This window comes from Micrasema longulum, unplaced genomic scaffold (genome assembly GCF_059751315.1).
Source record: "Micrasema longulum isolate JH-2025_06_02 unplaced genomic scaffold, ASM5975131v1 h1tg001042l, whole genome shotgun sequence".
NCBI lineage: Eukaryota > Metazoa > Arthropoda > Insecta > Trichoptera > Brachycentridae > Micrasema > Micrasema longulum.
Window position 1 is genome coordinate 496,246 of NW_028278230.1, and position 130,563 is coordinate 626,808.

A 130,563-nucleotide genomic window follows, 5' to 3' on the forward strand; every position below is an offset into this window, starting at 1 on the left:
GGACAACACGATTAATAATTCTATATATAAATCTATGTAATGTCTCGCAGCAGTCTCCTGCAATGATCTCTTCCCTTGGACAAAATCCAGACTTGTACACTCTTTCTGAAAATAGCTTTCGTTTTGAAGAACTTAATATGTTCATCTAGGACATTGAACACTTTCGGGGCCACAAAAGAGAAATTCCTCTGAGCAAACGTCGTACGTGTTTTTGGAATTGAATAATTCAAATCACAAGAAAACCTCGTACGAGCATTTTGCTGGGATCTACTCTTGTAGCCGCATGACCAGAAATGTGTCTGTATATGACTCTTTTTAAAGAAATGTATAGAGTTGATATAGAGTCAATGCTAAATATTTTTAGTCTACAAAAACGTAGAATTAATATTGACTCTATATATTTATATAATCGCTTTAATTATTAGATACGCTTTAACCTCACGGGCTTTTTTCAGTAATACAAACCTCGTTCAGAACTTACAAAATTCAATGATCAAACTATTAATTTAAAAAATATTGTATTGCAATATCCTTATTGTATAAATGTATAAATATTTTATCCGTTAGAGCTTTATTATGGTCCAAGCTGGTTTTTAAGCATGCATCTCTGTCTGAATATAGAAATAAATTGGAGCATGTATATAATACTCAGTTCACTAGTGTAGATGGACTAGCTCTCCCTAAATTCAACAATAAATACGGGAAAAGAACACTAGAGTACAATATACCAAAAATGTATAATATGCTCGCATTAAATATAAAAATAAAAAAAAACTTATCTGGCTCAAAAGAAAGACGTCTGCTGAGAATCTGGCTTTTAAACCGTGGTTTTTTATATTAAGGTTTTTTGTGTTTTTTTTTTATATTTGGACAATTTTTTATTTTCGATGCACATATTTTAATTTTTTTCCATAGCAATAAGAGTTTTTATATGTTTATAGAATTTAAGAGATAAGATTATGTATATATTTTAGAACTTAACTATATGCACCTGCTGACGAACTGCATTTTATGCAGTTCAGTAGGAATTAATAATTTATATGTTAATTTTTGTATGCTTTTGATAAATAAATAGTTCTATTTTTTCCAACATACAATTTTTAACGAAATCGAGTTACGTGTACAGAGTTTTGAAAAAAGCTTTATTTATAAAATTCAAATGAAGAAAATACATTTTTTAAATTCTTTACGGGGTTTTTTAAACGATTTTTTTCTCACGTTGTGGTCATTTTTTATTCCTATTTCGTAAAAAAAAACTTAAAAGCTCATCTCCGCAGTTTTGGGTTTTGGTCTGTTGGATAAAAACGAACTGAAGCGACGATGTGTTCGGCACACTAAATGGTATAATCGATGTGTCATCATTACTGAGAGAAGTCAAATTCTATATTCCGACTGATAAGTTCAGAAACAATGACATACTGTTCATCGATCAGCATAGAACAAACTATGGCCTTAACACTCCAACGACCCGTCTTTGTCGTATTGTTAACTCGAGACAAGATCAGGGTCCCGATTACAATGGGAAGTTAACATTAATCTTCAATTTTATCTACAAAGTAAAATTAAGTTTTCTCTATGAAAAGCAGAATATGCATACATTTTTTTCTTCTTAACATGTTCAATTTTAGGTAACCGGCGAAGATATTTTAAATGTTCATGCAAATATACTTGTTTTTGCACAGAAATGTCGGTTTTTCTTTATAGACAGTCAAAGCAACTTTGTATAAATTCATAATTTTATGTATTCATAAATGAAATGATATTCTTTCTGGCTGCGATACGATCCCACTTGCTATTTAATGATGCTCACACTTACACACACCTAAACACTTACTCCCACACAAACACACCTCTACACTTACTCTCATACAAATTCACATAAACACACCCTTTTGCTGTACCACAATTTAATATGTATGATTTTTATTTAGAAACTTCGCTGGTCCGTCTTTAAACCGTACCTTTTTTTATGTTATTATATCATTGTCGACTGTTTGTTTCTGGAAAATAAATGAATAATAAATAGAAAATACATAAATTTGAGTACAGTTGACGCTAAACACTTTTCTGAAAACAACATGTTTGGAAACTTACTTTAAATACAGTGCGCATATGTATAAATAACGTTGATCGCGTTATTTTTATAATTTATAGACATGATTCATTGACGCTTTTATATATTACGTATAGTTTTTAAACAAAGAAACCCTGAAATAAAATTACATTACGTCAGGCTTGGAACGTTGGCGCTTGTTAGCCTAAATTCTCATAATTTCCACTAGAGTCGCCACTCTACGGCCCTCCTTTGTCTATGCTTCTATTTCTGAATCTGTTATTTTTTATCTGTCAACTCTTGCCGCCAATTATTTTCAAGATGGCCGACCCATTACTTGTCAATAGTGTCGCCGGGCATTGAAGGATGACGCCAGAGCATAAAATATCAAAATATAGCTGGAAATAATGAGAATTTCTGTGTCAAAATGCCACGCGTCCCCTCACGAATGTCGAACTTGATGGAAAGCGTAATTTGTTTAGATATTTTAATGAACCGGTTCAAGATATTTGTGAGTCTCTGATAGAGTTATTTAGACTATTAGTAAATTATTTAAATTGGAAGATCTGTGACGCGATTCCGAAAGTATAACATGGAACGTTAACTTTAATCTACGCCGATAACTCAAGCTTTTCATCCTTGAGGCTAACGTCATCGATATATCACATCTACGCCAAGTCAAACATGTTTTTTAGAATATTTATTTTTATCCAATGACAAATAGTTTAATAGACATGTCCATCTTCATCATTCCATGTCCGCTCCCTAGTTGGAGCATATGGTGTCCACAAAGGTCCTCCATGCATCTCTATCGGCTGCCAGCTCGGGCGCGTCCTCCCAAGTCAAGTTCGCATCTCGTAGTTCTGACATAAACTGATGACAGTCAGCAGAGAACATGTCACAATCTGTGGCTGATTACCTTCCATGCGTTTGATGTCCGAGAACTTTCATCGCGATCAAACTCTAGGCAGAAATATGTCGAGGTGTTTGATAAAAAAATGCTTTAATGATAAAGTTCAGTGCTACGGGACTTTTTTTCGTACCACAACGGGCTAGGAGGCGTAATTACTGAGATGAATTACAGCACGGAACACCCAGGCCTGAGAAAAATCACCGGTAATCGAACCCAAAACCTTCCGTGCAGGAGTCATGCGTCTTGACCACTACGCCACGGAGGCCGCAATATTAAATACAAAAATTATTCTTGAACGCGGTAAAATTAGATTATCTAATTTTACAGCGAAGTTTCTCGAAAATGTGTGAAAATTTTTTCAAAATGGTTTCAATAAAAGTAAACTACTTCGAAACGTCAACCATTCAGGTGAACAATAACCAATCAATTATATCGTTAAACATATTTATTGCAACAGAGATGAAGAACACTGTAGAGAAGCGAATTTGAAAGTCTAGGCATCTACAGGGATTATGACCTGTCATTGGCTGGTTTTTGAAAATACCTGTTTTTTTAAAGTAGTGTAATATTAATATTTCAACTTGGTGGTCATTTTTAACGAGTTGTAAATGACTCACTATTATAAAATGGAAATCATGTTCCAGTTGCAGTAGAATGGGGTTCGAACCTCGAATTTCTGATCCGTGAGTCCGCAACACTAGTTGGTTCGAATCCCACTATACCCCAACTTGATTCCCATTTTCTAATAGTGAGTTAATTACAACTCGTTGAAAATGGCCCTCAAAATTAAATATTTGGATAAATTATTAGAACGCAAATATTTCTTTTATATAAAAGAATAAAAAATTAACAAAATTCATTGAAAACCCCTTAAACAATTTTTTTTTTTTTTTTTCATTTGAATTTTAATCATATTTAAAAAAAAGCTTTTTCAGAACTCCTTTACACTTAATTTAATTTCTTTAAAAATGGTTTGTTGGACAAAAACTAACTAAAGCGATGATATGTTAATATTAATAGACTCTCAGGGGGTTGAATCCAATCGTTTTCAGCAAAAAAATAAACAAGCAAAAAGTGGCTACTTAAACCAGCTAATGACAAACCATAAGCCCTGTAAATGCCTAGACTTCCCTTCTCAAAAATGTTTGCCCTCTCTGTTGCAACAAATTTAGATAATTTATTATTTATATCTTCCATGTTGATGCGACACGCTCAAAGAAGCGTAAGGCTCGAATTAATAATTCATAAATACATCGCGATCTGACTCATCTTGAAACGGTCGGCCGTCTTTTTGTGTGTGGCAACACGTCAAATTACCTGTCAATGTTGACAGATTGGCGGTAATAAGCGTGCAGTACCTACCCGTGAAATACACTCCCCTCGCTTGTATAGGGGTCGTTAGTGTCGCCATTTCGCGCGGTAATTATGTTCTAAATTCGAACTTTATTGTTGTTCTTCGCGCCGAAAGAAAAGTGTCAGAATTTTGATGACCAAGAACGGGGGAGATCTTCCCATACCTGGAAAAAACAAAAATAGTTTATTTATTTATTATGTTTACGGCCTAAGTCAATTTAAACAGTTATTTATTTATTATCATTATATTACATACACAAAATTATAATTTATACAAAGTTGCTTTGACTGCCTAACTAGGGTTATTTACCCCGTTCTAAGACAGTCAAAAAATATAAAAAACAGTAATTAATATATAGAAATAGTTATAAAGATAGAGGACAGAGTGAAAAACAAAGTAAAAAATGTTGTAAAAACATGGTTAAAAACGTGGTAAAAAATGTAGTTAAAACATAGTTAAAATGTAGTTTAGAAAACGAAGCAAAAACATAATAAAACCCCTAGACTATGTTTTCACTACATTTATTACTTATAATAAATGTAGTGAAAACAAAGAAACCATTAAAAATATATAAATATTTATATTAAAATATTTTAAAACTCAGTAAAATGCGAAATAAAAACAGAATACATAGTAAGAAACATTCAAAGTCATAGTAAAAAAATGAATGTATGTGTATAGCGAAAAGCGTATTTAAAAAAAAAATAACATGGCAAAATACCGAGTAGAAAGAGAAAAAAAAACATTTAAAAAAAAGTGAAAGATGTAAAAAAAAATACGTAGTTAAAACAAATTAAAAAGTTGTGAAGATCTTAAAAAATTTAATCAGTAAAAAACTAAACGTTACATGAAGAAATATAGATACAAGAAACTGATCTTATCTTCAGATTCAAACTATCGTACATTCACGCAGACCGGAGACCGCCGTGCACGTGCAAACCACGAGCCCACTGCGTGATATCTGGTGCAGGGTTCTCGCTTCGACGGTCTCGCCAATCTCAGGTGACATGCGAACGAGGAAAAAGACACACAGTTCCTTCAAAATATTATTTATTTTCTAAATTCCGCAATGTCACATAAATTACATTAGAAAACAGTCTGAAAAAGTTGAGCGGGCACATAGTCATTAAATACACAATCCAGCTCAAATAAAACCACAGGGCAATCACACCCTCACACTCGTAAATCGTAACACTCGAGGATGCGTACAAGCCTCGCCTGTCACTTAGGACCTTCCGTCATCGTCTCTAGAGGCTCACTATTGAATGTCACAGAAATAACAATTATTGCAACTGTTCTCAAAGAAAACCGCAGTTTCTTTAAATTATTACGTAGGTAAGCACATTTACCTAATACACGCAACACTTGAGGATGCGTACACTCCTCGCCTGCTACGGTCTGGCTTTCCGTCAGCAATTCTACAAGCGCACTTGCAGATCTCAATATGAAGACTAAAGCTTGTTCCTCTCTCACAAGCTTTCCAAAACCTATTTAGATTACATTTTACAAAAAATACTGATATTTAAGTGCCAAACAAAATATATCTAAGACCTTTTCAAACAATTGCAAGATTTCTCTTCCTCAATAAATTAAATTATATGTAACATCCTAGGACAAAAAACAATAAACTTAACTAGGATCTTAACACTTAAGTATAGGACAAATGCCCGGTTCTTTGAAATATTATATTAAAAAAATACAAGGGTACAAAGTATACACAGTAAAATAAATATCTCAACTTCGGTAGACAACATTTAAAAGGGCATAAAACGATATACGACACTAAAAGAAAAAAACATCTTGCAAAGCAGAACAATAACATCCAAAATTGCTAGTCGGTATACAAAATTAACCAATAAAGCGTTCTTTGTGAAGTATTATTTTAACCCACCAAATCTTCGCTACGAAGTTGTTAATGATTTAAATACGTTTTTTTTACAAAATGTATTATTTAATAAACGAAAATTTGCTCAATTTAGTTTTGGCCCCAACATCGCATGATTGGCCAATTTCACACCACGCCAAAAATCTACACAGCATGATCAAATACAATACTGCGGATCGATATTTATTGTTTGACAATAATTTGTTTATTTAATGCCTGGAAAACGCAATAACCAGTACACCATGAGACCGACTAATCTCCAAGAGATTTTCTTTTGCAGGATTTTTACCTGGGAGTACTCACTAAATTTTAATAATGATTTCGATAAAATTATCATTAAAATTTCTTTTGTTGAGTTTACTACAGTATTTGAAATTAATTGTGGTCCCGTGGCTAGTGTTGCGGACTCCCGGATCAAAGGTCTGAGGTTCGAACCCCACTCTACCACAACTTGATTTCCATTTTTTGTTTACTAATAGTGAGTTACTTACAACTCGTTGAAAATGGTCACCGAAATTTAAATATTTGGATAAATTATAAGAACATTGATATTTTTCTCTTTTTTTAATTTAATATACTAACCGAGGCGTTTTTATTGATATTTTTATTAAAATCATTGACTATGGTGTTTTAAAAAAAAAAAAAACATAAATATTATCAAAGGGTACAAACGAATCTAATAAATGTCAGTCCACTATAATTCTACCGTGCCGTTTATAATGATTTGTGTGAAATAGGCTATTCTCCGTCGGATATCACGCAGCTGGTTTGTTTATTTGGAAACTCTTGTAATAATGAACAGACTTTAGCTTACTTCACCCGCAAATTGTAGTCGGCATTACTTTTAAAAGACTGTGGTATATAATTCCTTTGTACGCGGTGATGAAACATTGTGTTACCACAAGCTCATCACGGAATATTCTAAAATTCATACATTTGAAAAAAAAACATGGAGGCACAGTAGTTTAATATTTTTTTTCTTTCATTTATAAAAAAACATATATTTGTCCCTTTTACAGCAAAAAAAAAAATATATAAATACTCCGCTCATCTTACATGCGTGCTTCCCCCATCACTGTCAATAACCGACTGAATCTCTGACACAAATACCGGCCACAGAACAGCGTCTCTGCCTTTCTTGTTACGAGTTCTATATTCGTGCTCTCTTATATTTATTGCTGTATTGGCGTCACATTCATTCTTTGCGTAGCAAGGATAAATATATTGGCATTAAATCCAGCGTATTTATATAAATTTCACTTTCCAAATCTGGTGTGAAAATGTCCATTTGAAGATTAAAAAAAATACTGCTTTATCTTGTATCGTATGTAGCCTAGTGTGACATCACAGCCACATGAGAGTCAAACAATTTACTGGTCTTGAAGATGCTTAATTGGTTGGTCTTATGTAAAACTTCAACAATGTTTTGAGTATGTCCAAATGTTTGCAGACTGGCTGGATTTCCTCTCTAGGAAGTGATTTAGATCTAAATTTGTTGCAACATAGGGAGAGATTTTTCGAGAAGAGAGTATGGAAGTTTAGATATTTACAGGGCTCATAACTCGTGGCCACTTTACACACTGTGTAACATTCACCATTCTGCCCATCTTCAAAGATCCACACCTCAGCTCTTCCATCTGTTGACTTTTGTGAAGTAAACATTTCATGTATACCCACGAACAGGCCACGCCTTTGTGGGATGTTTTTGTTTACTATTTTTACTATTAATATGTATTTCATTGCTTTGTAATTATCTTTTATTTTTTTAATACTCTGTTTTACCTCTTATGTATATTGTAAAAAAAAACAAAAGATTACAATAAAAAAAATAAAAAAAGAGCTGAAACCTTTATCATGTGGGTGAGATTCATCCGGCTGAACCAATTCACCTACCAGGCCACGCCTGAAAACTATTTTCCAATTAACATATTACGACAGAGATGAAAAACATTTAAGAGACGGTAATATAGAAGTCTAGGCATCTAGGGCTTATGACCTATCAACGGCTGGTTTGAGTGGCCACTTTACACACTGTGTAACATTCACCATTCTGCCCATATTTGAACATCCATATTCCTTCAATTCTTTCATCTGTTGATGTTTGTGAAGTTAAAAAGCTGAGAACTTTATTTTTGCGGGTGAGATTCATCTAATTGAATTATTTTACCTACATACTAGGCAACGCCTGAAAAAGTTATTTTTCAATTTCTATACTTCATGGACCAGGTGGATTTATCAATTTTTTTTTGAGTTTGTCCAAATTTTTGTAGACATGGATTGGATTCAACTCCCTGGGGAGCTGTTTATATTAACAATAACCAACCAATTTTAATATAAAGAGCTCCCCAGGGAGTTGCATCCAGTCCTTGTCTATAAAAATTTGTACAAACTCTAAATATTGTTGAAAATTTTCCAATTTTTAAACTTTTTCTTTTATCGGTTAGTTAATTCAACAATGTTCCAAGTATGTACAAATGTTTGCAGGTTTAAACATGGGCAGAATGGTGAATTTTACACAGTGTGTAAAGTGCCCACTTCAGCCAGCCATGTAAATGCCTAGACTTCCATATCCCTTCATTTAAATGTTTTCCCTCTCTGTTGCGACAAATTTAAATGTATTATTTAACCAAGGAATTTTTGGAATATTTTCACTAAAATCATTAACTTTTTTTTATACACACTGTCATCTTTAATTATTTGATTGTGTCTACGGTAACAAAGGTCTTATGGCTGTGTGCATTTACATCCCCGACCCTTAGCAAACACACCCCTACCCGTCCCGGTAATAAACTGATCTAATTGAATGGACTGTCTGACGCCATATAGAGACAAATAGACAGGGTTGACAATTTTCATTATGATTAATGGGGTAGAAAAATAAAGGCTTCAGTGCTGAGTTTCGCTAAGGAAAACCCCTGAATACTCACTAATATATATAAAAAAAGGATACACCGTTTTTTTTTACAATAAACGGTGGATTTGTGAAAACATAGTAATAAAAATATGCACAGAAAATGTGTATTTTCTAAAATCGGTTAATAAGTTTAAAAAAATATGTAATCTCAAATTATTATTGCGTTTTCTTAAAAATGTACATGATGAGTTTTATAAAAAGGATACAAATTAACAATTAATATAAGTAGTAATCTTGTATTAGTAAAATTATGTGTCCGGGCGGATAAATAATACAATTCTGGGTGTGAAAAAGAACCAGAACCCTTTTTGACTCCATGGCTAGTCTGAGGTAAAAATCCTGGTAAAGGAAATCGAGTGGAGATAAGCCCAGATAAGTTTATCGTAGGAGGCTATACTATCTGTTCACAACGGAGTTCTAGTGCCAACTCTAATGTATGGGAGTGAAGTATGGAATTGGAAAAATAATTATGTAATTAGGTTAAATGCTGCCGAGATGCGATCCCTTAGGCGAATGTGTGGTAAAAAAAAAATGTGGTGCACAAATGTCAAGATCCGTGAGCTGTGTAAGGCTGAGACATTATCATTATCGACAGAATCAAGAAAGGGGTGCTGCGTTGGTTTGGACATGTAGAGCGAATGGACAGAGAAAAAAACGGCTAAAAGGATCTACGATGCGAATGTTGATGGATGCAGAAAACGAGGAAGACCGAGAAAGACATGGCACGATCAAGTTCATCAAATAGTTGAAGATTGACATGTCGAGAGTAGGTATAATCGGCGTGTGTGCATGAGAAAAATTATGAATGTAGAGGAAGCGAGGTATGTATGCAAAGACAGGGTGATATGGCATTCTATCCTCTCTGCCTAAACGGCGTGATGGTTTGTTGTTGTTGTTGTTGAGTGGAGATAAGCCCGCGTCGTAGTGTAGTGGTTGGCGCATTCGCCCACCATACTTGAGGTCCCGGATTTGATTCCTGTGGTTTCACACTGCAATATTTCATTGTTTCTAGACTGACGCCTGAAGCGTAAGACTGATCACTTGATCTTCCATGTAACAAAAACTATTTAGATACACTGCAATTAGAGTGTCAGTACAGTGCCCTATACACCACTATATGCATATAGGTCAATTATGATATTCAGCAAATGACTCGATGTTTCAATGCATTTTAAGACTTTGTCATTTAACGTTATGATTTTTTGATATTACGATTTACGGGAATAAATTAAAAATTTTAAAGTTGTTATTTGTTAATATTAACGGCTCCCCAAGAAGTTGAATCCAGTCCTTGTCTTCAAAAATTTGGACAAACTCAAAATATTGTTGATAAACTCATTTGGTCCATGAAGTATAGAAATTGACATTTTTTCAGGCGTTGCCTAGTATGTAGGTGAAATAATTTAATTATTTGAATCTCGACCGCATAAATAAAGGTTCCAGGTTTTCACCTTACAAACATCAACAGATGAAAGAATTGAAGGAATATAGATGTTCAAATAGGGGCAGAATGGTGGATGTTACACAGTGTGTCACAGCCACTTAAACCAGCCAATGACAGGTCATAAGGTCTGCAGATGCCTAGACTTCTATATTACCTTCTCTTAAATGTTCTTCATCTCTGTTGTACAATTTAAATTTTACAGCTCCCTGGCGAGTTGAATCAAGTCCTTTTTTGGAAAAATTTGAACAAACTCAAAATATTGTTGATTAATGATCACTGTTAAACTTTATAAAGTTTTCATTTTCCTTTCGTATTTGGCACACCCCTATCTGTGTTTGTATTGTAAACATATACACAAATATGATGCATACATTGTGCGTATTTTTCCGCTTATTTGAGTGTTTGGGTCCATTGACGTTTATTGATTATTACTTTGGAAACTGAAGAAGGCACAGAATCGAATCAAGGGTGTAAAAAACTCCTCTTTAAACAAATTGTAACTCCTCTTTAAATGAGGTAATTTCTTTAAGAAATTTCGAACCATTTGATAAAGCAAAAAGCAGTAAAAAAAAAGGGTTTTTAAACAATAGCACAGTATCAAGAGATTCATAAGCAAAAAAATAGTGTAGGTCGACACATACAGGTTTTTATGCTTAAACACAAATTGATAAATGGACAACTGTATGAAAGAGATAGAATGTTGTATTGGAGCAAAAATGGATAACTTTTCAGTAAGCTGCTTGTTGTATGCTGATCATGCAGTTCTGTTAGCAAGCAGCAAGGATGATTTGCAGCAAATAGTCTCTAGAATATATAATGTATGCCTGGAGAGCGAAATGGCGATGAACGAAAGTAAGTCAAAAGTGGTGGTATTTGAAAGGGATAGTGAGGTTACTGACTGCAAAATAAATGTAAACAACGAATGTCTCGAGCAAGTAGAAGAATTCGTGTATCTAGGAAGCATGTTTTTAAGAGATGGAAGAGTAGAAAAAGATATTGAAAGAAGAGTGAATGCGGGCAACAAAATGAACGGAGCACTAAGCACAGTAATTTCTAATAAAAATATGTCAATCGAAGCTAAACTGGCAGTGCACAGCGGAGTTTTAGTCTCAACACTTATGTCATGGAACTGGCAGAGGAAGGATGAAAGCCGAGTGAACGCGGTTGAAATGCGATCTCTTAAACGAATGTGTGGGAAATCAATGTATGACAGGGTTACGAATGATGAAATCAGGCGAGAGTGTAAATCTGAGTCAAATATAATTGATAAGATTAAGAAAGGGTATCTGAGATGGTTTGGTCACGTAAAACGAATGCACGACGAAAGAATGGTAAAACAAGTATATATGGCAAAAAACGAGGACAATTAAGGAAGACGCGGCATGATCAGATAAACCAAAATCTTAAGTCTGGTCATGTCAAAAGCAGACATAACCGAAGGGCATGTATGACAAGATGTATGAATGTGGAAGAAGCCAGGAATGTATGCCAGGATAGACGTGTGTGGCGGTCCATTCTCCCTGCCTACCCCTACGGTGAAATGGCGTGATTGTAGTTGTAGTAGTAGTAGATAAACTGTGATATTACATATAATTATTTCCAGTTTTTTTAAGTTTCATAAATTGTCATATCTCAAAATATGACCTTTCCAAAGAGCTGCCGTTTTGCTTATGAGGGTAGAATACTCTGATTGGTTTACTTTTTGCAATTTAACCTCCTGTACTCGACATTTGGAAAAAAAAGACACAACTTTTGTTAACACCCATACTTAAGGTAAAAGTCGCTTGAATCGTTGGAAATAAAATATTAAAATTAGACACGTTAGAAATCGTAGAAATTAAAAAAAATATTCATAATAATTAAAAAAAATAACCACAATAACAATCCTTTCTTTAGTCCACTCCTGTCTTTTTTTGAGCGTATCCATCTTAAATTGGATGCCCAATTTTAAAAAATGCCTAAGTCTATTTTTGTAGACCTGAGGTATTTAATGTTTAAGTGTTTATTTTATTCGTGAAACGTTAAATGACGAAATTTCGGAAAATTGATTTTACGTATTGTAATTTTTTTTTCTTTTTTATTTTAAGATAAAAAATACGAAATTCTTTCATATTTAGTTACAAAATTATTGGTTGTAAAAAAGTGGACATAAGCCTAAGGTCTGGACTTAGGGATTTTTAAAAAGTATTTAAAGGACTAAGGGATTTTTTCTCAGGGAAAAAACTCTTGGACTAAGATATTTTTAAGACTTAGGGATTTTTCGAAATTGAAATAATCATTTTTAAATCATTTTTCAAGTACGAAATTCAAAATTTTTTATTCTTTAATGAAAAATTAATTAGGTTAATGTATATTTCACAAAATGCTCTACACGGCAGTGCTGCCAATTTAAATCCGATAAAATTGGACTTAGGCATTTTTTTGTTGGTCATCCAATTACGCTTCCCATCCTTACAAGACAAAGAAAATTGATTTATTATTTCCATACGAAGCATATTATTGATAGAAAAAATAAGATCGAATCCATTAGTTTACCTTGATTAAGAAGCTTGTATAGCTTCGAAACAGATCGGTAGAAAAAATAAAAAAATGGTGGTTTACAATATGGTCATATCTTGCAAAGGCCGTCCATATAATTTGCCAAGCTCACAGTGAAAGGGGTAGTGAAAGTAGTTGCGTTAAATTCAATTAAAATCGCGACATACGAAATTGAAAATTTAAAAAAAGTAACTTGTTTATCGACATGAAACTTTGCTTTTTGTATGCGTGAAACCAATAGAAAGACCTGCAGCCAATGTAATTTTACTTATCCAGAGTCATTTTGTGTACCAGGCAATGCCCTATGCACTACTGTATGCGGATGGCTGTGACGATGATAATGATAAGGAATAAATTAGACATTAAAACCTCTCTGCTGATATTTAATAGTATTATCGTTCCCCACATTGATTATTGCTCCAGTATTTTATATTTAAGTAATGAAGGAGATCTAAAAAGACTCCAAATAATACAAAACAAAGCGATGAGGATAATATTAAGATGTGGGAGACGAACAAATGTTAAGAAAATGATTCAACTTCTAGATATCATGACAATTGATCAAAGAATCAAATTCAATGTTGCCAATGAAATAAACAAAATTATTAAAGGAATAGTTCCGAGATATTTTCAAAATAAACTAAAAAATAATGAGTTCTTTCATAGAAACTATGCAACAAGAGGATCTAAAAATATAAGACTGGAAAAGAAATCAAAAGCAATGTCCAAGAACTGCCTTATGTACAAGGGAATAAAACTATTTGAAGAAATGCCAGAAAGCATAAAAAATGAAATTAATGTAAATATATTTAAAATTAAATGTAAAAAGTATATATGTGAAAAATATTAGGTAGTAAATAGTGTAAATAGTGAATATAATTAATGAAAATGTACATATGAAACAGTTAATATTATAAATTAGGATACTAAGTGTATAATAGTGATAAATAATGTTAGAATAAGTATAGATGTAAATATTGTGTTGTAAATATATATTAGACTATGTAATACATAGAACTAAATAAATAAATAATTTTAAAAAAAATGATAATGATGCTCTAATGTGGAACTTCAGCCCTACGAGGAATCGGATACAGAAAATATTTTCTTACGCGCGGTAAAAATTAGAGCATTACTTTATGCAGCAATGTTTTTTTAAAATGTAAGAAAAAAATTAAAAACATATTTTAATAAAAACGAACTACTTTGAACGACGTCACTAGTTCGTATGAATCAACCGATGATTAGAAAGTAGTAAAAGATTTCCAGTTTAGTCAAGTCAAGTCAATGGACTAATCAGCAGAACTGACCGAGAAGAAGCGTAAGGGAACTTGAAATGTCCCACGCGGACTAATTTCAGAAATTGATTTATATATATCCCCAATGGGGATTAAAAAGGACATGTTTATACATAGAAAGTTATTATAAAGGAAAGTAGAAAGACACTATGGTATATAGTAGACTCGGTGGGAGTGGAAGTGGGAGAGAGGTGTTTATAGTTGAATTTGATTCAGTGATCGTTTGAAAGAAGACAACTTGTTATCAAAGAAATCAAGACTGGTATGTTTGTTGGTAGACCTGAGAATTCTGGGCATAGGGGAATGAACACCATAGTTAGTTCTATGGTTGTCGGTATGAAAAAGTAAGTTTTGTCTGAGGTTTCTAGTTGGGATATTTAATTTTACTGAGCTCAGTAGTTCAGGCGCATCAAAGAGTGTGTTGAGAATTTTAAAAAGGACTATAAAGTCGTATTTATTTTGATGGTGTTGAAGAGAAGATATATTTTAGGTAATTTCTAACTCATTATACGTATATTGGTCTCTGGATAAGCCCAACCTCCAGCCTATCTTTCTTAAAAATCTATGTTGAACTGATTCAATATTTTTGACGTGAACATCATAATATGGAGACCAGATACCAGAGGAATACTCTAGGTGCGGGCGAACTAGGGAACAGAAGAGAGCTTTAAGGGTATTGGTATTTTTGAACTCAGTAGTGCCTATGTTAATAAATCCAAGGAGTTTTAAGGATTTATTGATAATATGTTCAATATGAATTGTAAAAGAAAGTTTAGTGTCAAGTATAATTATACTAGACACAGATGATAATATTTCATTGTTCAGTGAGAAGTCGTATATGATTGAATTAATTAAGTAATAAATAATTTGTCAAATTACAGTGAATACTAACTTGAATATACAAAAATACATAAGAAAATGAAGTTTTAGTCCCAACACTTATGTATGGAAATGGAACATGGAACTGGCAGAGGAAAGATGAAATGCGATCTCCTAGACAAATTTGTGGGAAACCAATGTATGACAGGGTTACGAATGATGAAATCAGGCGAGAGTGTAAATCTGTGTCAGGTATAACTATAAGATTAAGAAAGGGTCTCTGAGATGGTTTGGTCATGTAGAACGAATGGACGGCGGAATAATGGTAAAACAGGTTTACACAGTTTTTCAAGGCCAGACCAAGAAATTTTAGAGGAACATTTCTCATGAAAAGCTCCTTAAAAAAATCCTAATAAATTTGTTTGTTGTTGAATGTTGTTTCGATGTTGAACTGATTCAATATTCTTGATGTGAACATCATAATATGGAGACCTAGAAATACAAAACTTTGAAAAATCATAGCAATGATAATACGGTACATAAAAATTTTAAACATTTTTTTTTACTTTGGTTAATAGTATTTTAATTTATAAAAAAACACTTAACTTTCTGATAGGTAAAATATTCGAAAAAATGCATTATTAGAGCGGATATTAAGGGGGTAGACAAATATATAGCAATAATGTATCTTACTATTTTGTCTCTGGACGTGCGGTTTGACTAATTCGCCAAATATTAGTTTAGTGGGTGCGCTGGTCCGGGTGAAGTGGCGGGGGAAGGGTTTCCCCCTCCCCCGGCCCTGGAGGGAGCGAGGGTAGACGAGGGAGGGGGTAGGAAATAAGGCGCGCTAATGGATGGTAAATAGAACTATAGACGCCGCAACGCCACAGGCTGGGTGCAGTTCAGACTCGGCGGTATTTTTATTAAAACTTCTGTTATTTCAATGGAGACGAAGGAAGTAATTTCAATAGATAGCATTGAATTAAGGTAATTTAAATACAAATATAGTTATTTCTGTTTTTGTATATCTTGAGCTTTTTTCTTTTTAAATATGTCTTTTAACTTGAATTATTTAAATGAAACTTTTGAGATAGAACAATGGGGAGTGTGGTACCAAAACTGTACAATTTAATACCAGCTGAAAACCGTGATGAAAAAAACATAAATTCATTTTTTAAAAATAGTCAAAAAATTATTAAAAACAGCAAGTGAAACTTAAGTGTGCATATAAATATATTTTATTCTTAAATTATTATTAAACTATGTACTCACTTATAATTTATTTTTTTAATGTAAATGTTTAAAAATTTCAGGAATACAAAACTTTAAAAAATCATAGCGCTGATGATACTATATTTTTTTTTTATTATTTTTATTTTGGCTTAGTAAATAGTATATTAACAAATAAAAAAAGATACTGAACTTCCTCATTACAATAAAGAACATATGTTTTAATCTATTTTCAGCCTATCGCACCCCTAAAGTGTGTATTTTTACTTACCGGGGGATGTTTGGATTATCAGTACAGATCTAGCCAAAGTTCTAAAACACAACTATTATGTAATTTCTCCGTAGTAGTACCCAGAGAGGGAATGCCACACGCGTTTATCTTGACATACATTCCTAGCTTGCTCCACATTCATATTTTATTTTATTTATTTGACATTTTATATGCATATACAATATTACATATAAGGGCGGGCATATTGCCTTAAGCAATTTCTTCCTACCTACCCAAACCGTTCAGTTTGAGAAAATTACAAATACATGGACATATTGAATCTTACAATTTTATACAAAAATTAAAAACAAAGATTGACAAAATAAAAATATATTTTAAAAAAACACTATACTATGAAGAGAGGAGAGGGGATGGGAAGGAAAGAAGAAGGATAAAGGAACAATTTAAATATTTAAATAAATTCATACGCCTTGCCATATGTGTCCTTCGATGGCGTCTGCTTTTGACATGACCACATTTGAGATTTTAATTTATCTGATAATTTATTATTAATTTACAAATTGTTGAACACACACTCTCATTTTTTTGTAAACAAAAATATTTTCAAATTTATTGCAACAGAGAGGGAAAACATTATTGAGAAAGGAATATGGAAGTCTAGGCATTTACAGGGCTTATGACCTGTCATTGGCTGGTTGAAGTGGCCACTTTACACACTTTGTAACATTCACCATTCTGCCCATGTTTAAAACATCCACATTTCCTCAACTCTTCCATCAGTTGACTTTTGTGAAGTAAAGGAGCTGAAACCTTTATTATGCGGGTGAGATTCATCCGGCTGAACCAAATCACCTACTAGGCAACGCCTGAAAACAATTTTCCAATTTTTATACATTTTTTTTTACCAGGTAGTTAATTCAACAATGTTTAAGTATGTCCAAATGCTTGTAGACTGGCTGTATTTCCTCCCTAGGGAGTTATTCTATTTAAATCTATTGCAACGGAGAGGGAAAACATTATTGAGTAGGGAATATGGAAGTCTAGGTATTTTACAGGGCTTATGACCTGTCACTGGCCGGTTTAAGTGGTTTAAACATGGGCAGAATGATGAATGTTACGCAGTGTGTAAAGTGGGTAAAATGTGTTTTTTTTATGGAATGAAGAAATATTTGCGTTCTTGAGATGTACCCAAATATTCAATTTTGAGGGCCATTTTCAACGAGTTGTAAATAACTCACTATTAGGAAATGGGAATCAAGTTAGGTTAGAGAGGGATTCTAACCACAGATCTTTAAGCCGTGCGTCCGAGACACTAGCCACGGGACCACAACCCGATTCAATTTCAGACTTCATTGTCAAATTAAAACATGTTGTAAATGGGGGCTAGAATTCATACCGTCCATGCGCTCGGTAGCTGCAAGACGTGCTGTAATCTAGCTTCTATCTGTTATAATTGAAATATATCATAATTGGAAACGAGGAACTAGACGTGCTGGGATATTTATTTATTGTACAGAGCCCTTAAAGAGATTTTCACAAATATTGCGCTATATAATTTATTTTTTTTGCTTCACGACAGGCCTTGAGGCCCAATTACTGTGGCGAATTACATCACTGTACTCGTAGGCTTGAGAAAATCACATTTAATTTTTGTGTTCTCACCGAGAATCGAACCCAGAACCTTCCGTGTGTGAGTCAAGTGTCGTAACCACTACACCACAGATGCCACCAATTTATCCAACTATAATGCAGTGCCCTATGCACCAATAGATGTAGATATGAGATGATGGTGATATAGAGTATTATGCTTTTATATTTATGTCAAAATTAGCTCTATTCAAAGTCCAATGGTGTCACGTGGCCTGTAATTTTGATTCGGATATTTTTTACTAAACCCGAATACAAAAATTATTTCTGAAAATGTTTTTTTTTAAAGAAACTGTTCTCTGTAATCTTTTATGAGGAAAATTGGATAGGTGATTACATTAATTTTTCTTTGATGTTGCAAAACACAATTTCTCCGAAATTGTATATGTAGGTCCATGGACGTATTATTTTTTTTTATTTTTTTTAATTGTAAACAAAGGTTAAAAATATAAATTATGTAACCTCACCCAGTCACTCGTACCGGGACGCTTAAAAATATACTTTTAAAAAGAGAAAATTAACAAAATGTTCAGACAGTTTTAAACACTACGTATTTATGTTTATATTTGTGACAATCCATTTTACTTCACCCAGCTCCACTATCCGTTTTTTTATAGCCTTTTTGAAGATTTTATCATTTCCAATTGTTTTAATAGACATTGGAAGCAGGTATAGATTTTAATTGCATAAAACTCGAAATCTCTTTGTCCAAAAGTGGTATTATTTTGTATTTGTTTAAGTTGTCTTTGTGTTGGGGATCTAGTGATTATATTGTATTGTTGGGGTTATGTCTTTTATTTGAGTAAGAATAGTTTTTGAATCTGTAAGCGAGTATTGTTTTAGCGTACGTAGCTTTGGTGTCATAAGTTGTGATTTGTGGAATATTTCTTCAGTAGATTAATAAATAGACATGCCCTGAGCCCTCAAAAATTATGACACTCAATTCATGCCTAAACGCTCAGTCATGCCGAACGATTGATCCATCTAAACATACCTCACATGACGGTATCACATTATTTCTGAAGACAAAATATCAATAATATTAATATTACTAGAATAAAATAAAATTTTACTACTCAAATGCCATTTATATAAAGTTTACCAAAATGAAAAAATATATACAACCCTCATCGTACATCGTCCTCGAGTCTCTAGATAGTAAAGTCTTCATGAACAAATAATAACAAAAATTTACAAGAGATAATGTTTTTTGAAAACAAATTGTTCGTTTAGGTTTATTTTTTGTTTTCTAATATTTGAAAAAAACTTCAAGGACAAGCTAATGGTAAATATGTCATAATCTAGGGAGAAAATACGGAAATACGTTTGTATGAAGAAAAGTCAGATCGCGTTTCCTACAGAGAAAGTTATGTCTTAGAACAGAACTCTTTACAAGAAATTAAACAAAATACATTTTTATAAATATGGTCCTTCGAGCCGGATCAAATGTTCCGGTTTTTGTGCACTGTAATAATAAAGATAAACCAAATAAACAAAGCATCACGCCGTTTCCTCGGGGAGGTAGGCAGAAAGGTTTTCGTACATTTATTTTTGTTCAAGCGCGCCGACTATTAGGATTTTCGACAAGTCCATCTTCAAGTATTTTTTGGATTTGGTTATGCCATGTCTTTCTTGTTTTTTACACCCGTCAACATTCGCACCGTAGATTCTTTAAGCCGTTTTTTCGCTATCCATTCGCTTTACATCTGTATATAAACCAACTTAGCACTTCGTTCTTAATTTTGTCGATAACGGTTGACTCAGCCTTACATAATGCACGTCGGCATTTCTGCACCTGTCATAATTTTACCGCACATTTACCTGAGAGATCGCATTCCGACAGCATTAAGCGTTTGTAAAGTGGTCACTTCAACCAGCTTATGACAGATCGCAAGCCCGGTAAATGCCTCGACTTCCATAGTTCCTTTGCTAAAAAGTTCACCATCTAAACATGTTAAAATGCTTAAATATTCATTGAATTATGAATGTAACACTGTGTATAAAGTGATCACTAAAACATAGCATGACCTCCATATTAAGCATTACTTTCATAACCACAAAAGTCACAAAACCCTTTATTGGCCGAATGGTAAAGTCAGCTGATGACAAATCATAAGCTCTGTAAATATCTAGACTTCCATTCTCTCAACATCTCTTTTAAAATATCTTATAAAATTAACTTTTTGTTTTGATTCAAAACGCAAATTGTCTTGAATTAAGATATTTCATGTTTTCTATCTTTAAAAATTCTTCGTTTATGAGAAACGACAATATACAGATTTTGATAAAATTACAAAAATAATGTTGAATTCATTACTTAAAACGTCTTTTGCATGCTTTGGAATATCTTTCTTATGTCTAAATACACATTCCTAGGCATCCCCCTTATTTTTCAACCCCATTTATCTGATTACTCCCCCGCGATAGTTCTGCCTTCACCTGTTATGCTTGGACTGACAGCAGGAAATGGCCGGGAACAGTTTGATTGCTGCGTCAAGGTGTTATCCAAACAACAGGACCGCACCTAGCCGCGGGGTTCGCAAAGGAAGCGATTTGGGGCCCCTGTCAGACGTGTCTGTGACTGTGAAAGAGGCCATTAGCTCCATTGTTGGCACTAAATTAGCTAGCCAATACGACAATGGTAGAAATACAGGCAAAGTCAAGCGTTTGGATGAAATATATATTTTTTTAAATAGGCTTGAAATTTCGTAATGATGTTTTTAACTTTTAGCGTATTGCAGATATAAAACAAACAGTTACATACGAAATTATTTTTATCATCGAATGCAATGACATATAATAAATAGACGCGTTATTCCTTTACTAGCTACATCTAAAATAGAGCAAATATTGCGATGCCCTCAACAATTTGAAAATATATATATATAGTAAATCCTGATACACATGAATTCATTAATGTAAGAACAAGATAGACGTTTTTCCTTAGCTCATATTTATTTCGGTGTAACCCGTTACCATAGAAACGAAACTAGCTGGCAACTGTCGAAAATTTGATAACTGTGCCTAAAAATATAACACATTATTTTCTATGGTACAGTGTAATTTAAGCATTTTTTCGTCACACACAAAGGCATGTTTCTGCGTAGCGTCACATCTGATCATGGTAAAGTCTGTCAGAGAATGGAGGCATGGAAGGCAATTACCCAGGAATTGTAGTACTATTTTTTTGCGTTAGTGTCCACACATTATCAGTTAGTGTATAGGAACTAACACAAATTATTTAAAGTTGCGAGCGGCGCGAGGCGGCCGGCTCTATTCATTCAGGTTTTCCCCTTCTAGTCACTCACACGTCTTTGTTATTATAATTGCTATACGAAATATGAGAGTTTTCGTTATTAATCTAATAAGTATTTATCGAACCTGCGCCGTGCGCCTGGAGTATTTAACAATCCAGGCCAAAGATTTCACACTTAGTATTGTGGCTATATAATAATACGACATTGATCGTATCCCGTAATTTACTTCATAGGTACAAAAACGGCATTTTGATTATTTGTTACATGATGGTAAGGTAATCAGTTTTACGCCTAGAGACACTGGAAAATAACAACGAAAACATTCCCCCACATACCCAAAATCCGTTATAAACGAGTTACCATTTAAAAATTACAATTTCAATAACCGTGATTTTATTTGAATTCAACTCTACATATTTGATTACTTTCTTAAATTACAAAATCTATTTCCTAAAGGAAATCGATAAGTCGTATTTTAAATCAATTCAATTACATCAATTTAGATGCAGGTGGGTAATAAAGGTTTAAAAAATGAAACAGTTATTTTAAAACGAAAATGAAACAGAAAACAAAAAAGCAGTCAGCATATGTAAAAGTGTTTCGTTTCTAAAATAACACTTGTTTAGAGCAGTGTAGGCAATATTCGTCATTTATTATTAAACTATACTTACCTACTTTTAATAAAATTTTAAAAAATAAAAATGTAATGTAACCCGCAGACAAGCTTCGGTTTTGTGGGAGAAAAATACAGTAATGTATGCTACTTATTTGTTAAAATAAATGAAACTTTAATAAGAACATAATTTATTAAAAAAAAAAATTACATTATGAATTTAAGTTGTTTCTATTCACTCATATCAAACACACGATCACCCTGTCCATAAACCTACCCTCACACCCATATACAATCACACACATATTCAAATACCTACCAAAACCACACTCCACTTTTTTTACACATGCATCCTCACACAAAAAAAAACTCGCACACATGCACTTCTATGAATTAATATCTAACTGAACTGGATTTTTATAATTGTAATTCTGTGGAAAACTGATTTGGCTTTATTTTATGTTTTTTTAATAATATTGTGTATATTTTTTTGTATTGCTGTTGCTTTTCTGAATAAACAAAAATAAAGAAAAAATTAAAAAAAGCAGTGGCTACACCCCTCTCCCCTCCAGTTTTATTTATTTTTGTGAAACTGTTTCAGCGGTTGCTTGTATCAGATTTTTCGTCCACGCTTTTTTAAACTGTTAATTAGAAACAGTTTAATTTGTGGAACGGTAACTGTTACTGCTTCTCAATTTAAATAACCAAAACGCACTTCATTCAACTTGACTTATTTATTAAAGGTTTTTTTGCTGAGACTGCCCAATGATCCAAAAATACTCTTCTAGGATTCTGGTTAAATTTCACAACCAGAACTGTATTCTTCGACGCGGTACGTAAAGTTTACTGTCTTTTTGACGGTTTGTGTGATAAACTGAACTGCAGTTCAGAGTTTAAAAAATACTTTAATATGATCGGAAGCAATGATTTCAAAGAGGCAATTTCCTGTCTAAAAAGAATAAAAGTTGCCAGCGGGATGACTTGCATTTTTTATCAAGGAAATGACATTTAAAACGCAAATTTATATAAACTATGAACGAAATGGCGTCACCCGTCATTTCAGATTCGTATTCGACATTTCCGTAGATAAGCGCTTTTGGAAATGAATGTTAGAGAAAAAAGTTCGGATAAAACCAGCAGACAAAATACATCTTTGTCGGCCCCGTGGTCAACGCGTTCACCTACCATGTAAGAGGTCCCGAGTATGATTCCTGGCATGGCTGATTTGAAATGATGTTTTACACTAAAATATTCTAATCCCTGGACTTGTAGCAGGCAGCAGGCGCCACATTCAACAGTATGAAGGCTGTCGGGAGATCGGATATTTACTCAGTGAAAACCAAATGCCGCCTATATAACGCCTGCATAACATCTATTCTCCTCTACGGATGCGAATCGTCGCACCTCACTAGGGCCACAAACAGCAAAATTCTGAGTTTTGATAATAGGTGTCTCAGAAGAATCTTGAGTGTGCGGCGGTTTTCATTTGTGGGGAACGAAGTAATAAGAGAACGGACGCAGAAAACTCCGGTCACAACTGTAATTAAGCGGAGGAGATACGGTTGGCTAGGCCATATACTGCGGATGCCTTTCGAGAGCCTTTACCACGCTTGCCTACTTTACAAGGCATCGGGTTCTCGACGTCCTGGACGTCGACTGCTGAATGTTCGTCGGAAGTTTATTTTAGAACTTCGGGACGAAAACCTGACTCGCGGGACGCAAAAAATTTTCAAGATACGCTGTGATTTGTGTTCTGGCAGTATGCACGATCAGGTGCGGAAAGAGAATGATGATGGACGATTATGTACAAAGCTAGTTTTTTTTCCTTTTTGTTTTATTTTTATATAGGAGTTGCTTATTATATACAAGGCTTATATTAACTGCAAAAGCTATGCTACTTCTAATTACTCTGACTATAGTGTGAGGATCAGGTGGGATAATCGGCTGTGGCCTTGTTAAGGAACATCTCCGCATTTGCTTTAAAACGAGAAAACTACAGAAAACTCATTCAGCAAAAGCCGGACTATTGACAGGCATCAACAGACCTTCCGTTCCACTTTGAGAGCGTTCGGCATTTTGTGTCCTATGTTTATTTAATTCAACAATTCCTTTTACTATTTTTACCATGTATGGTATTACATAATACGATTAGTCTTTATGACTTATAACTATTACGATATCTCCTAGGTCCTCATTCAGACTTCTACATCGCGCCTCTAGTTGCATTTGCTCTAAGCTGAAAATGGAACAATGCATCAACTAATGAGGGACATCTTGGGGCGTCTCGTCATCGCATGGACAGCTATTGATTTCTGAGAGCTTAAAGCGGTGAAGATAGCTCATAACACCTCCGTGGCCTGTAAGGATTTGAGTCAGTTCGTAGCCAACTATTTACGTTTTCCTGAAATCAAAGTCAGAAAAGATTATTGAAAAAACTTTTTAGTTACTTGTCCAGTAGTTTCACTTAAATACCGGTCGTTCCAAAGCTTAAGAGTTCTTTTATTTTCTTTTTGGCAAAACTTAAAGAAAATCTGGCAAAATCAGGAGCTGTTTTCTTAAGAGTAGTTTTTTGAGCATTTTCAGCTGCTTTTTCATTGTCTTGAATTCCGCAGTGGCCTCTTACCCATCCGATATACACATTCTGTGATCTGGATTTTAGTTTTTGTATATCTGTATGAATGTCCATAATAAAGGAGTTGACTAAATTTCGATCAGCTATTGCTTGGACCCCGAATCACCGCAAATGCTGGGTTATGACCATAAGAAATTCAAATATGGTATTAGTATTTGAAAGAAAAATATTAAGAAAGATATTTGGTGCTGTCAACCAAAACGGAGTGTAGAGGAGACGGTTTCATCTTTAATTAGAAGCATTGTATGGCAAACCCAACATTGCACAATTCATAAAAATAAGAAGATTACAGTGGTCGGGCCATGTGCCCAGAATGAATGATAACCGTACCCCAAAAAGGGTTCTTTATACCACTCCGGAAGGCAGACGAAGCAGAGGCAGACCAAAAATAAGATGGCTGGATAATGTGGAAAGTGACATTAGAGCGTTTGGCCTGACGAACTGGAGAAGAGCCGCAGGGTGCAGGAACGAATGGAGACAAATTCTGGAGGAGGCCAGGGCCCACAACGGGCTGTAGCGCCACTGATGATGATGATGATTGCCTGGACCCCTGATTTACAATCTGTCAAAATAATAATTCCTCTCCGTTGCAACAAATGTCTGACTGAAGTCAGTTATTTTTCCAGCAGTTATTAAAAGTAACAAGAGTTATTGGCCCGGCTAGGTGCGGCCTAAGGCATCCCGACTAGCTAACTACCCTAAATATCGATTTCAGAATTGAAAATGGGTGCAGTTCCTCTACCAACTAGCCTACACATGCCAGGTTGGGTGTGGTGCGTCGATAAATTTACCAAGAGAAATGGGGTTTAAAAGGGAGAATTAACCACGTGTCTCGGCAAAGAGAAAGACATTGCTAGAGAGAGAAATATATATAACGGCTTTTTTTTAGTTTGTCCAAATTTTCTTAGACGTGGACTGGATTCGACCCCCTAGAAAGCTGTTAATAGATATGGAGGTTTCAGCTTTTACTTATGTATGGAAGTGAAACGTGGAACTGGCAGAGGAAGGATGAAAGTCGAGTGCACGCGGTCGAAATGATATCTCTTAGACGAGACGAAATTATATCCCCGATAGTACTTTAAGAATAATTTATATGTCACTTTCAGAATCAACTATAAGATACGCTTTAACCTCGTGGGCTTTTTCCAGTAATACACACATAAGCCTCGTTCAGAACTTACAAAATTCAATGATCAAATTAATAATTTTAAAAAAATTGTACTGTCAGTGACACGATATTCCAATATCCTTATTGTATAAATGTATAAATATTTTATTCGATGGAGCTTTATTATGGTCCAAGCTGGTTTCTAAGCATGCATCTCTGTCTGAATATATGTAGAAGTAAATTGGAGCATGTATATAATACTCGGTTCATTAGTGTAGATGGACTAGCTCTCCCTAAATTCAATAATAAATACGAAAAAAGAACACTAGAGTACAATATACCAAAAATGTATAATATGCTCCCATTAAATATAAAAAAAAACAAAAAAACTTATCTGGCACGAGAGAAAGACGTTTGCTGAAAATCTGGCTTTTAGAACGTGCTTTTTTATACTGATTTTTTTATGTTTTTCTTTTTTATTTTGACAAATTTTTATTTTTCTACGTGTAACATATTTTCATACATTTAACGAAAATACATTTTTTCTTTTTTTTCCATAGTAATTAGAGTTTTTATATGTTATAGAATTTAAGAGATAAGATTATGTATATATATTAGAACTTAACTATAAGCACCTGCTGACAGTAGGACTTGATAATTTGTGTATAATTTTTTGTATGTTTTTGATAAATAAAAAATAAAAAAAATGTGTGGGAAATCAATGTATGACAGAATTACGAATGATTAAATAAATAAGGCGAGAGCGCAAATCTGAGCCAGGTATAATTGATAAGATTAAGAAAGTGTCTCTGAGATGATTCGGTCATGGAGAACGAATGGATGACAAAATAATGGTAAAACAAGTATATACATATGGCAAAAATGAACGGTATCATGAGACGAGGACGACTAAGGAAGGCCTGGGCCCCGATTACAATGGGAAGTTAACAGAGTTATCTTCGACTGTCTATAAAGAAAAACCAATATTTTTGTACAAAAATGAGTATATTTGCATAAACATTTACAGCATCTTTGTTGATAAAATATAATTAAACATGTTTAGAAGAAAAAAATATATGCATTTTTTGCTTTTCATACAGAAAACTTAATTTTACTTTGTAGATAAAATTAAAGATAAATGTTGACTTCATGGGAAGTGTAAGTAAAATTGAAGATAAATGTTGACTTCATGGGAAGTGTAAGTAAAATTGAAGATAAATGTTGACTTCATGGGAAGTGTAAGTAAAATTTAAGATAAATGTTGACTTCATGGGAAGTGTAAGTAAAATTGAAGATAAATGTTGATTTCATGGAAAGTGTAAGTAAAATTGAAGATAAATGTTGACAGTGGTGTAATCGGGGCCGTGGGATAATTAGAAAAACCAAAATCTTATGTCTGGTCATGTTTGGTCATGTCTGGTCATGTCTGGTCATGTCTGGCCATGTCAAAAGCGGGCAGAACTGAATGGCATGTATGACAAGATGTATGAATGTGGAAAAAGATAGAAATAGGATAGAATATATAGTGTGTGACGGTCCATTCTCTCTGCCTACCCCTACGGGGTATTGGCATGATGATAGTAGTAGTAGTAGTAGCTCTGTAATTTCACAAGCGTCAATAGATGGAGGAACTGAATAGATATACACGTTCAAATATAGGCAGAATGGTGAATGTTACACAGCTGTATTTCTCCTGCAATACAACATCCTGTATTTTAGCAATGAGTGTCAAATACAATTACTATTAAAGGATTGATTGAATTATAAAAGTTATCTGGTAAAACCGTCGATATACGAGTATTTCTTCTGTCACTTCCCATACTTGCTTTCGATTGGTCCAAACATGACAGCGTCTGGACCAATAACGCGATACGATTTACGTCATAGATCTAAAAATATCGAGGAAGACACTATTTAAAGAAGAAATTTATTTTTAATTAATTTTATTGTTTTATGACCATATAACTTTTTGGATTAATAGTATGTTGCCTTTTTTTCATACTTTGAGTTTACATAAATCATTATAGAGAATGATCAAGAGATTTTATCAAAACTCACTGGTATTTGCAAAAATATTAAAAATCCCTTTTATAAGGGAATATATTAGATATTAGATATAAGGCATTTAAGTTTGTAAGTAAAAATTCTTGATGGAAGTTCATTGTAATTTAGTATATAAATAAAAGACGAGTGATACTTTAATTCGCAAATTTGGAATATCCAGTGACCGGTTTGATCATTCAAATAAAATAAAATACTTAAACTCATTAAAAAAACATTATATCAACTCATTAGTTAACCCGAAGAAAAAAAATTGATAAAGATCCTTAAGATAAACAGATACACGAGGGTAAAGTCGATGGTAAATGAAATGAAATTATTAACATATAAACAAAGAATATTTTACAATACAATGATATTTGTCCATAAAATTATAAACTCTAATAAACTCTAATAAAAAAACAGTATTTTGGAAAAAAATTGATCGGAACCAGCATGAACACGATCACAATACTAGAGAAAAGAACAAAATTAGACTTCCATTTAGGAAAAAGGCAAAGTCACAAAATTCAATTTTATTTAAAGCAATTAAAAAGTATTACAAAATGGAAGAAAATATTTATGAAGAAAAAAACATATCAAAATTTAAAATAATGGTCAAGACATATGTGATAAACAATTTATAAATTAAATATATTTGCAATGTTATTATTAGAACACACATAACAATATGTATGATATGTGTGCCCTACTTTAAGATTTAAATAAATAAATAAAAATAACTTTATAAAATTAAAATTTACTTTCATATAATTTTGAATAATCTATCCTTACCTCTGTTTTGTATAAATACACTGAACTAACTAATAAAGATACCAGTCTCGAAGATGTCGCGAAAGCGATGAAACCGGTCACTGCATATTCCAAATTTGTAGGTTAAAGTCTCACTCGTCTTTTATTTATATAATAAATTACATATAAGGAATAATGTTTTTTTTAATGTATTTATTTTTAAAAATCTTGACAAAATAAGTATGAAATTAAAAAATGTTTGGTACATACATAATTAATAATAACGTTTCTACCTCTCTAACAGAGTAAAAACTCTGGTTTAGAGAGGGAGATTGTTGTACGTGTATTTTTATACATATTTATGCATTTTGTTTTACATTTTTTTACACCATAATAGGCCAGGGCCGCGATTATATAATGGAAAGGCTTACGTCCTTAGACGTCATACCTACACAATGATGGTATAGTTAAAAATAAACGATACTAGCGACCCCCCCCCCCCCCCTTCAAGTTTTGGGAAGGTACATCGATATGTAACAAGGGAATCGCACGTCACGTAAACCTGTAACCCTGTCATACATTGATTTCTCACACATTCGTTAAAGAGATCGCATTTCAACCACATTCACTCGGCTTTCATCCTTCCTCTGCCAGTTCCATGTTTCACTTCCATACATAAGTGCTGGGACTAAAACTCCGTTGTGAACTGCCAGATTAGCTTCGATTGACATTTTTTTATTAGCAATTACTGTGCTTAGTACGCCGTTTATTTTGTTGCCCGCATTCACTCTCCTTTCAACATCTTTTTCTACTCTTCCATCTCTTGAAAACAGTTACGTCCTTTTCACAAAATGGTGTACAAAACAAAACTTATCTTATTTTTAAGGATCTAAATTATATTTTTATGGTATTTGTTACAATCAATATGGTGTAAAGTTTTCGCAAACCAAGTTTTGTAAAATTTCCATGAAAAATTAACGTAAAAAAAACGCTTAAAAAATATATATAAAAGCGCCATCTGTAAATTATTAGTTTCATATTTTTGTTTACCTTAAATATCTCAATTATGTTTTTGTTTAATTTTTTAATGATTTCATTGATTCAATTATTTCTACATTTCGTTATGTTAATAACAAAATTTTCGCAATTTGTATTTTATTATTTTTATGCTATTTTTTCTGATTGGCATTCTTTATTGTTTTATTCGAAATCTTCATTATTAATATTTTATTTTTCTGGACTTTAATTCTATTATATCAAATGTTATTGTAATTTAATTTATTTTATTATGTATATTTTTTCTTGTTAATTAATATGCCTTAACCCGTGTTAAGCTGAAAAGCTCATGAATATAATTTTAAATATATTTCTGAAATTCTTAGTTTTTTTACATCTAAGTTGTAATATGTTAATCTAAACAACTCCCTAGGAAGTCCAGTCAGCGTCTAGAAACATGTCGGCAAACTAAAAATACTGTTTTTAGAAACAAGGATTCAGGATGTTAAAATAGTATTTATTTTATTTTATTAGGTAATTCAACAAAGATACATACTAGAAAACATACAATTTAAAGCATTCGTCGAAATAATTTAACATGCATATATATCTTCAATTATAGAATTACACAAAATAGATTTATACGTTAAGTTGTAATACATATTTTTAAATATTTTTGTTTATACAGGATACAATGCAATAAAAAATAAGTTGTACGTGTGTACTTATTGAATAAGATTTATTCCTAAGAGATTATTCGCAAAAGCTGAGAGAGTATCATGAAAAATGTCAATTTTATTGTTTCGGCAGTATATATTATATTCCCGACACATGCGGGCCATAGGTGTGTGGTATGTAGCATTATTTGAAAACAAAGGCAGTTTAAATATTTCCCGATGTCTGAGTGTTCTCAATCCTGCATTTATTTGTATTTTATTTAGAAGGTTAGTATCTACTTTGTAGTTTAATATTTCATACAGAAATTTTATATCGAAAACAACGCGGCGTTTTATCAGAGAATTAAAATGAAAAAGAGTTAGATTTTGCTCGTAATTTGAATTTGAAAGTGGGTTAGAAATTCGGAGTTTATCCAAAAGGTACTTTAAGAACTTTTTTTGAACAGATTCTATTGAATTTATATGGTTTTGATATTGCGGACTCCATACGCATGATGCATACTCAAGATTACTGCGAATCAAACTCATATATAGACATATGACAGTTTCCGGTTTTTTAAAGGGTTTGGTTACTCTCTTTAGGAACCCCAGTAGCTTAAGTGACTTACGAGTTATGTAATCTATATGATGTTTAAAATTTAATTTTGTGTCAAAATAAACCCCGAGATCCTTAATAATGTTAACTCTACTTAATATTTTATCACCAAGAGAGTAGTCAAAAAATATTGGGTTCATTTTACGAGAAAAAAAAGTATGTTATAAAGGCTAAATTTTCAATGCTATACAGCGTGATGACTGATCGCGTAAACCAGCCTATGTAAATGCATGGACCTCCGTATCTCCTACTAAAAAAAATCTGCTTCTCTTGAGATTAAAAAAATAAAACAAAAATAAATATATGAATATAGGAAACAAAAGATTAGAAATTACACCATCGATTGTAATAGAAAATGAAAAACTTAATGAAGTCACTGAAATTAAATATTTAGGTGTAATGTTGGATTCAAAACTTACATTTCACCAAAACGCTAAGATGGTAATAAATAAGATTGCAAAAAAATATCAATTTTGGGAAGGATCAGAAGATTTATTGATAAGGACTCCTGCAAAACTATTTACAAAGCAATTATTGAACCACACGTTAACTACTGTAGTAGCATTTTATTTTTATCAAACAAAGAAAACATAGATAAACTAACTGTATTACAAAATAAAGCCTTTAGAATCATTTTGAAAAAAAACAGATATACGAGGGTAAAGTCGATGGTAAATGAAATGAAATTATTAACATATAAACAAAGAATATTTTACAATACAATGATATTTGTTCATAAAATTATAAACTCTAATAAAAAAACAGAATTTTGGAAAAAAATTGATCGGAACCAGCATGAACACAATCACAATACTAGAGAAAAGAACAAAATTAGACTTCCATTTAGGAAAAAGGCAAAGTCACAAAATTTTATTTTATTCAAAGCAATTAAAAAGTATTACGAAATGGAAAAAAAATATTTATGAAGAAAAAAACATATCAAAATTTAAAATAATGGTCAAGACATATGTGATAAACAATTTATAAATTAAATATATTTGCAATGTTATTATTAGAACACACATAACAATATGTACGATATGTGTGCCCTATTTTAAGATTTAAATAAAATAAATAAATAAAAAATAAATAAACAACAACACATTTTCATCAAGTATTTATTTTTACGCAATTTATTCTAAGATTTGAATCGATTTCAAATTATGTTAAATGGGAGTGCCTCGTGTATTTAAATTGGATTCATTCTATTCTAGAATACTTTTAAACAAAGAAATTGGATATGTATAAGTTTGGTAGGCTGTTTTTAAAAACAGATTACTCAATATTGAAAAACCATTTGTTTTTCTTATTCTGACACTAGTATTTTTCAATTCTTTCTTTCTTTAACATACTCGCATTTGCAACATAAACACTGCATTTAAAATGAGGTTGACGCAATATTTATTTCATTCACCTCGTGGTCTAAAGGTAGTGCATATTTTTTATTTATACATATTTCTTCTCTTACAAACCATAAATAAAAGTAAAAATAATGTGACCTCACTGGGGTTACCCGTGCCGAGGACACTTAACAATGTTTTTTAAATATTTTTACATTTGAGAATAAACAAAGAAGACTAACTTAACAAACAAAGATAATTAACAAAATGTTCAGACACTTTAAAACACTACGTATTTATGTTCCTAATTAATTTATGTACATCTATATTATTTATATTACAAAACGCACACTGAAAAAACAAAAACCTAACATAAGCTATACACTTGTGGAGCAGTTAATTAAATATTGGTTTGGGCGAATGAGACAATCTATTTTATTTTTACCTAGGTCCACTATCTATTTTTTATAGCCTTTTTGAACATTTTCTCGTTACTAGTTGTTTTAATAGATAACTAGCAAAACGCCTTAAAAGTTGGATTTTTTTATTAAATACCCTTAAAATAGTGTTTAATTGTTTGGCAAATTAGTTCACCAACCATAATTGCCTGTTTGAATAATTTCCAAAACGAACAATAAAGAACTTCAGCCCTACAAGAAATTGGATACAAAAATGTTTTGTGAAAATTAGAGCATCAAATTGTAAGGCAAAGCTTCTTGAAAATGTACGAAAAAAATAATAAACAAAATTTTAATTAACGTGCACTATTTTGATCGACGTCACTGGTTCATATGAACCAACCAATGATATAAGAGCTGTGAAGGAGTATCACTCCCAGACTATCACTCCCTCTCACTTCTGTTCAATGTACTTCATAGTTCTAACGCTCCTATATACCCGTGTGAAAAATTTCAACGCTTATCAGTTCATGGTTTACCTCTTCGTTCTAATTCTCGAGGCACTCTCTTAATACCCATCCACAATTCCTCTTTCTCCTCTAACTCATATAGTGTCCATGCGGCTCGACTGTGGAATCATCTCCGATGGGAGATGGATGCACCATCAAAGATGTTACTACATTATCTCTGTTTAAATCGCGTCTGAAGAAATATCTCCTTTCTCTTCCTTAATCTCTCCTCCTTTCCTCTTTCCTCTTTTTCCCCTTTCCCATTGAGTAATAATTTTTATTTAAGGTAAGTTATAAACAAATACGTTTATTTCTATTTTTATATATATCTTTAGCTTTGTAACCTTTTTCTTCTATTGAATATGTTCTGTAACTTGAATTATAAAAATAAAACTTTTATTTTATTGGTTGGTTGGAAGAAATTGCCATTTGGCAATAAGCCCGTTAATGTACAAAAAGTTAAATAATAATAAAAAAATTAACAAATGGAAGAATTGAAGAAATATGGATGTTCAAACATATGCAAAATGGTGAATGTTACAGTGTGTAAAGTGGCCACTTAAACCAGCCAATGACAGGTCATAAGCCCTGTTAATGCCTAGACTTCCATATTCCTTTATTTAATCCCTGTTGTAATTTGTAAAACTTCTCCTTTAAGATTAGTTTAGTCGCCTTCTGTTTGATGCGCGTATGCCGTTTCTGGACTATTTTTAATTCTATGACTGACTCTTATTTTTCAGAATAAGAACATATTTTATACAACATTAAATTTTCAATTATTTTGTTCACAACTTGATGTTTTTAACGATATATATATTACATAGTTTGACTTACCAATATTAACGTGAAATCAGCAGAGAACGCGTTTTTTGACAGCTAGAACCATTGACGTCACCGACCTGAAAAGAAAGGAAAAATTATATTATTTACAAAACTGTCGCGTGATGTTATACTGAACAGACTGTTTTCTGGCGTTTGATCTCCTATTAATAGTCGGTTTACCGGCTCGTTAATACCGGGAGGGTGCCATCAATACTACGTTCAATAAATTAGTGTAAATTATCGGAATTTAAATTTTAAAGACAACTTATGAAACAAACGAAAATTAAGTTTATATATACACATATTTGACATAATCATTATCATAATTACCCCATTCGTGTCCATCAGTGTATAGGGGATCGCATTAATAATCAATCGTAGCGTTTAATAGAACCCAGTATTACTATCGATGTGCTTAAAAATATGCTAAGCATTTGAGCGATCACAATAAACAATTATGAGCTTCCTTCTTCATATTTATTTATTTCATTATATTATACATTTGTCAGAAGCCATTTGGAATACGCCTCTCAGATATGGAATCCCCAGTATGTCATATATATAGGTAGAATATAAAATATTCAAAACAAATTTATAAAGTACCTTAAATACAAAACCGGTATTTCTTATGTATCTACTCTCACTGCCTCCACCTTCCATGGAATCATTTCTCTACAATACCGCAGAGTGTGTGCGGACCTACTACTGCTTTACAAAATTATGACAGGAATGGTTGACTGTACAGAGCTGCTTGGTTTAATAACAATACATGTGCCAGCCAGGATTTGTAGACGGTACCACCTGTTTCATGTACCAATAAGTAAAACATCGTACATATGTTAAAAATACTTTTTTTCGTAGGACTTTTTCAATGTACAATACAAAATTTAAAAATATAGATTACACAAACATCACTCTGTCAGATTTAAAATTTACACTAAAAATGTATTATGCAACTTAGTAGACATTATAATAATAAATATGTACATCTCCCCTCCCCTCCCTATCCTCTCTTCAAGCATTCTTGTCCTTATCCCGCCCAATTTACAGTAACTTAATGTCCTTAAAATAAATATTAAAAAATCTTTGATTATTGAGTACATGAAAATAACATTTTTATATGTATAAATTGTATGTATTTATTTGATATGTAATATATTTTCTTTACTAACTTTGTATACTATGTGGAAATCTGTTATTAATTCTGAGTTTTTACACTATATCTGTTTGTTTACTAAAAATATGTATGTAGAACTGTTGATTTCCCAAATAAAATAAAATATTATTTAAATATAATAGTGATAAATAATGTAAGAATAAGTATATGTATGTAAACTTTATATTTATTTTACTTTTTATTTATTTATTTACACCTTTTATCAAAAATACAATTTTACGTTCACTTTGCCCAACTAACAAGGGTACATACCCCGTCCCAAGCTAGGCAATTACATTCCAATATATGATAAAATTAATGGAGAGCACAGACTAATACAATATAAACTTACTCGTGTACACATTTTGATACATATACATACACACATACACATATATATACATGTATATAGAAACATACACACATATATACATATGTACATGCAGACACACGTAAATACACCCATGCGCATACACATACATACATACATTCCTAAAACATAGACAATTTATTCATAATGCGAAACTTCATGGTTACCATCTGTAAATACATATTTTTTAATTATTCTTTATTTTCAAATTTTATTTTCGACATCCAGTAAGAATCTCAAATACATGGCATGCATCAATTTTTCTGACTCCCTACGACCAATGTCATGAGTGAGCGAGGTCAACACCTTCCGCAACTTGACAACACTCCCGTCTTTCCACGATTCTGGCAAAAGGTTATGGATCTTTTTGCCTACGTAACAGTGTTGTCTCGATGCCAGAACAGTGTTGACCCCTTCACTTAGTATCAGATCCCTATTAGAGTATCTCGTATTATGGTTGTGGTTGACGCTTGGGTAAATGTCATATGTTTCTTCATATAATTGTTGTACGTTTAGGCCGTTTATATACAACAAACCAAGTAAGGGTAGGCAGAGAGAACAGAACGCTACATCACTCTATCTTTCACACATTTCTTATCATGCACGTGCGCCGATTATTCCGACTTTTGACATGTCCATCTTCGAGTATTTGTTGGATTTGGTCATGCCATGTATTTCTCGGTCTTCCTCAATTTCTGCATCCATCAACATTCGCATTGTAAACATTTAAAGTCGTTCTTTCGCTGTCCATTCGCTCTACATAATCAAATAGCTACTTAATCGCATCGCCTCGGATGTCGACATATTTCACGACAGTGGGCCTTCCCTTAGGAAAGCACTTTTTAAATTAAAATTTTTATTTTTACATTTTGTTATATTATTTTAATAACATAACTATCTACTGTAATTTGTGATCTATTATTGTATTTAGAATGAGTTGGGTCTTTTTTCTGTAATGTTCTAAATATCTGAATAAATAAATGAAATGAAATACATGTACAAACCAGTAGCTCAATCACAAATTACTATCGACGTGCTTAAAAACATGCTTAGCATTCGAGCGATCACAATGAAAAATAATGAATATGCTTAAGTTATCGCAGTCATAAGTCAACGCGTGTGTAATCTCTAAGTCAACGCTCATGTCAATTTTTTTCATTTGTTGAGGTTGAGGAAAAGGAACCAAACTCAAACCACTCAAACAATCCAACGACAGGTCATAAACATATCGTAGACGCCTAGACTTCTATAATACCTCCTTTAAAATGTTCTTCATCTGTGTTGTAATGTCTTAATATTAACAGCTCACCAGGGAGTTGAATTCAGGACGTCTACGAAAATTTGGACAAACTCAAAATATTGTCTATTGAATATGTTTTGTAACTTGAATAATATAAATTTAAAAAAAATAAAAAATGTTGGTTGGTTGGAAGAAATCGCCATTGGGCAATAAGCCCCCCAATGTACAAAAAGTTTAAATAAATAAATAAAAATAAAATATAAAGTTTATATTTGAAGCACCAACTTTGTGGTTATTCATTATAATAAAATAAATAAAACAACTTTGTTTTTAACCACTAATTTTTATTTTTCACCGACCGGTTTCAAACCAAACAACCTTCTTTGTCAAGGTTTACGTAACTAATGAATTGATTCCTTTATATTTTATTTCTATCATGTTCACTAAATATTACACGTGGACCCAATAAATCAAGTGGTTTTTTCTTACACGGGTGGTAATTTGATATCATTATTTTCGAAGTAAGCCAGGAGAGGACTAAAAGAAATATTGTTTATTTGGTTATTAATTTTTGTTTTCTTATTATGAATCGCTTTAAATCGCGTTAAAAACAAAGTTGTTTTATTTATTTTATTAAAATATTTTTTATTCAGGGAGAAAATACTGGAATAAGTTTGGATAAAAAAAAGTCAGACCGCGTTTCCGTTTGAGCAAAAATAGAATGGCAAATATTAGTGTTTAACATATACACCTAAAAATAAAAATTGTAGAAAAATTCCGTGTTGTTCCAATTTTCGTTTGGTTCAACGACGCGAGCGGCCAATACGTGAATAAGCCATTCCAAACTTCCAATCAGATCAATTCTCGAATTTGAGTTACGAACGAGTGTTCCAAAGCTATTTTCAAACGTGACTCACCCATGGCGCACGCTTTTACACGGCGGAGGGCGGTGGGCGGGTTTTATCAATCAACGTTTTAAAAATGGGTTGAATCCCGGCATAGGTACTCCAGATTTATGGAATATTTTTGATTAATTAATGCCGCGATAGTTCTTTTAATTAAATTCGCGGGGGGCTCTAGGGGCTTAAATGAAGAATGATTATTGTTCTATTTTGTAATTTCACCTAATGGCCGAATTAAGGTGAAGCGAGGGGTAACCAAAATAGACAAATCACAAGTCAGTCACGAAAGATCGGATGATTGAAATAAATCTTCGGAATGATAGATTCAAAAGAATTTCTTATACAAATCGGGGCTAAAAGACACCCAGGGTCCGTATTTGATCCGTATCTGACTTTCTCTAACACCTCTATTATCTGAGAGAGCTCATCCAACCTCTTTCACAACACGGACTATCTCTTCGTTCTAGTAACGAGAGAACACTTTTAATACCCTGTCATCGCTCTAATTTTCTTGCCTCCTCTTTCACAGTAGTAGCCGCTCGATTGTGGAATAATCTACCCACTAATGTTAGAGACGCTTCTTTATTTACATTTAAGTCAAGATTGAAATGTCACAATCTAAATATTTAAATTGTTCCTTTATCCTTCTTCTTTCCTTCCCATCCCCTTTCCTCTCTTCATAGTTTGTGTTATTTTTTTAATATATATATATATTTTTTTTTTAATCTTTGCTTTTAATTTTTGTATAAAATTGTAAGATTCAATATGTCCACGTATTTATAATTTTCTCAAACTGAACGGTTTGGGTAGGTAGGAAGAAATCGCCTTAAGGCAATATGCCCGCCCTTATATGTATATTTATTGTATATGTATATAAAGTGTCAAACAAATAAATATGTCTTTTTTAGTTTATAAACATACTTTAGTTTCTTTCACATTATTTGAGACATAAGTCCCAACTCCGTGGGACTAAAAGTTCTGTATTGAGATAGGACTTGCTATTAGTTGACACAGACACATGAGTATATCACCACAAATATAGGAACAGAAACACAAAAAATAATATTAAAAAAACATGTATATGGTAAGCAGTAAACTCAAACATTCGGAAAATCATCCGAGGAGTTTCCCACTAAAATCCCTCCCACTAAGGAAAATCCAGTATTTATGTTTTCTGTCCTTTGTTGTTTGATCTTCTTATCTCCAAAATATGTTAAGAAAAGTATAAAAGCTGTAAACGTTGTAAACAATTCACCAGTCTTGAAGATGACTTACGCGAAAGCGCTCGTTGGTCAAAATAATGAAAAAGTCAAACCAAATCAAGAAGTTCCATTGATAATTTTATTTATAATTTTATCAAAATCATCTTTAACTCCTCTCTTGTAAATAGTTTTTGTCCTCGAGAGCTTTATACAATCTTCCAAAATATTAGTTTATACCGTCTCAGTATGTACCGATGAAGAAAGCCGTTCATAATCGCGGCCCTGGGCAGATATGTTGTCCTAATGAAGAGGCTTAAATATTTTATTAATCTATAATGATATTCATGTCAAATAAATTAAACTTATAATATTAGAAATCAAACACTGATTTGAGTCTTCTGAACACTTATTTTCATTTTTACAAATATAAAAATATAAAAAAGTTGAACAATTGGAAATTAATAAATATCTAAATAATCCTAATTTTAAAATAATAAATGAACAAACGAAGCTAATATCTTCACCACTATTAAAAATATTTAAATAGACTGTTATTCTTCACTTTGTTCCTTTTTGTACTCGCTTATATGACGCGTAGTTAATAGATGAATCATGTTACAATTGCATTTATATATTTTGGTAAGAAAATCTTAAAAATAGAAATATTGTATAATAATACATTTATGTTTATATAAATTTCCTCATAATGTTTCAATCGTGTTTTAAAATTAAAATGAACAGCAACCTATTATAATATTATTGACAATTTTTTGACAGCAATTATCTAAAGTTACAAAACTATAAAGCTTCATTAATTATCTCACAATACATACTTGAATTATAATTCAATTATATATAATTCAAATATAAATACCTAAATTCCCCATTACCTATTAAACACTTAGCCTTGCCCTTAACCATTGGTTTTTCCCTCAATTATGATTAATGTACATGCTATAGTTCATAAGATTATTTTTATTTCCTACTTAAGTACCTTGAATTATAACTATATAAGGACATTAAATCCACTTAAGCTTCACATTCGTTTGAAAATGCCCTAACGAGGCGAAACAATTGTCACGAAATTTTTGTTTTTATATTTTTTATATTTGTAAAAATAAAATAAAGTGTTCAGTAGACTCAAATCAGTGTTTGATTTCTAATATTATAAGTTTAAATATGGAGTTCTACAAAATAAACACCAAATCAATCAATAAAATAAATTAATTTGAATTCGTTGTAATTATAATAACCAAAAAGTTATCGCTTCAACTGAAACATTTATATTTATTATTGTTTAGTAATGTATATACTCGTATATGAATGACGACCATTAGGTAAAATAATTATCATTATTTTTCAGGCTAAATCAGGTAGGGTGTATTCCCCTTAAGAGAGCCTATAATGAAAATTAATACATCTATCAAAGTTGAATTATTTTTTAGCACGCAACTGTTTTTGTAAACAGAAAGATAGATGATAGACTTACTACATACACACATTAGGTCGTAGACAAAATACCGATACAAACGTATTTTATTTTTTTAATTTATATTTTTATTCTTATAATAGTACGCGCAGAAACATATTATTATGTATATTTTAACAATGCATTTATTATAAATATATCATTCATAAATTATTGAAACATGTATTTATTTATTTATTATATAAAGAGGAACTGCAACTCTTGGTAACAAAAGTCTACGATTTGCTGATGAATGTGATGGTTTTTGAAAGAGATGAAAGAATGACTAAATATGAAATCACTGTGTATGGGGTTACACTAAAACAGGTAGAGGAATTTGTGTATCTGGGAAGTTCGTTTACTAGGGATGGAATGGCTGAGAAAGATATTGAAAGGAGGGTGAGTGCCGGGAACAGAATGAACAGTGCACTGAAATCAACCTTGGCAAATAAATGTTTGTCGCAAGACGCAAAGTTAGCAGTTCACAATGGAGTCCTGGTCCCGACTTTGATGTATAAGAGCGAAGTATGGACTTGGAAAAAAGGTATGAAATTAGGCTGAATGCTGCCGAAATGCGATCTCTCAGGCGAATGTGTAGTAAAACTAGGAACAATAGGTGTACAAAATCCGAACATTATGTAAGGCTGAGATGAGCATTATCGACAAAATCGAGAAAGGAGCTCTGCGTTGGTTTGAACATGTAGAGCGAATGGACAGTGAAAAAACGGATAAAAATATTTAGAATCGAATGTTGATGGATGCAGAAATAGAGGAAGACCGAGAAAGACATGGCATGACCAAATCCAACAAATACTCGAAGATGGACATGTCAAAAGTCGGAACGATCGGCGCGCGTGCATGATAAGAAATGCGTAAAAGATAGAGTAATGTGGCGTTCTGCTCTCTCTGCCTACCCTTACGGGGAAACGGCGTGATGGTTTGTTGTATAAAAACATACAAAATAATTCGGCCCTTTGGGCTCCATGTAATTCTCCTCAGTTTTCTCTTTTCGCATTAGTTGATCAGGACCTAAGGGTCCTGGAAGTATTGTCCCTTTGAACCTCACTTTTTAACGTGATGCGCATGCCTGAGGAGAGCCTAAACCCAAGTTGCCTCTTCTTTAAACCTGCGGGCTCACGCCGTCCTGGAAGGCCGTCATTGACGATCTTTCGATTTTATTCGGCGGAACTAAGGGCCGCTGGACTGACGTGGGAGGAGGCGAGAGTGCTGGCTGACGATAGGGTCTCCTAGAGGCAATTGGTGATGTCCACATGATCCACTTAGAAGAGGATGTGGAAAAGAAGAAGAAGCTCACTTTTTTGTTAATGTTCTGATTAATCTAAATATAATTAAGATAAATCTCTCACCGCTACAAAAATCATACGAAATTTATAGAAATATTTCATATCTACTACGTATTATATTAAAATTTGATTAGTAACCGATAAAAATTTTAAAGAAATTAATATGTAATTTAAAAACATCTTCATTACAGTCACAGATTGTTACATATAACTTTAACAGACGAAAATGACCCTGATTTAGCGTTGATACAAAGACAATAAGACTCAAATTCCTGTGCGCGAGTATAAGGGACAGTAGCAATCAATCAATTCTAGAGTATTCATATTATAGATATATTTCAGATGGAATGGCAATGCGTCTGCTGCATAAACGTTTACATCTACACTCGTCTTTCTTAAATTCATTAATCTGTTGATTTTTGAACGGAATGAAATTAAAATTAATTTTAATTACAGAAGATAATTGGATGCTAAATTTTAAAAAATGCCTAAGTCCAATTTTATCAGTTTTGAGTTGGCAACACTGCTGTGTAGAGCATTTTGTGAACTATACGTTTACCTAATTAATTTTTCAATAAAGAATACCCCTATCGAATTTTGTATTTGAAAAACGATTTAATTTTTTTTATTTCAATTTCTAAAAACCTCTTAGTCCAAGAGTATTTTTCCTTGAGAAAAAATCCCTTAGTCCTTTGAATACTTTTTGAAAAATCCCTAAGTCTTGACCTTAGGCTTCAGTCCACTTTTTTACAAGCAATAATTTTGTAACCAAACATGTAACAATTTTGTATTTTTTTATCTTAAAATAAAGAAGAAGAAAAACTTTACAATACGTATTTTCAATTATCCGAAATTCTGTCATTTAACATTTCAAGAACAAAATAAACACTTAAATTTTAAATATCTCAGAACTAAGAAAATGGACTTTTTGAAATTTGGCATCCAATTAGATTACAACACGTCTTGCAGTTAATTCCCAATATTTGAATACCGAGCCATTAAATTATAAAATATAAAACAGAGATAAATATTTAAAATTCAGTCCACGTAAATTTCAATAACCCGAAGCAAATTCCAATTCAAATATAAATTTAATATCGAACCATAATCCTTTGGAACGGTTTGTTTTTGAATTTAGATCCGGTGGTGTTGCCAGGAGAGTTATTTCCCGCCAACCTTCCGTAGTTCCAATTTTAAACATCTTTATGACGCTAACCAGATGGCCGCTCCTGGTAGGTAGGTACGCCACCATGTACCAAGCTAGAAGGAAGCTAGGTACCTACCCGGCTAGGAACAGGCGTACCTAACTCCCGCGGTGTGGCGTTGCCAACACCAGGTTCCAAAATCAAAATAGGAAGGTGCAACTTCACGTCGGACTTGATATTTATTTATTTCGACGGCTTGCGCCTTTGAAAAAGTTTAAAATAATATTGAAAAATAATTATATTGAAACAAAACACCTGTTTTACAAGTATAGAAAATATACAACAACAAACCATCACGGCGTTTCCCCGTAAAGGTAGGCAGAGAGGATAGAACGCCACAAGACTATATATTTGCATACAGATCTCGCTTCTCCTACATTCATACATATTCTCATGCACGCGCGCCGATTATTCCGACTTTTGACATGTCCATCTTCAAGTCTTTGCTGGATTTGGTCATGCCATGTCTTTCTCGGTCTTCCTCTATTTCTGCATCCATCAAGATTCGCATTGTAAATATTCTTAGCCGTTCTTTCGCTGTCCATTCGTTCTACATGTTCGAACCAGCGCAGAGCTCCTTTCTTGATTTTTTCGATAATGCTTGTCTCAGCTTTACATAATGTACGGATTTTGCCTGAGAGTCAAACACGCCCGTTAGGGTTCTGGTTATATTTCACACACAGAACTGTATTCTTCATTCACCCGGAAACAAACATCTTGATTTCCATTTAAACTGTTTTGAAAAAAATTGGAGAGAAAACAATGTTTAAAAAAAAGTTTAATTAATGGTTTTGAACAACTGTACCGCGGCCTATGTAATAAATATAAAATCGACATTCGCTTATAGCCGATGGCTTAAGAAGCTGGCTTCGGCAGTGTACTGCAAACGTTTAACTTCAAGCTAAAGTCGCCCCTATGCAACGTAATGATTTTTGCTACTGTACACGGTACGCCAGTATTTTAAAGAAAAAGTCATTAATAAATTAATGTTAGTAAATTTTACATTTGAGTAAAATCACTCACCGGCTTTTCTATGGATACTGATTTCGTCAGGACACTAAATACGCTGACATGCAAATCCCACTACACACTTTCACCACATTACGAGTAGTTGAACAAAAATCAAAATTAGACAGCGAAGAGACTATCACTCCCTCTCACTTTTGTTCAATGTACTTTATAATCCTAACGCTCCTATATACCTGCGTGAAAATTTTCAGCTGCTATCAGTTCATGGTTTACCTCTTCGTTTTAATTCTCAAAGCGCTCTCTTAATACCCATCCACAATTTCATCTATTAAGTTTTCGTCAAAATTAGGAATGGAGTTGTGCCTTGGTTTGGGCATGTAGAGCAAATGGACGTCGAAAGAACTGCTAAAAAAATATGTATGTTACAAACGTCGATGCATGCAGGAAACCAGGTAGACTGAGAAAGACATGGCATCACCAAATCTAACAAATACTTTAAGACGGACATGTCAAAAAGAAATCGAGTAGGTTCAGAAGCAGCGATTTTTGCGATACATACGAGTATATCTTAAAGACAATAACAACTATCCATCATTACTTCTAGCAGAGATGCTGGATTACAACACCCTCGAATCTCGTCGCCAAATTTTTCTTGGGAAACATTTCTGTAAACTGATTTCTGGAAGTATATATAATCTAAATATACTGAAAGAGATCATTTTTTATGTTCCCAATAATTATACTTAAGCGAGATCTCATACACTGTTTTACACACCCGAAGCCGTACAAATGCAAGTCAGAATTCACCCATTAATAGGTCAATTCGCTTGTTGAATACGGCTTCTGTGGATAATATGTATCTATTTTTCGGTACATATCGGCAGTTTAGCAACTATCTGCTTTGGATTCATTAACTTCTGACTTATATTTACAGTATGCATTACCTGATGGGTTGAACAGCCCGTAAGTTAATGAAAACTACAAATGTAAAAAAAAAAGTAAAACTAAGAATAATCGGCTTGCGTGCATGGAAAGATGTATTGATAAAGTAATTTATTTTTATGATCTGTTTGCAAAACAGTAAAGAAGGTAAAAAATATAAAAACAAACAAAATTAAAATATAAGCAAACATATGGGATAGTAAATACCTGTTCTGAGGTAGACTCCTTTTTAATTTTTTTTAAATAAAAAAAATACAGCATATTTTTTACTAGAGACGTCTAAAAACAATAAATACAAAATTGAATAATATATATGAATGTAATAAGGTATAATTAATATTTAAAGCATTAACTTTGTGGTCAAACATTTTACTAAATATTATTAAATATTTGTATATAACCACTTACCTACTTTTCTATGTCTACCGGTTTCGAGACGTGCCCATCCCCTCTACTTTTTTCATTTATTTCTCAAACAACAGAATATTTTCATAATTTAATCAGTGCGTGTTTGTCTTCATCAGTGCATGTGCTTATCAAAATGCATGTCGTGTTGGTTTTATATGTTTGTGCTACAACTAAGAGACGGGTACGTCTCGAAACGGGTAGACATAGAAAAGTCGGTACGTGGCTGTATAAAAATTATTAATAACTTATAGTAAAATGTAATAATTATTCAAAAATTATGGAACTAAAAAAATCAAAACTGTCTAAGTATATGAAACTGAAAAAATATATGAAAATGAAAAAAATATGTACAGAAAAAAAAATTACTAAGAAAAAGGTTTGAACTGATAGAAAATAAGAAATTAGTAAATTAAATTTGTGAACTAGCGTTTAAAAATAAAAAAAATACAACACACGAATGAATGTAGATGAAGTGAGGTCTGTATTCAAAGACAGAGTGAATGGCGTTCTGTTCTCGTTGCCTGTCCCCACGCACGGGGGAACGGCTTGTTGTCGCGGAGTTGTGGCTCACCGCGTATCCGCCGGAGCACATTCAGTGCTTAGTGAAGAAATTTTTACGAGTTTTCAGTTTTACACCTTTTCGGAGAACGCGTGAAATATTAAATTTAATTTTCAAAATATGGTTTATGTGTGCGTGGCATCCCAACACGTGTGCCCATTTGTAGGGGCAGAAGCAGTAAGAATCTATTAATACTTTAAAACATTAGTTGTGAACATTTTCAAATTTGAAAACTAACCCCTTTTATCCCCTGTAAAAGAAAATCACATTTTTTTCTCTATTTTGTCTATGTCTGGGCAGATGAAGAATACAGTTGTGTGTAAATAAGAACAGAATCCCGGACGAGTGTTTTTTACTCGATAGATACGGGAAGGTGGTCAGAGATGGCGTAGTTTTAAAATAAACTATTTAAATTTATTGCAACAGAGAGGGAAAACATTGTTGAGAAGGGAATATGGAAGTCTAGGCATTTACAGGGCTTATGACCTGTCATTGGCTGGTTTAAGTGGCCACTTTACACACTGTGTATATTTGTATGTGCCTAGTATGTAGGTGAAATAATTGAATTACACGAATCTCACCGGCATTTGTACCGGCTGTAAACGCTTAGACTTCCATATTCCCTTCTCAACAATGTTTTTCCTCTCTGTTGCAATAAATTTAAATATGAATAATTCCTTAGATCCTTAAATCCAGCCAGTCTGCAAGCATTTGGACATACTCAAACATTGTTAAAACAACTAGTTTGAATATCGTTAACTGTTATATTATAAACAAGAACACAGAAAAATAACTAATTAATTAATTTTATTTTTAACAAAATATTGTCCAAAGTAAACTTCTCTTGAAAAACCATCTCACCCAACCCCCAGGGATGAGATGGCATTTTCATTTTATTTCGAGAAAAAATGCAATTATTAGAAAAACAATATCTCTTATGCGATATTTTTTAAAAAATAAGACGTTTGATACAGCGAAGCATTTATAAAAATGTTCTGTCGTTTCCACAAATGGCAGAGCTGGCAGCTAAGCCACCATTCTTTTGATGTAGAATGACTAAAATACTCTAAGACTCGGAGTCAATCGAAGATAAGAAAGAGGGATTGTGGATGGGTGGGTATTAAGAGAGTGCTTTGAGAATTAGAACGAAGAGGTAAACTATGAATTAATGAGCTTTGAAATTTTCACGGTGGTATGTAAAAGCGTTAGGACTATGAAGTACATTGAACAGAAGTGAGAGGGAGTGATATTCTCTGCGCTGTCTAATTTTGAGCCATTTCAGTTGCCAACGATAATCAGAAAGGTATTCATATTTCCCAAGACCAAAAATAAACCTTATGCATATATTCTGAAGTCGTTTTGAGTTGCTAACGAGTCATGGAAACGTCAGCGTAATCTAGAATGGGTAGTAGAAATGCTTGAACAATTGAGTATTTAGTATTAATGGGTAAGAATTTTAGCAACTTTGCAGTGAGTGCAGACTGAAAAATATTTTGCGGCTTGATTCATAAGTATGAGCTTGCCAGCATAGATGTTTATCCATCAGTACTCCTTGATTTTTCATAGTCTTTCTGCATTGGATTTGGTACCATTGGCATTAAGAGGATTAAGAGAAGATACGTCTAACTTACTTAGCAATCTTTGACCACCCACAAACATAATTTGTGTTTTAAATGGGTTTATAAGTAAACCATACTCTTTTGTCCACGTTGACACGTTATTTAGTGTATTAGGCATCGATTCTATTGCTTTGCCGGTGCTTTCAGGTCTGCAATGAAGATATTAGTTGTAAGTCATCTGCATAGAGATGATGTGAACAATTGAGATATTCTGCTATCGGATTGATAAACGGGGAAAATAGTAATGGTGATGAAACTGCACCTTGAGGTATTCCAACGACAATATCAACCCATTCCGATAGATTATTGTCTGTGTCTTATGCATTATTGTCTAGCTCGTAAATACTATCCAAACCATTTTGAAACCGGTAATGCCAGAGATTTATTGCACTAAAATATGCTGTAAAACTATGAAGTTATTAAATCGTAATAAACAAGACAGAAATGACAAGGATACAAAGACAACAAAATAAAATCATAGAAGTTGAATACATGTTTATCTGTCGGCCTCGTGGTGTAGTGGTCAGCGCGTTTGCCTACCATGCAAGAGGTCTTGGGCTCGATTCCCGACATGGTTGAAATGAAATATTTATTTAAAAGGTGTTTTTACACTAGAATATTTCATAGTCTCTGGACTGGTACCTGAAAGGTAAGACTGCAAATCTTACTTTCGTGCAACAAAATTAAACATGAAGATACGCTGCAATTGGTGTATCAATGCAGTGCCCTATGCATTATTAAGTGCGGAAAGGGAATGATGACGATATACCACTTTCCTTACGACTGAACTGTACAAAAAACACGTTAGGAGTGATTTCCAATCGTCAGACTACACCGGCTTGGAAACGAGTATGGAGAAATTGGGTTTCGTTTTTCATTGTCTGTTTTTAGAGTTCTTATGATTTACCCAATTATTTCATTTTGAGGGCCATTTTCAACGAGTTGTAAATAACTCGCTATTAGAAAATGGGAATCAAGTTGGGGTAGAGTGGGTTATGAACAACGGACCTTTGAGCTGTGAGTCCAAAGCACTAGCCACGGGACCACAACCCGATTCTTTTTCTGTTTTGCTTATTTACCCTTAAATAATACCTATTATATTTTTTCTACCCCTACGACGAAAAAAACGTAAGTTCAAAAATTAGGGCAAAAAAAATTAGGGCATTGAGAAACAGACAAGACAATGATATAACATTATGCAAAAATTCTGATAAACAAAAATACAATATCAAACACCAACAACACTACCACATTTAAAAAGCAAGGACAAATATTTTAATATTAATATATAGTTTTTTTTTTTTTTAAAAAGCGGAGGCCTAATTACAGTGGTGAATTACAGCACAGAACACCCAGGATTAAGAAAAATAACATTTTGAATTTTTGTGTTCTCACCGGGAATCGAACCCGGAACTTTCCGTGCGTGAGTTAAGCGTCTTAACCACTACACCACGGAGGCCGCGATAAAGGCCAGTCAAAAATACTATACGATGGACTAAATACTCCAATGACTTTCATATGAATTCATTCTACTTCAGCACATATTGGTGCATAGGGTACTGCATTGGTTCACCAATCTCAGTGTACCTTGATGATTTTTGTTACATGAAGGTGAGATGATCAGTATTACGCTTCAGGTACCAGTCCAGGGACTATGAAATTTTCTAGTGTAAAAACACCTTTTTGAGTAAATATTTTATTTAACCATGTCGGGAATCGAACCCGAGACCTCTTGTTTGGTAGGCGAACGCGCTGACCACCACACCATGAGGCCGACATAACTTATATAACTACTTGAATAATTATATTGCAAACAAATTTTGAATTAACATTAAAATCACACAATCCTTTCTCTTCCTTAATCTCTCCTCCTTTCCTTTTTCCTCTTTTTTCCTTTTTCCCATTGAGTAATAGTTTTGATTTAAGGTAATTTATAAAGAAATACGTTTATTTCTATTTGTATATATCTTTAGCTTTTTAATCTTTTTTTCTATTGAATATGTTCTGTAACTCGAATTATAAAAAATATATTTTTTATTTTATTGGTTGGTTGGAAGAAATTTCTATTTGGCAATGAGGCCGCCAATGTACAAAAAGTTGAATGAATTCACTTAACCATGATTGACAGACAAAACATAATTAGACCTTTGAATATGTTTACATAATTTAAAATCATTAATAAATTTAAAAATATGTATTTTCAATTAAATTTTAAGACTCACTTGTTATGGAGACAATTTTATTCGTCCGTCACAAACAATAAAACAAACGTATAATTCCGCGAGTTTGACAGCAAACGTCAGATTCGGAACGTTTTTTTCGAATTCAGAACAATTTGAAATCGGAACGCGTCTCTCTGCCGGCGGATACACGGTCTGGCGCATGCGCCGTTTGGTAACACAATGCATAGTTCCGTCCCCCTCTCTCTCGGGTGTAATTCCATTCAATTATTCTCCCCGTCTCTCTCCTCTATTACAATGAGTGGTGCTGTCTCGCTCGCGCGCGTTTTAATGTCAATGGCAGAATGATGTAATGTTTGCTGTCCTTTTCTTGGTGAACGCATATTTTTTGTTTCTGTTACTCTTGTGGATCTGTCATACATTTGTCTCATGTGCTCATGTCTCTTTCGCAGGACGATGCAAAGGCCATAATGCAATATTTTTTTTTCTTTTTTTTTCAGTTAATGACCTTTCAGACATTTATTTATTTCAAATCTTTATTGCAAATTTTCAGAAGCTTCTATAAAATCATTCCGAATATTTAAAACTATTCAGGATCTTGTTAACAACTTTTTAGAATCTTGTTTTAAACTTTTTAGAATCTTGTTTAAATCTATATAGAATATTATTTAGAATCTTGTTTAAATCTATTCAGAATATTATGAACAACTATACATATGTTACAAAATGTATATTTGAAACAATTAATTTGTAATTATTCATTACAATATAATAAATAAATAACCACTTTGTTTTTAACCTACACAAGCTTCTTTATCAAGGTATACCTTAACTAATTAATTGTATTATATTTAAAAACAATATTTTGAGTTTGTCCAAATCAAATAATTGCTAAAGAGCTGAAACCTTTATTTATGCAGGTGAGATTCATCTGATTGAATAGTATCTCAGGTCATAAGCCCTGTAAATGCCAAGACTTATATATTCTCTTCTCTAAAATGTTCTTCATCTCTGTTTCTCAGCTTCCTAGGGAGTTGAATCCAGTCCTTGTCTACGAAAATTTTGACAAATTCAAAATATTGTTGATAAATCCACCTGGTCCATGAAGAAGTATAAAAATTGAAAAATAAAATTTCAGGCGATGCCTAGTATGTAGGTGATACTATTCAATCAGATGAATCTCACCCGCATAAATAAAGGTTTCAGCTCTTTAACTTCACAAACATCAACAGGTGAAAGAATTTAAGGAATATAGATGTTTAAATATAGGGAGAATGGTGAATGTTACACAGTGTGTAAAGTGGCTACTTAAACCAGCCATCGACAGGTCATAAGCCCTGTAGATGCCTAGACTTCTATATTACCTTCTCTTAAATGTTCTTCATCTCTGTTGTAATATGTTAATAATAAATATAAATGTTTCATTTGAAGCGATAACTTTGTGGTTATTATAATTAAAACGAATTCAAATTAATTTATTTTATTGATTGATTTGGTGTTTATTTTGTAGAACTCCATATTTAAACTTATAAGCCATAAGTCATAAGCCCTGTAGATGCCTAGCTTTCTATATTACCTTCTTTGAAATGTACTTCATCTCTGTTGGAATATGTTAAAAACAAAGAAGTTCTATATTTATTATATTGTAATAAATTACCACTAAGTTTGTGGTTCAAATTAAAATTTTATTACATATGTTTAGTGTTACATAATATTCTAAATAGTTTTAAACAAGAATCTAAATAATATTCCATATAGATTTAAACAAGATTTTTTCTAACTTTTCTAAGTAATGGTTAGCATGCATTTATTTTTCCTTTTATATAAATGCCCCTTGGGCATTAATGAACAAAACAAATTGTACATGTCTTATTTATACCAGCTATTTAGAATCTTATTTATAAATATTCGAAATCTCGTTTAAAACTATTTAGAATCTTGTTTTAACTGTACAAAATCTTTTTTTCAAACTTGTAACTATTGAGAATCCTGTTTTTTACTTTTCAAAATGTAGCTACTTCATCACCATCATTTCCCTGACAGGGACAGTGGTGAATAGGGCACTGCATTGGTTCTACAATTACAGCATATTTGGCTCGTTTTCATTTCCTGGAAGATAAAGTGATCAGTCTTACGCTCCAGAAGGCCAGTGCAGGAAGCACATTCCCAAATATCCGACGCCTTATCCGTTCGGGATGATTCAGAATCCACCCAAAGTGGCTTCGCAAATAGCAGATGTGTCGGAAGGAAACACCTGACTCGTTATCCACCCCAGTAATAACCGAACAAACCAAATTCTTTTCTAGGACATTTATGGCATAGCTGAGATACTAATAAAAATGAGAATTAACATATTACAACAGGGATGAATAACATTTTAGAGAAGGTAATATAGAAGTCTAGGCATCTAAGGGGCTTATGACTTGTCATTGGCTGGTTTAAGTGGCCACTTTACACACTGTGTAACATTCACCATTCTGTCCATATTTAAACATCTATATGCCTTCAATTCTTTTATCTGTTGATTTTTGTGAAGTTAGATACCTAGACTTCTAAATTACGTCATCTTAAATATTCTTCATCTCTGTTGTAATATGTTCATATTAACAGCTCCCCAGGGAGTTGAATCTAGTCCTTATCTAAAATTTTGGACAAACTCAAAATATTGTTGAAAATGAGAATGTTTATTTTGAGTGACGTTAGCAGGCGCCACCCAGGGTCGGTTTTGTGGAGCTACAAAATTGAACAGCGATAATTTAAAATGAGCTTTTGAGTGATTCCGAAACATCACGAACGGGAGACGAACTTTATGTCTATATTAACGAATACGCTTCCAGGAACAATTAAATATTGTAGTGTATAACCAGGATTTTTACCTGAGAGTAGTCATTGAGTCTTAAACAATCGCCCAGGGTTCTGGTTCGTTTTCGCACACAGAACTGTATTCTTCATCCGTACGGACAAATAATAGATATGTAGAGAGCTATCGTAGTCAACTGTTGAACCAATCGTTTTAGTAGAGCACGTTGACCTATTTTATTCCGAACAAAGGAACAACAGCAATTTTCAAATTCGAAAATGGATTTCGAACATCCCGCCAATAACAAAAATATTTCTCCATCCTTCTCTAACGAATTTGCGATCTGAATTGTTTTAATGTGTTCTTTCTTGTTTGCCCACAAAATACCCGAGAAAACGCGTTAATGAATATATTGCCGGCCCTTTCGCACTCATTCAAATTAAAACGCCAACTGTACAATGGAAATTTACGTCGGCGTGCTGTCTCCCTCGCACACAGCAACAGATTGCGCGAAAGAAAGAGATGTTAATAACCTACATCTAATGCAATAAAGTACATATTTAAGAGGCACAGAATAAAAATGGATCAAATAATTATTATTTAAAAATAATAAAAAAATAAATGATGCTTAAATTTTTTAATAAAATCCTGGACGAGTGTTTTCCACTAGATAACTACTCTCAAGTGAAAATTTTGCGTAAAAAAAAACAGCTGTTATTTTTAATTAATTATGTTTTTTAATATTTTATTTTAACATACGTATGTATGTATCTTTTAATATACATTTATGGTTTTTTAGAACGAAATTTTGAACAATCTCTTCATTTGACTAGTCTGGTTTTTGTTTGTCTGAAAGATATTGCTATTAGCAATAAGTCCGCCAAAGTACTTATTCTTTTTACGAGAAGTTTTAATAAAATAAAATCTTGAAATCGAGTGGAGAAAAGTAAAGTCCGCCTCGTTGGCGCGTTTGGCTACAATGTTTCCGGTTGAGGTACCGGGTTTGATTCCTTAGTGTCAACATGAAATATTTGTTTTAAAGAAAGTTTTACCCTGCAAGCGCCTGAAGCGTAAGGCTGATTGTTTTACCTGCATGTAACGATATGACTATGATCGTGGTACGCTTAATTTGATACATTAACGCTCTGAAACCTGGATTAAGTCTGGCAGTTTTAAAAATATTAGATAAAAGAGAATTATTTGAAAATAAACTTTAAACGTACATTAGTGTTTAAATGCTGTTTTTTTATTAGTACGAGAAATTAATACAGTTTCTAGTACATACTAAAATCCATCTTATTAAATAACTATAAAAAAAAAACAAATTAAAAATAAAATTACATGAAAAACATAAATAAATTTAAACATATTAGGTCACTGGCCAGTTGGCATTTGACTTTAAAAATGCAATTAATAAGGAATCAGGTGCTCTAACGAGAGTCGAACTGTCAACGTTGAATGTCATTTTAGGCGAGATTACGGATTGCAACCAAGCGAACAAAAAGAGGTGACATAGAAAAGATTCACAGTAATTAAAAAACAAAAATCCAACATTATTATTTGATTTGTTATGGGAATAGTAAAATCGTAAAGTTAGTGTTCGTCTGAATATACATACGGTCTCAACAGGTTAAAATTATGAATAATTTTCATAACGATATTTTTGTAATATAATACACCTCACGGGGAATTGTACCAATGTAATAAAAATCCTTAAAAATAAAGTTTTACACAATATATTAAATGAGCAAGACACTCTACAATTCGCAGTATAGGGGTGCACCACTGTTAATAATTGTCATCATATTTTTTTATTATAAAATCAATAAATATTTTTGCTTACCTTTGATGTTTGAGATTTTATTTCGCCATTACAAATATCTGAAACAATGTAATAGTTTAAATTAAAATAAGAAAAATAAATATTTTTTTTTGCAAAAGCATTGAATTTGTGAATATAGAACGCCATTTTTTAGGACCCCGAAAATTTTCAGGCCCTATAACTTCCTTTCAGTAAAATGTATTTTTACGCAAATTAACAATCAGATCAGGGCAAGTGAGCTATTTTGATTGTGTTTATAAATTAAACGTGGTAATGCAGAAAACAGCCAGCCAAAGTGAAACTGAGATAATGGCACTTTTGTGAAAAGAGTGAATAATCAAATCTACACAACAGTTGGAGTGTTATTTTACTTTGACAAATGACAAATAATCCATGCATTCATTTTTTTAGTACAAACAACAATTAAATTATGAATTTAATTAGTTTTAATACTTTTATATTGAAGTCTGGCTGACTACACAACCAAAGATCTGCATTTTGCAGTAAATTGCCAGTTCTTGTAAAACTCTGATGTATAGTGTGTTACTATATATTTAACATATAATTTTAAACTTATATTAGTGGAAATATCATTTTTATTACATTTTCAAAGTAATAAAGGTCTATGAAATACTGTCCAGTAAAAAAAATATTTTTTTACTAACTATTAGTAGCAAAAAAAATACTTTTATTGTATAATTTTAAATTCCCGCAAAAACGGCCATTCCATTGGCCACGCCCTTATACGTCAAAATTCATGTTTATTTGTTCCTGGCCATCGAAATTTATTCAGAACAATATCACGACTCTTGACGTCACAACAACCAAGGCCAAACACGTAGCATTTTTCTAGCAACGTGTTTTTATTCAATTTCTTTTTTACATTTATGTATGAAAACATTTCTCCGCAATATCCATATTGATTTTGAAAACACATTTCATTATTCTTAATCCATTTAATATATTTTTATCGGTATTCGTAGTATGTGATATTTCCCTATTGTAAAGAATGACTTGATTAATTTGTTATTATAATTTTAAAAAAATAATAATTATGATTTCAGGGGATTTTCGTGATTTCATTCTGTCTGGCTGACCACACTACCTAAAATTCGCACTTTGTAGAAAATATCCAGATCTAATATTGAATGATACCTCATTTAAATTTTGAGTGATAATGTTTTTTTTACTGCAGGTATTTTTAAATCAATTAATTTACTAAATTGAATACTTATATAAACAACATTATTTTGGTACGTGTTACTGGATTTCTCCCAAGGGGGAGTAGGTATATATTTTTATTTATATCCCTACAGAGATGAGGTAGAATTTAGGTGTATGTACAAATACACGTACCAAAATAATGTTGTGTAATAAGATCTGGTCAAATATAAGTAAAAATAAAATTGCAGAGTCATCTGCAGGCGATTACTAGTGCTTAATTTAACTCGGAAGAGTCTTAACTACATAAAATAAAGTAATCTGCTAATTAAAATACTTAACTTCAATATCAATACATAGATGGCGCTCCAACTCGCTTGTGAATGGTTTCTCGTTTAGTAACATATATACAAAAATCAAAAATGTTACCTGTGGATATTCGCTAATAAGCGGAATGGGGAATGTTGTAGTACCTACTTAAAAGTGGCCACTTAACCCAGCCAATGACAGGTCATAAGCCCTGTAAACGCTCAAATATCCATAATCCTGAATTTGAAAAAATTCTACCTCATCTCTTTAGGGATATAAATAAAAACTTATATAAACTTTTGAACGAGATTTCTTGAGGCATTAATCTTCCCATCAGCATCTATATCGTAAGATTTTTCTAGTGCTGTGGGGGTTTTCTGCTAATCGAGAAATGCCATTTTTATGATCTACACTATTTTTAAAAGGTGATTATTATAGTTTTTTGTATGAAAGCGGCCTGGATATTTTTATCAGAACTTATAATTAACATTACTACACCCGATAACCCAATAAAGTTGTGGACTGGCTGCTTTCTGCATAACTGCGTTCAATTATAGTATGTCAATATTTAGATTCGTGGTGTAATGGTCAGCGCGTTTGCCTCATTTATTTTTATATTTACGTGAGTAGATAGAATTTTGCAGTAAGCGGTTTATTGTATCAGATGGTTTGCGAATAATAAGTGGCTAAAAACAAAGCTGATTTATATTTATTTTATTTTAATGCATAACCACAAAGTTAGTGCTTCAAACATAACATTTATTTTATGCATACTTTGTTGTTTGTGATTGCGTCCTTTTTTAATGAATACGGTGAATTGTGCTTCGCCTGACTGCGGAACGGGACAGCAATAAATAAAAACTTGATCCATCTATTTCGATTAGTAATGTTATAAAAATGATTTAAAAAAACAAAAACAAACAAAAAACATCAACACCATTAAGAACGTGTTTCATATGAGTTTAATAGACTTTATTAAGATTTCGAATTTGGTTTAACGTTTTAAATTTCATATTGTTACACATTATGAAGGACAATCTATTATTTTATGCATCCACATACATATGTGTGTGTGTATATTTATTATACACATACGTGTGTGTTTATTTTTTGTCCAATGTATACCGGTGACATTGCACGCTATTTGACATTTGTCATGCTCAGAGTAATACTGGATGAATATTTTTTTTATTATTTCTTCTGATCCGAAATATTAACCGACCCCTTGCATACAATAGTTATAATATGAAACAACGAATTCGATAACTGACAGCTGCATGTTAGGGAGGATCTAACACTTTTCTGGTCTTCAGTAAAAAAACAGAACCAAACAAAATATTAACTTTCCCTTCTTTGTGATGGGTAGCTAGTACACATTGCATCTAATAACTTCAATATCTCCAATAATATAGTAAATTATGGGTTAAGATTTTTGGTGTTCCTCTGTTATACATTAAGAAATTGGTTAAAATATTTTGTTATTAAATCATTAATGCTTATTGAAAATGAGAATTTTATTGAAAATCGGAGATAAATCACCAATACGATAGAAAATTTGCCAATGTGTCGAATGTTGCGGAGTACGTAGTAAAAGAGTAATCCTAATATTTAATTGTTTCACACACTCTTTACGTCTCACTCTCGATAATACAGGTATATTCGGGAGCGAGAGAGGCAATTTTACGCGTCACACGCGCGAACAGCTAAGTTCTAGTATTCCTCCTAGACGCCTACTTCTCCTAGAATTAGATTTAAAATATTATCATTGTTGACTTCAATTATAAATAATTGAATCAATTTAATGTGAATGTTTTATTTTTTCGATTTAAAATCTCTCATTTTGTCCATGTGTAATCATTACACAGCACCGTAGAATGCGTGTCGTGTTGGTTTTATATTATTGTACAACAGCCATAGTGAAGGTGTATAGTGGGTTTTGCATGTTGGCTTAATCAGTGTCCTGACAAAGAGACGAGTACGTCTCGAAACCGGTAAACATAGAAAATTTGGTAAGTGGTTGAATAAAAATATTTGACAACGTTTATTAAAATGTTTAACCACAAAGTTAATGCTTTGAATGTTGATAATAATTATTACTATGACTATACTCTATCCAACCATTTATTTAACTTTTGACAGCTCGATTATGTATCGATTAGGGATGTCCTAATGCGTTACCAAATCGATTTCTCATAAAAATCGACTTTATTTATGAAAAAGTTTTAATCTCAACATTTTGTAGTTTATAAACATACCCAGACGTTTAAAGCAGAGTTTATATTACGAAAGCGCTGTAGTAAAACTTTTTTTTTTTAAAGTCTTCATTCAATAAAAAATATTGCAAAAATACATCATTTCTTTACAAAAGAAGCTTTAAATACAGTCTCGATAAATTCCTTAATTGGAGTTTGTCATTGGGTGCAGGAGCTACAGAAAACCCAAATATGCATAGGACTATTTTATTGTCGTAATGTAAATTGAGAAATTTTGTGTCGCGACACTGTCAGTTTGTCGGCGACAATAATAAATGACAGCGACCACGGCGCCATTAAAATTCAATATATTCTGACGAACTGTCAAATTAGTTTTGGCCATAGACAATCGAAAAGTAGTTTTTAATAAATATTTGATATTTTCACAATATTGAATCAGTTAGACATTTATATTTCATGTTAATTAGTCGTATTCATTATTAAGTGAATAAAAATACTGTGGCTTTCGATAGATTTTTTTATTTTTAATTTCCGGTTTTAATTTAATTCACATTTTACATTTTTTCATGAAAAAAATCAACTTGTATAATCCTCGTTGCATAAGTAGGCTCAATAAACATCGATATCGATAAATATCGGAGCAAAAGAACATGTCGCTTCACTATCGTAATGAAAAAAACATGAAGTATTGCATTTTTCGGTCTATGGTTGCCTGTCAATAATTACGGAACTTTATAGGCGCCCATGTGTCAAAAGTTAAATAAACGCTTGGAAATACTGTAGTAATAATTATTATCAACAACTTAAAACCCACTTGTTCTCTAAATCATTTGAATAAATCCGTAGCACGTGACAACAAAATAAATTATTTTAATTAAATTACAAATTTAAAAGCTTCAATTAAATTAACTTAACAATAGAATCACCATGTAAAGCGCCCTTGAGGTATTTTATTACGAAAATGGCGCTATATAAGTTATCCATAATTAATTAGAAATTGTGTTTTAACAATTTTGACAATCGTATGAAATAGGACTAAGAAAATTAAGAAATGCTTTAAATATTGATAATAATTATTACTAAATTATTGGCTAAAAATTGTGTTATAACAGTTTTGACGATCGTATGAAATGGGCCTAAGAAAATTAGGATATATTTTTGAATACTTGAACCTTTATAATCATGGGACAACATAATACTAGGTGTGTCCCAAGTCCTAATGCTAAGTGATTGGGTCACGTGAACTTTTTGTAAGTAACATTACCTAAGTAACATTTGACCACCCTGTATCTGTTTTGTCAGTACTGTTGTCTTTATTAGATTATAAAGCCTGGTTTAGACAAACTGCATTTCAAGTTTATTAAATTTCAAATAACATTGCCACAGTTAAAAAATAATTATGTAAGAAATTTAACACACGACGCGACGAGTGAATTATATGCAAATAATCAGTTTAATTAGTATCAAATATAAATTGATATATCTGTGTCTTGAATCTGAAAGGGCCAACGTGAGATTTCATTTATTTCTTGCCAACATTTTGTAAAAGGTCAACGTCCATAAAAATACATGTATATTGTATATATTATTATTTTAATACGTATGAGTTAATGTTATTTATTAATATTTGTTTTCAAACATTTATTTACAACATTTACAGTCCAAGTCCATTTACAACAGTTACTGAACAAAAAAAAACTATGCAGCAAAGACTAACAAGGGCAATAAAAAACTGTTTGTTATTACTATAAACATATTTTTTACTATAACCCTAACTATGTTTTTTTCACTTAAACTATGTTATTCATTTTTTTTATTCGTTTTTTACTGTGTTTTTTTTAAATATGTTCTTTACTGTGATTTTTGAAATACGTTTTTACTGTGTTTTTCATATTTTTTTTTAATTTTTAAAAATATGTTCATAACTGTGATTTTTTAATGTTTTTTAGTGTTTTTATCGATTTAAAAAAAAATATATTTTATACTGTTTTTTTAAACACGTTTTTTATTGCGTTTTAAGAAAAATTTATATGTTTTTGACAAAGTAAAAAAAAATTTTTCTTTACTGTGCTTTTATTTTTTTTTTTAAATGTGTTTTTACAAATATCTTTTAATGTGTTTTTACTAATTTTTAAAAATATGTTTTTTTACTACGTTTTTTAAAATATCTTCTACTATGTTTTCCATTATATTTTTAGAATGTTTACTACTAACATATTACAACAGAGATGAAGAACATTTGATAAGAAGGTAATATAGAAGTCTAGGCATCTACAGGGCTTATGACCTGTTAATGGTTGGTTTAAGTGGCCACTTTACACACTGTGTAACATTCACCATTTTGCCCATATTTAAACATCTATATTCCTTCAATTCTTTCATCGGTTGATGTTTGTGAAGTTAAAGAGCTGAAACCTTTATTTATGCGGGTAAGAATCATCTGATTATCACCTACATACTAGGCAACGTATGTAGGTGATAATTAGATGACAACAGATGAAATAATTAAAGGAATATATATGTTCAAATATGGGCAGAATGGTGAATGTTACTCAGTGTGTAAAGTGGCCACTAAAACCATCTATTGGCGGCCTCCGTGGTGTAGTGGTCAAGACGCTTGACTCACGCACGGAAGGCCCCGGGTTCGATTCCCGGTGAGAACACAAAAATTAAAAATGTGATTTTTCTCAAGCCTGGGTGCTCTGTGATGTAATTCACCACTGTAATTAGGCCTCCTGGCCTGTTGTAGTGCAAAAAAAAAAAACTGTTATTTAAAAAAAAAAAAATTATTGATAGGTCTTAAGCCCTAGACTTCTATATTACCATCTCTTAAATGGTCTTCGTCTCTGTTGTAATATGGTAATATAAACAGCCTCCCAGGGATTTGAATTCAGTCATTGTCTACAAAAATTTAGACAAACTCAAAATATTGTTCACATTTTAATGTCTGTGTTCTCACCGGGAGTCGAACCCGGAACCTTTCGTGTGTGAGTCAAGCATCTTGACCACTACACCACGTAGGCTGCAAAGGCATCTTAAGTAAAATGAAGTTTTCTGTATTTAAAGCAGAGTATGCGTAATTTTTTTTTCTTTTAAACTTGCCCAGTTATAATATTGATGTTTTTTTTTATATTTCATGATAAAACTCCATAGTTAATGAATATGATAAAATTATAAATAAACTTATAAATAAAACTTCGTGGTTTGGTTTTACTTTTTATTATTTTAACCAACGAGCGCTTTCGCCTAAGTAATTATTTGATCTTATCTCCAAAATATGTAAAGAATACTATAAAAACTGTAAATGTTGTAAACAATTCACCAGTCTTGAAGATGCCTACTCAGGCGAAAGCGCTCGTTGCTCAAAATAATAAAAAGTGAAACTAAACCAAGAAAATTCATTGATAAGTTTATTTATAATTTTATCATAATCATTGCTCAATTGAACGTAACTATGCAGAAAGCAGCCAGTCCTCAATTTCGGAAAAATGAGATATTGATGTTATCGGGTGCAGTAAGGTCGACTCTATGTTCTGCTAAAATCAGCCAGACCACTTTTATAGAGAAAACTGTATTAATCACCTCCGGAAAAGGTGTTGATCACAAAAACGGTATTTCTCAGAAAAATCTTAAAAATCTTCAAATACACAATAAGATTCTTGTTTGTAATATATAAAAAAAACTAAAGTTATAGTCAAAAGCATTTAAACAATTGTGTAGATTTTATAATTCACTCTTTTCACAAAATGGCTATTATCTCAGTTTCACTTTTCTGTGGCTGGCTGCTTTCTGTATAACTACGTTCATGTGATCATTTCTCCATTAACATTTAAAATAGTTCTTATTTATATTTTAAATAGACTTCTGTGATAAAAAGTGCCCACTTCAAAGCAATTATAAACTCCAATAAATCCCAATTCATGCGAAAATGGTCGCTTGAACATGATTTTTGTATGACTTTTGACAATGAGGAAGTTCAGTGGTTTTTTTCAATTTTTTTATTTGTTAATAGACTGTTAAACTAAGTAAAAAAAATTTTTTTTTAATTTTTACATATCGTATTATCGGTGTTACGATTTTTTAAAGTTTTCTATTTCTGAAATAACTCCGCGTGTGACGTCAGAGGTTCATTTCCGCTTATTCTCATTCAGTTCTTCCCATTGGTCCAGAAGCGACAAGCAGACCGGAAATCTTCCATAGCTCTCAGATCATAGGTTGATTCACATGAACCAGTGACGTCATTTAAAGTAGTGCGTTTTTATCAAAATATTTTTTATTAATTTTTTCTGTACATTTTCAAGAAACTTTGCCGTACAATTTAATGCTCTAATTTTTACCCCGCGTAAGAAAACATTTTTTGTATCCAATTTCCCGTAGGGCTGAAGTTCCTCATTGCTAAGACGGTATCATTTTCGTACACAAATATCGTTTTTGCTTTATAGACAGTCGAAGATAGCTCTGTCAACTTCCTATTATAATCGGGGCCCTGGTTTAAACCCACCTTCAGGGCATCTCTATATACTTCTTACAGGGTGGACATAAACCAGAAGTCCATTTTAATTCCTTAATTCAGACACGCAAACTTGCATGTTTCAATCTAGAATATTCTGTATGGTAAGTTAAAACACTCAATTGTGGATATAACGCACAAGCGACGGCTACCCCCGGAAATATTATCATAACTTATGTAATACAGTATTAAAAAAAATATACATAACAAAAAAAAAGTGAAAAGGGATATAAAAGCAGTCAAGTTAAATTCAATTAAAATCGCGGTTAGTGAAATTTAAATTATCGAGTCTTTTTTTAAAAATCAAAAACTTTGTTCCAAAAACGGAAAAAATTCTAATGTATGAAGCCTATGTAAAAACTAAAGCATGTTATACGCAACTACTATGGGGAGCAGGATATCAAAATGACATAAACAGACTACAAAGACAACAAAATAAAATATTAAAGTTAGTATATGGCGGCCTCCGTGGTGTAGTGGTCAAGACGCTTGACTCACGCACGGAAGGTTCCGGGTTCGATTCCCGGTGAGAACACAAAAATTAAAAGTGTGATTTTTCTCAAGCCTGGGTGCTCTGTGATGTAATTCACCACTGTAATTAGGCCTCCTGGCCTGTTGTGGTGCAAAAAAAAAAAAAATGTTAAATGTTAAATGTTAAATGACCTTGCCTATCTAACTGCAACTAGAGAACTTTTTAACTAACTAAGCAATGAAATATAACTGAACTCTTTCAACTAGAATCATTAAAAGTTATCCATAAATTAGCCACTAATGTAATTGTAGACGAAGAACTAAAACTTGTAAAAAATTGTAGTCAACGTGGACATAATACGAGAATATCAGACAAATACCATATACAACTTTCTAAAACAAGACAAGGACAATCAAGACTAATGAACCAGGGACTGAAATTATACAATAAACTACCAGACAAAACTAAACAAAAGACTTTATTTTGTAAATATTATTTTAAAAAACAGAATATGAATGAAAAATGTTTATATTATTTTTTGTAAAATGAATGTAATAATCCGTAAGGGTTTATTAATAAATTTTCAAATAAAAAAACGTAAAAAATAAATTTACTTAACGTTTAACAAAAAAAAAATATTTTAGTATTGTATGGACGGGTGCGCGAATTCAACTATGCCGTGTTTTGTCCTTTTAAAGTGTAGAAATACCGCGAGGATCTTAAAGAAACAGGATGGCATCACATTTCATGTGTAATTAACAAACGAATGTTTAAGTAGCAAATGAATTACTAAAAAAATGATTTTTTTCCATCTGTCAGATTGTCGAAGAAACAAAATGGAAATTTCGTTAGTGTTGCCAGGGTACAATTTTTTTACCCTACTTTGCTCATTTAATAAAAGAACTAATGAAAATTAGACCTCGAATTAAACAACGCCGTGGAAGACAATTAAACGACACTATCTTGAAAATATCAAATATTATTTAGCATGATATAAAAATATCCGTTTTGTGTCAATAAAAAATTGTTTTATATTTTAAGTTCAAAGTTCATAAATTCAATTACTCTTATTAAATGACCCTTTATTTATCTAATCTGTTGTGTCAATCAATGTTTCCGCGTGCACAATACAATTTTAGAGTAATTAACAGATTGCTTTTTTTTACACCTTGCATTTGTGTTATGATTATTTTTTTCTAATAAGAATTAGTTGCTTAAGTTGCTTAATAAAGCAACATTACCCGGCGACCTAACGTATGCGCGCGGCGAAAGTGTGTCTGGAGTGGGGGAATTATTGGACACAGTCCGATGTATTCAAATATGATATACGCTCCTTCTGGACTATTCTTAATTCTATGGATTTAAGGTTAAATGAGAAAGATGGATTACAAATGAAGATATTTATTGAGTAGATACACACGACTTACATCCAAACAATTTTGTACAGAAGGAATTTACAATAGCGAACGCTGGCGAGAAGCTGGTGGACGGGCGACACGAAATGCTAAGATGAAATGTGCATATTCTTTCGCTGCACGACGTTCAATTACTTGTCCGAGCTGACGTTGCGTCGGGTTACGCGTTGCGGGCCAGAACGGTGTTCGGCCCTGCCAACTTTACGGCTTCCTCCACAGTATAAACGAAATCGATGTAACGACTATCAATTTTATAATGTTTCATCATCATCAATATTACTTTTCCGCACCTAATGGTGCATAGGGCACTGCATTAATACACCAATTGCAGCGTATTTTGATTGTTTTTGTTACATAAAGGTAAGGTCATCAGTCTTACGCTTCAGGTACCAGTCTAGGGACTGTGAAATAATTGTATTTATTTTTATTTATTTGACACTTTATATACATATACAATATATTTACATATAAGGGCGGCATATTGCCTTAAGGCAATTTCTTTCTACTTACCCAAACCGTTCAGTTTGAGAAAATTATAAATACATGGACATATTGAATCTTACAATTTTATACAAAAATTAAAAGCAAAGATTAACAAAAATAAATATATATTTAAAAAAATACACTATACTATGAAGAGAGGAGAGGGGATGGGAAGGAAAGAAGAAGGATAAAGGAACAATTTAAATATTTACATAGTGACATTTTAATTTTGACTTAAATGTAAATAAAGAAGGGGCGGCGTCTCTAACATTAGTGGGTAAATTATTCCACAATCGAGCGGCTACTACTGTGAAAGAGGAGGCAAGAAAATTAGAGCGATGACAATTATCTATTGTAAAAACACCCTTTCAAATATATTTCATATCAAACATGGCGGGAATCGAACCCGAGACCTCTCGCATGGTAGGCAAACGTTGGCAAACAAAACTATGTAAAACATCCAAATACTTATATATAATATTATAGCCATTGCTCAGGGGCTCCTGGGCCGCAATTATATTGGGAAGCTAAGGACGTCATAACTTCACCATGACGGTAAAGTTGAAGATAAACTCTCTCGAGCGATTACGAAGATACACTACAGACCCCCAACTTTCAAGTTTTGGGTAGGTACATAGATATGCCACGAGGGGAAGCATACGTCACGGTATACATATCTACGCACTATAGTGATATAGCTTCATTATGACGTCATAGTTGAAGATAAATTCTTCCAAGCGATTACGAAGATACATAACCGACTACCGATCCCCCCACCATCGACGATGTAAGTACTTCGGTTAGTCTAGTACCCCTCGATAAGCATATCTACGCATTGAAAGTGACAACAACTTTGTTCCACCCAGCAATTTTTCCTTTTATTACGATTTATTTCAACTTTTAATCGTTCTGAGGTTGGCACTTTTTTTCTTAAAAGCCTATTAAAAATATGAGAGAGAAACGAGAACATTTTCAAGTCCAATTGAATTATGACACAACTGTCAATTTTAAAAACGAACGCCTAGATGCCCAGATAATGTGGCTAGATTCTACTCTATTCATATTTAAGAGCATCAAGGCGTAATATGTTGCCGCTATAAAAAAAATATTTAGTTATATTTTTTTCGTGTGTTTCACTATCTTCTGAGTGTACGTATCGAGACGTTAAAGTAGCCGGCTTTGTAATCGCTCGGTAGATAAATACAGACGATCGTTAAGCAAACCGTCTTGGTAATTGTTAAAAAGCATATAAAAATCATGTTCAAGCGAGCATTTTTTGCTTGAATTGCAATTTATTGGAGTTTATAATCGCTTTGAAGTGGGCACTTTTTATCACAGAAGCCTAATTAAAACATAAATGAGAACTGTTTTAAACTTAATTGAAGTAAGGAACGCGGACTGAACTTTTAAGGTCATTCATTGGTCGGATTCGATCATATGACATCGAGATGACAAGTCGGTAGAATATACCGAGTTAGATAAAGATAGTACAGAAGTTAAGTGTACCGTATCGATATGTACAGATGAGAAAAGCGTTTATAATCGAGGCACTGGATTCCGATTACGATTGAATGTTAAAAGATTTATCTTCAATTGTCTGTAAAGTAAAATCAAATTTTCTGTATGAAAATGTGGATAGTTGCATGAAGTATTTTTGTCAGTAAAGTCAACAGATGGAAGTGTTGAGGAAATGAGGATGTTCAAGGGATATAGATGTTCAAATATGGCCAGAAAGGTGAATGTTACACAGTGTGTAAAGTGGCCACTTAAACCAGCTAACGACAGGTCGCAAGCCCTGTAAATGACTAGACTTCTATATTCCCTTCTTAAAAGTTTTTTCTCTTTCTGACGCAGCAAATTAGATCTAGATAATTCCCTAGGGTGGAAATCCAGCCAGCCTGCAAACATTTGGACATACTGAAAACATTGTTGAACGAACTTTTTCATTTCTAAAGTAGGATCAGCCAAGATTCGTTAATTTTTAATTAAATTAATGGCAAAGAAAAAATGTCATTTGACATATTGAGTTTCATCATCATGACAGCATCAAGCATAAACCGCATATTGTTGGCCTTACCACAAACCACTTCACCACAAGATAATTACTCGGCGATAAATGTTAGTTTGCATAATAATGCTGCATTGTTTTTATCAATATTTATTCAAATAATTACATTCATATACCATGTATGTATGTACGTTCTTATTAATTACATTACACGTTTTTATTTAAATTTCACAAAATTTCTGAAATGTCTTGCTGAAATTTTCTGAAATGTCTTGCTTGGAAATTTTTGAAACGTCTTTTTTGGACATTTCCGAAAAGTCTTGCTTTGAAACATCTGAAATGCCTTGTTTGAGTTTTGTTTAATGTCTTGCTTGGAAGTTTCTGAAATAACTAGATTTGAAATTTCTGATGTATATTATTTTATTTGATACATGTCTTGCAAGGAAATATCTAAAACGTCTTGCTTGTAAATTTCTTAAATATCATGCTTGAAAATTTCTGAAAGGTCTTTTTTAGACATCTATGAAAAGTCTTGTTTGAAAATTTCTGAAATGCCAAGCTTGATTTTTTTGTCTTGCCTAAAATGATGAGATTTGAAATTTCTGGCATATATCATTTTATTTTATTATGTCTTGCATGAAAATATCTGAAACGTCATGCTTGTAAATTTCTGAAATTTCATGCTTAAAAATTTCAGAAACGTCTTGCTTGGAAATAAAACGTCTTGCTTGTAAATTTCTGAAACGCCTTGCTTATAAATTTTTGAAACGACTTGATTGGAAATTTCTGAAATGTCTTGCTTGGAATTTTTTGTGGATTTCGCCGAAAGCAGTGCTCGTGTATAAGCCTCACAGTGTGTAGCGAGAAAAGAACGAAAAACAATTTTGATTGCGCTAGAGGGATATGAATATATGAGATACGAATAAACTTACGAAACGAAAGAGTGACATGCTAAGGGCTCTGTAATCTGAACTTACGCTAGTCTTTTATTACGAATTACTTTCATAGCGAACGACTTGGGTGGCGCCCATTCTAATTGCATGCGTCTCAACAAAGACGTCCTCGAGTGCGATGGGAATGGTTTGAATACAAATCTCTTCATTATTTGTTGAGAGGGCATATTTTTGCTAATAAAAATATGAATATAAGATGAAGAATACAGTTCTGTGTGTGGAATAAAACCAGAACCCTGGACGAGTGTTTTCGACTCGATTGCGACTCACGGGTTAAAATCCTGAAAAACAAAATCATGTGGGGATACGTCGGCCTCGTAGTGTAGTAATGCGTGCATTCGTTTACCACGCCTGTAGCTCAATCACAAATAACTATCGACGTGCTTAAAAACATGCTAAGCATTTGAGCGATCACAATGAACATGCTTAAGTTATCGCGGTCATAAGTCAAAGGGTGTGTAATCTCTAAGTCAACGCTCGTGTCGGTATGTAATAAGTTTTCGTCGTAAATAAATACAGTTCACTGGCGAAAAATCGGCGTTTACTATAAAAAAAAAATACAATATATTTCATTTGCAAAATAGTAAGGAGTATCTAATACAAAAAAGTGAAAATTAAATTAAAATTACTATGGCGACGGTTTTTCTTGACATTTGACGCCGCCGCCGGCTGAATGCAATAAATAGCATGATAAAGAATAAATAAATAAATAAATAAAAATAGCAGTTTTGGAATATTTTCCATATTTACATCGGTGAAATTCAAAGATGTGATTGCGCAGCAGGATTATACGTCGCGAAACGTAAATATTTTGACATTAAATATTAGGTGTTCACATATGTTCCATTGTTATCGCGAATACGATAAACAACAATGGAGAGAAATTGGTATCACGTGCTTATTAGCACGTCGATAGTTATTTATGATTAAGCTACTGGGGTGATATTCCAAACACTTTCGCGGTCATAGAAAAAGCTTTTATCTCGCGTACTTTGTATGTAAATACGCCTCATTAAAGTGTTTTCTACGGCCGCGAGAGCGGTTCAGAAAAGCACCGCTAGATTGCTTACCATGCTCCCGGGTTGGATTCCAAATACAGTTTGGTCAATTTAACCTAATTTATTGTTTTGGGTACAGTTTAAGTCCGAAATAATGTTATAAATGAAAATTATCATGGAAGAAAACATCTTTTGTATCCAATTTCCCGTAGGGTTGAAGTTCCTCATTGAAGCGTATGGCCGATAAGTCAAAAATATTATCAGTATAACTCTGGGTTTGGTGAATTACAGCAGTTCCCTATGCACCACCGACCTTATGAAGTAAAAATTCCCTTAACAAAATATGTTTAAAAAATATTTTGAGTTGTCCAAATTTTTGTTGACAAGGGCTGGATTCAACTCCCTGTGGAGCGTTACACGGTGTGTAAAGTGGCCACTTAAACCAGCCAATGACAGGTCATAAGCCCTGTAAATGCCTAGACTTCCATATTCCCTTCTCGAAAGCTTTTTCCCTCTCTGTTGAAATAAATTTAAATATGAACAACTCCCTAGGGAGGAAATCCAGCCAGTCTGCAAGCATTTGGACATAATCAAACATTGTTGAATTACTACCTGGTAAAAGAAGAAGTATAAAAATTGGAAAATTGTTTCCAGTCGTTGCCTAGTAGGTGATTTGGTTCAGCCGGATGAATCTCACCCACGTGATAAAGGTTTCAGCTCTTTCACTTCACAAAAGTCAACAGATGGAAGAGTTGAGGAAATGTGGATGTTCAAACATGGGCAGAATGGTGAATGTTACACAGTGTGTAAAGTGGCCACTTAAACCAGCCAATGACAGGTCATAAGCCCTGTAAATGCTTAGACTTCCATATTCCCTTCTCGAAAGCTTTTTCCCTCTCTGTTGAAATAAATTTAAATATTAAAATATGTTTCAATTAAAACTAAAAAAGAGTATTTTTGGTTTAAATTCGACCATTAATAAAAGAGTGTTATAGCGTTATCCGAATAAATTATCATAAATTTTAGATAAATTTCTGGAAATTTTTCACCCGTAAAAAGAAATATTTTATTTAAGCATTTTTAAGTGCGAAAAAGGACAGAATTCCTTTAAAAGCACCTTCATTCAAGAGCATTGAACATTTTTATATTGGGGGTTTTTCATCCGTTTTTTTCTTAATGAAAATTGAATACAAAATTAAAATGTTTTGAAATTTATCTCAACAGAGAGGGAAAACTAAATTCTGGTTCTGTAATAGCAGCGTATGTTAGTCTTGTTTTTCTTTTCATAGTTATGTCATACTATATTTATGTACTATAAATTATTTAAAAAGGAATGGCCCACGCTTAGACGCTTAAGTCTTTGTGGGCATTTTTTCCAAATTACAGTATAGCTTAATTTTAAGATATAATTTTTAAAGTGTACTTTTGTAATGAAAATTATAAATAAATGAAAAAATAAATTTTTGAGAAGGTACCGTAGGTAACTGAAATGGCTCAAAATTAGTCTGCAGAGAGACTATCACTCCCTCTCACTTCTGTTCAATGTACTTCATAGTCCTAACGCTCCTATATACCTGCGTGAAAAATTTCAACGATTATCAGTTCATGGTTTACCTCTTCGTTCTAATTTTCAAGGCGCTCTCTCAATACCCATCCACAATTCCTCTTTCTTCTCTAACTCATATAGTGTCCATGCGGTTCGACTGTGGAATCATCTCCCATCCACCATCAAAGATGTTACTACATTATCTCTATTTAAATCACGTCCGAAGAAACATCTCCTTTCGCTTCCTTAATCTCTTCTCTTTTCCTCTTTTTTCCATTGAGTAATAGTTTTGATTTAAGGTAATTTATGAAAAAATAAGTTCATTTTTATTTTTGTATATCTTTAGCTTTAATTTTAAAAAAATATTATTTTATTGGTTGGTTGGAAGAAACTGCCATTTGGCAATAAGCCCGCCAATATACAAATAACATTATGTACAAAAAGTTAAATAAATAAATGACAGGCCATAAATGACCCTGTAGATGTCTACACGTTTATATTACCTTCTCTAAAATTTTCTTCATCTCTGTTGTAATGTGTTAATAGATATGAAAGGTAACGTGGCATAGTCAAGAGCCTTGAGACGCACCCGAGTACAGCGGAACATAATCAAGTCACCAATAGTTTCACTGAAGAGAAAGATGTCGAAGAGTCGATGGTGATGTGTGTTATGGGAGTAGATGTAAATGATGATGATTTTGCAATTTGGACTTATTTTTATTCTGCACGACCAGTGTTTATCTCGGGTGACAGCCAACGGCCTCAGCGGGGTGATGCGGGCGAGAGGAAGGCGGAGTAAGACGAGGAGAGGAGGGGGTAGAATAGTTAGATGGGCAGCAACAAGTGCGATTATCGACCCGCTCCGACCTGCGCAGAGCAGGCTCCGACTACAAGACCCCACCGGCTGAGGGTACGGGGAGTTACGTAACCGGAGGGTGCAAGAGTGTGCGGGTCAGGGAAGGCTCGAATTGCAAAAGGTTCGTGGAAACGGTTCCAATCGACAGACGTGTTGAAGGCGCGATGGAAAACTTGGCAGAAATAGGAACTTAAAACATATGTATGCATTGACATATAATACATAGACATGCCCTATAGAGTAAAATATGTTAAAAAGTAGTAACACTAAAACGTACCCATAATTACTAAGTACTGTATATATTTACTAGGGCTCCATTTAACGAGCATGCATATGCTACCAAAAATAAAAGGGTACTCATTTTCCAACAACATTTTGAGTTTTAATAAATTTTTGTAGACAAGGACTGGATTCAACTCCATGGGGAGCTGTTAATATTTACATATTACAACAAAGATGAAGAACATTTCACAAAAGTTTTGTCGATAAATCCACCTGGTCCATGAAGAAGTATAAAAATTTAAAAAATAAAATTTTCAGGCGTTGCCTAGTATGTAGGTGAAATAATTCAATAACACGAATCTCATCGGCATAAATAAAGGTTTCAGCTCTTTAACTTCACAAACATCAACAGGTGAAAGAATTGAAGAAATATAGATGTTCAAATATAGGCAGAATGGTGAATGTTACACAGTGTATAAAGTGACATCTTAAACCAGCCAATTTGCCAAGACAAAGCTGTTTTGACAATGACTTATGTGGAATTTTAATATTATGTTGGTATCTGAGTGACTTATTCATCTAAAACTCTTTTATTTTTTCTTCTTTATAAATTTGTATACTATAATTTATTTTATAAAGAGTGTCTACTGTATGAACCTTAGATATTTATCAACAATATTTTGAGTTTGTCCAAATTTTCGTCGACAAGGACTGGATTGAACTTCCTGGGAAGCTGTTAATATTAAAATAGTATTACACAGTTACACAGGGAATGTCACACAGTGTGTAAAGTGGCCACATAAACCAGCCAACGACGGGTCATAAGCTCTAAAGATGCCTAGACTTCTATATTACCTTCTCTAGAACGTAATATGTCACTACTAATTTAACTCATAGTTCTTTGTACAAAATTGATTATCTTCGCTCTGGTAGTTTCCAAGAGACAAAAAGCCTATTATTTTGAAATTTTATCTACTCTTTTTTTACTCCCGTATATAGTTATGGTGTCGAACGAAGTTTGCCTTCGTTATCTATGATATATTTGAGTTTCCCATAGGCAATTGAGAATTTAATATTGCTATATCGTCTTACAATTCTGTGGCCCTCCCCACAAGTCGATTTGTCATTTTAATTCAATAGATACAAGGTTGTCTCGATTATTTAATACACATTTTATCCAATCTTTTTCGTAATAAAAACAAAACGGCTAAAGATTAGCTAAAGAAAGATATATTCAAAACTCATTTTAAGATTTTACTGCTCTCGTATGAGTTGAATTCGCATTAAATACAATAATCTCGTGCGTACCGGGACGATCGCAGATTTGATTATCATAAAATCATAAAATTCTCGTCAAACTAATATGACCCGTATGTACAATTTCAAACAAATAGTCATCGTTTTTGACTACCATGTAAGAGGTCTTAGTTTTGATTCCCGACGCGGTCGACATGAAATATTTATTAAAATGTGTTCACAGTATGTGAACGGTTACCTTAGGCGTAAGACAAATCAAGAACCTTTATGTAACAAAAAAAATGTTTAAAAAATGTTGACCTACCAATGCAGTGCCCTATTCACCAATGGATGCAGATTTTGGATAATTTTTGACAAACAAGTGTGTCTACGATATTTTTTTTTCTTAAATGGCCCCACGTTGGGCGCCAATTGTAATTTGAAGAAAATGTTTAAAATTATTTGAGTATTAATATTTTTTTAATTATTGATATTTTTAAACGACAATAATGGCGCAAGTCGGTAATTGTCGATCACGAACATATTTTTTAGAAATGTTCCTGTCGTAAGTCTCCATTAGCAATTTTTTTTTTTACTGGACAGTATTTCATAGTCCTTTATTACTTTAAAAATCTTTTTTTTTTAAATATGATATTTCCCTATTGTGACGTATTCAACTTTTAAAGTTAAAAACACATTCCAAATCTAAAATTTTAATAAAAACTACAAGCAGTATATTATAAATCATTTTTTTGGTATTCATAAAATACGACATATTTTTATTTACTGTTTAAATAATAATAATAATGTTTGGATAATTTATAAAGTGCCATTTTTGTGAAAATCACCTCAAGGGCGCTGTACAATAAATAAATATCCCAGCACGTCTTGCAGCTACAGAGCGCATGGATGGTTGGGATTCTAGTTCCTCGTTTCCAATTATGATATATTACGAATATGATATATAGGAGTTAGATAACAGCATGTCTTGCAGCTACAGAGTGCATGGACAGTAAGAAATCTAGCCCCTATATACATTTTTATTTTTAAACATTTTATTTGACAGTGAAGTTTAGAATTTAAGTGATATTTTAAAAAACGAAATAAAAAGCAAATTTATTAATTAAAGTCTTGCAGCTACTGAGCGCATGGACAGTTGAAATTTTAGACCCCATTTACTAAATTACAAAATAATGTTTATATGATGTTATTAAGTTATTAATAAATGTATTTTTTTGTAAATTTGTAGTTATCAACTTGTGCCAGAAGCCCGACGATATTATGCTTTGAAGTTTGAATCCATCTTACGAAATAATAGTGGCGGAATTATTATTATGTCACTGTTTTTTTCTAAAATCATTACTACTTGGTAAAGGAGTGATTTAGCAAATGAAAGTTAGTTTACTAGTAACGGTGATGTGTTTGTAACCGCTCTTCCGTAAAAACGATTTTTTTTTCAGTTGTGCCTCTGTAATTCCCGGAGTACGCAATGTTAATTTAAATTGACGTTGAGGTTACTGGACCACCGTAATTGAGAAAAAACATTAAGAGTTATTAATTATTACACTGTTGATCGCTTTAAAACTCATTTAGCATCCGTACAAAATTGCCTGTTGTAATAATAAAACTCAACATATAGACACAATAAACAGCTGGCTATCGTTTTTCAGAGCAGATAAAACATGCATATAAGTTAATTATTATCGTGTGTTAACATAAGTTGTGTCCATTTTTTCCCTGATTTTAAAGTGAGCACAAAAAAAAGCACGAAAGAAAAATTAAAATTAAAAAAAATGTTTTCCCTCTCTGTTGTTATAGGTTCCGAACTCAGAAGTTATTTGGTATTATGTGAATTATGCACAGTTTCCAACTTAAAAGTAAAATCTAGGTATACCGATTCTTTCGGCGTTCTATTCCCAGTATATCGGATAAGAATTCCGTTTGAAATCAATGTAAAAATATTGTGAGCAAGTTTTGGATTACAGCCAGATTCCAGATTACTCATTGCTTGAGTAATAAATTTACAATGTAAGGATATAATACATTTTGCAATCAATATAGAGTCTGCTTCTCATCATGGACTCCAGATTAGGGACGAGAGTAAAAATACCAAACAAACCATTTCTTCAACCAAACGTTGGCTTTAACCCATTATACAACACATATTTTGTTACAATATTTTAATTTCTCCCAATTTTTGTAGACAAAGGACTGGATTCCACCCCCGCGGGAGTCATTAGGTTTTACAAATTACAACCGGGATGGAGAATACCTCAAAGAAGGGAATATTTGTCTACGAACATTTGGACAAACTCAAATATTGTATAAAGCCAACTGGTCCAAGAAGAAGTTTGAAAATTGTAAAATTGTTTTCAGGCGTTGCCTAGTATGTGAAATAATTTAGTCAGATGAATCTCTTCACAACAATAAAGGTTAAATTTGGTGCAACAAATAGGGAAAACATTTTTGAGAAGGGAATATTATTTTATAATCGGGTTGTGGTGGCTAGTGTCTCGGACTCACAGACCAAAGGTCCGTGGTTTGAATCCCACTCTACCCCAACTTGATTTCCATTTTCTAATAGTGAGTTATTTACAACTCGTTGAAAATGGCCGTCAAAATTAAATATTTGGGTAAATTATAAGAACGCAAATATTTATTTTATAACAAAAAAATAATTAAATATCGTAGTCTAGGCATTCACAAGGGCTTATCTATTTATTTATTAACGGACATTGTCCACGTATACAATTTATAAGGTTTAAATATTACAATAAAAGAATAGTTTAAAACATTTTAAAAAAAGGAAAGAAGCATTGACAAACATAAGGGACATCGAGACAAGATCTGGACTATTTATTTAGTGCTCGTTTAAATCGTTGTAAACTTAAACCAAAAAAATTCCAGATCTTGTCTTGAGTTAACAATACGACAAAGACGGGTCATTGGAGATTTTAGGCCATAGTTTGTTCTATGCTGATCGATGAACAGTACTTCATTGTTTCTCAATCTACGAGTCGGAATATTGGATTTTACTTGTCCCAGTAATGATGGAACATCGATTATACCATTTAGTATGCCGAACATATATATGGAGTCAATATTAGTTTTACGTTTTTGTAGACTAGAAATATTTAACATTGACTCTATTTCAGCATAAGAATAATTATCTCTCTTTAGTCCGAGCATCCACGCTATTTTTCGAAGCAAGCGATGTTGGACTGATTCAATGTGATTTATGCGATTGACATAGAATGGAGACCAGACCACGGAGGCATATTCTAGAAGAGGGCGAACAGTTGAGCAATAAAGAGTTTAGATTGTACGGACATTAGTAAAATCAGAGGATATTCTGTTAATGAAGCCTACGACCTACGGCTTACGACCTGTCATTGGCTGGTTTACGTGGCCACTTAACACACTGTGTAACATTCACCATTCTGCCTACGTTTGAACATCCGCATTTCCTCAACTCTTCCATCTGTTGACTTTCACTTCCTTTCTCTCCCTGGGGAGAAAATCCAGCCAGTCTGCAAGCGTTTGGACATACTCAAAACAAGGTTTCAGCTCTTTAACTCGACTCAAATCAACGAATGGCAGAATTGAAGAAATATGGATGTTCAAAAATAGGCAAAATGGTGAATGTTACACAGTGCGTAAAGTGGCCACTCAAACCAGCCAATGACAGGGCATAAGCCCTGTAAATGCCTGGACTTCCATATTATTAGTAATATGTTGATAATAATGAATATTTGTATTTGATAATATTAATGTGACGCAATAATAAACAGATTACGCGTGTCGCGACGTGATCTACTCGCAAATGAAACAAATACGCTTATCTTATATATTATTACTACTCAATGCACAGTAACATAAAGCCCGCTTTCATTAGAAACGTCCATCAGTACAGTACTCGATCAAAAAATAATATTTATATTGGATCTGTGAAGTCTACGAAGTTTGGTACTGGACCTTTACAATACATGGGTTTCAAGGAATTTAATAAATTGCCACAAAAATTTAAAGTACCAATTTCAAAATATAGAAACAGGACGTGCGAATTGAAGAATTATTTTTTCCAGAAGTACTTTGAATAAATAATGTTAGTTTATCCAGAGAATGCGCATCTGGAACATATAACTTTCAATATTTTACCGTTTTTGCTTGTATATGTAGTTTTTAATACTATTGAAATGTTATTTGTGTTTTTTTATACTTTTTTAGCTTGTATACGTAATTTTAATACGTTTTTGATAAAAAAAATTAACCTGTTTTGGGTGTGCGCATATTTTGTTAATTAAAAGAAAAAATATTTTGTACTAGTTCAGTTTGTATATATACATACTTGTAATTTTTAAACTTTTTTATATTTTTTAAATTTTCTTTCCCAGATTGCATAATGTATACATCATTTTGAATTTATTTCCAAACCTAGTATTATGTTTATTTTGTTATTTTTAAGTATTTTTCATACCCTTTTTAATTTGTAGTATATCATAATTTTAATTTTTCTGCTTTTGTAAATAATATTATAGTTTAAAATATAAAAACGTCTTTAAATAAATTTGTTATCTGTATGTCCCTAAAAAAGTTTTTTTTTTTTAAAACTTCTTGGGAATATTGTATATAATTATGTATATGTTTTCAATTTAATAAAAATAAAAAAATCTAAAAATGACTGATTGCGTCTGTCTTGTACGGGCCCGTTTCACACGTATCGCGCCAATCCACTCGGTCCGGTAAAATTAGGGTGAGTGGACATATATTTATTATTTTCCTTTTTGGTTTTATTTATTTAGTTTCTGCTCGCGGGTGAAAATTTTGCTAAAATAAATCGAGGGGAGATTAGTCGGCCTCATGGCGCACTGTTTCGTGTTTTTACCTGCCTATTGAAAAATGAAATAATTAAAAAAATAATTATGAATGCATCCACCCTATGTTATTTCGTGTTATGTTGTTATTAGATTAAAAATATTATCACTTTTGACATCAACTCTAAATAATTGAATAAATTATCTATGAATATTTCGTTGATTCCAAACTTTTCTTCTTTTAAAAAACACGCAGTATCCTGGATACAAACTAAAGATATGAACTCTTTTTTTCAATGATATATTTTGTTGCCTTTTAAGAAAAATTTTAATGTTTTTTTTTTAAATATTTTTTAATAACTACAAAAAGAAAATACCATATAATCTTTTACAGAATATTTTATTTTCTCTTTCTTATGTTACACAAAAATATTTTAACTGTCTTTTTATTATAGGAGCAAAAATTCATTGACATTTTCTTGTATACCCACGAACAGGATTGCTTGATAAGTTAGAACGATTGCAGAATATTTGTATTCGTTATATCTTTAATCTTCGCAAATTTGACCACATAACCGAGTATCGCACGCAACTACACTGGCTCAGTATCAGGCATAGAAGAAACATTCACATTCTATCACTTCTTCACAATATTTTAAATAATCCCACTTCGCCTGTTTATCTGAGAGAGCTCATCCAACCTCTTTCGCAACACGGATCTCTTCGTTCTAGTAACGAGAGAACCCTTTTAATACCCTGTCATCGCTCTAATTTTCTTGCCTCCAATTTCACAGTAGTAGCCGCTCGATTGTGGAATAATCTATCCACTAATGTTAGAGACGCCCCTTCTTTATTTACATTTAAGTCAAGATTGAAATGTCACTATCTAAATATTTAAATTGTTCCTTTGTTCTTCTTCTTTCCTTCCCATCCCCTCTCCTCTCTTCATAGTATAATGTTAAAAAAAAATTATGTATATTTATTTTTGTTAATCTTTGCTTTTAATTTTTGAATAAAATTGTAAGATTCAATATGTCCATCTATTTGTAATTTTCTCAAACTGAACGGTTTGGGTAGGTAGGAAGAAATTGCCTTAAGGCAATATACCCGCCCTTATATGTATATTTATTGTATATGTTTTTTTAATATTTTTTTAAATTTAAATCTTAAAGTAGGGCACACATATCATACATATTGTTATGTGTGTTCTAATAATAACATTGCAAATATATTTAATTTATAAATTGTTTATCACATATGTTTTGACCATTATTTTAAATTTTGATATGTTTTTTTCTTCATAAATATTTTTTTCCATTTCGTAATACTTTTTAATTGCTTTAAATAAAATTGAATTTTGTGACTTTGCCTTTTTCCTGAATGGAAGTCTAATTTTGTTCCTTTCTCTAGTATTGTGATCGTGTTCATGCTGGTTCCGATCATTTTTTTTCCAAAATTATGTTTTTTTATTAGAGTTTATAATTTTATGAACAAATTTCATTGTATTGTAAAATATTCTTTGTTTATAAAGTGTCAAATAAATAAATAAACAGGCCATGCCTTTGTAGGATTTAAAAAAAAAAAACCATTTATATGTTTTGCATTGCTATGTAATTATCCTTTATTTTTGAATACTCTGTTTTACCTCTTACGTATATTAAAAAAAAAAAAACACAAAAATTAAAATTAAAAATAATGATTTTAAAATGTATGAAATTTTTCCAAAATAAAATCGCTAATTTTTTTCATGTCGAGTTTTTTGCACACCCGCCGTTGTTCTACGATCCCGATTCCAATAAAATAAAATAAAATGACAGTAACAATAAGCTTGCTTATGTATTCATATATTGTCCAAGGTTTAAAATAACTAAATAAATAACTTAATAAATATCTCATCTATGCATTTAAATCTTAAGCCCTGTGCACCAAGGACCTGTTTGAGTCCTAGAATTCAACACGTTGTCAATAAATTTCTCATCTCTGGCGAGAAAGGACTTGAATCAACAATTGGCAGACAATTGTTGCATTTGAAGGAAAACGGAATGAAAAAAATCACAACCCAGGAAAAATCGTGGAGCCGACATAGACAGTGGAAAGCGCTGATGAATTTTAATTGTAACAAAAAAATATTTCAGGGTAATGTACTTTGATATTTTATATCATAACTAGCGGACCCAACAGACGTTGTCCTGCCCTGTGTACGGCTACTTAAACCAGCCAACGACAGGTCATAAGCCCTGTAAACGGCTAGACTTCCATATTCTCTGTTGCAACAAATTTAGATTGAAAATAAGTTAAGTTATATTGTTGCACATTTGTTAATACATCTGGTTGCGAATTATGTGGGTATGTATTCTTAAAATATTGTCACAGTTAAACATCCTTTTTACCCACAACTGTTCACTTCCCACCACCAGTATCCTTTGATCATCCGCCACATTAAGACCTCGTGTCGTACATCGCGCGTTTATTTTGTTGAACGTGTGCCGCATCATAGACTTTGTTTCCACCAATCCTAGTGTTTGAGCCGCTCGCAAGTGACCGTCGGACCCAAGAAATTCCATCAAGAACGAACCAGGTCAGTGGATTTCATTCCTGATTCATTTCATTTGTTGTGGTTGAGACTGATTGACACTGCATACCGCATAGAAGGATATTTATTTATTTATATTAAATTTAAATACAGTCCACTATATCGTAGAAGCCCTAAGGCTTCGCCCCCGCTATTTCTTGCACCGCATCCGCGTGGGAATTCGTTTCCTACCAACATCAACATCGTAACATTTATCAGCGTTGCAAAATTTAAGTTAAAATACAATAAAAAATATTCGTCTCAAACATTCATGGCGAGTGTTTTACACGAAGGAAGTTTGACCGCTGAAGTTATGATGTCGCATTCGATTTTCAATGCCGAGTGCTTTGGGTAACTTGAGATAAAGTCGACTGGTTTTCAATCGACTTCATTCGTATGCGTGGTTCGAAACGCTGTCACTCGTCAAATTACGTAAGTCGCATTCGATTCTAAAGACGAATGAGTCTCATAAGGCCCCTGGATCATTTTTGTTACAATAGACGGCAAGCCGAGATCCAGGTGGGGGTTGCAGGGGGCTCCCGCCTCCTGCAAAAAAATGCGGGAAAAAATTGGGGAAGACCAAAAATATTGCGCTGGCATCTCGACATTGACTGTTTCGCCAAAGAAGTAATCGATCATTTTGCCAGGAAAAGTAGGAAAATAAAATTTGTATTGAGAAGTGGAGAAAAAAAGGCAAATACGTCCAGCATTAGCGTGCTTCTACACCGACGACGATGATGATGCTCCCTTTCTTGAGGTTTTTCTGAATCCAATACTGATGGAAAGTAATGCGGGTTTCACATAATATCTGTTGTGGTATCTAACCTGTTTCTGCGGTTCGACTTTGCTGCAGCATAGTAAGAAAATCCCACTTCGCATAAAAAAGCTGTAGAAAACGGAAGCAAAACAATGACAGTTTGGAGGTGATTGACTCCAAATACAAAGGTTGCGTTTTCAAATCACGTCGGGGTCACCACTTTAGAGATAGGTAGATACAGGTAATTGTAAACACATTGACTGACCGTGACTCCTATCTGACATTAGCAGTTATGCTTGTACATAAATGTACCGAATGGAGCTTCTTGCTACTATCCGTGGCTCTGTTATAGGTCCTGTCAGATATACAGATCTGGTGGCTTCCAAAAAAAATTTCAAGGCTTTTGAAAAGTTTTGTAATAATTTCGGCGAATTGATCATGTCCAATGAATTTAATCCCAGTCAGTGAAGAATTCACTTTCTTTTCTTCTCAATCCAATGAAGTACATATTATGTACTTCTGGATTACTTTCATTCAGCACAAAGATGCTAAGGCTACCAGATTTCAGAGAGCTCCTTCGGGCAGCTTTTCTCGTTTGACAACAAATTTTCAGTGTATGTGGGCACTGCCAAGGAGACGTCCTCAGATGCGGTGTGCGATATGTGGTGGGCAAGCTGTACATAAATGTAGTTATGTAGGGGGTATGGACTGTCTGCAAAACAGCTTGTTTTGCCACATATATATATATAATCACTGTATTTTTGTTTCAAATCAGATTCACTGATTAAATCAGTTGGATTTTCATAATCACTTTGGTATAAGCCTGCTTTATCTGTCACGGAAAATGGTTCCTAAACCAGAAATCGTCCTTACTTGTTTTGAAAAAATGTTCAGGGAGAATTGTTTTCGCCTAGAATTACTCCAATTTAATGCGGAGCAACTATTTAGTCGCCGTGGAACACAGGTGTTCTGCGGAACATAGTTTGGGAGACCCTGCCATAACACATGGTCAAAAAATAACTTCTAAAAAATGTTGAGATCTGAGATTGAGGCGAAATGGTGAAAATTATGCTAGAAAAATGCTAGTCGACTTGTGGTAGGGTGAGATTTGAACCTCGGACCTTTGATTCGTGAGTCTAAAACCTTACCACGAGACCACGACCCAGTCCATCTTTTTATATATAATTCTTCTGCGTGTGATGTGATTTCACTGAACTTCTCCTAAACGGCTTAACCGATTTACGTGCGGTTTTCAGCGAAATGTAGATTTATGCACTGCGCGTGTTTGTAAAATTTTCAATCGAATCTGTAAAAAAAAAGTTAGAAGCAAAAATCTTTTTTTCATCGACCTACCAGGTTGCATTCGACGAGAATGCCTATACAAAAAAATGGAAGGATGCTGTTTTTTTTTGTTGAAAAAAGTTTGTTTTTGAATGTTTACAAACAACATTCGCGTTTTATGGATCTCAATCAGATTCTTCTTTGCATTCCTTATAATTTCTTCCCCTGTATATCTTTTTATTGGATTTTTTTAATACCAAAATAATATGAATTGACATTGAATGCATTTTCGAAAATCACATTCATGTATAAAGTGCACCCCTGTTGGTGAAAAGGGTCGAGTTTGACATTTGCAAAAAGAATTCTATATTTAAAAATGAATAATTTTATGTTTGGGAATTCAACTTATCAAAGAAAAGTATTTTTCCAAGCTAATAGCAGGCAAGGCAACGTTTGGGCAGGACAGCGGCTGTCGGGTCCGCTATTGATAATATATATCTATCTATCAAAGTTATTTCTTTCATCTCCGTTAAGATACATGAATCAATATTTTTCTTTGATTTTCATTGTTGTATTTTTCCATAACTTGTCCTATAGTATATTAGTATGGAGTAGAGGGGTTGTAAAACTCTATATAGGGCATTAGGTCGACTAAAATCGATACTCAGTGGGGAGGTATTTTAGGGAGAGGCGTAGTAACACTACCACTGAACGGAAGGGCGGAAACCACCCCACAGACGACTTCCACACACCAATAATAATGATTTTTTACTTTTGAAAACCGAGCAGGCGGGATGGAAAAATACAGTAATTGTCACAGCGTGCGTATTTTGATACATGTATTTTAAGAAAGGGATTACTTTTTAACACAAAAATATTGTTTTGAGTACGCACAAATCTTTATAGACAAGAACTGATTCAATCCACGATATATTTTAACCAAGGTATGCATTTTAATATTAAATAATAGTTATTTTTGTATCCTGGCGGATGAAGACTACAGTTCTGTTGATTATGGTGCATAGGGCGCTTTTATTGGTACACTAAATTTTTCGAAAAGATTTTTCTGCAATATCTCTGCTGTTTAAATCACGCCTAAACACATATCTCCTTTCTATTCCTTAATCTCTCCTCCTTTCCTCTTTATTCCTTTTTCCCATTGAGTAATAGTATTGATTTAAGGTAATTTATTTCCAAATATTTGTTTTTCCCAAATTTCTATATTTTTTTGTATTTCTTTAGCCTTTTATTTTATTTTCTATAGAAAACGTTTTGTAACTTAAATTATATAAATAAACCATTTATTTTATTGGTTAGTTAGAATACATTGCCATTTGGCAATAAGTCCGCAAATGTGCAATTAACGTTGTGTACAAACATTTTAATACAAAATAAATAAAGAGAAATTAGTCAGGTAATTAATTAATTTTGTCGTTTAGCAATAAGAATTTACCCGATGGAATGATATAAAGTAGCTTGTATCGACTGCCGGTACTCCAACTATCGCTATGAAAAAAACGCGCTTTCCAGAAATTGACCCTGGGACCTCAAGTACGAAAGGCCAACGCGCCAACCATTACACTGCGACGTGGACTGATCTGCACTTGAATTTTTCCAAGGGCTGCCGTCGATTAGAAAGCACTAGTCTTGGATTCTGGTTCTATTTCCAAATCCGTCCGGGCGAAGAGAAAAATACTAAAAATATTGTTATTTCTATGAAATAATTAATTATACTTATAATATATATATTCCAGTGTCCGGGTGGAATGACGAATGCAAATATGAGAGCGAAATATAAAACACTGCTCTCCTGAAATACAAAACGAATGGTAGCGACTGGCGCGTTAACCTTTCCCTCACTTAGCATCCAAAAATTACACATATTCCGAACGGGGGGACCAAACGACCCCAGCGCCTATTTGTATATGGCATCAGGAGAATAAAACGTTGGAAGTGTTTATGACCGTACAATAATTTATTCATGTTTTCGCGTACACATATTTTACTCATTCGTGTATTTTATTCCTTTTTTTAGTTTGCCGAATTCTTATGTACATAAAGTCAAATTGACCCTTGAATTATTTACGCCATTTTTGTTTTAATGTTAAAAAAAAAACATATATTTTAAAATTAAAAACAGGAATATGCTTCTTTCTATTAATTTCACGATTACAAAAAATATACAGCAAATATCTTTAATACTTGAGTTATCGAATTAAAATCGGCCGTTGGGGGATCCGAATCCCCCCCTTCGGTCCGGCTTGATTACCTGCCGTAATTTATTGTTATTTTTTATAATTTATTGTTACTACCGTGTTCCATAAATAATCATTTAAAAGGTGATTTTGCTCTGAAATTTATCATTGTTGACTAGAATTTTAATTCTAACATTGTTCACGTATGCTCAAATTATGGCTAGTCGAAAAAAAGTTTTCTGTGTTAATGAATGAGTTTTAATTTTTAATAATGTAATAAAATATGGTATAATATGTAATGTTTTTACGTAAAATAAATAATAATAATAATTATGGTTTATTAACAAAAATAACAATTACTTTATCTACTACATACACACTTAGGTAATAGATTTCTCTGGATCATGTCTAGTCAGCCTAACTAGGTACAACCTGTTTTAAGGCAGACATTTAAACGCAAAATAAACAATAACATTACCTACTATTTAATTTATTATACAGTTATAAAATATTAATTTATACCATTTATTATTTAAGAAAGTTTTTGAGTGAATTTTCCGATTTTTCTAGACCTCAACCCAGTAACCAATTTTTAGCAAATTTATTTAATTAAATCCGGGTCATAGTTTTGCAATGTTTGGGTAACATATTGAATATTTTGGGATCCAGAAACTTGAAATTTCTTTGCCCGAATTCAGAGTTTGTGATAGACCCCATGACCCATCCTCTAGTTTGACTTCTGGTAGTGTGGGAGTGTTGTTGTGAATAGTTTTAAATTTTTAATAATGTAATAAAATATGGTATAATATGTCATGTCTTTTAAGTAAAATGATTCATAACGTAGATTAAGAATGAATAATCGAAGCGATTTATAAGAACCTGCTGACGAGTTGTATGCAACTCAGCGGGACTTTAATTTTTAAGACTATTTGTGTAAATATATATTTTTTTTTAATAAAAAAATACATTTCATGGTCTCTAGACTAGCACCTAAGGCATAAAACAGATCAACTTATCCTTATGTAACACATAGTCGAGATATACTGCGTTTCCCTATGCACCACGGGGTACAGATAGGTAAATGATGATGGGGAATTTATAATCTAAACTGGCACTATCTCCTGCATCGACTATCGAATTACCGTGTCGATATTATCGATCTTAAAACCCTTGCTCGAGCGCCGCACCCTAATCCGACCCTGCTATAGTTTAATTAACTCCACCCTAAAATGTCACCATATAATGGGTTTATTAAAATGGTTTTAAGGCCCGGATTAGAGGCTTTTTTGATTTTGATTTTTTGATATTATTATTATTATTATGGATAACTTATATAGCGCCATTTTCGTAATATAATACCTCAAGGGTGCTTTACATAGTGATTCTATAGTTAAATAAATTTAATTGAAGCTTTTAAATTTGTAATTTAATTAAAACAATTTATTTTGAAGGCACATGCTACGGATTTATTCAAATGATTTATTTATTAATTTACACGCCCTACGGGCTTTTACATATATTAGAAATTACATTCAAGTGCAGCAGTGAAACATAAGTATGTAAATTTAGTTAAAATTAAAGATAACATAAGAAAAGCTAAAATATACAATAATAAGTAAAAATCAGGAAATGTACCAACATAGGTATGGGGTACATAGAAAAATATTTAATAAATTTACATATGAAAACATACACACATACATATACATACATATAAGTTTATATATTATTATAGAGATACATGAGAAAACAAAATAGTAAATAAAGAACAATATTAAGAAATTTTATACAAATTAATTTATAACCTTTTGAATATTTAACCTATATTTATATAAAGACATACGAAATATATCAACTTCACCATACTCGTAACCTAGCCGCTGGCCGCTGGTCGGTGTAGTCTAGGTATTGGTGATGTTTCGGATTCATTTTCTTTTATTCAAGTGTCAAGCCATTCCTTCCTTTGATTCCGGTGGTCCTTGTTTTGAATCCCAATGTACCTACTTCTCCCTGACGGCGAGTCAAGAAAGCAACGCGTGACAACACAACAATAAAACACAACAAAAAACCGTACCGCGAACAACAACGAAAACCGTACCGCGAGCGTGACAGTGATTTCGAATCACCAATAAACAAAAACGTGCAAAGTGACCAGTGCAAACGATAACGGTGTCTTTCTGGACCAGTGCCAAAGGGAGGAAACCGTAAGTCCTTACTCCTTTCATTAATTCCAGGATTGACAGTCAAAACCATAACGTCAATTAGTTTACCTAAAATCAAACGTTCCCTGTTTTCTTCGAACACGCGTATCGCGAGAGGGCAGGCCTTGTTTACAGTCCCGAGGTCGAAGGTATCGAGCATCCAACAGGTGAATTGTAATAATAGTTGTGACTGCCAGGAGATTAAAAAAATAACGTTAGCTGCCGAGTATTTCGAACTGGTATTTAGAGAACAAGTGGGTTTTAAGTTTTTTCCGAAACATCACTTCACTTTCACAGCCTCGCACCTCTGCTGGGAGAGCATTCCATGCCATAGGGTCTGCGACCCAAATGCGCGTTCACTTAATTGAGTGCACTGTTTGCGTAGAGGTATAATAACTTTTCCTCTCGCCGTAGACGTGGCTGATCTAAGCGTGAGACGCCTGTCAGCTAGTTCATCTGGAATGCAGAGTTCCCTTAGATATTCTGGAGCAGAGTTGTACAGTGACTTATACATACGCCAACAGAGTTTGTATTCGAACCTCTGTGAAAAACGTAGCCAGTGTAGTTCCCGAAGTAGTGGAGTGATATGACTGAACTTAGAGATTCCGAAAATAAGTCTCGCTGCGGCATTCAATACAGATTGTAGGCGAGTCATTTTGTTCATTGGTAGACCTGCATAGATACCATTACAATAATCGTCTCTACTCTACACTACAAACGCATTTATTGATTGACGGGCGGCATCAACCGGCAAATTTTTGCGTATGCATTTAATTTGTCTCAGCTGGTAGAAGCATGAACTTATCGTTCTACTAATTTAAGCGTCAAGAGAAAGGTCAGAATTGAGTAAAACTCCCAGTAGTTTAATGGTGGGTAAAGCGGTACTCCCTACATTGGTTAGGGCCGTATCCTGGATTAAATTCTGTCGTCTGGCTGAAGCCATGGAAGGAGGTAGTGAAAAATACACCACAACACCCACCCTAATTAAGAAAAAATCTTTCTTTAATTTTTTTCTTGCAACTGGCGGGAATCGAACCCGCGACGCCAGTTTCACAATAAAGATATTAACAGCGCCACGGCGCCTGTCAAGAACATTTTGAATCATCATGAATCTCACCCGCAACAATAAAGGTTTCAGCTCTTTAACTTCACAAACGTCAACAGATGGAAGAGTCGAAGGAATTCAGATGTTCAAATATAGGCATAATGGTGGATGTTACACAGTGTGTAAAGTGGTCTCCAAAACCAGCCAATGACAGGGCATAAGCCCTGTGGATGTCTAGACTTCTATTTTCCCTTCTGTAAAATGTTCTTCATGTCTGTTGTAATATGTTACTGTTAAATTTATTTAGTAATTTGATGTTATATAATTTTAAATATACATGAGAATTAAAAAAAAATAATGTTAAATTTAATATTTGAAGCACTAACTTAGTGGTTATTCATTATAAAAAAATAAATAAGTAATTAAAAATAAATTTGTTTTAATAACTAAATAAAAATACTTGGTACACTTCCACTAATTTGTTCGACCAATTAGCGCTTTTGCTCTCTAATAGGCATCTTCAGACTGGGTGTAAATGAATAGCCCGCTATTTCAAGCATTTTTCAAAAATAAATCTATTAATATAATTTTAAGTAGCTTAAATTCCTATCGTCCATGCGCTTGTAGCTGCAAGACGATTGGTAATCTAGCTTCAATATGCAAATGTTATCAACTATTAAATATCCACATTTTCTAAATGGGGTATTGAATTTCAATCGCTTATGCGCTCAGTAGCTGCAAGACTTGTAATAATCTAACTCCTGTTTTTTTGAGTGAGTTTTTTATTTCTTTTAATATCAATTTTTATAATTGAAGCACAAATTTTGTAGTTTTTCACTATTATAAAATAAATGTGAATTTACAGCGCCCGTGAGTTGATTTTCACAAAAATGGCGCTATAAAATTTATGCAACTAATAATAATAATAATAATATTCCTAGATTTGGCCCTGTTTTCAATATTCAAGTTTGGAACAATGTCTTTACGCGGATTACTGGAACGTAATCCCATTTCGCCATCTACCTACATTATCCGGCGCGACGGCACAAAGCACTAAGAGGCATGTGGCCTCTACCTACTCGATATAAAGATAAAGTATCGCCTTTACTTGGCTATCACCTTGCACAACCAGCACGGATCACGTACGTAATCAAGCTTAGTCATGAAATAATTTTAAATCAACGTGGACTAAATTTGTTGCAACTGAGAGGGAAAACATTTTTGAGAAAGGAAGTCTAGACATTTACAGTAGTTATAACCTGTCATTGGCTGGTTTAGGTGGCGACTTTACACACCGTTGAGGCTTATTACGGGAGTAAAAAAAATATTCTCATATCTCACAAGATCTTCGAGATTTGCACTGGGTAAAAAGCCCAGAGAGAATAAAATACAAGCTTTGCTGGACAGTATTCAAATCCCTTCATGAAATGGCTCCAAGATACCTTTGTATTAGGGAAAATACGTATCAAAGAAAATCTACTCTTAGGTCGGCATTCGATTCAGGCAGAGGAAAACTTGTCGCAATCCGGCGCTCCCCAAACACTAGATTTGGAGATCGTGCTTTTGCCGTTGCCGGCCCCTCTGCCTGGAACCGATTGCCTTCAAACTTACGAATCATCGACAGTCCCAGTCAGTTCAGATCCCAGCTAAAATCTCACTTCTTTAGATTATCATACCCTCGATTTTAAATCAGAAAATATAATGTCACTTTAGTTAAGTTAGAATGGAATGAGTACGCGATCTGTCAAAAGTCATATTTTTCGGTAATCAAAGTGGATAGATTATCAGTTTTTTATTTATTTTAAACAATTTTGAAATCCTGCGACCTTCTCAATGCGATTCAAGTGATTTTTAATTATTTGTTTAAATAATATCTGAAATGTTATATTTTTGTATGTGTTTTAATTAATTGTGATAAAAAAGAAACACGAATAAACTATAGAATTCGTTTTTAACTTCTATTCTTCCTAATTTGGATTTCTTTTCCTAACGGTTTTCTCCATGTTCCCGATTACACTGACAGTAGTCTCGATTTGACTTTGACGTTTGTTTGTGTTGGTATAAAAGTTACTGCGCACGCGCACATATCAGTGTTGACTGTTTAAAAAAATAAGCATGAAAAAACCTGTGAATTATTATTCTAGGTAATAAATATGTTTATAAGTGAGCTTTTTTTTTATATCGGTTATAAATAGTTAAACTGGGTATAGATATTTCTTAATATAAACCTGGTTTAAGGAAATCTAATGAATAAGGCCCGTAATGTACAAGTATATGTTTCTATGGTCCCTAACCCAGATTTAAACCGAGTTTAACTCTATGCGAGGTTTACAAGTAATACGTTTTGCTATACCATCATTATTCTACCACTATTCTCAAGCTTAACTTTATACCCCGTTTATAAGTAAGGCCCATTAAGTAATTGAACATATAAATAAATGTTGCGTTACCTGAGGACGAATCAACTTCAATAAAACTTGAATTTGCGAAATTCTTCGTTCCTTGAGTTAGTGGGTGCATACTCTGTAACAAAACAAATAAGAGGGTAAATTTTTTAATAGAACTAATTTACATAATATAAGAACTACTCCCTTAGCGGGTATCAGGGTCCCGATTAAAATGGGAAGTTACCAGAGCTATTTCTATTAATGTCTATAAAAGAGAACCTGACAAGGGCTATTGCATCACTGTACAAGGACAGCACAGCATGTGTGAAGGTTAATAGGTCATTTATATCGTGATTTAACATTCCTTAAGGAGTAAAACAGGGATGTGTAACATCACCATGGTTGTTCAACGTATACATCGATAGCTGTATGAAAGAACTGAAAGATTTAAGAATGGGAGCAAAAATCAGTGGTATAACTGTTAACTGTCTTCTTTATGCTGATGATGCTGTGCTTTTTGCTAGCAGCAAAGAAGACCTGCAATTCTTGGTAACAAAAGTCTACGATATATGCAAGAAAAGCGATTTACTTATGAACGTTGATAAATCGAATGTGATGGTTTTTGAAAGGGATGAAAATATAACTAAATGTGAGATCAGTGTGAACGGAGATATTCTGAATCAGGTAGAAGAATTTGTGTATCTGGGAAGTATGTTTACTAGGGATGGAAAGACTGAGAAAGATATTGAAAGGAGGGTAAGTCCCAGGAACAGGGTAAACGGAGCACTGAAATCTACTTTGGCAAACAAATGTTTATCGCAGGAGGCAAAACTAGCAGTTCACAATGGAGTTCTTGTGCCAACTCTAATGTGTAGGAGAGAAGTATGGAATTGGAAAATTAACGATGAAAGTAGGTTAAATGATGTCAAAATGCGATCTCCTAATGAGTTTGTATTTTTTATAATCTTCAAATAGACATTTTAACACCGGATTTAGAAAGTAAATTTTGTAAAACTAAGCTGGATTTTAATATAAAATAAGTGTCCTTGTTACGCAAAAAAGAATGTGACGCCAATACAGCCATAAATACGTATATGATAGAGCACGAAGATAGAACTCTTAACATCATAACAAAAAAGACAGAGACGCTGTTCTGTGGCCTGTGTTGGTGAGAAAAGAGATTCAGTCAGTTATTGACAGTGATAGGGGGTGCACGCGCGCACGAAGGATTACCGGCGTATTTATGATTTTTCATTTATTTTGCTATTACAAGGCATGTTTATTTTTATAAACTGTGGAAAAAGAATGATTAAACAGTAGGGCTCACAGTTTTCTTTAAATTATTATATATTTAATATATTCAGAATATATTTAATATATTCAGGAATATTTAGAATATTCCCTTTTTGCTCACAGTGCGCAAAGGAAGTATTTACCATAGTCTTTTAGGGGTTGGCCAAAATAATGATTTAATGATGTTTTTAACGAAATTCATTGAATTGAAGGGGTTTTCTTTGTTTACAATGAATAAGTACTTTAATTAAGTTTAGTAATTTAGAATTGACTTGTGTATCTGTTTTTTTTCTCGGGATTATTTTTGGAGTTTTTTTGTAATACGGTAAATTTGTTTCAAATGGAATGATCTCAGAAATATTATTCGTGATAGCTTTCAAGTGTACTACATATATTGTTTAGAAATGTTCATAATTAGTATACATTTTAATGATAATTAGATATAAGTTAACATTAGGACATTCATGTATTATGTTTGTACTATTATAAGACTAAAAAAAAAAAAAATGTTTTTAACCACAATTTTTTTTCCATCCACAGTCACAGTATATAGCGCACGTACGTATAACCTTGAATTATAATAAATTGCAACGCGTAACATCTTAGCCCATATTGGCCCTTTACAATACAAAGCACTGCGCAACAGGTTGTAAAACTGGTCCATAAACCCCTCTTCCCAACCCTCGCTAGCTACCCCCGCCGGCCAGCCCTAGAGGAAGGGGTAGTCTAAGGGGTGGAGTACATCGATCCCAAATTTCACTTTTTTCCTAGTCTTCTTTTACTTACTTGTACGTGATGGCGCATAAAACACTGATCGGACACATTTATTGCAACAGAGAAGGAAAACACTTCTCAGAAGAGAATATGAAATTCTAGGCATTTACAGAGTTTTTGACCTGCCATTGGATGGTATAAGTGTTCGCATTAGTTGGAGATCGAATATTTACTTAGTGAAAACCAAATGCGCCTATATGACGCCTGCATAATACCTATCCTCTTCTACGTATGCGATCGTAGCACATCACTATAGCCTAAAACAGCAAAATTCTGAGTTTCGAGAATAGGTGTATCAGAAGAATTTAATTTGCATGTTTAAGAAAGATTTAATTTGCATGTTTAAGATACTGAATAGTTTATTTGATGTCTTGACTTTTGACTATTCTTCAACAAATATCTCTTAATGTTCCTTCACGTAGACTCTGTTGTAAATAATGAAATCCTGTTCCTCGGTCATCATGAAACTAATTATGGTTTCCATGCGCCTCTACCCAGAATAATTAGATTTGTAAATTAAAATCAAGATCTAAATTATTTTGATGGTAAATTGAGTTTTTTTACAAATAGGCTGAAGAAATATTCCCAGTAATTTGACTATATATTTGTAGAATTAACCTGGATTCCATAATGCCTGTTTAATGTATTAACTTGTCTTTGCTTTTCTTGTTGTTGTTGTATTCCTTCTTTTATTTGTTACTGTATTATTATTGTTTTTCGTTATGTAATTTGTTTAAATTTGACATCGTCCGTAGATTTGTTAAATAAATAAAAAAGAATCTCGGGTGTGCGGTGGTTTGCTTTGAGGAATGAAGTAATGGGAGAACGGACGCAGCAAACTCCGGTGACAACTGTCGTCAAGCGGAGGCGATACAGTTGACTAGGCCATATACTGCGGATGCCTCCTGAGAGCCTTAACCGCGCTTGCCTACTTTACAAGGCGTCAGGTTCTCGACGTCCTAAACGTCCACTGCTGACTGTTCGTCGGCAGTGTATGTCAGAACTTCGGGACGAGAACCTGAATTGGCTGGACGCAAATGAGTTGGCTTTGTGGATACCATTTGCTGCAACTGAGGAGCGGGCATGGAACAATGATGATAATAGGTGTTTGTGTCCAAGCGGATGAAGAATACAGTTGACTGCGTTAAATTCAACCACAACCCTTTAGGTGGTTATTATTTATTCATATTTCTTAAAAATATCTTTGAAGCTCTATTTCTGCAGATTTGTGTTTTGGTCTGTTGGACAAAAACAAACTGAAAAGACGATATGTCGACCTCGAAGTGTAGCTGTTAGCGCGTATGCCTACCGTTCTTGAGGTCCTAGGTTCGTTTTCCAGCAGAATGGACGTGAATTTTTTTAAATGGTGGTTTAACATTGCAATTTTTCACGAATCCTGCTCTGGTACATGACGCGTAAGACTGATCACCCTACCTTACATGTAACGAAAATGATCGAGATACGCTGCAGTCAAAATTCCGATAATGACATTCTAAATATTGCCGGCCTCGTGGTTTAACGGTCAGCGCGTTTGCCTACCATTTAAGAGGTCTCGGTTTCGATTCCCGACATGGTTGATATGAAATATTTACTTAACAGGATGTTTGTCACTATAATATTTCATAGTCCCTGGACTGGTACCTGAAGCGTAAGACTGATCACCTTACATTCATGTAACAAAATTTATCGAGATATGCTGCGAGTGGTGTACCAATCCAGTGCCCTATGCACCCTTAGGTACGGAAAAGGATCTTAGATGATGATTGTTATATGTTTGTATGGATTTTAGTATTAAAGAATTCCGACGTAATACAAAATTTTCTAACAAGTCGGGACGTGAAAATTATTAATGGTGATGGAGTAAAATTGTGTACTGTGTGTATAAAATAAAGAATAACGTAATTTTACAATTTAAAAAAACTTCCCCTAACCTCTGTAAGGGGATGAATCTCTAGAAGGGGTGGCTTTGCGAGTTTCTACCCACATATATAGTAATCTACGTAGTTTCGTTCGTCTGAGTCATCCCCGCAAATAACTATTCATTGCGTCACCTGTTTTTCCTCTTTGGAAAAAACAAATTTCATACTCAAATATATTACAAGAGAGATGGAGAGCTGGTTTGGGGAATACAGACGTCTCTATTAACATAGCTTTAGTGGAGTTTCAGAATTTATTGCTTTTTATCATTTTTTTTTGTAACAGAGAGGGAAAATATTTTAAAGAAGGGAATTCATTTATTTATTTTATAAACATAAACGGCAAGTCTGCCTTTTACATACATTTATAATATTAACATATTTGGCTTGGTATTTTTTTATTTGTTTTAACATGAATTACCTTTTACCCAAGATTTATAAAAAAAAATTAAACCAAAAATTATACAAGATGTATATTTAAAAAAATAACCTAAAAATTTTACAGCATATTCAGTAGAAAGTTTAAATAATAAAACATTCTACAGTAATACAACAAGAAAATCATAAGTACTGTTTCATACAGCTGGGCAAAGTGAACAAAAAACTGTATATATATATATATATATATAAATATATATATTTTATGAAATGCATGAATAAATAAATGTTTTTACCATTCACCATCTTTGAAAAAGTTCAAAAGGTTTGTTCTATAGGAACAATACCCTACACTAAATATATCAGATACGTGGGAATAACTATTGCCGAGTTCATGAAGTCTATTTAATACGGCATTACAAGTATACACCGTCCGTGAATTGTTGCTACAAAACGGTGGCACCTGTCTAGTCATTCTTCCAGGCACCCTGAAGTTGATGAGAGATAATAGTTAATAATAAATGACTGAATCATTTCACATACTAAGCAACGCCTGGGTCAGATGAATCTCTTCATAATAATAAAGGTTTCAGCTCTTTAACTTCACTTAAATCAACAAATGGAAGAATTGAAGAAATACGGATGTTCAAACATAGGCAAAATGGTGAATGTTACACAGTGTGCAAAGTGGCCACTTAAACCAGCCAATGACAAGTCATAAGCCCTGTAAATGCCTAGACTTCCATATTCCTTTATTTAAGGTGTTCTCCACCCCTATTGTAATTTGTTTACAAAAAAATAGTGGTTAAAAATAAAGTTGTTTTATTTATTTTATTTAAATAAATGTTCTTTAAATACTAATATCCGTGGGTGGTAAAATCAAGACTTTTTTGTTAAAATTATCTCTAATGATGCATATATATATTTATATATATTTGGAGAATTTATGCAGCGCCATTTTTGTGAAAATCACCTCAAGGGCGCTGTACAATAAATAAATATCCCACGACGTCTTGCAGAGCGCATGGACGGTTGGGATTCTGGTTCCTCATCTCCAATTATGATATATAAGAGCTAGATTACAGCACGTCTTGCAGCTACAGAGCGCACGGACAATAAGAAATCTAGCCCCTATTTACATTTTACATTTTTTTTTTAATTTGATGATGAAGTTTAGAGTTTTAGTGATACATATAGAAATGAAATAAAAAACAAATTAATAAAAATATAAGTAAGAATACAACAAGTCTTACAGCTACTGAGCGCATGGACGGTTGGAATTCTACACCCCATTTACTAAATTTAGATGTTTGATAGTTAATAACATTTACCTATTGAAGCTAGATTACTAATCGTCTTGCAGCTACAAAGTGCGTGGACGAGTGGAATTCTAACAACTTAAAATCATCAATAAATTTACAAAAATAAGCTTTGAGCATAATAGTAAATTTGTAAAGTGTTCATGCTTAAAAGTAAAAAATAAAAAAACTAAACAGATAAAGCACTTTTTAATAGATTGAGTTTTTCTACTGACATTTCTTGGCGGAACTGCATTTTAATTATAATAATAAAAATACTTATATAGTTTTATTTCACTTTTATTTATAAATTTTTATTGATTGATTTGGTGTTTATTTTGTATTTTGTAACTACATATTTAAACTTATAATATAAGTACCTTGTTTTTTACATTTTTATTTTTTACTTAAGAACCTTGAATTATATAACTATATAAGGACATTCAATCTATCTAATCTTCACATTTGTTTGAAAATGCCCGAACAAGGCAAAACAATTGTCAGGAAATTTTTGTATTTATATTTGTAAAAATAAAATAAAGTGTTCAGTAGACTCAAATCAGTGTTTGATTTCTTATATTTAATGTATATTTTTACCAGTGTTTACCGACATCGTCAGACTTGTCACGACGAAACATCAGACTTGTCGGTCACTGGTAAAAATTTATAAATAAAAGTAGAATAAAACTATACGGAATTTTATATATATAATTAAGATAAAGCACCGTTTTAACACTACGAATTAGTAAGAATTAAGAGCAAAATAGTGCTTTAAAATGAATAGTCTTCATTTTTACATTTTGTGTACACATCGACCGCTTATAAACACTAACACAATGTTTTTTTTTAAAGTTAACGGCTTATTTTCGAATTTTCAGGACATTTCATCGGTAGACGATCGAGATGCTCTAAAATTTATGTTGCGATCCATTGCCCTATGCACCTCTGGACAATGAAAGGGTAGCGATGATAAATATTTTCTTTATCTATCAATCCATCATCTATTTTAAAGTTGAAACAAATGCGTGGGATGTATCTTTTCGTTCCATCTACCAATTTTTAGTTACTAACATTTAACCGAAACAACAGATTACCCGTAGCTGAGTGGGTAGAGAGCTCGCCTACGGACGGAAAGGTTCGCGGTTCGAACCTCAGCGGAAGACGTTAACATAAATTTAATTGTATTATTTTGATGATGATTTATGTGGCGCTTTTTTTGTGAAAAATCACCTTAAAAGACACATGGGCTTAAAAATGAAATTTAAAAATGTTTTGCTAGGCGCGGTAAAGTCAGAGGATTTTTTTAGAGCAGGGCCTCAATTATGAACGCTATCTTCATTTGTAGTTACATATCGAGACGGTTTTTACTAATTTTTTTTTTTTGATTTTTCACGCCCGTTAGGCTTTTATATACGTGGAAGTTATATAAAACATATACAACATAAAATTTTAAAAATACAATATAATGCAATAAAAGATAGAACAGTGTTTGGAAGTAAAGTTGGTATAAAAATAAAAATAAAAAGATGAGTGCATAAACAACATAAATTTTTAAAAATACAATGTAAAGAAATAAAATGTAGAACTGTCTTTAGAAGTTAAGTTGGTTAAAAAAAAATAATAATAATAATTAAAAAGATATTTAAAAAATAAGCTAAAGAAATGCAGTTAAAGGTTTAAAGCAGCTAGGTACATAATGTTATAAAATACAATATAAACAAAATATTTATCTCAATTTAATATGGAACATATACATTAATTTTTCAAATTTACAAGACTCACGTTAAAGACTTATACATTACTGCTGTTCTATCTGTATTCTTCTTGTCATCTCGACATCATATGATCGAAATCAACCAATGAATGACCCAAAAGATTCAGTCCGCGTTCCATACTTCATTAACGTTTAAAATAGTTCTAAACTATATTTTAAATATGCTTCTGTGAAAGAAAATGCACACTTCAAAGCGATTATAAACTCCAATAAATCCCAATTCAAGCGAAAAATGTTCGCGATACATTCGATAGTCATGCATCAGTAGCTCAATCACAAATAACTATCAACGTGCTTAAAAACATGCTAAGCATTTGAGCGATCACAATCAACAATAATGAACATGCTTAAGTTATCGCAGTCATAAGTCAACGCGTGTGTAATCTCTAAGTCAACGCTCGTGTCGGTTTGTTTTTTGTTTTCCTCGTAAATAAATACAGTTCACTGTCGAAAAATCGGCTTTTACTATAAAAAATAACACAATATATGGCGTTTGCAAAATAGTAAGGAGTATCTAATACAAAAAAGAGGAAATTAAATTACAATTACTATGGCGACTAATTTTCTTGACATTTGGCTTGCCAACAGCCGGCTAAATGCAATAAATAGCGTGATAAATAATAAATAAATAAGTAAAAATAGCAGTTTTGGAATATTTCCATATTTACACCGGTGAAATTGAAATATGTGATCGCGAAAGTAAATATAAGAGAATCACGTCGCTTATTAGCACGTCGATAGTTTTCTTTAATTTATTTTTTATATATATATGTATTTGGACCCCTATATTTAGTAGCCTTACGTGTCATGTACAAGGCTAAGGTACTCTAAAAAAAACGTTTTTGCTTGTCTTGGAAATGGGATGTTCGATCACTGATTTTGGTTTATTACCTTTATGAGTCCAATCACCATTGTTGCAAAGTCCAATAACAATATTATTTTTGGTACGTGTACTTGTACAAATCTGGATTTTCTCCCAAGGGGGAGTAGGTGTATATTTATTTATATCCCTACAGAGATGAGGTAGAATTTTTTCAAATTCAGGATTATGGATATTCGAGCGTTTACAGGGCTTATGACCTGTCATTGGCTGGGTTAAGTGGCTTCTTTAAGTACTACAACATTCTCCATTCCGCTTATTAGCGAATATCCACACCAGATAACATTTTTGATTTTTGTATTTATGTTACGAATTTGAGAAACCATCCACAAGCGAGTTGGAGCGCCATCTATGTATTGATATTGAAAATGATGTATTGATATTGAAAATTGATACTCAAATTCGTAACATAAATACAAAAATCAAAAATGTTACCTGGTGTGGATATTCGCTAATAAGCGGAATGGGGAATGTTGTAGTACTTAAAGTGGCCACTTAACCCAGCCAATGACAGGTCATAAGCCCTGTAAACGCTCGAATATCCATAATCCTGAATTTGAAAAAATTCTACCTCATCTCTGTAGGGATATAAATAAATATCCAAGAACAATGGCGCGTGATAACTACTTTTCACTACAGTGTGGATATCTGTTAAGGATATTCCATCTTTCCTGCATTCTGCTTCAAGATTCTGTCATTGTAAACTGAAAAATGGGCACTGAAATAACAGACGTTCGATACTCTGTGAAGAAATATCATCGCATGGACAATAGTCATCATTCCTTAATTTAAACCTATATAGGTAACTTCTCATAGCTCCGTGTCCGGTAAAGATTTGGGTCGTTTCGAAAGTTCTTTGGTGATGACGACGGAAGTGTGCTGCATCAGCCAGCATTGGGAAAAGATTTTAGTAATTTTACCACGTCGATAGTTATTTGTGATGGAGCTACATAGCTAGCTAGCTAGCTCGTCGATAGCTATTTGTTTAATTATTTCTTAGAGCATTTTGCGTTTTCGGGATTTGAACCCGTGATCCAGGGGCATATCACAAGCGTGTAATCTCTATTCAAATTAAACAGTAGCTGAATATAGTTGTTTTGTTAGTTGGATAATTTGAATTTCAGATTTTACTCACTGTAGCAAGGAGCCGGTTTGCATAATACATTTGTTTAAACTCAGTGGTACGATAACACATGTCATAAAAAGCAAAAAATAAATATGAGTATTTTATTATTTCAAGACAGTATCCTCCTCAAACACACCACTGGCAGACGAGTTGTAATATGGAGCTCTTCCTTCTGACTGTCCAAGGCACACGCAACAGCCTTCTCCATCACATCTCGAATGCATCGAGCATCCTTCTCTTGTAGGCACGCATTGTCCACGTTTCAGCTCCATATAGGAAAACGAAAAATACCAGGGCTTCCATCAACCGCTTTTTTGTGTTTTTGATAAACCTCGATCTCGTCAAATCTTCTTTGCTTCCATTTGAATCCTGCGACCAATCTCAGGTCTGCAACTGCCGTTGTTGGAAATAAGTGAGCCGAGGTTCACTAAGTCATCCACCAGTTCAAGGTTTTGCATCTGCCTTGTCCTTGGAAGACTACCAGCTCTGTCTGCAGTCATTAACTTTGTCTAATTTTTATTTATATCAGTCCCAAGGCCTCAATCTCCAACTCTAACCGTCTGAAGGCTTCTGATAGCTCGGTTTCATCTTTGGCAATCGGCGTCGTGTCGTCTGCATATCTCAGATTATCGTCTGCATTTGTCATTTTTTGACCTCCCACTTTGACACCACCTTTCCACCCATCCAGCGCTCTTCTCATAATATATTCACCACAAAGGTTGAAGAGTTTTGGCAACAAGGTGCAACCTTGACGCATACCTTTTTCTGCTTTAATCTAATTCTGGATCTCGTAGAGTTAAGGATACGTTATTGTTGATTTTTTTAAATCCATTATTATTATTATTAATAACTTATATAGCGCCATTTTCGTAGGCGTAACCTCAAGGTTGCTTTAGATATTGATTGTATAGATAAATAAATTTAATTGAAGTTTTTGAATTTGTAATTTAATTTGACAATTTATTTTGTTATCACATGCTACAAATTTATCCAAATGATTTAGAGAACATGTGGGTTTTAAGTTTTTTCCAAAACAACACTTCACTCTCACAGCCTCGCATCTCTGCTGGGAGAGCATTTCATGCCGTAGGGCCAGCGACCGCAAATGCGCGTTCACTGAATTTAGTGTGCTGTTTGCGTAGAGGTATAATAACTTTTCCTCTCGCCGTAGCTGATCTAAGCGTGAGACGCCTGTCAGCTAGTTCATCTGGAATGCATAGTTCCCTTAGATATCACGGAGCCGTTTGTGTTGTGATTTATACATAAACCAACAGAGTTTGTATTCCACCCTCTGTGGAAAACGTGGCCTGTATAATTCCCGAGGTTGTGGAGTAATATGACTGAACTTAGAGATTCCGAAAATAAGTTTCGCTGCAGCATTTAATACAGACTGTAGGCGAGTCATTTTGTTCATTGGTAGACCTCCATAGATACCGTTACAATAATCGACTCTAGACACTACAAACGCATTTATTAATTGACGGGCGTTGTGCGGTATCCATTTAATTATTACTTAATGAATAAATGGATACCACACAACTGTCTTTTCATGCAGACCTCGCCTCCTCCACATGCATACGTCTTTCTCTCATGCAGGCACGCCGATTATTTTGACTTTTCGCGACTGAAATTTCAATGCCATTGAAACGACGCGATGTGTAAAAAATACTACGCCACACGGGTTAAAAATTAGGTACTCAAATGTATGGAGAAAATTATGTTTGTATGAAACTATGTATTATATTTCATGCAGTGAACGCGTCATTCACTCCATACAATGGAGGTCAGACCGGACCAAAGGAAATTTGTTTAACTTAACATAACAAAACTAGAAAGACTCTTTTGTGTTAGAAATAATATTATTTTTAATACAGATTTCAAGCCAGATTGTTTCCGCATTGCATTGTCACGGTGCACTGGAAAACAATTTATTTTACCACACATTAGTCTAAACGATCGCAAATACTTTAGCCGCCGATTTTCAAAGTTCACGTTACTCATTTTTAGTGACCGGCCAGTAAAACGAGTTTCGGCCGCGATGTCGGTTTCGGACGAAAATTGGCCGAAGCTTCGGCTCGGCCTAAACTTGCGAATTACATTATAAGCATCATGGCATGCGTTTTTTATTCATCGTTTTTTACGGTATCTATTTGAATATAGAATCACTACAAAAAAGGCGCCTTAGATATGATTTAATTTTTCTTTTCAAAATTCTCAATAACATAGTTGATTCGCCGTATCTTTTATAAAATATTCGTTTCCGTTGTCCTCTTCGCTATACTAGATTAAATTCCCTTTTTTATGTACCAACTTGTAAAAACAATTATACCTCGAATTCATTCATTAGACGTACCTGTAGAAATTATAACGGACTCAGTATTGATGTAGACATTTTTAACTGCACGTTGCATTTGTACAGAAAATTTCTTCATGGGGTCGATTATTTGGGATAGTTGCTGAATGTACATCTTGAGTGGTTTATGCTATGTATATGTGCCACATGTAATGTATATGTTTGTGTATGTTTTATATGTGCGTTCATGTGTGTGGGTGGATGGCTCGGAGTGTACATTCGGTATTTTTATTTATTTTAATTTATTACCTCCATGGAAAACGCAAATGTCAATAATTATCCTTTTCTCACTTAAATTCTTATTTATTTTTTATTTTTTGTCACATTTAATGTTTATATCTTTTTAATTTATGAAAACTTAATTGGTCTTTTTATGTTAAAAAATTGTTGTTCTTAGTACTTATTTTGTATGACTGTATGTTTTCTAAATAAAATAAAATAAAATAAATAAATAAATACCTAAACACTTAGGAGATAAAATTCATAAACTTTTTACTTTGTTTTATTGAAATAAACGGCACTTATTGCCTTTTACATTTAAGTTGCATATAATAAAATACATACATGTAAGTGAAATAAGTAAAATATAGTATTTAAAATAAATTATTACTAAACAGTTATTTGCAAATTAAGGAGTCAAAAAAAATAAAATCTTGTATACCCACGAACAGGCTATGCTTTTGTGTGATTTTTTGTTTACTCTTCTTACTGTTAATATGTATTTCATTGCTGTGTAAATATTTTTTTTTTGAATACTCTATTTTACCTCTTATATATATTGTAAAAAAAAAACAAAAAAAATTACAATAATACATATTTAAAAAAACTGGGTCTAAAAAAATATCGTTCTATTTCACTCAGAACAATATTCATCATCCACTCTGACAAATAATCTACTTTGCTCGATGTTTTGTTTTTTGAAAATTTATTGAAATAATTTTAATTTGCTAGAATTTAACTCGTCCGTGCGCTTTGTAGCTGCAAGACGATTGGTAATCTGGCTTCAATGTGTAAATCTTGTCAATTATAAAATACCTAAATTTTTTAAATCGGGTCAAGAATTTCAACAGTCCATGCACTCAGTAGCTGCAAGACTTGTTATAATCTAACTCCTATTTTTTTTAATGAGTTTTTCACATTATTATTCACTGTCAAATTAAAACATAATGTAAATGGGGCTAGATTACTCACCGTCCATGCGCTCTGTAGCTGCAAGACGTGCTGTAATCTAGCTCCTATCTGTTATAATTGAAATCGTTCATAATTAGAAACGAGGAACTAGAATGAGACGAGGTCGACCAAGGAAGACGTGGCATGATCAGATAAACCAAAATATTAAGTCTGGTCATGTCAAAAGTAGACAGAACCGAAGGGCATGTATGACAAGACGTATGAATGTGGAAGACGCTAGGAATATATGCCAGGATAGACATGTGTGGTGGTCCATTCTCTCTGCCTACACCTACGGGGAAATGTCGTGATGGTAGTGGTAGTAGTAGAAACTAAAATCTCAATCGACCATGCACTCTGTAGCTGCAAGACGTGCTGTGATATTTATTTATTGTACAGCGCCCTTGAGGTTATTTTCAGAAAAATGGTGCTGTATAAATGATCTAATTATAATAATAATAATCCACGCGGACGCAGAGGAAAATTCGTCCAGCGGCTGGTAATGATCCATAGTAATGCAGTAGGGCGTTGTATCCTCTCTGACTACGTTCGTTAGGTCACATTGGAGAGCAAATGAATGACGCTTACTAAAAATATGCCAGAGAATTCAATACATTGTACGTCTGAACGCACAATAGGCAACATATAATCCTTTTTGTGAGGTCACGCCTCGCTGGGTAACCTTTTTGGCCTCTCTGTGAGAGTTTGTACTATACATACTGCCCTATGCACCAGGGGTGTGCAACCTTTTTCTAGAAAAAACCGAAAAAAATAAACTTACTGTTCTGCAGAATGAGAGTAATTTTGAAAAAAAAAAAATTCACTAGAATAAAGTTGATGCTGAAACAAGCAAAAATTATGACAGTACGTCAACTAATATATTTTAATGTAATGTTTTTTGTTCATAAAATGATTAATGGTTATACCTCAAAAGAGTTGGCTCAAGAGGTTTTTTTTAATCAATGTGAACATGTATATAAAACAAGAAATAAACATGAAGTAAGACTACCATTTCGTAGGAAAACAAGTACACAGAACTCGTTGATGCACCGAGCTGTACAGTTATATTATAAGGAAATACCATTGGAAATAAGAGAGCAAAAAAATTTTATCTCATTTAAATGACATGTAAAAAACATGTGTTTAGCAGATAAATTTTTGTGTTAGCTTTATAGAAGTTTTCTTTTTAAGTGTACGTATATCGTTTGAAAAATGTTAATAATTAGTATATGTTTTAATAATAATTAGATATAATTAAATATCAGGACATTAATTTATTATGTTTGTACTATTTAAAGACAAAATAAAAAAATAAAAAAAAATAAATAAAAAATAAACGGAAGTAACGGGGTGAAAGACAAGACCACAGGATGTGTTGAGAAGTCAGAAGACTTATGTAATAAGTCTTCCACAACAGAACGAAGAGGAATCAATAATATTGAAGAGAGATGAAGAACATTTAAGAGAAGGTAATACAGAAGTCTAGGCATCTACAGGGCTTATGACCTGTCAATGGCTGGTTTAAGTGGCCACTTTACACACTGTGTAACATTCACCATTCTGCCTATATTTGACACATAGATGCCTAGACTTCTATATTACCTTCTCTTAAATGTTCTTCATCTCTGTTGTAATATGGTAATATAAACAGCTCCCCGGGGAGTTGAATCCAGTCCTTGTCTACGAAAATTTGGATAAACTCAAAATATTGTTAATAATATTGAAAACAAATATTTTGAGTTTGTTCAAATGTTTGTAAACAATAACTGAACTTCGCCCCTAGAAATTTATTAAGGTTCACAGTTTTTTTTTAGTTTTTTATTGATAAATATAATTACATAATTGTTACGTGTTTTTTTTTGTTGTATGCAACCTACTTTTTAAATTTTTCATGTTATTGTCATTATTTATTTATTTTTACGTAAACGGCATAAATTGCCTTTAACATATATTGAACATAAATATGTTATTTTTACGTCTGAACATATATAAATACATAACCAAAAATGGTTAAATTGCATAACTATAACAAAAGTAAGAAGTAGATAAATGCACATAAGCAACTAAAAATGTTAACTAAATATATGCATAAATAAAAAAAAGGAAAAAGAAAAACATTTTTTCTCATAAAAAACGTTTAATAATTATATTGCGGAAGAAAAAAAAGGAATCAGACTCGTTTTATATTTATAAAGTCCAGAAGCAAATATGTCAGCCTTGTCCTCATACTGATTACCATATCTGTGGAGCCTAGAGATAGGCGAGTGCATGTGATAGTTAGTCTTGGAACTTGCAGAACAAAAAAGAGATCTGTGGCGGGTACGTCGACCAGGTACACGGAAACACACCAACTCCAGCAAATCTGGACAGTCAATGAGTGAATTGATCACTTTATAAAGTAATATTAGGTCACTATTAGGATTCTTCTATCGGAAAGTTTTAAAAGATTTGCTAAAGATACCAATTGATTATAATTAAACAAAGCTTAAAATAATATATTTTTATTTTATTAATTTTAAGCGAGTCGCTTTAAGCTGATATGCTTAAATCTATTTTAACGAAAGTTAGCTGTTGGCGTACTTTAACTTTTCCGAAACAAATCTAGTCCATTTTTGAACCCATTGAGACTACACATTGAGATCAGCTCTTGAGGCAGCTTTATCTAATCATTAACAACCCTATTGGTCAGGAAATGTTTCCGTGGATTAAGATTAGATCTGGTTTTCTCCAGCCTGAGAATGTGGCCTCGAAGACGAGTATTCCTTTTTTTCAGCCAATCAACAGGCTTATGGAAGCCCTCGCAGACTGAATCTAAACAATCATATTTAAATTTACAAAAGGTATAGGTATGGCATAATCTAGGCGGACATGGCAAGTGTGTCATCGCGAGTCAGGTGTGACAACACCGCTTGCTTCTTGAATGCTTGCTTTTGCTGTAGGGTCACATCGACAGTACCGCTTAACGAGATTTTGTTCACTGTTCTGAGGATCCTTGGCAGAGGGGAAAAGAATCTGATGTTGGTTTTATAATTTCCCACAGCAAAGATAACATTAGTACGCAAGTTATGGTGAGGTACATTGAGGTTCATCCGAGCAAGAATATCGTGGGTATACGAACAAGTTTTGAGAAATTTCCATTAAAAATAAACGTAAAAATGGCATTTTCCAAAAAAAAAAAAAAAAGCGCCATCCATAAATAATTAGTTTCACATTTTCGTTAAGAACCACCTTAAAATGAAAAATAAATATATCAACAAATGAAAATACGAGAAACACAATCATTTTTTTTTTTAAATAAGACTTATTGGTTCTCTAAGTTTAATAAAGTTATAGCAAATACATATATTCTTTGGCCATCCCGAGAGAGTGAATTCTACGAATTACGTGATTGAATATTAAGACAGAGATGGAGTACTTTTAGCGAGAGGATTATCGTAGTCCAGGCATTTACAGGGATTATGACCCATCACTGGCTGGTTTAAGTGGCCACTTTACACCCTGTGTAACATTCACCATTTTGCCTACTTTTGAACATCCATGTATTTCTTCCATTTTTGTGATGTTAGCGAGCTGAAACCTTTATTGATGTGGGCAGGTTTATCTGACTGAATTATTTCACCTACTAGGCAACGCCTAAAAACTTTTTTTAATTTTTATATTTTTTCTTGGACCATTCGGTTTATTCACATGTCAAAAGCCCTGTAAATGCCTAGAATTTCATTATCCTCAAAAATATTCTGTATTTCTGTTTTTTAATATATTTTAAAAATATTGTTATTTATTTAGTGTTTACTTTCGGGTAAAAATATTTCAATAAATACATCTAGTAGAGATTAGTCTTCGTCGCGGTGTACTGGTTAGTGCGTTCGCCTGACATAAATGAAATAGAAGAAAAATAAAAACACAGAACAAACGATTTGTTTTCGATTTTTTTTTCGTCTGAAATCGCCCTGTTAATTGAAGATTCGACGTGAGAGAAAAGGGTGCTATGTCAAAAAATTCAAAAGTGAAATAAAGGTGGTAGACCCCTGGCCTAGTGAAGTTTAGTCGCCTACAGTATGGAGTAGAGGTGACGTCACCGCTGTACTCGGTAGACGGAATACACATAATATTGAGAGCGGCGCCTTGACGCAATATTAGCAGAGAGAACAGCGATGTATGCATTATAATATACACTTATACACACATACTCGTACGGTCATGAGCGCGAGGAAAAACTGATACAAGTAACAAAAACGACATTTAAAAGAAAGCATTTTCATAACATTAAAAAGCAGAATTTCCCGAAGAACCTAAAAACTAAGATCGAATCGGGTTGTGGTCTCGTGGCTAGTGTGTCGGACTCACGGATCAAAGGTCCGTGGTTCGAATCCCACTCTACTAAGTTAAGACTTTTCACTGTCTAATACTGAGTTATTTACATCTCGTTGAAAATGGCCCTCAAAATTAAATATTTGGGTAAATTGTTTCCTATAGAACAAACCTTTAGAACTTTTCCAAAGACGGTGAATGGTAATTAAACCTTTTGTCTAATTATTATTTGAAACAGTCACCTTTTGATTTTGTTGTTTTTTTTTATTTCCTTTAAAATATTTTACTATAAATTTTGATTTTAACATTTAAGTTTAAATTGTTTTAAACTTCTACTGAATGTGTCATATAATTTTTAAGTTTAATTTCTATTTCTTAATCTTGAGTAAATATAAATGTATGTTTTTTAAAACTAATTAAACTAAATATATTCATGTTATAAGTTTTGTATAAGGCAATATTGCCATATATATCTTAATAAAATAAATTAGACTCGGTGCAAAACGCATTTTTTAAATATATAAATATATCGATATTTACTATCCTGTGAATTTTTTCTTTGAATAACTATTTATTAGTTTTAATTATGTCTCACTTTTTATTATAATTTTTGAGGACTTGAAAATCTCGCTGTTTTTAGTCAACGACTCGCGGCTTTAATTCGTACGGCACCCGATTTCCTTACTTTTGAATAATGTCTAATGCCTGCAAGCATTTGGCAACTGTTGTGTGTTCAACTTTTACCAACAAGTTGGTTTTGCGTCTGACATGGGTCTTCATCAAGTGATGCTTTCAATTTTTTTTGGTGCTTCTGCTTACCTTTAAGATCAGAATCATTATTTTTAAAGCATCGAAACCAATCACTGCTCTTTTTTTTTCGTTGAAAAAAAATGTTTGCGATCCTATGATTTGAATATACGCATTTCGATTTTGGGGGCATTTCCAACGAGTCAGAAGTCAATGTTAGAAAATGGGAACCAATTTGGGATAGAGTACGATTCAAACTTCAAACCGCTGAACTGTGAGTCCACAACACTAGCCACGGAACCACAGCCCGATTAAATTATTTTATTTATTTATTTTTTTATTATAAAACCCGTTTGGGTTACATAAATATTAATTAAATATTATAAGGTCTAGTCATGTTATGTCTCGTCTGGTAAGTGTGGTCACCATGTGCTTTTTCAGGTTGATTTTAAATTTATATCCAGTGTATTTTTTAAAGTTGTAGGGTAAGTCATTGTAGTATTTAAATCCATTGTATGGTTTTTTTTTACTGTCCTACGTGTTAATGAAAAGGCGGACTGTAAATGAAAAACGAATTTCATTCAGTTTTGTGATAGGGAAATATTTGAATAAAGGATAGGAGCATGGAATGGATACCTACCTTTAATATGGTGTGAATGTTCTTCAATTTCGGGCACTGGATGACAAAATGAACTATAAAATATAACTATGTTTTCCACGACGCGCGACGAATTCAACCACTTTTTTATTCGATTTTATGTGAAGTTAAAAATGTTGTTTTGTTTTTGTTCTAAATCCGAATCTTATAATTTTGAATTATTTCTATCTTGATGTTAGGTAGGTACCATAAAGATGGGTCAAAGGGAGGATGGAAACGAAAGGTAATCGGCCATGAATAGTATCGATAAATGATGTTATTTACTTAACACTACGTTTGTCTCTGTTTTTTCAATGTGGTACTTTTTAAACAAAAACAAAAACATTTAAATAACTTTTTTATTTTTTATTTCACGATTAATAATAATATTATTAATAATATTATTAACACCAAAAACTAATAATATTACCATACCCCCCTGTGCTTGTGAGTCGTCTAACACATGGTGTTAATGAGTGATTCATACCTTTTAATAAAAAGCAGACTAAATTATTTGATAATACGACTATTTTTAGATCGATACATAAGGCGCCAACTTGAAAAAAAAGACGCCTAAATAAAACGTTTTTGATGGATTATAATTGTAAAGCCTATTTATCATAGACTGTATAAAACTAGAGAAGAAAACATCGGCTTTAAAACATTTTTTAAATAAAATCGTGAGATTATAATGGGAAGTCAGCGAAGTTATCTTAAATAAGCAAGTACTGTGTTTTTTTTATTTGTAGAGAAAATTCAGACCCTTTTCCTCTTAAGATTAATCATTAATAAGAAGTGTTCTTGTAAAATACTAAAATTGTGTAACACTAATAAAAAAGTTATATTTTCACAAAAATTCATATTATTAATAAGTATTTGGGGTTCGGACCGTCAGTGGGGCCACAGTGAGTCACATCTTGCTGGAAGGTGTGATTCTATAAAATGCTGCGAACGCCTAGTTGCATTCCAACGGCAACACTACTGACAAGTCCAGCTCGTTGGCGTCCACGTCGCGAACCCTGGGCCATGAGATCACACTCATAACGGTGTGATCACAGCAGATAGCGAGAGTATGAAAGGCGGGTTTCTGGCGCATCCGAACCAAAACCAACCAGCTAAGGGAAGGTAACTCCGACAGAAAAATCCACCAGACAAGGCAACGGGAAACAGCACTGGTCATCTTTTCCCAGGAATTACTATGGCGAGTGCTTTCAACAAGCAGTTGGCCTTTTCTCGAAGTAGCGCAGGACCGAGATGCTTTCGCTGTAGTGATCACCAACGTCGGGGAAACAAAAGTTTACTTCAAAATGCTTGTACGTAACCATAGACACAGTTTCAGTTTTCTTAAATAAAACCATAGGCCATTTAACACGACGCGCCTTGAGCCCTCAAAAATGACTCTTAACTCATGCCTAAAAGCTCAGTTATGCCCGTCGCGTATTTAGCCGTACTTTAACCGCTAGGCGGGTTTTGACGTGAGTTTGATATTTAAATCGATATCAAAATGCCTGATAGTGTCTTGAAAGCGTGTAAAAACCGTTCGGTCATATGTAAAATTATTATTTATATGACCACATTTCTGACTATCGTAGGCAACTGAAATGGCTCAAAATTAGACAGCGGAGAGACTATCACTCCCTCTCACGTCTGTTCAATGTACTTCATAATCCTAACGCTCCTATATACCTGCGTGAAAAATTTCAACGCTTATCAGTTCGTGGTTTACCTCTTCGTTCTAATTCTCAAGGCACTCTCTTAATACCCATCCACAATTCCTCTTTCTTCTCTAACTCGTACAGTGTCCATGCGGCTCCACTATGGAATCATCTCCCATCCACCATCAAAGATGTTACTACATTATCTCTGTTTAAATCACGTCTGAAGAAACATCTCCTTTTCCCCTCTCCTCTTTTTTCCTTTTTCCCATTGAGTAATAGTTTCGATTTAAGGTAATTTATAAACAAATATGTTTATTTCAATTTTCATATATCTTTAGCTTTTTAATATTTTTTTCTATTGAATATGTTCTGTAACTTGAATTATAAAACTTTTATTTTATTGGTTGGTTGGAAGAAATTGCCATTTGGCAATATAAGCCCGCCAATGTACAAATAACATTATGCACAAAAAGTTAAAATATAATGAATAAAAGTTTTAAAAACGTACTAAAAAAAGTAGTAGCTGCTCGATTGTGGAATAATCTACCCACTAATGTTAGAGACAACCCATTCTTTATTCATATTTAAGTCAAGATTCAAATGTCACTGTCTTAATATTTGAGTTGTTTCTTTCTACTTATTTCCTTCCCATCCCCTCTTCTCTCTTCATAGTAAAGTGTTAATTTTTTAGTCAATTTTTGTTTTTTAATTTTGTATAAAATCATAAGATTCAATATAATTGCTTACAATATGTTCATGTACTTGTAATTTTCTCAAACTGAACGGTTTGGGTAGGTAGGAAGAAATCGCCTTAAGTCAATATGCCCGCCCTTATAAGTCTATGTAATGTATATGTCCCATCATCATCATCATTCCCTTTCCGCACCGAATGGTCCATAGGACACTGCATTAGCACACCAATTGCAGCGTATCTTGATCATTTTTGTTACATAAAGGTGAGATAATTAGCTTTACGCTTCAGGTACTAGTGCACAAACCTTGTACATCACAAGCAAGGTAAAAGAATAATGCAACTCACATACTAAAAAAAAAAGACCTCTTTCATGGCAGGCTAACGCGCTGACCATTACACCACGAGGCCGACAAGGCTTATATGTATGTTTATAACGTGTTAAAAAAATAATGAATAAATAAAAAAGATGGTGTTATTTTTCATTGATAAGTAGGTGCCTAGGTGCCTGTTTATGATTAAATTCCAAAACGTAAAATAATAAATATTCAAATACATAACTTTTTTTTAAACGTCAGATGTCTCTGTTCTTCTTAATACAGGGGTGCAATTTATGTAGGAACACGTTTTTCAAAAATGTATTAAATGTCAGTTAAGATTATTTTAGCAGAAGTTTTTTCAGTGAATGAAAGATGCGGAAAAATTCTACCTAACCTTAGTAATCTAATCTTGTCACGTTAAGGGTTGGTCCATGAAAATGCCGAGATTTTTAACCGTGTTTGTGAAAAGAATCTCATTTTGGTCGATTAGAAAGGGGTTGAAAATTTTGAAATATTTATCATATGTTTTGGGTACTATTTCTGTACAACAATAAGATACTACTACAACTGCCATCACGCCATTTTACCGTAGGGCTCGGCAGAGAGTATGGACCGCCATACACGTCCATACTGGCGTACATCCCTAGCTTCCTCCACATTCATAGATCTTGTCATGCATACCCTTAGGTTCTGCCTGCGTTTGACATGACTAGACTTAAGATTTTGATTTATCTGATCATGACACGTCTTTTTCGATCGTCTTCTATATATAACTGTCTTACCATGATTTCTTCATCCATTCGTCCTACATGACCAAACCATCCCAGACACCCTTTTAATCTTATCAATTATACCAGACTCAGATTTACACTCTTGCCTGATTTCACCATTCGTAAACCTGTCATACATACATTAATTTAACGCACATTCGTCTTAAAGATAGCATTTCGACAGCGTTCACTGCTTTTATTTATTAACTATTTATTTATACTTTTTATTTATTATGTTTCACTTCCATACATAAATGTTATGACTGAAACTCCGTTGTGGACTGCCAGTTTAGCTTCGAAGGACATATTTTGATAAGCAATTACTGAGCTCGATGCCTGTTTATTTTGCTACCCGCATTCACTCTCCTTTCAATATCTTTTTCTACTCTTCCATCTCTTGAAAACATGCTTCCCAGATACAAAAATTATCCTACTCGTTAAAGACATTATTTGTGACAAAGAATAAGTTGAACAAACCACCACGCCGTTTCCCCGTAAACGTAGGCAGAGAGCATAGAACCCCGCATCACTCTATCTCTGCATACAGATCTCAGTTCCTCTACATTCATACACCTACTCATCCACGCGCGCCCATTATTCCGGTAGAAATTATAAGGAATTTAAGGAAAGAATCTGATTGATCTGTTTGTAAACATTCAAAAACAAACTTTTTTTATAAATAAAAAAACCACATCTTTTCTTTTTTTGCAAATGCATTCTCCTGGTAGATCGATGAATAAAGCATTTATGCTCCTAACTTATTTTTTACATATTCGATGAAACATTTTAATATCTATGAACACGCACAGCGCAAAGATCTACATTTCTATGAAAACCGCACGTGAATCGGTTAAGCCGTTTAGGAGGAGTACGGTGACATCACACGTACAGAGGAATTAAATATATAAAGATATCCGGGTCATACCAGCACTTTTGCTGATTGGGAATATTTCGCACAAATAAAATATGTAATGTAATACGTAAAGTTTATAAACCTTGTATTTTGTCATAAATAAATAAAAAAATATGCAATGACCGGTCACTCACTTTCCTTTCAATATCTTTCTCAGTCATTCCATCTCTAGTAAACATACTTCCCAGATACACAAATAAGTTCGTTTAAAAAAATAAAAAATAAAATTATACAACAAGAGGTTAGCTGAGTTTTAGTCAGAGCATTTACGTTAACACACACCTTTTAAAGTTCTTTGAAAAAACACTTGTAGTTCATTATTTTGTAATTTTAACAACAATAGCCATGAATCATGGAGTTAAATCGATCAGGAAGTATTTTTATAAACACCCACATACTGTACGTTCGTGTTTGTAGGTGTTCACTGTCCATAGATACGGAAATCTACGAATCATAAAACACACATAATACGAGTATCTTAGAAAAATAATTCGCTAAAGAAGCCCTTTAACTCGGTTATTTTTTTATTTTTTTTACAATATGCAAACATTCAAAAAAGAGTATTAAAAAAATAATTACATAGCAATGAAATACATATTAACATTATTATTATTAGAATCCTAACTGACCTAATATTACTTTTTAAAGTGATTAATTCATTAATTGACTGTGCAGATTTGCAAGATTTGGTGTGTTGCCGTGTACCTGGTCGACATACCCGCTGCAGATCTCCTTTTTGTTCTGCAAGTTCTAGGACCAACTATCACATGCACTCGCCTATCCCTAGGCTCCATAGATATGGCAATCAGTATGAGGACAAGGCTGATATATTTGGTTCTGGACTTGATAGTTATAAAACGGGTCTGATTTTTTTTTCTCGCAATATTATTCTTAAACTTTTCTTTATATTTAAAAATGTTTTTCCTTTTTTTGTTTTTTCATATTTATGTATTTATTTCGTTAATATTTTTGGTTGCTTATGTGTATTTACCTACTTGTTACTTTTGTTATAGTTATGCAATTTTATAATTTTTTGTTGTGTTTTTATGTATTTTTTTTTTCATATTTATGTTCAATATATGTTAAAGGCAATTTATGCCGTTTATGTAAAATAAATAAAACAGTAAAAATAGTAAACAAAAAACCCCACGAAGGCATGGCCTGTTCGTGGGTATACAAGAAAAGTTTATGAATTTTCGCTCCTAAAATAAATAGACAGGTATTTTTGTGTAATACAGGGTGTTCATTAAACCCTGTCACATCCGAAACCACGATGATCAGTACGAGCAAGAAGACATATTGGCACATTAAAATATTTTTTTAGGATGAATGAGATTTAAAAAAATAAAATATCAAAAAAGGCAAATAGTTGTTTATTTCTGCAGGGTTGAAACGAGGAGGGGGAAGGGGGAGTCTGATACTGCGCCGCGCTCCCCTCACTTCTCCCCTGCAGAAGTAAGCAACCATTATTATTAATTTTTTTTTTTTTAAATCTTTGTTCTAAACATTTTTTTAAATATGCTAATATGTCTTTTTGCCCAAACTGATCATCGTGGTTTCGGATGTGACAGGGTTTGAAGAACACCCTGTATAAAAAAAAAGAAAAAAGAACTCAATTTTAGTTCATTACCTCCTTCCATATCTCCTCTATCCCGCCTGCTGACAAGCCTCCAAATAGGGGCTTAGCGGGTATTCTTTTAAAAAATAAAAATAATAAAAATGAGGAACTTCAGCCCTACGGGACATTGGACACAAAAAATGTTAAAATCCCACTCGACCCCAACTTGATTTCCGTTTCCTAATAGTGAGTTATTTACAACTCGTTGGAAGTGGTCGCCAAAATTGAAGTATTTAGTTAAATTAAAAGAAAACATTTTTTTTTAAATAAATTAACCGAGATGTTTTTGTTGAGATTTTTATGAAAATCATTACGATTCGAGTTTTATTTTAAAAAAAAGAAAAATATAAATATTATCAAACTTAAATAGGTACAAACGAAGCTTTTTAATAAACGTCAATCCACTACAATTTTACCGTGCCGTTTAGATTAAGATGATATGTATGAAATAGGCTATTTATTTATTTATTTACTGACGGACATTGTTCATGTATACAATTTATAGGGTTTAAATATTACAATAAAAGAATAGTTTTAAACATTAAAAAAAGAAGAAAAGAAGCATTGACAAACATAAGGGACATCGAGACAAAATCTGGACTATTAATTTAGTGCTCGTTTAAATCGTTGTAAACTTCAACCAAAAAAGTCTAGATATTGTCTTGAGTCAACATACGACAAAGACGAGTCATTGGAGAATCAAGGCCATAGTTTGTTCTATGCTGATCGATGTACAGTACTTCATTATTTCTCAACCTACGAGTCGGAATATTGAATTTTACTTGTCCCAGTAATGATGGAACATCGATTATACCATTTAGTATGCCGTAGGGTATTACGCGGCTGGTTTGTTTTTTTTTAATTACTCTATATTTGCATACAGATCTCGCTTCCTCTACATGCATACACCTTCTCATGAACGCGCGCCGATTATGTCCATTTTTGTATTTCTTGGATTTGGTCATGCCATGTCTTTCTCGGTCTGTAATCGAATGTGGTGGTTTTTGAAAGAAATTAAAGCATGACTAAATGTGAAATCACTGTGAATGGAGTTATAATAAAACAAGCAGAGGAATTTGTGTATCTGGGAAGTGTGTTTACTAGGGATGGAATGACTGAGAAACATATTGAAAGGAGGATGAGTGCCGGGAACAGAGTGAACGGTGCACTTAAATCAAACTTGGTAAATAAATGTTTGTCGCTAGAGGCAAATTATTAGTATTTAGCTGGGCGTAAATACTTTTATTTTTCGGTACCGGTAAGGGCAGAAATAAGGGTAATAAAAACGTAAATAAGATATTGTTACAAATTGAATATTACATTAAAAAATATTAAAAAAGAGAATATAATTCTGTAAAAAAAGGTTTCAACTAAAATATTTCTAATGTATTTAGTATTACCGAAGGCATAATTTTACGTAGAAATAAAGGAAAATGTCACAAAAATGTATGTGATTTAAAATGCTTTTATTTCTTTTCAAAAACAAAAAAATACGATTTTGCTTCGGCCAGTTGCATGTTCAATTTATAATATTCAAATTATTACAACAAATTTTAGTTCAATGCTTATTCTTTATATGAGAACCCAGATACCTAAGTAATTATATTTTACACTTATTTGTTTATAAATTTGTATAAACCACTTAATTTTTTTTTTAATTACACTTCGACCGGTTTCGAGGTTACTACCTCATCGTCAGGAATTTAACTGACTTATAATTACACGCAATTATAAGTTAGTTAAACGTGTAATTATAAGTTAGTTAAATTCCTGACGATGAGGTAGTGACCTCGAAACCGGTCGAAGTGTAATTAAAAAAAAATTAAGTGGTTTATACAAATTTATAAACAAATAAGTGTAAAATGTCATACCACAAAGTGAAAAATGTTTTTGGTAACAATAATAAATTATATTTTAGTTACATCAAACTATAATGTATATTTTTTAATAGAAATACCTTTAAATATGATTGTTTTTAACTAATTTATATATTTTTGTTTTTTTATTATTTCGCAATAATAAAAAACATTCGTTTTAAAATGGCGAAATTGTATGATTTCCTCATTTTGCGTGCGTTTTACCAAACTACAGCCTTAATAATTTGTTTAATTAGGCATGCAATATCTTTCTTGATTCTTCCTGTTTTTCTGCATCCACGAACATTTGCATCGTGAATCTTTTAAGCTGTAATTTCACTGTCCATTCGTTCCACATGTCCAAACCGACGCAGCACTTTTTTCTTGATTTTGTTGATAGTGACTAACTTGGTGGAAAGTTAGTGTATTTTTTTTATTTTTAGATATGTTGTTAGCGAGTAATGTAAACGGGCGTAAACATTATAAGTTCCTAAAGCCAAACATCCGGGTGTAAGAGGAAATTACTGTAAACATTCGTTTTCTGAACTTACAGCGCTTTAGCAAAAAGAAACGTGACTAAATCGCATAAAAATATTTTTTTAAATTATAATTTATAAACCGACGACTTGATTCTCGACGTCCCGGGGTGCTATTCTGAATCTTGACGCGGGGGGAGAGAAAAAATATAATTAAGGATTTTTATTTTTGCATGCGACTAAACTTTGCTTCATATATTACCACACTGATAATTGAACGTCAAATAAATACGAACACGTGAAACCAAACATTGTGAACAATTTTTTCAGTTTGTCCAAATTTTACATGAAACATTTTTTTTTAAAATCAAATTGTGGTCATGTGGCTCTAGTGTCTCGGACTCATGAATCAAAGGTCCGTGGTTCGAATCCCACTCTGCCCCAACTTGGTTCCCATTTTCTTATAGTGATTTATTTACAACTCGTTGAAAACGGCCCTCAGAATTAAATATTTGGGTAAATCATAAGAACGCAAATATTTATTTTATTAAAAAAAAAATTAAAAAATGCAAATGTTCTTCATCTCTGTTGTAAGATGTTAATATTACAGCTCCCTGGGGGGTTGAATCCAGTCCTTGTCTTCAAAAAAACTCAAAGCATTGTCGATAAATCCACCTGGTCAAAGAAGTATAAAAAAATCATCTTTTCAAGCGTTGCCTAGTATGTAGGTGAAATAATTTAATCAGACGAATCTCACCCGCAACAAAAAAGGTTTCAGCTCTTTAACTTCACAAACGTCAACAGATGAAAGAATTGAAGGAATATAGATGTTTAAATATAGGCCATAATTTAAACCAGCCAATGACAAGTCATAAGCCCTGTGGATGCCTGGACTTCTATAATCCCTTCAGTAAAATGCCTGTTGTAATATGTTAATATTAACTACCTTAGGGGGTTGAATCCAGTCCTTGTCTACAAGAATTAGGACAAAGTCTTTTTCACCTGCATTTAATTTTATATTACTGGAACAAGTGGCATTTAATGTTCCGATCCGCCGGTTGCGAAATAATAATGTGCTGTTCCTCGATCAACACAGCACAAACTATGGCTCGCATGCACCAATGTCCCGATTGTGTCGTATTGTAATCTCGAGACAAGATCTGGACTTTTTGGTGTAAGTATTTATAGATTTAAAAAATCACTAAGATAGACCGGATTTTGTCTTGAGGTAGTAATTTTTATTTTTTTTGTCCTAACTTTAATTTTATTTAGCTGTATTTTATTTCATAAGTACCTGTTTTAATTATAAGAAATTGTATTTACCATCGTTAGAATGGACTGCATAAGTCCGTTAAATAAATAAATAAATATTTATCAGAAAAGATTAATATAAAACGAAGTTAATTTGGTCTGGTTTTAGGCTTAAGATTATTTACGCATTAAAAACACACTTCTGCGTGAGTAATATTCAAAATCTTGGACGAGTGTTTTCTACTCGATAGCGACTCTCAAGTAAACATCCTGAAAAAGGAAATCGAATAGGGGTGAATCCGCCTTGTTGTGTAGTGGTTGACGCGCGTTAGCCTACCATTCTTGAGGTCTAACGTTCGATTCCAGTAGCTCAATCACACATAACTATCGACGTGGTTATAAGCGACGTGATAACAATTTCTTACCATGGTTGTTTATCATATTCGCAAAGACTGTGGAACATCCGTGAACACCTAATATTAAATGTCAAAATATTCACGTTTCGCGACGTATAATCCTGCCGCGCAATCGCATATTTGAATTTCACCGCTGTAAATATGGAAAATATTAATAAACTGATATTTTTATTTATTATTTATCACGCTATTCATTGCATTTAGCCGGCGTTTAGCAAGCCAAATGTCAAGAAAAGCAGTCGCCATAGTCATCATCATCATCAGCCGTCTCTTGTCCAATGTTGAACATAGGCCTCCCCCTTTAGTCTCCATATTTCCCTATCCCGAGCCAACCGCATCCAACCACTTCCTGCAACTCGTCTTATGTCACCAGACCACCTCGTCTGAGGCCTGCCGACACTTCTTCTACCCGTTCTGGGTCGCCATTCCAGGACTTTTTTGGTCCATCTAGAGTCTGTGATTCTGGCTATATGACCAGCCCAGCTCCATTTCTGGTTGGCAGCCACATGGACCACATCGGTGACCTTTGTTCTCGCTCTAATCTATGTATTAGTTTTTCTGTCTCTCAATGAAATACCCAGCATTCTCCTTTCCATGGCTCTCTGTGTCACTGATAATTTGTGTAATTTTTTTTTCGTGAACACAAAAGTTTCACAGCCATATGTCAGTACAGGGTCCCTGTCCCTCCCTGTAGTCGCCATAGTAATTTAATTCAATTTTCACTTTTTTGTATTAGATACTCTTAACTATTTTGCAAATGCAATATATTGTATTATTTTTTATAGTAAACGCCGATTTTTCGCCAGTGAACTGTATTTTTTTACGAGGAAAACAAAAAACAACCCGACTCGAGCGTTGACTTAGAGACTGCGATAACTTAAGCATGTTCATTATTGTTCATTGTGATCGCTTATTTAGCTTAGCTTGTTTTTAAGCACGTCTATAGTTTTTTGTGTTTTTGTTTTGTGATTGATTTGAAAGTCATTTAAATTGAAATTCATTCATCGTTCCTAGGCCCCAAATTCAGTGGAAAGTTGATAGAGTTATCGTCAACTGACAATGTTATAAAATCAAATTTTCAGTACAAAAATATACGTATATTTTAATTTGAACTATTTTCGTCAGTAATCTGTAATAAAAGATGTTTAAAAAAAATCGTTTCATGAATATTGAATTAATTCAGAGAATACGCTTTTACTTTTTCCAAAATGAGGCAATTCAGCCCTACGGGAAATTAAATACAAAATGTTTTTTCTTGCGCGCGGTAAAAATTAGAGCATTAAATTGTACTGCAAAGTGAATCTTGAAAATGTGCGAAAAAATAATTAAAAATATTTTAATAAGAACGCACTACTTTGAACGACGTCACTGGTCATATGAACCAACCAGTGATATGAGAGCTATGAAGGATATCCGGTTTGCTTGCCGTAAACGAACCAATCGTAAGAACTGACAGAGAAGAAGTTCTGACGTCACACGCGAAGTCATTTAAGAAATACAAAACTTTAGAAAATTATAGCGTTGATAATACGATTATGACGAAATATTTTATTTTTTTTGGCTTGGTTTTATAGTCTATTAACAAATTTAAAAAATAATATAAAGACACTAAACTTTCTCATAGGTAACCATGTTACCTTCCCATTGTAATCGGGCCCTGAACTGACACCTGAAACGTAAGACTGATCACTTTACCTTCGTGTTACAGATGATCGAAATACGCCACATTTAGTTTGAATATTTTTATTACAAGTATTTTAACGTCATTTTAATTCAAAACTTGAAAAGTTTTTATTTTAAGCTGAAAGTGTTTTAAAATTACAACAAAATATAAACAATATGTTAAGTGTAAAATAAAGCAACAATAAAGGTTTCAGCTCTTACTTCACAAATGTCAACAGACGGAAGAATTTAAGGAATACAGGTGTTCAAATATAGGCAGAATGGTAGATGTTCTTAAGCTCACACAGGTCTTAAGCTCTGTGGATGCCGAGACTTCTATATTCCCCTCTCTAAAATGTTTTTCATCTATATTGTAATATGTCGGCCTCGTGGTGTAACGGTCAGCGCGTTTGCCTACCATGCAAGAGGTCCCGGGTTCGATTCCCGACATGGTTGATTTGAAATATTTATTTAAAAGGGTGTTTTTACACTGGAATATTTCATAGTCCCTGGACTGGTACCTGCTCATCTTACCTTCATGTAACAAAAAATGATCAAGATACGCTGCGATTGTTTTACCAATGCAGTGGCCTATGCACCATTAGGTGCGGAAAGGGAATAATGATGATTTTAACGTCATTTTAATTTTGAATTTTAAAAGTTTTTATTTTAAGCTGAAATCGTTTTAAAATTACAACAAAATATAAACAATATGTTAAGTGTAAAATTGTGCGGGCGTTGGATTTTACGATCGTGAGATTTTACTGAGATAGAAAAATTAAGAAAATATTCGAGTTAGAAGTATGAAAGGCTTTTGACCTTATGACCTGTAACGTCAACAGATGGACGAATTACGAATGTGTAAACATTAACAAAATTATGAATTACGAATGTGTAAAGTGAGCTTTTAAACAAGGCGTTGATCTTATCGCCTAGACATATTTTTTGTCGAAAAAATAGTCTGCGTTGTTTTGTTTTATACTAAAAATACGTTAGAAAAACATTCATTTTTTCAACAAAGAGCCGAGGTGGAAATTCAAATGCTAGGATTTTAGTTCGGCGTTACAAAAAACGGTCGCCTGCGCACAGAACTTAAAACTTCGGCACTTGAACAAATAGATGCATTTACATATTAAAAGATCGCGATACATACCTTCGGGAGCTGACAAAGGGCTGCATGAAAGGAAGTGGGACCCTCGTCCCGTAGCGTGACGTCGGAGCGAGGAGCTCGGGAACGATCGCCAGCCCTCGGAATATCCAACAGGTTGATTTTGAAGTTGCGAGACCCGCGCTTTCGACGCGCGTTTGCGGGTCCCTCTGCCGAGGAAGAACAAAGAGATTATCCAGAGCGCGGCATACTTGCCGAGTGATTTATGGCAGTCCGGCGGCGACGGAGGCCGCGCGGCGCGTCCGTCCTCCGCGGCCGGCCGCGCAGATGTGAATGCGGGGCCTGCGAGGAAGCGAGCGCTGGACGGCTGGCTGTGGTGGCGGTGTGAACGTCTGGAGTTCGCTGGAGTCCGCTCTTGTTCGTTCGTTTGCTGTGTCAAAGTATCAGGCCCTAAAAACAGCGATTTCCAAACTGAAAAATCCACGTCATATATTTTTTTTATTTTTATTATATTTTATTTTATTTGGGAAATCAACAGTTCTACATACATATTTATAGTAAGCAATCAGAAATATTTTATTATTTTTATTTATTTTTATTTATAAATTTATTGCAAAAAAATAATATACGTACTTAATAACAGGGAATCTATATAAAAACAATTAATGTAAAATGAAAACGGAGTGTTCTCTGTTTATGATAGTCTCCATCTAACATGGCACAGCCTGTTCTAAGATGGAGATTTTCTATCTTTAGAGCGTAAGTAGTCCTATACTAATAAAACAATAACATAAAAAAGAAAAACCTAAAACTACTTGATTATAAATGCCTAGGTAATCAAATGTAAGAAATTAAAAATCTTTATTATGCAAATATAAAGTATATATATGTGCCAAGAATACATGTTACTTAAACATAAATAATATAGTATAATATATAATAAAACAAATATAAAGCAATAAAATACATAAAAATATAAATAATATGTGTACCAATTATATAAAGTACTACGTTTATTGATTTACATATATTTTTCAAAAAAGTCTCGCGCTACACTATATATATGTGCAGTTATTTTTATTTTTAATATATATATATATAGATATTAAATGTATATATATAGATATTAAATATATATATATATATATATATAGTGTATAAACTTAAAACTAATAACAGATTTCCACAAAGTATACGAAGTTAGTAAAGAAAATATATTACATGTTAAATAAATTCATATAAGTTTGTACAAATAAAAATGTTATTTTCATGTAGTCGTAAATATTTTTCAATAATCAAAGATTTTTTATATTTTTTTTAAGAACAGTAAGTTATTGTAAATTGTGCAGGATTAGGACAAGAATGCTTGAAGAGAGGACAAGGAGGGGAAGGGAGATGTACATATTTATTATTATAATGTCTACTAAGTTACATAATGCATTTTTAGTGTAAATTTTAAATCTGACAGAGTGATGTTTGTGTAATCTATATCTTTAAATTTTGTATTGTATACTGAAGAAGTCTTAAAGAAAGAAATTTTTTAACATACGATGTTTTACTTATTGGTACATGAAACAGGTGGTACCGTCTACGAATCCTGGCTGGCACATGTATTGTTATTAAACTAAGTAGTTCTGTACAGTCAACTATTCCTGTCATAATTTTGTGAAGCAGTAGTTGGTCCGCACACACTCTGCGGTATTGTAGAGAAGTGATTCCATGGTAGGTGGAGGCAGTGAGAGTTGATACATAAGAAATACCAAAATACATTAATATAATTACTGAATAAAAAATGGGTGCTTGTTGTTTTTTGAAAGTTACTTAGCAAATTGACTGCAATGTACCAGGGTCGGGATTAATGTTAGCAATACTTAGACCGTAATACACGGAGTCCCACAAGGAACGGCTCTTGGCCCTTTGTTGTTTCTTATATATATTAATGATCTTTGTAATATAGCTATCCCTGGTAAATTAGTTCCTTATGCAGATGATACTGCAACAATTGTACAAAGTGATACCTGGGATAATACGAGTACTTTCAAAAAACCAATATATGTATAACTATTATCATGGAGTGGTTAGATCGAAATCGTCTTTTACTAAATTGTAATAAAACACTGGTTATTCGATTTTACAACTCAAAATCATCTTCCCCTTCTTCTTCCCTTATTGTAATGTTTCATGATAAATATTGTAATCTTGACATATGTAATAACTGCGAAAACATGAAGTCTGAAAGGCGCATAAAATACCTGGGAGCAATCATTGACTGTCAACTTAAATGGACTAATCATCTTGAAGTAATTGTTAATAAACTAAGATATTTAACCTATGTGTTCAACTAAGTATTTACGCCCAGCTAAATACGATTAAAATTGTATATTATGCACTTGTACAGTCATCGCTTTTCTATGGAATAATTGGATGGGGGGGAACTTACAACAACCATATTAAACCATTAGAAACTGTTCAAAAATTTATATTTAAAATAATGCTTCACAAAAATCACACTTTTCTCCTGAATGAGTTTTCTGATAAGTTTCTTAACACGTTTGGTGTGTCGGACATGACTCCCGTGTCCATGCAAAATGGTAGCCCGGCGTAAAATATTGTGAAGAAGTGATAGAATGTGAATTTTTCTTCTATGCCTGATACTGAGCCAGTGTAGTTGCGTGCGATACTCGGTTATGTGGTCAAATTTGCAAAGATCAGAGATATAACGAATACAAATATTCTACAATCGTTCTAACTTATCAAGTAATTCAGAGTTATCATCCAGATGATCTTCACTTGCTAATAGAATCGGCCATACGGACAAAAACTATTATATGATCATTACCCACGAAGTTAGCAACAGTTTACAGCAATACGAAGGTCCTCAGGTCGAGAATTGCAAGTTCAAACCGAAACCATCCGTTATGCGTTTGTTGTTAAACTATAAAACATCGGCATCATTCCCTTTCCCCACCTAGTGGTGCATAGGATACTGCATTCGTACACCAATCGCAGCGTATCTTGATCATTTTGGTTACATGAAAGTAAGATGATCAATCTTACGCTTCAGGTACTAGTCCAGGTACTATGAAATATTCTAGTGTAAAAACACTCTATGAAAAAAATATTACCATTGACCATTACGCCATGAGGTCGACTATAAAAACCTAACCAAAAATATGGAAGGCTTTTTTTGCACCATTGTTATGGCCTTTTGGCCAGGAGGCCCAATTACAGTGGTGAATTATATAACAGCACGCTCAGGCTTGAAAAATATCATAATTAGTTTTTTATGTTTATGTTGGGAATCTAACCCGGAATCGAGACGAGTGTCTGAACCACTACACCACGGAGGCCGCCCGTAAATATACGAATGCATTTCTTTACGAAGAAGGGGTACGGACGTCAAGAGTAAGGGAGAGGCGAAGTGACCTAAAGTTTGGAAAGCATTGCATTGAAAGGAGGCGTATAGTCCGTCTGCCAAACATGAACACATTTGTATCAATGAAAGCTACCGAAAAGTTTATTTGACCCGAACTTTGTGTCTAAATTTCGCTCAACAAAGTTTGGCAAAAAGACTCTGGAAAACATTGACCACTCCCAATTTAATAAACTACCCGGTGAACGTAAAAACGAAGTCATGTAAATCTCGAAGCGTAGCGCTAAAAAAATATTTAGTAAATATTTTTGATAGGTTTTATCAGTTCTATTTAAATACTGCATGTCAATGTTTTAACTAATTAAAGACTGTGGTAAATAATCCCTTTGCACGCGGTGATGTAACATCGTGTTACCGCTAGTAAAATACGGAATATTCTAAAGTTCAGACATTTGGGGAAAAAAACATCGTAAAAGCGCTATTATCTGAGTTTCACTTTTCTATGACTGGCTGCTTTTTGTATAACTCCGGTTAATGGATCATAAAAATACAGTCAAACCAAAAATATATATACTAAGCATCAACGAGAAATATAGAAATATATTTTATATTGGAGTCACTGCATAGTGTATATATATATAGGTATATCGTATATTTTTAAATACATAATTTATTCAACAATGTTTTGAGTATGCCCAAACGTTTGCAGATAGGTTCGATTTCCTCCCTAGGGAATTATTCAGATCTAAATTTGTTGCAACAGAGAGGGAAAACATTTTTGAGAAGATAATATGGAAGTCTAGGCATTTACAGAGAATATGACCTGTCATTGGCTGGTTTAAATGGCCACTATACACACTGCGTAACATTCACCATTCTGTCTATGTTTAAACATCTACATTTTCTCAACTCTTCCATCTGTTGACTTTTGGGAAGTAAAAGAGCTGATACCTTTATCATGCGGGTGACATTCATCCGGATGAACCGATGAAATAGTTGAGGAAATGTAAATGTTTAAACATAGGCAGAATGGTGAATGTTCCACAGTGTGTAAAGTGGCCATTTAAATCAGCCAATGACAGGTCATAAGCCTTGTAAATGCCTAGACTTCCATATTCTCTTCTCAAAAATGTTTTCGCTTTATATTAAAATATTTTAAGATCATTTCTTGAAATACTTCAGGTAACTGATTGTATAGTTTAAAACCCTTTTATAAGGTCGAAATGCGATCCCTCAGGCAAATGTGTGGTAAAACGATGTATGATAGGTGCACAAATGTCGAGATCCGTGAAGTGTGTAAGGCTGAGACATGCATTATTGACAGATCAAGAAAGGGGTGTTGCGTTGGTTTGGACATGTAGAGCGAATGGACAGCTAAAGAACGGCTTAAAGGATCTACGATGCAAATGTTGATGGATGCAGAAAACGAGGAAGACAGAGAAAGACATGGCACGATCAAGTCCATCAAATACTTGAAGATGGACAAGTCAAAAGTAGGAATAATCGGAGTGCGTGCATGAGAAGATGTATGAATGTAGAGGAAGCGAGGTCTGTATTCCAATATAGAGTGTTATGGCGTTCTATCTTCTCTGCCTACTCCTACGGGGAAACGGCGTGATGGTTTGTTTGTTTGTTTGTATTAAGAGTTAACATAAGTTGTTTCCATTTTTTTGTCAATTTAAAAATGAGCCCCGAAAGTAAATCAAAATGGTAAAGATCATACGTTTTTCCAAAGAAAAATATATTCTGCTCTACAAGATATTGTGTTTGCGTTTAAGTTAGATATTTATTTTATGTGATTACAAGCCTCCAAAATGGAATGTCAAGTAGACATAATTTATTTTCAAAAACAGTTTTATCGAATGAACAGACTGTAATCAATCGCTCCATATTCGCCTTTCCCACAAGGGAGAAAGAGACGCCCATATCTCCTTAACATAATATGTATAATAAATTTATATTATGGTTGTGTTAAGCTCTATCTGCTCCGACTTGAACTGGTATAATATTCAAAGGATTTGTGGCGGGTCGACAACGACGGCACGAGCCGAACATTGCCGAACGCCGACGTAGAGCGTACGAACGGGCCAAACCGGCTAGGAAAAAACTACCGGATTCCGACCTCACCGCACGCGTCTCCGAGGCACAAAATTACCGCCAATTTAGATTTACCAACTTCATTTTATTTTGCCTAATATAGTTATTAGAATCCTTCTTTCAATGTGTTAGCTTCAGTAGTTTAGTTTCGTGAATAAATCTTTGTGTAAAACGTAAGTACCCTGTTTTACTTGCTCTCATTCTGTGCACCCACATAACTTTGTACATCACAAAATTAGGCCACCAACTAGGTGCCTACATAAAGGTGGTAACAACCCCAACGAAAGTGGTATACCCCGACGTTTGAACACGAAAACACAACATTAAACAATCAATCACGGTGACCCCATTCAAATTCCATAAAAATTGCGCAAAATTTCAGACAGAAATATCTTCGCTTGACAAAATTGTACAACAATTACTTTTTTTCGGTCGGTACATGAAAAATTTAAAATTTCATTTTTAATTTGATTGCACTTTTAATTTATTTGTAATTAATCAAGGTTAATCTATTTCAAGGTTAACTTATTGTAAGGTTAATTAATTTAGTATAATAGAATTATATTATAATAATTATAATATATAATAGAATTAGATTTTTCAAAGACCGAGCGAATCGAGTGAATTTTTCTGTCGGTAACAATCTTCAATGTAAATGTAACTAATGTAAATGTAATTAATGTAACTAGTGAATTGATTAAACTGTGATTAATTTCTTAACAATATTACTCGGCCGGGATTAATTCAAACAGGTGATTCATAATTTAACTAAAATTATTATAAACAAACATAATATAATACGTTCGAGCGACTCGCTCACCAAAAATCGCACGCCGAGTAATACATTCCTACAACACATATAAATTTTATTTTTTTTATTTTTCTTGAGTCGAACACACAAACAATTCACACGAACATTTACATAGGGTGCCAGATTGAGTAGAGGTACTTACAGGGTACCGGAAAATAATTGTTATTTATAGTTCTTAAATTTTGTTTTTTTTTTTTTTTTTTCAAAAATCCGGTACATAATTATTTTTGACAAATATTATATGGCGAGACAAGCGTGACGTAGGCATCCGAAAGTTTTCTCCTTGTGAACGCACTGCGGGAGTAAGTTTTTTTTTTTTTACCAGCGAAATCTATCGGAAATATTTTTCAGCTGGCGCAGTCGTTCACAATACTTGCAATTTGTAAAATTTTATTTTTGTAAACAACTTGAAACTATCAAACAAACAGATATTCGGGCGGCTAAGCCGACGAATGTTTAACTTAGTACGTGGACATTAGTATCCATACTTTTTTTCTATATACATTATATTGTGTGACTGTACTATATATGTTTATATTTTTAACCTAGGCTATGCATGTTATTATGTGTTACAGATTTGAAGTTTTACCATAAACATTTTTAAACTTGATATATTGTACAACGGACAATCAAAAGGAATATTAATATTGAGGGGACCACTCAGGCTTGGAGAATACAAATACCTAATAGTTGGAAAATGTGTTCCGCCGTATGGTAAAATAATTATTTAAATTTTCTGTTTTTAATTTTCTTTTCTATAACTTGCACAGTACATACATAACAAATAGTGACTCTGACATTTAAAAAATAAATATTTTTGTTTGAAATTTAAATTTAAATTTAAATTTAAATCTAATAATTTAAACTTAACTTTTTAATACAACTACACTCATTATTGAATACTTTTATTTCAATATTTTAACTTATACTGTAATCATTATTACATACATTTTTCTGAATTTTTTTTTAAAAACGAATATTTTTAAACTGTAAACAATGGCTAACAAGGACAACACTGACTTGACAAATATCAACACAGCAAACAACATGTTCCACACGGATAGGATTAGCGTTAAACTACCACAGCTATGGGTGAACAACATCGAACTTTGGTTTAAACAGATAGAAGCACAATTCGAGTTGGCAAACATAGTTTCAGAAGACGCACGTTATAGTCACTTAGTGTCAAAACTTGAACAAACGCACATAGAACAAGTTTCAGATATTTTACTCATGGAACCGAACCGAGCAAAATATACGAGGCTGAAGGAAGCTATAATCCAACGCATGGGCTGTCCACAGGACAGAAGGAGAGAAAAACTGTTTTCTTCCTTACAGCTTGGGGATCGAAACCCATCCAGCCTACTTAGAGAGATGCGGACGCTAGCAATAGGTTTACAAATAGACGAAACGACGTTGCAATACTTGTGGATACAACAACTGCCCAAGACGATCCAAGCGCATTTAGCCATAAGCGAAGATGACTGGGATAGACAAGCGACGATAGCAGATCGCCTAATACAGGTGTACACACAGGATAATGTAGCGGTAGTAGGTACCAACAATAAAAATAACATTTGTAGTTTAGAACAGTCCGTACAAGCTCTAACCCATAAGGTAGAGAGTTTATTTCACACAATCAACAAACAGCATAGTCACAACAACAATAACAATAGATTCAAACACACAACAAGTAACAGCAGTAACAATTTCAATAACAACAAATACAACAACAATTTCAACAAAACAAGCTATAGGGCCAACGGAAATAACAAGAAAACTATTCTTTGTTACTTCCACACAAAATTTGGCGATCAAGCTAAGAAATGCGTCACACCATGTGAATTTAAACCGCATCTAGCTTCAAAAAACTAGATGGTCGAATCATAGCGGAGGCGGCTGATTCAACCAACACAACACGTCTCTTTGTTAAAGATCGTGATACCGGTGTGTCATACCTCGTTGACTCCGGATCGGAAATATCATTAATTCCTAGATCTTTACACAAACGCCATGGAGAAAAGTCTAAGCTAATTCTCTATGCAGCGAACGGGACTACGATCCAGAATTTCGGAGTTACCACGGTAACACTGAATCTGGGATGTAAACAAATGTTTACATGGAAGTTTATAATAGCGGATACGACACGCCCTATTATAGGAGCAGATTTTCTCCACAACTTCCACCTGTTAGTAGATGTTAGGAACAAACGGTTAGTAGACAATACAAACGGCAAGATAATCAGAGCATTTGACATCTCCACAAACAACAACATAACATGTTCCATATCATTAACAGACAAAACCAACATTTACCACTCACTCATATTGAAGTATCCACAACTAGTAGATATCAATAAACCATACGCAGGGCTGGATAAACACAACACAATCCACCATATAGATACCCGTGGCAAACCCGTTATGTGTAAGACTCGTCGGCTGTCCCCAGAACTACTGAGGCAGGCGAAGCAAGAGTTCGATCACATGGTGGCTCAAGGTATTTGTAGACCCTCCAAGAGTGAGTGGGCCTCTCCATTGCATATGGTGAAGAAGAGCGATGGTACTTATCGCCCTTGTGGCGATTACCGTAGCTTAAACGCACAGACGGTACCTGATCGTTATTCCTTGCCACATATCCACGATATATGCAATGACTTATTTAACTGTAAAATTTTTTCCAAAATTGACTTACAACGAGCATATCACCAAATTCCAATTAATGAAACTGACATTAAAAAGACAGCTATAACCACACCATTCGGGTTATTTGAATTTGTAAGAATGCCATTCGGACTATCATGCGCTGCACAAACATTCCAACGTCACATCAACGAAGTCACAAGAGGTCTAGAAGGAGTACACGCATATATCGACGATATATTGATCGCTTCACCAGACGAAGAAACACATGTGGAACACTTAAAAGCTTTGTTCCAGCGACTTCAAGATCATGGAATGGTGGTAAACCCATCTAAATGCGAGTTTGCCAAGAAAACACTGTTATTTCTTGGTTATGAAATTTCGGCTGAAGGCATCG

General features: G+C 33.2%; 1 long non-coding RNA gene across 1 annotated transcript; it reads right to left on the reverse strand.

Moving 5' to 3' along the window:
* Positions 1–54,256: 54,256 nt before the first annotated feature.
* On the reverse strand, positions 54,257–121,560 carry LOC148277375 (uncharacterized). Its single transcript, XR_015823506.1, has 3 exons — positions 121,289–121,560; positions 89,911–89,983; positions 54,257–54,272 (listed from the first exon to the last, which is right to left on the reverse strand). It is a non-coding gene; the product is annotated as an uncharacterized LOC148277375 (long non-coding RNA).
* Between the last annotated feature and the right edge of the window lie 9,003 nt (positions 121,561–130,563).